The sequence below is a fragment of the Oryza sativa genome, chromosome 4 (assembly GCF_034140825.1).
Source record: "Oryza sativa Japonica Group chromosome 4, ASM3414082v1".
Classification (NCBI taxonomy): Eukaryota; Viridiplantae; Streptophyta; class Magnoliopsida; order Poales; family Poaceae; genus Oryza; species Oryza sativa.
The window spans coordinates 23987053-24125676 of NC_089038.1; the positions used below are offsets into that span (position 1 = coordinate 23987053).

Here is a 138624-nt window from a genome sequence, read left to right on the forward strand (position 1 = left end):
TGAGGAGCAAGACTTGAGAAATGTAAAATAGACTTACTCCGTAAATGGGCGAGACAAGCACTGTGCTGGGCCATTTCCTTGGGTATTTGCTAGTACGTTCCACAAGTGAGAATTCAGCCATAATCGGCCTCTGGTGATGGGTACGGACTACTGAACGAAAGGGTGAGGATTTCGATTTCTTCTCTTGCTAAGGCAGCCCGCCTTAGAAGGAATAAGTTCACTTTGACTCCCTCATCTACATACAGCACCAATCTTATTCGTATTTCTCAACCTCAATTCCCATTATCTTGCCACCTTAAACTATTAAAATTGATGTAGTTTAATTCACTGTACAATACCGATGATATTTTTCGCTGATGTGGCTCGTTGATCCTATCCAACCGACTAAATCAACATGTGTAGCTCGTATGTGCCTTCCACCTTCCTCCCCCTCACGCTTCCAGCACTCGGGAGGGCGGCGGACGGCGGCGAGCCGGAGCCGAGGAGGAAACCGGCACCTCCTCCCACTCTATTGTAGTACATGCTTCTAATCCAGACATCCAGTTCGGCATCTGCGTCCGTGCGTGCGTGGCCGATCTCCCTCGTCTTCGGGCCGCGTCGCGCCGTGCCTGGGTGAGGGTCACGGCCGCTACCGTCGGATCGCGAGAAGAGAAAAAGAAAAAACAGCTCGAGTGCACGATGTAATCCGCACGCGACCGCGACCGTGACCGTGACGACGATAAACACAAACCGCCCCCAAAATTAGCCAAACAAATCGTCCACGTAACCCTCCTCTCCTCTCCTCGCCTCGCCTCCCTCCCGACGAAGGAAATCCCACCCTCTCCCCGCCCCGCGAATCCGCCGCGGTAAACCACCCCCCGCGCCGCCGCCGCCGGTGCGGGCCGAGGCGGCGAAGATGTCGTACGCCTACCTCTTCAAATACATCATCATCGGCGACACAGGTCCGGCCCCCCTCCTCCAACGACGAGAAATCTCGTTTCCCTCTATATGACTGTGTTGTTGTTGTGTCTGATGATCGATGGTGGCGGCGGGGGCGCGCGAGCAGGGGTGGGCAAGTCGTGCCTGCTGCTGCAGTTCACGGACAAGCGGTTCCAGCCCGTCCACGACCTCACCATCGGCGTCGAGTTCGGCGCCCGGATGATCACCGTCGACAGCAGGCCCGTCAAGCTCCAGATTTGGGACACGGTTGGTTATACCCCCCGCCTCGAACTCTCTCTGCTGCTGCTACTCGTGTAGATCGATTGGATGATGTTTCTAGCGTAGCCATCTGTTACCAAGCTGTTCAATTGAGGCGGAGAGTGCTTGGATTGGTTAGGTAAACTTGGATTACTTGTGGCTTTTGGTTTGAGATTGAAAATGCCATTCTAGTTTATGGCTTTATGCGGGCTTCGCCGTTGGTATGTACTACCGATAACCTGAAATTCAGTTTTTAATCACATCACTTTCTGTACAGATTAGCTCTGGATGAGAGAGCCAAAACGTGAGGCTTGAAGTTACATTGTCTATCTGTTATTTTGAGTTTTCCTTGATACCTATAAGATGGCATGTTCAATTGTCAAGTTAAACATTCATCTTATGCTTTTGTGGCTCTGACAACATTTCAGGCAGGCCAGGAGTCATTCAGATCGATAACTAGATCGTACTACAGAGGGGCTGCCGGTGCTCTTTTGGTTTATGACATTACAAGGTTTTTACCCAATCTGTCAAAGTTGCTTGGTTTATTTCTCAAAAAGGAAAAAAAAAGGGGCTTTGGTTTGATTTAAGTGCATGATTTCCCTTTAAACTTTGCTAACCTGAGTGATCACATATGTTTACGTTATACTGACTTCAGGAGGGAGACATTCAATCATCTTGCGAGCTGGCTGGAAGATGCAAGGCAACATGCGAATGCTAACATGACAATAATGCTTGTTGGAAATAAATCTGATCTATCTCATAGGCGTGCTGTGAGCTATGAGGAAGGCGAGCAGTTTGCAAAAGAGCACGGTCTGATATTTATGGAGGCGTCTGCAAAAACCGCGCAGAATGTTGAGGAGGTAAATGATTTTTTCTTATCGGTGCATATGTGCAAGTAAGAGCTTTCTCCAGATGTTTTTCTTATCCCAACTGTTACACAGGCTTTTGTCAAGACTGCTGGAGCAATATACAAGAAAATTCAAGATGGTGTCTTTGATTTATCTAATGAGGTAAAGTTTTTTAGGAATGTATGTAATGTATTGAGGTAAATTTACAAACACAAATCATATTGTTCTTCTGAGCATGTCTGATGTGAACTAGATCATTATTTATACAACATAAGTGTATTCTTAATTAACATATGCCCTGCAAAACTTTCCTGAGAGGAATAACTGAATAAGTAGTAGAAACAGAGTCTGTAATTAACTTATGCACTGCAAAAACTTTAACATGGCCCTAGAAGCACACACAAAAAAAAACTGTGTATACATTTTCAGGTCAATGTTTCCTGTAATTGAATGGAATAACTGAACTTGAAACTGAGTCTGTAATTAAACCGAAAATGATCGAGGGACCAAAAATGGTCATTTTGCCTCTTTTAATGGCAAAAAAGGAGATGTATTACAAAATGCCTATCCTCCCAAAGAAAAAAAAAGAAGAAAAGGAGGTGTTTTAGATTTCTATATTGGTATAGGAATCAAATGAGTGCAAGAGCACTGCTACATTCTTCTCCTCAAGAGAGCACTTGTGATTGCTTTTGGCTACTGTATTGACATATTGACCTGAGCATGAGTTTTGTGTCCTTTTAAAAATTTGCAGGCTAATGGAATCAAACTTGGTTACACGGTCCCGGGCCAATCCGGAGGTGCTGGTTCCTCGTCTTCTCAAGGGGGTGGCTGCTGCAGTAGCTAATGGAACGATATACTCGGGTGTCTATCGTGTGTCACACTGCCACTTACCCTTGGAATCATCTTCTTGATGCTGACTGAAACGTAGTTGCTCCAGTGTTAACATGCCAAAAGACTCGGTTCATTTATGTCTGCTGTGCATAAACAGTAGTCTCTAGATTTTTTTTTACAGCTTCATGCCACTTGGCATCTAGGAATTCTTATTGTCTGCATGTGTAATTACAATAGCAATGCATGGTTTGAATATTTGGTACTTTGATCCTGTTGTTTCAATCATTTGCTTTTGTTTATTATCAGGCCACCGTCTATCATTGAAGTCATTTACGAGCTTATTCGGTTCTAAAAGGCCCGTTTGTATGCTTTATGTGCGAAAGTAGAAGCTTTTGGTTACGGCGGAACTGGAGGGAGTGCAAGTGTAATTGAGTTTATCCAACTACTTTTTTGTGAGGAATATATACATTTTTTTGTTGTTTAATACTCAGGTATGCTGGTGACCCTTCTTTTCATCTCAGTGGACATATATCTTAACCAAGGCATGGAACATGGAGATGCATATATATAATCAAAAAGGTTACTAAATAGTAACCTTGTAGCAGTGTAATATGGGCAAGAGCATCATAATTCTGATCATATCATATCATATCATGCTCAAAATTACTTTAATATTGGTCTGTGAATTTAACTGTTTCTCCTATGAGTACTGACTGAATGATCGACGCAGTACAACCACAACAGAAACAACTGAACAAATGAGGCAGTACAAGTGTACAACACGAGAGAAACAGCAGTTCTATTGCTTTTGGCAAGAATGAAACCAAGGACAAAACCAAACAACAACGACTACCAAGGACAAAACCAAAACAACAACGACTACTACCCCCAAAAAACCACGAATTTATTAATTTAGACGCTACTCCGCACCAGAGCAATAGCTACTTGGAAACCTGAGCAGCTGATCGAGAAAGCGTCAGCCGGTGTTGCAGTCGTAGCAGGTGTGGTTGCGGCCGAGGTCCTTGAAGCGCTCGTAGCCGTGGCGGAAGACGCCGAGGCCGAAGAGGACGCCGATGAGGAGGGCCACCACCAGGATCACCAGCAGGTAGCACCCCACCCTCTCCCTGTTGAACTTGAGCTTGCACATGCCTCTCCACTGCACTGCTGCACCCCTCTCTCGCCGGACAGCCCAAGCTGCACGCCCTTTTTATCGGAGAGAAGCCGCTGCATGCACAAGTGTCGTCCTTGTGCCTCTCCTGGATGGCATGGTATCCGCAGTGTCGCTTCAGGGACAAGCTAGCTACTATAGCGAAGCTTGGTGACTGTTTGTACTCTTTGGAGTGATGGGCCTTTTACTACCTTTTTGCCATGCCCGGAATCTTCGGTTGCAGATAGCCAGACGACTGTATGGACTAATCACGGACACATGGACATGGCTCTGCCCATAAAGACCAGGATGATGGTTATCAAGTAGTAGTATTTGCAGTGCATCGTGGGTGAAAGGAGTTAATTCTGGGAGAGCTACATGTGTCGCCTTGCCATTTCTAAATGGGACGATCAGATCATTAGGACATGATAATGCCGTTTGCCGAGCAGTGAGCACGGGATGAATTGGCTGACCAGGTTGCAGAAGTGAATGCGATCGCGACAGCGTACTTGCTTCGATGGGAAAGCAAAGCAATCGGCCGGCCAATCAGGTAAATCACCAGTGCTCGTTGCAACTGCTGTTGGATAGGCAAAGAAGCACGGCGCCCGCAGAATCAAAGGCACAAAAGGGGGAAAAAAGGAAAGGGATTCGAGGGGGTCCAGAGACTGCGAACCGAGCATGAGTTGAAGAGTACCACCAGCAACTTCAATCTTACGTACTCCCTCCGTTTCACAATGTAAGTCATTCTAGCATTTCTCATATTCATATAAATGTTAATGAATCTAGACATCTATATATATTTAGATTCATTAACACCTATATGAATGTGGGAAATGCTAGAATGACTTACATTGTGAAACGGAGGGAGTATCATTTACACGGTTTTAACTTAGGAATTTAGCTACTGCTGACAGCCCAGCAAATCACATGAACAACCTACCAAATGGGGGAAGAATGATTATGATTTATGAAGAAAACAAACTACTAGTAGTATTCCTTTTGTCTTTTGAGATAAGAAAACAGCACCAAAGGCCAAGGTTGAAAGTTCATACCAGACATGCTTAATAGATCAAGACATTTCAAGCACTTACTCAGTATTAAGGCAGAAGAATTATATTAAAATAACCAAACTAACAACATACCACTTAAAATCTCGAAGGTCTGAGAAAAGGCATCGCCCATGTTCATTATGAATGATGTAACCTGATAGACATGAACATTAGGTCAAATGCCAGGATGATTCCACAGCAAGAACTACTGAGATTGGCATCTCTGTTCTAATAGAATTGAAATACTTTTGCACTGCAAGAGCTTCACAAAACAGGGAATAACAAAGCTCAGCGCCCCCGGCCCCGACCACGGCCACGACCGCGTCCGCGCCCACGCCCCAAAGGTTTCCCTGGTTACAAACGAAGATTGGTAGGTCAATTGATAGTTCTTGTATCGATCAAACTCAAAACTAGATGGGTAGGGGAACTTTTTCATACCTGCAGTTGGCTTCTTAGCCTTGACTCTCGGGGTATCCTCTACTAGTAAAGTTTCCAGATTTAAGCTATCAGGGAGGATGTAATAGCGAATGTTGTTTCCTCTCACACTGAGGTGGTCAAGGGTTACAGGATTTTTCCCTTTCAATGTGAGCTTAACAGTCTTCAAGTGGGTGTTCATGCTTATATCCACACCTGCAAAAGGTTGATGAATCAGAATTGAAACATTCCAGGACATAACAGCCTTGTCCACCTAAAAACACCTCAACCAACATGAAGAAAGCTAGAAACATGAAAAATATCCAAACATCTCTGTTTCCTATTGTCTATAAAATCAATCTTGACACACAGCCACACCACATAGGTAAAGGAGACTTATTATGGGGCCAACAAAAGTTAGGTGAGGCTAGCTTAGAAAAATCGTAATTTTAGAGCCCGGTCCATTAGAACATCCCGTTGCATACTTTCAATTCTCAACACCAACTTATCTATGTGATTACACTTTCAGGCTGTTTTTTTTTAATTGATAGACCTAGGGAGAACTCAAATAATTCCATCCCCAAACTGTGATACTCAGCACTCAGCAATGACCCTCACAAAAAGATAGATTGATGAACGTCCACAAACCCCATGTAATTCGCATTAATCAAACCATCTATGAACCAAAAGAACATTATTTCAGCAATACAATGTAGTATTTATTTAATCCTTCCATCTCATATTGTAAGGTGTTTAGTTTTGTCATAAGTCAAACTTCTCAAACTTTGACCAGGTTTACAGAAAAATGCATCAACATCTACAACATCAAATTAGTTTTGTTAAATCCTCCACAAAATGTCTTGATAATGCATTTATTTGGTATTACGGATGTAAATGTAATTTTATATGAAATCATTCTTGACATACTGCTACACCACACAGGTAAAAATACTCATTATAGGGTCAACATAAGTTAGAAATATCCCAATTTGGCAGCCAAGTCCATTAGAATATCCCATCACATATTATGAATTCTCAACACCAACTTATCCATGCCACCACACTTTCAGGTTGAACATTCCACTATTATTCATATTTATCAAACCATCTATGAAACTGAAGAACATTATTTTAGAAGTATAATGTAGTAATTCCTACTGTTACTGCAAAAGCATCAGAAAACCGTGCCACACAAACAAACAAAATGCAGCACAAACACATCCAACTGTTCTCCCATATGGCCATATGTCGAATCGGAACACATAATAAATCCTAGGAACACAAGCACCAGGGAGAGCCCCTAAATTTTTCAAAAATTCCCTACTTGCGACCTGTGGCCTGTGGGCGAGGTGAAAAGCTTACCGGTGATGGTTCCGTGGACGACGGTGCCGTTCTTGAGCTCGATGGTGACCGTCTCGTTGTTCAGCTTCATCAGAAACCTGCAGCGAAACCCCCCACGCCCCAAATCCGCACCAAAAAAATTCGCGGGGGAAAATTTGCACCATACGGATCAGCAAAGGGAAGACACACAGGGAAACGAAACGGGACAGAACGAAGTGGAGAAGAACCGGAGCCTCACCTGACGAGCTTCATCTTGGCGGCGGGAGGGAGGAGCGGAGGCGGAGGCGGCGACGAGCCACGGGTGGGAATCGGCGGAGCTCGAGCTGCTCGCTTTCTCGGAGCGGGAGGAGCAAAACCCTAATTTGATCTGGCCAAGACGCCAAAGCTGGTCTTGTTGGCTAACTTGGGCCGTTATTGGGCTTCATTTTCTGTGGCTGATAAGAGGCTTAGATTTAACCAAGTATTTCACAAATCCACTACAAAGGCTTCATTTGCTTTCGAAAAGATGAATTTATAACAAGAGTTGCCGACTAGTTAGTATAAAATGTAGCCAAATTTCTATTCAACTCCAAACGTGTTTCCCTCTAACACACGCTAAAAAAGATGGAGACTAGCAATAAATCTCTCGGTCTTACTAATTTTTTATTGAAAATCCACTTACTTGAGTATAATACTCGTGACATTAGGATTTAAATCGTGATGGGTAGAGTCAGAACCCCGATCAGCTAGCTAGAATTTTTAGGCCATTCACAGTGAAAGGTGTTATTTTTTTTGTCCCAAAAGTGTCATAAGCAACAAGACATTTAATTGATGATCAAAATAGCTCGTACAATTGTATGGTTTCATTATTTGTTGTTTCATAGGTAGTACATACAAGAGACAAACTATATTGAAAGATGAAACTCATTTCATCTCTCACTTTATTAATTTCATGCCACATCATAAAATTACTGACATGGCACCCAATTTAATGGGGATGAAACTCCCGTTGGGAGTGGCCTAATACTAACTCCAATGACAAAAGAAACCACTGAGCACGTTAAATAAACACATATCCTTTATTTATGCTCTTGGAGGGAAAAAAAAAGAGCAAAATGTTCAGTAAGGATGGATTGCCATCCTGCAGAATTATTTGTTCAAAAAGCTTCACGCTACAACAACCAAAATCCACAGAGAATGTAAGATTAGGGAATATACAAATGGGATGATAACTCAAAATTCTGTTATACTTGCAGACAAAGCATTAAAAGGCACAAAGGCCAAATCATCCTGTCGCGTTAATCACTAAGAAAATGCCTGGATCCTGCTCTATGATGATGGAGTTGCTGCCATCTTCTTCTTAGGTGGTGGATTTCCTCCGGAGAGCAGCACATAAGCGTAGAAACAAGCCATGGCAGTGCTGCACCATTTTGGAGACAGAGTAGCAATATATCATATCCTCTTCTACCCAAAAAGAAGGGCTTCAGATGAACAATAGAGAGCGCAATACCTCAGAGATGCATAGAAGGCCCAGGGGAGGATTCTATTTGTCTGCACAAACAAAATAAAGATCAGTGCAACTAAGATGTTACGCTACATAAGAACGGGAAGGTAATAACGGTGGTTACCAAGATGTAGGCATGGGAATACTTCCATGCTAGAACAGCAGAAATTGCTGCAAAATCACAAAGAACTGGTCAATTAGTGATGTGTATGAGTGTATGATCATGGTTACATTAATTCAGTACAGATATTAGTAACAGCAGGCTTAGTATAGTGATACTTGACCCAAGGAGGCAAGGACCCACCTGCTTGGCCCAAGATAAATATGAAACTGGATTTTCCACTCCTCCAGAATTTAAGACTGAGGGTACCAAGAAAGAGCGTGGTGAGCCCTGGTGCAACACCTAAAACAAGGCTTATGGTACTTCTTGAAAAAATGTATCCTAGAAGCCCCATACAGAATAGAAGACCACCTGCACTATCATATGAATCATTGTTACTCCCCTCGTAAAAGAATGTGTTTTTGTTATTTGTTATGCAGATACAATCAAGATAACAAAATTGATATTTTCACCATTATATCCACATAATTTACAGGCCAAAAGTTAAAGATGAACCTGCTGAGAAAAAAATAACTGCATGCCTGGAAATACTCAAGGAATAAGGAACATTTAAGTGTGAAAACGAAACAGAGCAGTAATGGCAGTATTATTTCCACTGATTCAAGACTATTTATCTGATGCCTCGTATCAATGTAATAGAAACTTCAAGAGCTTTGCTGCATAATAAAAACTGAGGTGTTTCTGAAACTTGTGGTACCAAACATGTGACAGCATTTCCAGGCAATTATGCAATTAAAAGCTCATCTTTGCTTGCAATTAGTTGTTTGTACACTTCTTTATCAAACAAGGAGGCAAAGAACAACACATCACAATATATGAGTTCTGCTAGTGCAAATCAATGTGGTGACATCAGGGTTCTACAATCATGAAATTCAAACTTACCAAAAGGGATCCCAAGGCAAAAATCATGGATTTTTGCACTCCTCTTCTGGGTAACAGTATCTGCATCTCCTTCTACTAATTCCTCAGTTTGATTTGATCTGAAGTTTAACTCATCAACCTGAGTGGTCCCATTTGTACATTTTATTGAAACTTTAGCACCAACACCAAACGGATTCATACCCATTCCACCGGTGGAGATGGAAAGCTGAAGCAACATAATAGGTAAACAGTTAACTGTTTTGCTTTCAATTGTTTTGATAAAAAAAATAATTCTAGTAGTTATACAATTACACTCCATGCAAAATTTATTAGCAAGGAATGCTCCTACATAGATATACAGGTTAAATCAAAACTTTATCATGTGCATTTTCCAGAAGGGGGGAAATTGGAGTATAGATGCCAAAGTGCATTCCTCGCGATACATGCAACAAAACCCATTTATTTACATAGGTGATCCATGCCAAAGTGCATCCCTCGCAATACATCCAAGAAAATCCATTTATTTACACGGGTAATCCTTGAAATATGGAGTATTCCTCCGATAACAGAACATTCAAAAGAAATTAAAAATAGTTTCTTTCTTTCTTCTTGAGTTCCTTTCAACTAGAACATGGATACATAATGTCACAGATGGAGTACTTGATACCTTAGCATGTTCGGAGGACATCAGAAAATAAGAGCTCAAGAAACAAAACTCCGTACAAGAAAATTTACCCTTCATCAAACAACAGTAGCATGTTTATTTCGTCAAATTTACATCAGCAGCTTAACCAATTGAACATCACCAAAGAACCATTTTGTTCACCTATTCGGGATCTAATGCTTTTCATCCAACAACAGCGAACACGACACCTTGAATGATCGAACATGCAGCGAACGAGAACACCAGATCACTCACTGCACTGACAGATAGGGTTTACCGCTTGGATCGGGGCTTTACCTTCGGGAGAGCGGCGAGAGGAGTCCGCGGCCACCGGCATGACGAAGGAACTCCGTAGAGTGGAAGTCTCCGGTACGCGGCCGCCGCCGCCGATCCGTAGAGCTGCGCCGCCAGCGCCATGGGCACCTCGAAACGGAAACGGGATCCTTGGAAAATTCCCCCAACCAAACGAGCCGCGAGAGAAAGGGTGAAGGGTTGGGAGGGTGTCGAAGAACGGAGGGCGTTGGGTCGACGGTTTGTAGACTGTGGCCGTCGGATTTCTATATTGACGGTCCAGATCAAGGACTAGTGCAAAGGATCTGGCGCTTTGCTAGCAGCGAAGGGGTCTGAACAAAGAATTTTGATCAACGGTCTACAAGCGATCAAAGTTGTCCATTGGTTTCATAACGGGTTTCTTGGTGGCATTGTGCAGGGCCCCGTTTGATTCCATATGCTAATTATTAACCCCCACTTGTTAGCTCTAAATTAGCCTCCAAGATCCAAACAGATGGGCTAATTTGGAACTAAAGTGAATTAGTTTTCATACTTGCCATGTCATATATTTCCTCCGTTTCACAATGTAAGTCATTTTAGAATTTCTCACATTAATATTGATGTTAATGAATCTAGACATATAATTATATATTCAATGGATGTCTTCAAATTAAATTCCCATCTAATCACCTCTCTTCTCTCTCCTTTTATCCACATATCCCCTTAATTTTATTCGTTCTTGTGTAGAAATGGTTTCTTCATCTTTTTACCTCTCTCATCATTAACTCTCTTGCCACATAGGATTTTTGCTTATGTGTCAATGTATTTAATGCTATGGAAACTAGATGACCTAAGGGCATCACCAATGCGGTGCTTCGGCCCGTCCCCCTAGCGTTGTCTGTTAGGCTTTCCGTCCGCGTCGTCCCCTGGGATGGAACGCACGCCCCTGCTAGGGGACGCGTCGCTCAATCGCTTTTTCCAGGGGGACGGGGCGAAGCAACCCATTGCGTACGTAGGTTCTTGAGGCGACGCACCACAGAGCTTCGATTTCCTCTTCCACCCATCTCCTCTCTGTCACCGGCCCACGCGTCAAGGGCAAGGCAGAGGCGCTGCTCGCCGCCGAAGAGAAGAAGGGAGGGCGAGGAGGGAGGCGGCGTCGACGAGCGCTGTGTAGAAGGCGACGGCGCCAACGTCGATGCGGCCACCGCCGGTGTCACCACCGTCTCCTCAATGCGGCCGCTTGCCGTCGGAGAGAAGAAGGGAGGGTGAGGAGGGAGGCAGCGTCGGCGAGCACGGTTAAGAATGACGGCGCCATCGTCGATGTGGCCACCGTCGGCGCCGCCACCGTCTCGATGCGGCGTGGCCGGCGCCGCTCCATCTGCCGGGGAGCCAGATCTGCCGCCTCCGGGGTCGCCGCCACCACCTTCCACGGGAGAGAGAGAGAGGGACGACGACTGCCGCCTCCGCCCCGTGCACCGCTCGCCGTTGGTCGCCTCCGCCCCGGATCTGCCGCTCCGGCCACCAAACGACGACGACTGCCCGCCGCCGCCGCCCCCGGATCTCTCTTCCCTCTCTCTCTTTCTCCCTCCGCACGACCGCATGCGCGTTCCTCTCTCCCTCCGCCCTGTGCGCTCGATTCGGGGGCGGCAGCGGGAGAGAGAGGGAGAGGGAGAGGGAGAGGGAGGCGAGCGGAGGCGGCAAGCGGCGGCGAGAGAGAGGGAAGAAGGCGGCGGCGAGAGAGAGGGAAGAAGACGGCGAGTGGAACGACGGGCGGAGGGAGAGAGGAACGCGCGTGCGGTCGTGCGGAGGGAGAAAGAGAGAGAGGGAAGAGAGGGGTAGAATAGGAAAGAGAGGAAGAGGAGAGAAAGGGGCTTTTTTGGGTTGGGACACTCATTGGGCTACCCAGACGTGGTCTGCATTGTAGAGGTGAGTACCCCTAGAGTACCCTCAGTTAGTGAGGGCACTCTAGGAGTGTCTTACATTGTAGATGCCTTAATGGGGTTAATTTTCCATGGGACCATCAAAAAGCAATTATATCTCCCCCCCTCTCTCTCTCTACTCCCTTTCTACCTTTTAGCTCTGAATTAGCCCATGGATTCAAACATGTCATCATAGGCTAATGTCCTACCAATTCAAGAATAAACATTAGCTCTTAAAATTAGCTATGTGGGCTAATCTTTCAAATAGGACCCAATTCATGCTTAAAATTCTGAATTTTTACATGAAACTATGAAGAAATTTACAGAATTAACTTCTATCGAATTCCCACCTAGTAAATCCTTTCTCGTTTGGAGTCGTGATTATAGTGTTTTTCACGATTTGACAGATGTTGATTTTAAAATTTATAGTTTCTCACTTTTAAAATATTATTTAAATATAAACAATTATATACAAAGGTATAAACTAAAGATAGATTGCTTTATAGATAGTGAAATCTTATTTTCTCGTAATTCCTGATTAGTATATATAGAGCTATATAAATAAAATATAGATAGATAGATTGAAGGGGATCTCATCTATAAAAAATATCACCTTTTCTGTCGTAAATATTTTACACATAGGACAATATTCAATCAAACTTTAATTTTTAAAAAATCGTTTTATTATTAGAAAGTCTATAAAATATGATAAATTTATGATATGATGATTACTTTTTAGGAAAATCTACTTATATCCTTTTTTTAACTAATCATTTGAGAAATTAATGATGGTTGAAATTTCAAATGTTTGATTAAATATTATCCCTATAACATCTTGAAGTCTGTGTTACAGCTGGCTGCGAAACTGTAGTCCACTTCTCTTCTCCACATATGCTTATAACCGACTTATAGTCTGCTATTGTACTCGCTCTTAATGTTCTATATGTATTATTTTAGCGCAATATGTAAAATCAACGGATATGCGGTTGCTTTTTTTTATGTTGGGTTCATTTTAGGAAATAGGAGTAAATGACAGATTCAAACATATAATTGGGTTTTTTTTACACAGAGGGAGTACATATTAGTAGTAATATTAAAATATTAAATATTAAATTTAGCAGGAGTAGGTGATAGTTTCAATATTAAATTTCTGACTTGTACCCAAGTTGCTTGTTACGTTTTCAATTGTGATCGTTGCTTCTACTGCCAATGGTATTTTCTTACTCATATGCAAGTTGCATGCTTTCTTTATATGGAGTCAAGAGTACAAGTAGTTCTTTTTTTTTTTTCTTTTTAAAACACAACAGGCACTTCAAGAGACTAGTATACGAGTATATGAGTAGTTAGACTCTGTTTGGTATATAGGACTAATCTATTAGTCTCTAAAAATTCAAACTGGGGTACTAAGAGCATCATCAACAATCAACCTATTTCATTCCCAAAACTCAGTAATATTAGTGAGAAAATTGGATCCAACAGAACCCCAATAGCGCCTTGCACTAGTTTTAGAGTTCCATCCCCATATATTTCGCTTTGTAGATTTGAGGGTGAGAGAGCGACTCTCAATCTCCTGTTCGCGTGTTTCTCTCTAATTCCCCACGCTTCTCCTCTCCTTCCCACGCGAGCGCTAGTTTAACAGAAGGGTTCACTTTTAAATTTTGGAGATTGAATTTAGGCTATCTCTTGGAGCGAGAAGTTTTTTCATTTTCTATTTTTAGTTTAGGAATCCCAAAAATCAAATTTTGGGAATATATTACTGCTAATATGTTGCTGATGCTCTAAAATAGACTAAAAGTACATATCGAGACTAAAATCCATTAGTCTCTCTTAGAGGTACTTAAGTGACATCCTCTCTCTTCTCTCTCCCTCGATCCACGTGCTTTCAGTCCCTAGATCCAAACAGTAGGGGACTAAGGTGAGGTTTGAATCCATGTTTGCACACTAATTTGAAATATTAAATATAGACTAATAATAAAAACTAATTTTATAAGTGGGAGCTAATTCGAAAGACGAATTTTTTAAGCCTAATTAATCTATAATTAGCCAATGATTACTATAGCATCACATAGGTTAATCGTGGATTAATTAGTCATAATAGATTCATCTCGCGAATTAGTCCAAGGTTATGAAATGAGTTTTGTAATTAGTCTATATTTAATGCTCTAAATTAGCATCTAAACATCCGATGTGACAGGGACTTAAAAATTTTTAGCCCCATCCAAACAACCCCTAAAATTTTTAATCCAGAGACTAATTTCAGTACAGAACTACATGATCCAAACAGACCTTAACATTGTCACAGCAGGCACTTCACTAGTTTTACCATCTCATGCCCATGCCAAATATATGCATGTAGAAATAGCACAAGGCTAAACGAGCGTTGACTAAGTCAGAAAGCCCTAATCTTCTCCCCCACTCCGGCAGTGCCACTCCGCCGGATCGATCTGGTTTAGGAGATCTGTTTGAGTTCTAACCTCTCGTTTTTTTAGATTCGACATCCTGTTCTTGCCACTCCAGTACTATTGCTGAATTGCAGAATGGAATTCGCGATTGACAACATCTTCCGGCCTCTGCGGAACTTGTTCACGCGGACGGTGGGCTACATCCGGGCGCTCGAGTCCGAGGCTAGATGGCTGAAGAGCCAGCGCGACGATGTGATGAAAGAGGTGAGGTTAGCGGAGAGGCAGGGCATGGAAGCGACCAACCAGGTGAGCCACTGGCTCGAAGCCGTTGCCTCGCTCTTGGTTCGTGCCATCGGGATCGTCGCGGAGTTCCCTAGAGGAGGGGCGGCGGCGGGGGGGCTTGGCCTGCGTGCAGCCTACCGGCTGAGCAAGCGCGCCGACGAGGCGCGCGCCGAAGCCGTGTCACTTGTAGAGCAAAGATCCACCTTCCAGAAGGTGGCGGACGCGCCCGTGTTCGCCTGCACGGAGGTGCTCCCGACGGCGGCCCCGTCGATCGGCCTGGACGCGCTCCTGGCGCGGGTCGCGAATGCGTTCCAGGAGGGCGGCACCAGCGTGATCGGCATCTATGGCGCGCCGGGCGTCGGGAAGACCACCCTGTTGCACCACTTCAACAACACCTTCCTCTCGGCGTCCGCGGCGTCCATGGACATACATCTCGTCATCTACGTGGAGGTCACGGAGCGCTACAGCGCGGGCGCCGTCCAGAAGGCCATCGGCGGCCGACTAGGCCTCCGGTGGGAGGACGGGAAGAGCACCAAGGAGAAGGCGCTCGCCCTGTGCACGTATCTCCACCGGTGGAACTTCGTGCTCCTCCTGGACGACGTGTGGGAGCCCCTCAACCTCGCGGAGCTCGGAGTCCCCGTGCCCGGCCGGCACGGCAAGAGCAAGGTGCTGCTGACGACGCGGCTCGAGCACGTGTGCGACCAGATGGACGTGACGAGGAAGATCAAGGTGGAGTGTTTGTCCGCGGCCGATTCGTGGGAGCTGTTCAAGAACAAGGTGGGCAACGCGTTCGTCACCAGCAGGGAGATCCAGCCGCTTGCCCAGGCGATGGCGTCGCGGTGCGGCGGCCTGCCCCTCGGTCTCATCACGGTTGCACGGGCCATGGCTTGCAAAAGGGTAACGCGGGAGTGGGAACATAGCATGGCCGTGCTCAATCTGGCGCCATGGCAGCTCGACGGCGTCGAGGCCAACCTCCTCGTCAGCCTGAAGCGGAGCTATGACAGCTTACGGGACGACAGCCTCAGGATCTGCCTCCTGTATTGCTCTTTGTTCTCGGGAGAGACGTCCAAGGAATTACTTGTCGAGAGCTTCATCGGAGAAGGATTTGTGAGCGATGTGTCTGCTGATGACATGGATGATCTCTACAACAAAGGCCACTACATGCTTGGTATCCTAGTGACCTCCTCTCTGCTGGAAGCAGCCGGTGACTACCATGTCACCATGCATCCCATGGTGCGAGCCATGGCCTTGTGGGTGGTTGCAGATTGCGGCAGGATTGACAACAAGTGGCTAGTCCGAGCAGGTCTTGTGACAAGCGCCGCGCCACGGGCGGATAAATGGACAGGCGCTGAGAGGGTGTCACTGATGCGGACTGGCATCAACGAGCTGAATGATGCACCGACGTGCTCTGTTCTGAAAACGTTGCTGCTCCAGAGCAACCGGCTGCTGGGGAGGATATGCCACGACTTCTTCAGCTTCATGCCTTGTCTCAGGTTGCTGGACCTATCGGACACGCTGATCACCGCATTGCCCTCCGAGATCAACCTCCTTGTCACCCTGCAGTACCTTCGTCTCAACAACACGACTATCCGGTCCTTGCCCGCTGGAATAGGAGCCCTGGTGAACTTGCGATTCTTGTTGCTGTCCAATGTGCCCGTCCAAACCATTGCCGCCGGCGTGCTAAACCCGCTCACGGCGCTGCAGGTCCTGTGCATGGACCACTGCTGGAGCAGTTGGATGGACGTCGGAAGCTGTGAGCCTGAGTCCGGTGACTCAAGAAAACGAAGGCGGCACGACCTCCGGCAACGCGTCAACCTGCGCGAACTCGAGAGCCTGAAAAGCTTGCAGATGCTTGACATATCCGTGCAAACGCTCCACTCTCTGGAGAAGCTCTCGCAGTCTCCTCATCTCGCAGAGCACTTGCGGAATTTGCATGTCCAGGACTGCAGCGACTTGCCGAGCATCCAGTTTTCGCCTTCCAGCCTCTGGAGGCACATGAGCAGATTGAAGGGCATCATCATCAGTGGCTGCTGCAACCTGGAGAATGTCATTATTACCGGAGGTGAATACAAGGGCGAGCAACCATGGTCACTTGATCGGACTGTCAGCATGATGCGTTACAGGGTGCCCGATAAGCCTTTGGACGTTGACAGCGTGTATCGTCCACAGACTAGCCAGTCATTGGACATGGATTGCCGCAAGCTGGTACCCCTGCTGCCTTCTCTCCAAAGTATCATCCTTCGCAAGCTCCCAAAGGCCAAGATTGTTTGGCAGGGTGGCAGCCTGGAGTATTTATCCTCCTTGAGCATTTCATCCTGCAGTGTTCTTGAGCATCTTATATCCTACGACACAGAAGGATTGAGCCATGGATCGCCTGCGGAGACGGTCTTTCCAAGCCTCAAGGAGTTAGAGTTGCACGACTTGCCAAACATGAGAAGCATAGGCCCTGAATCCATAGCAGTGAATTTCCCAAGCTTGGCGAGCCTCAAAGTAGTCAGATGCAGCAGGCTTAAGAAGCTTAATCTTGTGGCAGGATGCCTGAAAGAACTCCAGTGTACACAGACATGGTGGAACAAGCTAGTATGGGAGGATGAGAATCTGAAAACGGTTTTCTTGTCTTCCGTGAAACCATTAGCCTAACCTCCTTGATGACAATCCCTCACTTTAATTTGACGCCGCTTGTATTGGTGTTCCACGGCTACTGATTGGTGGTTCAGTCTGGACTGAACGGAACAGTTTGTTTTCATGCCAATTTATAGGTGGGAAATGTGGCATCATTAATACTGTAATACCAGCTACCGCGAGGTTGATAAGGTAGATGGCATTTATTTTAGCACTGGGAATTGCTAACATGGTAATACTGAGTATTCAGCCTGTTAGATCAAATAGATCCTATATGGACATCAATAGTTGCATTCATGATTTTTATACCACTGCTACTTTTGCTGTATCAAACAACAAATTTCTTTACTGATGCAAACACATAACACCATTTGATGTAACTTCGTGTTCTCGTGGAGTCTTAACTGAGAATATTGATCTACAGTTCTATAATCTATCAAAATGTCAGATCCACAGGTTTTATTTCTGGGTTCTAGCCTTCTTTGGTACAGTTGTGCAACTCATGGTTAAAATTCAGAAATTTCACATGATTTTCTGAAGTTTAGACAGCACACAATCTTTTTGGGTGCAGCGTTGTTATAGATTTTTTTTTCTCTGAATTTTCATGACCATTTATATAACATGCTAGAGTTGCATATTGACGTTTTCCCATCAACCTCATCATCAGACAATATGATCCATGGAAGAAGTAAACAATCTGTCTGAACTGAATTGAATTATCCATTGCTCATGGAGTGCGACTGAAGCAGAGGACTGGAAAAATACCTTGGCCTCCGGCTCAATCACTCAATCAATCAGTGCTTCTCGGTAAAACTATTCACATCTCACTTTTTTTTCTCTTTTCCAAGCAAAAAGAATCCCCATTTTTCTTGCCAGCTACATACTATAGTTTTTCACTTTTTCTGTCACTCTTTCAGCAATATTATTGGTAGCAATTTTTCGCTCTATCCAATTCTCACCACCTGCAACTGCAAGTGATGTGGATCATGGCGTGCTTCGCCGTGCTAAGTTTTCCCGCGTTTTATAGCTTAGCTACACCATGTGATTCGTGAGCTCGTCGGGCAAGTCCCAGAGCACGCAGTCGGAGGCGAACAGGCCCGACATGTCGGAGGCTGCCCCCTTCCCGCTGTCCTTGCCGTCGTCCGCGGCGTCGTCGTCGCCGCCGCTGCTGCCGACGCTGTCGTTGCCCTTCTCCGGCAACTCCCGCCTGGCCTCCTCGGTGCCGGAGCTCCCGCTGTACAGGCTCTGGTGGCTCCACATCGACGTGCCCTGGTCGCCGTCGCCGCCGAGGACGTAGCCCTGCGCCGCGGAGGCCCCGTCGTACCGGAACTCGGCCTGGGCCTGCGCGTGCGCGTGCGCCGCCGGGTTGTACGTGGCGTACATCCCGGCGAGCCCCTCGGACATGTCGCCGGGCGGCCACGGCTTGTCCTCCGCGGGGGCGGAGGGCGCGGCGGCGGCGGCGGCGGCGGAGGCGGTGGAGGGATCGCTCATGATGGCGCGGGACAGGCCGAGCTTGATGCGCTCGATGGTGTCGTCGGCCTGCGGGTGGTGCGGCGGCGCGGCGGGGAAACAGGGCGCGGCGAGCGCGGACGCGCTGGCGCCGGCGCCGGCGCCGTCGTGCACGGCGGGCGAGGGGAAGTCGGAGGGGCGCTTCTTGGTGAGGAGGTGGAGCATCTCGTCCTTGAAGCACCCCAGCGCGGCCTCGGCGAGGTGCGCCACCTGCGGCGGCGCCAGCGTGGTGGCGATCTCGGCCATGAGGTGCGAGAAGGACTTGTGCGTGACGGGGTCGATGCCCATCCCGGACAGCTTCTTCTTCAGCTTCGTGTTCCAGTGGTTCTTCACGTCGTTGTCCGTCCGCCCCGGAAGCTGCGCCGCGATCACCGACCACCTTGCCACACACAGCCCCATCCCGCATTGCTCAATACATTCCTCCAAAAATGACCCAAGATCACAAGACGGTGTAGCGAGACCACTCGTTGATGCCTACCTGTTGCCGACGACGGAGTGGAGCTTGATGATGGTCTGCTCCTCGGCGTCGGTGAACTCGCCGTGCTTGAGGTCGGGCCGGAGGTAGTTGGTCCACCGCAGCCGGCAGCTCTTCCCGCACCGCTGCAACCCTGCCAACGTTCCAGCAACAAACACCCCGGTCAGAGCGCCGCCGCTGCTGCAACCACGCGTTCGCCGGTGGCGGCGCGCGCGCCAACGTACCGGCGTTCTTGGGGATGAGGCGCCAGTTGCGGGTGCCGTACTGGGTGATGTAGGAGAGCAGCTTGTTGTCCTCCTCGGGCGTCCACTGCCCGCGCTTCACGTTGTCCTTCTCGCAGCACGGCACCCGCCCCATGATGTCGCCGCCGTCGAGATTCCGCTGCTGCTGCGTGCGTGCGGCGCTCACACGGCCGCGCCGCGTGTTATAAATAGGCTCGCGGCCTCGCGACCGCCCGCGCGCGCGCGCGCGCGCTGCCGCGCCGGCGAGTGGGCGCGCGCGCGCGCGCACGGGGGGCGAAGGCGGCATGGGCGGCATAAAGAATTCAACGCCCGCGCAACGCGTGAGCCTCCCCCCGGGGGGGCGGGACAGGTTGCCCACCCGCGCAGCGCCGGGTCAACCCCCCTCACGGCCACGGTCCAAGCCCCGCGCGCTCCCGGCGCCGCTCGCGTTCTCGCCTCGCCATCTCGCTCACTGACGCCCTGCACCACTCTGCCACTGCAACTATTCACTAATGCTGCTTGATGAAACACCACTATTCAGTAATATAAAACCTTGTGAACATAGCAGGCTATGAGTAATGATCCTTTGTCCGAACAAATTTACAGCCTTAGGTTCAGGAGGATAGACTCAAAAAGAAAAAAAAAACTGTCAAAGATAAACGATTCATTTCTGCACACAGTTTTATCCTAGTAGGATCTTTACAAGCAAGGGGAATGCATATTTCTATGGGCTGCAGCACTATGATTAGTTGATTACACTCTTGATATGAGGATGCTATTTTATTCCCCTATCCTTATCATCAAGAACACAAAGGCCAGCGGCTGCCAGTTCCAAGAACACCCTGAATCATGTTCTTTTCCCACCATTTCAGTAAAATCAACCACGCAGATACATGGCTTACGCATGCTCAATGCCAACGCGACCTGAAACCAATTAATCGATGCATACCGAGCTCTACGAAGCTGATAGATAAACACAGTACTGAGCAGTCTTTTTTTCTCTCTCTGATTTATACATCATTCAAGAGCAGGTTCCTTTCACCGTTCCAAGTATCATGGCAATAATATGACGACATTCTGTACATATATAGGAGCAGTTTCTCTGCAGCACAGGAGGAAAGGCACTGAAAAACAGAGTGCCACCACCCTCTGACCCCTGCAGACACAATGTACCACCACCACTATGCTATTGTTCATGAGTTCATCGCGCCATTCACCAGGGACAAAGCTCCGCTCCCCAGTTGTTACAAACAACACACGACCACCAAATGCATTCTCATCCCATTACGGTTACACAAAGAAAAAGCAAATCCGAAATTCAGGATGCTAGGCTAAATCTTTAGCCTAGCTTCTGGCTGATGAGGCCCTGGATGGAGCCGACGAGCGCGAAGGCGCTGACGAGGAGGCAGAGGACGCTGAACGACTGCAGCACGACCCACCGGGGCGACCACCGCGGGACATGGCGCTGGATGAAGTACATCTCCACGGGGAAGTAGATGGCGAGCGGCCAGAAGTTGAGGGCGCCGAGCAGCGCGAGCACCTCGTTGAAGTAGGGGAAGGCGAGCGCCACCGCCGTGGTGCTCGCCACGTACACCGTCCGGAAGCACACCCGCAGGAGGTTCACCCGACACGGCGGCAGCAGCGGCAGCTTCACCGTGTGGAAGTCGTTCACGAACCGGCTCGCCGGGTACCTCTCCGCGAAGAACCTGTCCGCGAACTGGTATATCGGCTGGCTGTACACCTGATCAAACCAAGTTTTTTTTCATTCATCATCATCCGGCAATGTCGATCAGTGACTGATTGTGTTTCAGGATTATTTTCAGTTCTATCAGTGCACACTGAAATGGTTTCTTGGTGCTGTGTACCTGGTAGCCGCCGAGCAGGTGGAGGATGATGCAGGCGTTGGCGAAGTCGATGAGCCAGTAGGGCTCGTAGAAGCCGAAGCCGGTGAGGAGGTTGCCAGGGGCGTCGCTCCCGAAGGCGGCGTAGCCGAAGCAGCCGCAGCAGAGGTAGAAGAAGGTGGTGACGACGATCGAGATGATGGACGCCTTCTTCATCGTCTTGTTCTCGGCCGGTGGAGCCTTCAGTGTGTCCTGCACAAACACAGACCGTAACGGAAGAAATTCGTCAGCGACTGTACTGTTGTACTTCAGGCTTCAGACTTTCAGATCGATGAGATGTACTCCTATGTGTGCACCTGAATTTCCAAGAGGATTAATGAGTACGGGTACGCGAATGCGATGTCGCCGATGGCCTGCGAGACGTGCCAGACCTTCTGCACAGGGGTTCTCGTTGGAGCACCTGTTATGCTTCCTTTGATCGTTCCATTAGCTGAAGAACAGCAACAGGTTTGTCAACTTTACATAATCTCAATGTTCACATACTACATGTTTAGTTGCAGTGCGCATCGTTCAGAACCAATTTATCAGACCATCTAGTCTCACAGAACATGTAAATGCACTAGTACTACGACTGAGCAGCTCAAAGCCTCAAAGGATGAACAGATTGGATTCTGAAACCAAAGCAAAGAGTACCAATTGTGTTGGCGAGGCCGAGGCCGAGGCCGATGAACGAGTAGGAGAACGACATGACCGCGGCGAGGACCGACAGCCACGCCATGTCGTGGAAGTCCGGTATGAAGGAGAGGAACAGCTGCGCCGCGCCGAACATGAGCATGTAGTAGCTACCCCCGTATTTGCAGGGCGCGTCGTGGCCGTGCGTGTGGTAGCAGTTGGACCTCAGGATCGCCCTGCAAAAAACACACCAAAACCCGAAGAAAAAAATCAACGGAAGAAACAGAAACAGAAACAGAAACAGAAACACCACGCTGCAAAACTCATAATGCATCATCCATCACGTTTCTCCCTGCACATCGATTCTTGGGCTAGCTGCTACTACCTCATGCTAGTGGCGGTGGTGATGGTATACGCGACGCCGCAGCCGTACAGGCTCGCGTACTGGAGCAAGCCGCAGGCCCAGGTGTGCTTCTTGCCTGAGCACGTTAATTCGCCGCGCCATGTGCACACACAGAGACAGAGTATACAGAATTTAGCCACGAATTCGCTAACGCGAAGTTCGGTTTGGTTTGCGTCGTCGTAAATCGCTAGCTAGCTTTTGATTTTGTGTGTTGTGTGTTGGTTACCGAGGAAGGCGCGGACGGCGTCCATGTAGGATCGGCTCCGGGGGCCCTTGTCGTCGTCGCCGCGGCGGTAGCAGTCGGAGAGCAGCGCGGCGGAGACGTAGGTGACGAGCGCGAAGCAGGCCATGCAGGCCGGTCCCCCCACCCACCCCAGCTTCGCCACGCTCCACGCCAGCGACAGCACCCCGGACCCGATCACCGCCGTGATGATGTGCGCCACGCACGTCCACACCGTCCCTGCACGCACGCCCGCCACACCATTCGCCCCGCGCGCGCATGGATGGATTCAGATCAGCGCGCTGGGTTCAGGGAACAACGACGTACGACGTACAACGAGCGTGTGTGTACCGTACCGGTGCGTGCCGGGTGGCCGTCGTCGTCGTAGCATCGGCCGCCGCCGCCGTCGCCTCCTGCGGCGGCCACCTCGAGGGAGTGGTGCACCGCCATTGCGCCTGGTTCGCCGCGCGACGGGAGAAGAGGCTAGCTAGCTGCAGGATCAGTGGGTGGGGTTGGGGTTGGAGACGGACGGCGAGACGTGGAGGTATAAGGCGATCGATCGAGCGATCCGCTTCTGATGAGACCACCGCGCCGATGGCTACGACTACTACGACTACTTAGCTTTGGATCACTAGGCCGTTGCTGTCACGGCTTTGTCTGATTCTCTTGGACTCGGATCGAATCCGCGACCCCCCTTTTTTCGGGGCGAAAAGCGCGGCTGCCTCGACACCCTACACATATTATTAGTAGTATATCGCTGTTTTACTAAGGTTTGGAATGGATTAATAACCAGGATATCCGGGTTGAGGTACACAGGTCTTCCGGACTTGGCAGATGAATCATGAATGGCATTTGCATGTGGATTATACCAGTATTATGGAGCAAAAGCTTATCCCAGTTCTCGTTTTGGCAGAATTTGATAGTAGCATTTGGATTCGAAGATAAAACGGCTCATAAAGAGTGGAAAGGTAGCCCAAGTTTAAGGAACAGGAAGCTGTAACTGTGTCCCGAGTCGAAAAGGCATATGGGCCGACATGCCGACGGGCCCCCGTCCACGAGTGCACGGAGTGCACGATTCAGCATTCATTTGTCACGAGATTTGCTCTGCCTCCTGCACGAAACTGCATGCGCAAGCCTAATTGCCAATTTGGCACCAATTTGGTGGCTGCCCAACACCAATCATCCTCGTGTCCCCATCGTACGTACCGGCTTTATCATTGCTCAGGACACATATCGTTCTCGAAAAAAAAAGGGACACATATCTATTGTGTTGAAAACCGAGTTCCACCGAAAAGATCTTTAAAAAGGAAAAAAGATTGGTTCGTGGACGTGATTGGATCGGTGGCCGTGATGTGAAGGTAGTCCCACGCTAGGGAATTGTGGCAATAAGCGTGATTACTTGATGTTGGCTCGATGAGGTAACCAGGTACCAGGACACAAAGTCACAGATGATAAGAATTTGAAGGAGGAAACGGTAGAGAAATGAAGGGATTGTCATCTCCAGAGTTGGTAGCATATGACTGATAGTAAGTATGATGTACGAAATTAACCTGTACAGATATGTAACTTTTCAAAAGTATTTTGCGTCCCCGTCCAAGCAACGATGCATATATATCTCCTCTTTTGACATTGTTTGTAGAAAGAATCCTTTATTGACTTTGCATTTTGCAATCGGCATTGTACAGTAGCTGTCATGGTCCTCGACTAGTCGACTCCCCGTGGAGGCTTTTGCCACCCTCTGGGAAAATTTTGGACCGTCCAGGATTCCATTTCTTGTCAAAAAAAAAAAAGCAGCATAGAGCCAATAACCCGTCTTGGTCATTCGGTACTAATTTGATGCTATCCACTCCATTTTGGATGCATTATTAGAACGTGAGTATTAGGGAATGATCTAATATCAAATAAATAAAATGGGTGAGGCTCCGAACTTAGGCCGGTTAGCCCACCACACTGTGGAGCTAACCTAAAAAATCCCTGGGCGTTTCTCTCTTGGATGCATTATTAATGGATTTATCAGCAAAGTTCAGGTTCACACTCGAAATCAGCTCGCCGCCAATTCAACAAGCTTAGGAGCACCACCAGACAGTTTATAGTGGGCGGTGGCGGAGTGGTGTTAGCGGGCTGGAGCTGAAATGAAATAGAGGAGGATGGCATTCGCTTGATCTATTCTGTTTTGGATTTGGGTTTCGACTGATGTAGGTGTCTGATTTTAAAATAAGAAATGGTGCAAAAATGATAAAAAAATGTAGGAATTTTAGGGTTCAATTTTTCTTAGCTGCTGAGCCATGGAAAAGAGAACGAAGCAAAATGCTGGCTATACTTTTATACCTATATTATTTGTAATTTAAAAATAAATGCTAAACAATAAAATACAATAGAAAACCTCAAAACTAAGTATAAATTTTAATTTTTTAGATGTGGTTGATAATTTGCCCATTTGATGTAGAGGGCTCTTTTTTCTCTTTAGTGTTTGACCTTTTTAAAGGAACAAAGAATATGAAGAAACACCTAGGCTGATCAGAAATGCTCGTTGTTACAGCTGCTGCGGCTGCGGCTACGGCCATTTTTAGCTGCTGCCCTCTGCAGCCGTTTTAGGCTGTGGTAGCCCGGCGGCTGCAGCCACAAGCATTGCCGAACACACTATAATCCACTGTGGGATCGAATCACAGTATATGTCTGAGCTTGTGCTGGTACATGTGTGTCTTCCATGTAACCGGGAAGAAAAAACAAGAAAAAAAATTATTTCTTTTTAGCTGTTCCGTTGACTTGGGGTGAGTTTCTGCAAGGCTCGAGAAAACTACCCTGCGGGGCAGATTTCTCCGTGGCATTCTCTGGCTCGCTAGGCATCAAACAGACGATGCCAAAACCGAAGGCAACCGCCGTCGAGTTGGGCTCAGCTTTTCCCTTGAACTTGGCAACGAGACACGGGGGAAAACGACCAGGATCCGGATCTAGGCAGAAAGCTACTACTACTCAACTATTCTGGTTTGGCTTTGGCGGTGGTGAGGTGATCATGTGGTCTTCCCGGGGCCTCGATCGACGATCGGGGCCGTATTGCGGTGAACTCAGGAAGGAACACTAGTCGGGCCTTGTTCCTGTTGGGCCATGCATCCGCAACACTAGTCAGGCCTTGAAGCGTTGGACCGTTGGTGTGCCGATCCATCTAGCCACGGAATAAGTTCACTCTAGGTCCCTCAATTTGTCGCTCAGTCTGATTTTTGTCCCTAGTCCGGAAAACCGGGTACAACACGTCCTCCAACTTTTAAAACCGTGCAATCGAGGTCCCTCGACAGTATTTGACCCCGGTTTTGGCCGATGTGGCGCCTACGTGTATCGTTTGACTAGGTCTTCGTCCGACGTGGCACTTGCGTGGCGCTTACGTGGCAATTTGATCCAAATATAATAATAAACCCCATGGGGCCCACATGTCAGTTTCGCACATAAAATAATAAAAAAGGTGGGCCCATGTGGCCACACATGTCATCTATATCCTCTTCGTTTCTCCCTTCTTCGGCATTGTAGGGCGGGTGGTGGTCAAAGCATGCCGGTGGCAAGAAGGCCCCCTCTCCCTCCTTGCCCGGCGACGACGACTACGAGCACCGTGCGCCGCCGTCCCACCGGGAGATGACGAGTTGGAGATGAGATAGCGGAGAGGGAGGACGCGGGGAGGCCGACGAGGGTGGCGAAGAGGCCTCCTAGCGGAAGTGGATGGCCGGCGAGCGCACGCGAAGAGAGAGAAGAACGGCGACCGGCGGCCGATGGGAACGACGGCCATCGGGGAGAAGGGCGATGACCGGCGGGAAGGAGCTAGGCGGCGACGGTTGTGGATCCGTCCGCCACCCTTCACCCTTCTCCCTCCTGGCATCCTTCCTCCCTCCCCGAGCTCCCTGGCTTGCCGGGAAGCACGCGCGAGAAAGAGAAGAACGGTGGCCCGCGGCCATCAGGGAGAAGGGCGGCGGACGGCGAGCGTGCGCAAGAGAGAGATGGCCGGCGGCCACCAAGTCCACCAAGGCACCCGTCGAGGCTCGCCGCCGCCTCGCCTCCTTCCCTCATCGCTGAAGCGCCCGCCACCATCCCCACCAAGCCGACACCCCCTGTGCCGGCGCCGGCCAAGAAGAAGAAGAAGAACTCCAAGGCTCCTGCCCCTGCCCCCATCGTCGCCGAGTCCCTCATCCCCCCCCATGGCGCATGCCGAGCCGCCGCCATCGGAGCTCGGACAACCTGCCTCGCTCGCCTGCCCTGCCACCCACCCGCCCGTCCACTGCCCGGGAAGAAGAAGAGAGAGAGGGAGAGGGGAGAGGGAAGAAGAGAGGAGTGAAGATGAAGAAGAGAGAGAATGGAAGAGTGAGGCTGACATGTGAGGCCCACGTGGGCCCCACCATTTTAAAATTATATTTTGTGTGGAGCTAACATGTGGGGCCATGATTTTTATTATTTTTCCGAAATATAATTGCCACGTAAGCGCCACGTCAATGCCATGTAGGACAGAGACCTAGTCAAACCAGCCACATAGACGCCACGTCAGTGAAAACCGCCTTCCAAACTGCCAAGGGACCTCGTCTGCACGGTTTTGGTAAGTTGGGGGAAGCATTGTATCCGGTTTTGTGGACTGAGGATGAAAATCAGACTGAGCGACAAATTAAGGGACCTAAAGTGAACTTATTCCTCTAGCCACAGCCCGCGGCGTCAGGGCCCAGGCAACCGAGGCGGAACAGCGGCCCGCATGCGAAAGGGAGACGTGAAACGGGAAGGAAACTGGAATCGGTGGCTCCGCGCCGCGAGCCGATGGAGGCCACCGCGAAAGGGGGACGTGAAATCGTGTGACTAACGGAGTAGTGTGCGCTCGATGCTGCTCGAGGTAATTAAGCGATGAAAATATCAAACATCATCGGCAATTCGGCATACTTGCTTGCTTGCTTCCGCGCACAAAAAGAAGTGGACAATGCGTAGTGCGGCAAATGTAAAGGAGGGGCGCGTAGGTGGGGTGGCGTACCTGCAACTGATGGAGGCGGTGATGGTGTAGGCGATGCCGTAGCCGAACAAGGCCGTTTGCTGCAGCAACAAGCAGACCCACGCGCTCGAGCTACCTGTTGAAAACCATTCCGTGTTGCACTGTGATCGTCAGTCATGGGCGACGGAGCGAAAACCAACGTACCAAATTTTCTAAACAATTTTTTTAACGACCTACACAAGATAGTGCAGATGTTCATGTTGATAGGGATTTGTCCTACCAATATGCCATCCCAAACATGATATATCTTTATGCCCCCATAAGAACATCATCAATAGATACCAATTATGGGTTCCAATCTTAGAATTTTAGGCTTAACTTCAACAGTTCTCCTAATTAGCTTCCTAGAATTCCCTTTCCCATCCTTTTCACTCTCCACTGGAGAGGGAGCGTGCAGGCGCCCGGCCTTGAGGTGGGGGTTGAGCTGTACCACCGTATTGGGCCCTCGAAGTCAAGGGGCCCAACCCTACATATATGTATGTTATGAATATAGGAGCCCATAGGCCATAGGAACTTATATTTAGTAAGCACAGAAGAGGAAGATATACAACTTATTTGATAAGAATGTTTTTTTATGCATTACATTTGTTAAAAACATCATTATATTATCAGAGTTGTATTAAAGGACCCATCGTTCTAGCTTCGCTCCGGGCCACTAAATTGACAAGACCGGGCTTGGGAGCTTGCCAGCTCCCAATGCACATGCGCGAAAGGACGAGAGAACGACTCGCCCAAACCATTTCTTAGAGCACGTACAAAGGCATTAACTAGCCGGATCTCTTCAGTGGCACATAGGCAAATCAAATGACGTGGAAGAGAGAGGATAGCTAAGAGAGAAACAACAATGCTATCTATGACATTGCTGAAGCATTGGCTCCTCTCGTGCAAAAAACAAGCAGACTCGAGGAGAGGCCCCCATTGTAGAATTGGTTTTCAGCAGAGCTAGGCCTCCAGATCCCATGTAAAAATTGCACGCGGAAGAAATTTGGCAGATACAATGTAGTAGTTGTTGTATAGAGAAGAGATACAAATATATGTGAGGCTGAAATTATCATTTGATTATAGGCAATGAATTTATTAGCCATTTTATTACCCTGTATTAATGGAGAGTCAGCTAAAGAGAGTCGTTTGTAGGTAGGAGTTTCTTCGCTGATGTGTAGTACGAAGAGAATCCATACCGAGCTCTAGCTTTGAACATACCCTTATTGTTTAGAGTTTGTTTTCCAATAGCTCTTGTAAAGGGGAAGCTGTTCAGAACTTAAAATCTGATTAGGTATGAAAACAGAATTTTGGTATCTATTGGTTGCTTTAACAATGACAACCGAAACACTTACAATTTTGGTATATTTGCAACACAATAACATCATTCTTAAATAAGATTTTCTTTGTAGACTGGTTCAACTTAAGAAAAGAGAATGTGCCTACGTATCATAGTTAAAGTCGGTATAAACATTTTTAAACAAAACTTTTAAAAAAGATAAATATGCTACCTCCCCTATGGCGTGGCATGAGACCTCTGCCAGCATGGCAATAAAACATTGGCATGTAAAGCTCACCCCTTTTTTCCCCTTCCATGCGCGAGCATCGCGTGAACAAGTTGTTTATTCTGAACAATCATTGGATGATTCATTCTTATCTTAAAAAAAATTGTCATATCGACCCCACTAACAGCAGGCCGAATCGCCGGACACCGGTACCGAATCAGCAGCGATCACGTATTCACCTGTCCTCTTCAGTACGCCGCCTTCCAATGTGTTACACGCGCTACCTTCTCCCACGCGGCCGTTCCAGCCCAAACCCAAACACCAACTCCCCCACGAACTCGGTGAGGCGTTCGACTCGCGAACTCGCATGCCGCCCCGCGCGCGCGCGAGCGACGGGGGAGCGTCGCTACGTCCCCCCCGAGAGGCGCGTGCGTGCCGTGAGGCCGGCGTGAGCTGCGCGCAGCGGACGGACGGCGACCCTGGGCGTGCGGGCCGCGGATTTCACGAGCCTTCTCCTATCCTCGAGTGGTGCCCGTGACCGTGGCCGTGTGCGCGCGCCTCACTTTTTTCTTTCTTCTTTTTTTATGTTACGCTTTACCCCCACGATTCACCAATCTTGCTTGACAGGGACATTTACGTGGTAGGACAGCGCTAATCAGCACATAGTCTCGTTGCGCCTCGCAGGTTAATTAATAGAGGAAAGGATGATATCTCAACTATATCATCCCGTTCGAATGGCATTTTCATAATTAATAACCCCGTGTGTGTGTGGTGACCAGTTAAGCGAGAAAGACTTTCTCAAGAACAGATGAAATAACGTAACGAGAGAAGAAATTGGCAAGAAACTATTTCTTTTTTTCCCCAAGTCAAATGCTAATGTCTCAATCCACCAATCAAACGGATACCGTGCGATGCTTGTGAATGTAGGAGAGAAAGAGAGAGAGAGAGGGAGATGAAATCACGAGTGGGGGCGTACCTAGGTTGCGCTCGACGGCGTTGGCGTAGGTGCGGTTGCGGTGCGGGCCGACCTCCGGGTCCGGCGAGCGGTAGCAGTCGGCGAACAGCGCCGACTGCAGCGCCGTCACGGCCGCGAACACGAGCATCATCCCCGGCCCCGCCAGCCACCCCAGCTGCGCCACGCTCCACGCCAGCGACAGCACCCCGGACCCGATCACCGCCGTGATCACGTGCGCCGCCGCCGTCCACTCCGTCCCTGCTCGAACATTCAGACACATCGACCAAGATTCCAGGAAGAATAAGAAGAAGAGGGGATTCAAGAAAAGAATCGGAACAGAACGAATTGAGGGAGCTCGTGCACGCTCACCGCTTCTGACGATGGCGGCATGCTTGGGGCGATCCGAGATGAGAGGAACGGCGGCGGCGGCCGCGCCGTCGTCCCCGTCGCCGAGCGCCATCGCCGCCGGGCCCCGTGCTCTGTCCTGGCAACCAGAGGACGAGGAACACGCGGCGCGTGGAGGGGACTAATTTTATTTTTTTTAAGAGACAGGCTCGCTGTCGCTCAACTGCCTCTACTGGAGGCGATCGATTTATGATGTTGGTTCCCCCCCTTCTCTCTGAAAGGGACGCTTGAAACCATGTCGTGATTGGCTCCTTCGCCAATTGCCATGTGTGTGTGTGACAATGGAGGCATGTGCGAATTGGCGAGCTTGGCTAAAGACATGGCGCCACCTGATTGAACCGTGGCCAATTCGTCCCCGAGGTAGAACACTATAATTTCAGCGAACATTTGCCATGCAAATTTGCCACTACAAAGCAGTGTGGCTGTGTGGGTGGCCGAACATCCTGGATCTCTCCCGAGGAGCGCGGAGACCGGGCATTTACAGGAGAGGGAAGAAGGTGAAAACGGATGGTTTTGATGTGGTTCGTTCTCCTCTTTTCGTGGAGAATTCTCTCTGGACAGGGGCCTATTTCAGTGTCTCCTCATTATTAGTCGCCTTGGATTGATGGTGTCTTCTGTCTTTGCCTAGGCTTGTCCAGGTCCATCTAGACTGCACCCTGTACGGTGCCACTCTTATCTGAACAGGACAAAAATAGTAGCAGTAGTACGGAGTACTAGAGATGCCACTGTGCCAGTGGCCAACTACGAGTAACTTGGCAAACCCAGATTTTGTAAAGAATAAGTTTATTTTGCATCCCTCACCTTTACGCCGAGTTTAATCGTATCCTAAACAGCAATACCGAAAATCTTAACCTCAAAATTTACTAAACCGGGTTAAATCAGGTCCCACGACAATATGGGTGACCGGCTTCACTGACGTGGCATACTAGTTAAAAATAAATAAAACTTATAGGATACATATGTAAATAGTTACCTCACCTTCTTCCTTCTTCCTGTGCTTCCCCTCCTGTCCTCCATGCCAGGGAGCTTCTCCTGCCTGTGGTGAGCTCCTTGCCTCCAGTGACATGCACTACCAGTAATTGGCAAACCCAGTGTTTGTAAAAGACCACACTAGCCCAAGAGGCCCACATCTCCAGGTCCAAATCAGTTTATCCAACGTTGTTTTGAATAGTCCTTTCTCCCTTTTTTTTCCGCATGCACACATACATAACACGTCTTGTGCTATCAAGCCAGAGAAAGAGTTTTAAGATTTTAAGGACACATGCCTTTGTTATAAATTATGAAAACAAAAATAGCGAACATATAGATTATGCCACGTATCTACCAACAAACATGTAAGGTAAAGAATATTAGAAGAGGAGACTGTCTTGAACAGCCAAATAAAAATGACGGATGAGTTAGGGTTTGGGCGGCGTCCCGGCGACGGGGCAGCCGCTCCTACATCTCTACCTCAGAGATGGCTGGGGATGGAGTTCTACTCCGATCCGATCTGGAAGTCTGCAGGGGTCTCGCCTGCTAAGTGGAGTCTGGATGAAGGAGGTGTTCTGATCATCTCCGCACAGTTTGGCCCAGTTTGGATGAGTTACGATTTTGGAGGGGAGACTTTACACGGGATTGATTTAGGTAATTCCTTGTTGTTCGTCCGTAAGGGGATTGGTGATCGATGGTTAGTTAGGATATGGCAGGGAAGATCTGCCCCTGGCATTTCCATCTGTTGTTTGTTCGTGTGGGATCCGGATTGGGAGGTGCGCAGGTATATATTGGACGCCTGGTCGATCAATTGGAGATACGACGGGAACACACCTTTTGTCCTCTGGCTCTTAGGTTTCTGCTTTCAAGTTTCCAAGGATCAACTCATGGCGGCCATGGGAGGTGGGAGTGAAAAAGGGATCGTCAGTGGGACGATTACCCACCCGAAGCCTCCTGGGGACGTTGGCGTTGTTTCTTCGGCAGCAATCCTTAGGAAGTCAAATGCGTTGGTGGTCTCAGAAAAGGTGGCAGAGGGGTCGACGAAGCATGATTTTCTTCAGGAGATGATGAACTCGCAAGCGGCGACGGGTTTTAATACAGACATGGCTGGTACTAAATCCCAGGGTCCGGCTGTGTTCACAAAGGACGTTGAAGGCGATAAGGAGGAGGAGGCGATAGAGGTTAACCTGGAGGAGGATGAGGTGGAAAAGGCTGGACAATGGACTATCCTGTCATGTTTCTATTCGCTTAGAATTCCAAACGCAACAGCTTTATTTGAGGACATGAGTAGGGCTTGGAGGTTGAGAGCTGACATGAACTACAAGGCGTTGAGAGATAATATGTTCATAATCACCTTTGGTTCTGAGGGAGATTACAATTTTGTTCTTCAGGGAGGTCCATGGCTGCGTCCCAACACACGGCTTGTCGGGGCAATCCCACTCAAACCACAGCCATTGGAGTCGCAACGCTCTAACAAACTTGTCAAGGTCTAAAATATCGAGGCCTCCCAGATTGATTGGGGAACATACCCTCTTCCAATTTACTTTGCATTTCCCATCGCTCATCTCTTGGTCACCATCCCAAAGAAACTTCCTTATAATCTTATTCATTTCTGTTAAGAATTGCTTTGGTGGCTTCAAGGCAGTGAGGGAGTAGATTGGTATGGAACTTAGCACATATGAGACTAGTGTCTTTCGCCGTGCTTACTGGATTAGTTTCCCTTTCCATTCCGCAAGCCTTGATTGCAACTTGTCCATGACTAGTTGCAGGTGAATTCTCTTAATGTGGCTTGTGGTGAGCGGCAACCCTAAGTATGTTATGGGGAAGCTGTCTCTTTTCCCATTGAAGTTCTCCGGTATTTCATCCCTCTTAGTAAAGTACTTACTCCGTCCCACAATACTTGTCTTTCTAGATTGTTTAGCACAAATTAAGATTTGAGAAGTAAAGACTATATTGCCCCTTATTTGAATGGAAGTAAGAGAATGGTGAGGGTAGAATGGGTATAAATTTGAATTGGAGGTGACTGATATGGCAAGTAGTACTCTCAAGTTACAAGTATTGTGGGACAAAACTTGAACTCCAAAAAGATAACTATTTCGGGACCGAGGAAGTAGTAGGATGCTGAACACATCCAATTAGCATGTACTGAAATTAATTGGCCATCACAGAGTAATGGGTGCATGCTCATCCAGATATGCACATCTCACATGTGTAGCAGCGAGGCGCCTGTAGTGACTTCGTCAATCTCAAGAATTTGCCGGCCCAGTTTTCGTAGATGCTCATAGGGGTAGGGTTTACGTGCGTGCGTTCATAGGGGTGAGTGCGCGTGCGTTGTGAGTGTCTGCATTGTACTGTGTAATTTTTTTTTTAAAAAAAACTAGCGTGCAAAGAGTCACTAGTGGTGTACTCCTTAGCAACTGCTACTTGGGGGCCAGGGCGTATATATGTGTGTACTACTAAAAAGCAACACTACTTTTTTCCTTTCAGAACTAACACTACCTCAATTAATGTGTACACAGAAACAACTTGCTAAGTAGAAGAAACATATTTGGAAGCATTTACATACGACGTTAATCTTGTAGCTGGTGATGACATATTATGGTCCTAGAGCAAGTGTAATAGGATAGTCAACTACTAGTTCCAAATCATTTATAGTAATTTTAATAGCTAATTCATATAATAATTACCCATCAATATATAGTACACTATTAATATCTGGTCCTACCTGTCATACACATATTGTGCCTTGGAGCTCATGTTGCAGCTGGCTACAAATTAATTTGTAGCATGCTACTCATCTCTCTCTTCTTTCATCTTCTTGATATGTGTTAATAGCCAGCTTATATATAGTCTGCTATTGTACATGCTCTTATGCATCGAACACCGTATAAAAAACTAACACACCATCTTACATTTTTTTCCAAGGAAGTGAATAATTAATCGTAGCACAGGAGTGAATTGTTACAGATAGGGATAAAACTACCGAAATGTGTGAGAGAGAGAGAATGGGTAACAAATTAAATCCTCTTAACCTGAGATCGCTAATCCTCAACAAACAAGCAAACAAAAGGGAGAAGACTAGAGATCGGACGTCTGATCCTAGTCAAAACTCCGGACGGTGTTTCACTATGTATAAAACAATGTTTCATACCTTACTTAAAAAATGTTTCAACAAAAAATGTTTTAGATGTTTCATTACTTGGTAAAAATGTTTCTTCGCTTGGTGAAAAATGTTTCAATTAGATGCAAATAGATCGAGACATCAAGATACTACTACGTGCAACATCAAAGAAACATGGTGTGTCATGTGCAACATTCGAAAATAAGAGAATGAAACATTCGAATACAATAAAATACAACAAAGATACAACATCAAAGAAATATGGTGTGCATCATGTGCAACATTCGAACACAAGAGAATGAAACACTAGAATACAATAAAATGCAACAAAGATACAAAATAGACTGCAACAAACCTGTAGCCTGGATCCATTTGCCTTGCCGTCACTGACGATGGCTACGCCACCTCTTCTCGCCGCCGCCACCATGGCTGCTAGTGGCCAGGTCCAGTGCCTCCTTCCTCTCCGCGTCGCCTTGTCACCGCCGCTGCCGCCGTGGCCGCCGGCGACGATGGTTATGCCACCTCTTCTCGCCGCCGCCGCCGCCATGGCTGCTAGTGGCCAGGTCCGGCGCCTCCTTTCTCTCCGTGCCGCCTTGCCGTCACCATGGCCGCTGGCGACGATGGCTCCTTCCTCTTCTCGCCACCGCCACCATGGCTGCCGGTGCCCAGGTCCGACGCCTCCTTCCTTTCCACGTCGCCCTGGTGCCGTTGTGCTGTGGTCGCCGGCGACGACGCCATCTATTCTCGTCGCCGCTGCTACCAGCGTTTACCGTGAGAAGATAAATGAGAGGATAAGAATTAGGAAGAGACGTGGGTTGAAAAAAATTGACAGTGGGTCCCACCATGAGCGCTGTCCGACGTTTCGTCTCCTGTCGAACGCCCGGTTACAAGCATTTTCCAAACAAAAGAGGCTACTAGTACTAACGGATTGCTCCTCTCATCTACCCCCAACGCAAGCAGCAATTTTTTTTAACGATAGCCAAAGCTTGCCTACTCATTAAATATAATGGGTAAATTTACAAGTAAGGAAAAAAATAATATTACAGCACAACGGTCTGGATCTACGGTAACATCTTTGCCAGGCGTTTGGCTCCCGCCATAATCCAAAATTCGCCCTCTTCCTTTATCTTCGCGATTAGGGCTAACGTGGGTTAGCTCCTTGTTTTGGAAGACTCGCTGGTTTCGCTCCTTCCAAGCTTCTCAAAGAGATTAGAAAGATTAGGGATCGACTCCTGTGCTTGGGTGCATCTTGCTGTCTTGACATGTTGCAAGCGATTCCCACCAGTGGTGGACTATGGTCGCTCGCGCGTCCAGTTTGTCGGTCCTATGGGTTCATAAGCTAATACTCAGGTAGCAATGGTATCCCAGATTTTCCTTGTATATCTGAAATCCACTTCTGATCTGTGCAGCAGTTGAGGGAGAGGGAGAGCACGCGCGAGCGTAGTCCGGAGTTTGCACGGCGGCCCATCCGCGAATATCTCAGTACCGACCTGTACTACCTGTACTCACCCGGTCACCCCCCCCCCCCCCCCCACTCCCACGGCGTGGTGGCAGCGTACACCCCCTCTTCCTCTCCCCTTCACTACAAGTAGTCCCCACTGAGATCGAGAGCGTAGGTAGCCTCGCCTTCTCTCTCTCTCTCTCTCTCTCTCTCCGGGTTTCTTTTTCCTTTCTTGTCGCTGCTGATATCTTTGAGGCGGTTACACCTCCGAGCTGGACACCCACCCCCCAGCTCTGCTCAGCCGCCCGCGCGCCTCCCCGACGACGACCGGCCGCCGTGTGTGGCTCCTCGTCCTGTGAGGTAGGTGAGATTGGTACGCGCGTGTCGTCTCCCCTCCCCTCCACCTCCGCTAGCTTCTTCTTCGTCTCTCTCCCGGCCGTCCGGCATGTGGTTGATCTATCTCTGCTCGTGCGTGCTCGCGTGGGGTTCTTGGTATCTCTCCGGTAGGGTTTATGGGGGGAGGTGGGTTGGTGCGGTTTCGGAGCTGGGAAATCCGCTGCGTGCTGCTCCTGCTTGCTTGCTTGCAACCGCGGGGTTTGGGGAGGGATTGGAGAGGGAGAGCTCGATCGTGCGGCGCCGTGTTGGATAGATCGTCTCTTCTTTTCAGCTTCCTGTAGTGTAGGTCCTGTATATGTTCTTGCTGTGATATTCTGCTTGACCACCCGCTGTTTCTTTCTGGTTCTTCTTGGGTTTCTTGCTGCAGAGAGTTAGTTAGTATACGCTCGATCTCGTTGATATCGATCTGAGCTGCATTTCTTTTTCCTTCTTCTCCCTGTTGATTCTGCTGCTGCTGGAGCTGGGTCTTTCTTGGGATCTGTGGGAGCGGATTGGATTGGTTCCTCTCCCTGGGCTGGTCTTACTTTTATCGTTTCCGATCTTGCCGGCCGTTTCTCCTGCAGGCACACCGACGTGACGTGATGAATCCTCCTCTTCTCCTCTCCTCTCCACCGTCCGGGTTTGAGTGCAAGATTTAATTCAGTGCCTTTTCCTTGGTCAGCTTTTCTTGATCTTGAATCTCTCTCTCTCTCCTGTTTAATGTGGTTGCAGTTGTTCACTTCTTGCCGTTTTATTCTTGCCACTGCTTCAGTGTGGATCGGTTCTTCTGGGGTGGGGGGTGTTGCTGGATTTTTCGTTATTTGATTCCCTTCTTAACCTGAGGTGGATTTGCAGCTGGTTACCTTTGGGTTACCATCTAATACTGCCAGTTTCCATTTATTCCTTTCCACTAGAGGTCCATGCAAAGAAATCGATACAGGTCCAGGCCTTTCCATCCTCTTTTGCCAAAAACAATCCCGATCTAGTTTTAATTAGTGTATACATTCCATTTAATTCGCCTGGTCGATCAGTGGTCACTAGGGGGGGGGGGGGGGTGTCATGCACGCCTTGGCTCAGCTCCTGTAGCTTAGCTAAGCTAGAAATCGTTAGCTTTTCATTCAGTGTGCTTGACTGCTACTACTAGTAGTAGTGCACTTCTCAGGTTGGTACTGATCTCTAGGCTTCCAGTACGCTTTTGTCAGAGAAAAGGCTGCAGGAGATCACCTGTCACTTGGGTACATGCAGCATGGAGTGAGAGCTTTCACTCTCATCCTACTTGTGTGCTCTCTCTCCATGCATGTTCTCGTTACTTTACTGGAAGTAGATGATTTTTTTCGCATTCAGCAGCTTTGCTGCTTTTTACTACTACTGGAATATACATATGTGTGACTTATTACATTACACCCTGAGAATGTATTAAAAACATCCATGGTTCACTTCAGCTGGTTCAGCTACTCAGTTTGAGATGTAATTGGATCTCTTTTGTGGTGTGCTTTTATTTGCTGATGAAGTTGCCATTATTTCATGCTTTTTGAAGTTTTTCCTCTTTGTCTATAAATTGGTGCTTCTATCTAAGAATATCTTGATAGTTACTAAATAATGTTCATATCTGATTGGTCACCTTCCTTGTTTTTTTTTGCAGGATAATAACAATAAAAAGAAGAAAGGGGATTTGTCCAAGTGAGGCTTTTAAGATTCTCTCTGGTGTCTCGTGTTCGTTTCAGTTTCTTGGCTGTGTGGCATAATTAAAGGAGCATATTGAGGTTTAACTCGCTTGGCTAAGCTGCCCGGAAACGGATACAACCACCATCAGAGAAGCATACACACCACCATTAACCACCTCTCTGATCAATTCAGTAACCTCGATCTCAGCTCATCACCTCTTCTCATGGACTCTCGAGGTCAAGCCTACTACCACAGGGCGGCGGCAGCGGCGGCGGCGGTGGCCGCCGGTGATGCTACTGACGGTGAGGAGCCAGCTGCTGCTGAGCTCGCTCCGAAGGCTGTGAGATCGAAGAAGAAGCTGGCGGTGGAGGCGCAAGGCGGCGCCGCCGTGCGCGATGATCTGACGTGCCCAGAGTGTGGCAAGGTGTTCATGTCGGACAAGGCGATGTACGGACACCTGCGATCTCACCCACTGAGGAAGCACAAGGGGGCGGCGCGCCTGGCGGCGGTGGCGGCGGCGGCGGCCGACGATGCTTCCGTGGCCGCTGGGGTCAAGCCGAGGCCGTGGAAGGTGCCACGGACGAAGGAGGAGGCTGAGCTCGGCGACGACCGCCACCCGGGGAGGTCGCCGGTGACGGGGAAGCGCGGGCGGCCGGCGTCCTCGGCCAGTAGCAGTGGCAGCGCGCCCGCGCCCGCGCCGCCCGCGTCGTCCAGGCTGCAGCTGGTGATCACGGAGGAGGAGGAGGCGGCCATGACTCTCCTGGACATTGCCTCGGGGTGCTCGCTTGATCACCAGCCTACGCAACCGGCGCATGTCGCCGACGCCGCCCTCCTGGCGCCGGCTTCGGACCAGATGCCAAGCGTCGACGTCGAGCAAGGCGTCCTCGCCGTCGCGGAGCACAGGACGTGGGAAGCTGAGAAGCCTGCGCTGGTCGAACATGTCTTTGGGATCGTCAAGGAGCATGTCGCCGCGGTCGCCGCCGACGCCGAGCCGCAGTCGCCGGAGGCGAAGACGCCAGTGAAGCTGGGGCCTGTGACCGATCAGGCTGTCCCTGTTCTCGGCGACAAGAACGACGACGGCCACGCCGACATGCCCGTGTCCCCCGGAGGCGGCACCACCAAGAAGCCTTTGAAGCGAAGACTCCAGGACGTCGAGACGAAGCATCCCACAGCACCGCCACCGCCGCCGGTGAAGCGCATCCCGTCGCCGGCGTCGAAAAGGAAGTACGAGTGTTCGGAGTGCCACAAGACGTTCTCCACTCACCAAGCCCTAGGCGGTCACGTAGCGGCCCACAAGAGGCAGAAGAAGAGCTGCGCCGAGCAGCAGCAAGAGGCGGTGGCGGCGGCGGCGCAAGTCGCGCGGCACAACTTCCTGGCTCACCAGCGCCCGGCCGGCGTCGTCGTCGCCGTCGACGCCACCGTCGTCGCTGCTGCCGGCGGCGGTATCGCCATCGGGCCTCTCGGCGAGGAGGGCTTGGTCGGCCCACCGCCGCCGCCGCCGCCGCCACCGCCGCCGCCCGCACCCGCGCCTGCGCTCGCGCCCGCGCCGCAGCAACACCAGTGCTTACGGTGCCCCATGGTCTTCCCCACCGGGCAGGCTCTCGGCGGCCACATGCGGAAGCATTTTCTCGAGGCCAAGGAGCAGGAGCAGCTGCTCGCCATCGACATCGCCAACGCCAACGCCAACGCCAACGCCAACGCCGCGCCGGGGCCGCCGCCGATGATGGCCAACGCCGCGCCAGTGCCGCCGCCGTCGATGGCCAACGGCGCCGGGCCCGTGCCGCCGCCGATCGCCGTCGCCCCTCCTCCCGCGCCGCCGATCGCCGGAGCCGCTCCTCCTCCGCCCATGGCCAACGGCGCCGCGGCGGCTGCGCCACCGGGGGGCAACCCGGCGCCACCTGCTGGGCCGCAGCCGGGCGTGAACATGTTTGACCTCAACGAGTTGCCCAACGAGGATGCAGGGGAGAACCAGCAACCCTAGATAGCTTAGCCTTGGAACGTTGGTCTGCGTCGAGGTTCGTGCTACTACAGGAAAGCATCCTATCATTGCATTATTATTCTACTAGTCGTCCTAGCTTAGTGACTTTGTGTGAAATATCAATTCTTTTTTAGGGGGTTTACGATGTTTGATTAATTTGTCAGTGCCTTCGAATATACACAAAGCTCCAAGTCCTGTCTGAATTCTTATGTGGCAGCTCAGTGCGAATGTAAAATCTGCAGGTTAATTTTGTTTTGGATAATTTGGGGTATCAACTTGGCTACTTGATATGGTGTTGACAATAATGCTCAGATCAGGATAACTGATCTTGCATACTGTTTTCGTTGTGGTTGCTTCGGAAAAAAAAGTTTTGATTTTTTTCTTTCAGAGATTTCATATAGCTGCGGCTGTCTGTTCATATGGCTTTCCTTGAGTTTACTAACGGTAACAGTTTTGACTATTACCAAATCAGGGCTATTTCTCATAACAAATGGTCCATTCCAATCAAATACCCCCACAATCCAAAGATAGCAACCGATCAAAACAAAAATCTATTCTTTAAGCAGTTCAACTCCTGTGAAAAAAAATGTTTTGTTACTTTTTTTTAAACGAATCGACGAGCCGCCAATTTCATAAAAAAAATATTTTCTTCTTTTCGATCATCCGAGAAGAATAGCATCACCTTAATTATCGTGGTGCTTTTTCAGAGTTTGTACCTGCCACTGTTATTACTGTCTAAGTGTTCCATTGCGCCTGCCTACGCAGCAGTGCACAGCCAAAAAATCAGAAGTTGGACTCTCTCTAAACATCAGTCAGCCAAACACAGAACCTGTGCTATGAGACTATCTAAGGCCTTGTTCGGTTACATCTAGATTCAATCCGGACCGGAAATGAGAAGTATAGTAACAAATTTATGATAGATGTAATAAGAGACCAGTATTTATTCCGGACCGGTAACCAATTTAGGCCTCGTTTGGCTGCCCGTGTATATTATACATGTGTGAATAGTTCCACCCGTGTATTGAGTGAATCCACACCACCCACCCAATACACAACATGATTCAATATAAAAGGGGGGGGGGGGCTGGTGGTTCGACCGGTGATGCCTAGGTTTGACTCCACAGCAAGTACGTAGTGCTAGCTAAACTAGTGGTATGCATGAAGAGTTGGGCAGAGGTAGGTTTATCTTTTAGGTCTCGTTTGTTAAGTAAAAAATTAATATAAAAAATACAGAAAAACCTAAGAAATAAAATACCAGAATAGAAAATCCAACATGTATATCCATCTGTAATTCTAAAAATCCTGCTTTAAATTTTTTTTAAAAAAACACAAGAGTAGAATTTCGCATAGAAAATAGAGAAATTAACATGCATGCACATGGATGAACATGTTACTGATCCATGAAATATTTATAGGTGAACTAGAATAATTGATTCAACACAAATCTTCCAGGTAGAAACAGCACACACCAGACATACACATCCAAGCATATATGACAGTAATAAATAACTTTGATAGCTAAGTCTACCACAGAGATTTAATTTGAAGTCTACTAGGTGTTCCATCTACGAATAATTTCTTTGACATGAAACATCCAAGCAAAAGATAGACAACTCCAACAGCAGCATATCTCCCTACTTTCCATTGCATCTTTTTTCCATGCATCACCTGAAACAAAGTACAAGGAAAAAGATTAATGAGTAAATTTCACAAAACTACAAGTATTTTAACCAAATTATCACAAAACTACAGATTTAAGGAGTTGTATCACAAAACTACATATTTAGCACAAAATTTATCACAAAACTACATATTTTAGATTAAGTATCATAAAAATGCATATTCAATATTGAACTTATCACAAAACTACAACTTTAGAGTTTAAATCCCTAGCACCATTGTTATAGTGGAGCTATAAACATCATTACTTTGTGATTAAATTGATTCTAAACCTGTAGTTTTGTGATAATTTAGTTACTAAATATGTAGTTTTGTGACACTTTATCTTAAATGTGTAGTTTTGTGATAAATTTGGTGTTAAATGTGTAGTTTTGTGATACATCGAGTTAAATCTGTAGTTTTGTGATAATTTAGTCATAGTATATGTAGTTTTGTGGAATTTACTCAAGATTAATTGGCTCCATATCTGCCGTGGCAAACTGACTGCTAGCAACAGAGGGAAACTAGAGAAAAGAGCTAATAAGGAAGCTTGCAAATAAGGAAGCTTGCAAATTCCTAGGACAAGAGCACTAAGGGTGTGTTTGAGGAGAAGGAGATTGGGAAGATATGTAAAACGAGGTGAGCCATTAGCGCATGATTAATTGAGTATTAACTATTTTAAATTTCAAAAATGAATTAATATGACTTTTTAAAGCAACTTTCCTATATAATTTTTTTTTTGCAAAAAACACACTGTTTAGTAGTTTGGGAAGCGTGCGCACGGAAAACGAGGTGCTTTCTCACCCTATATCACACAAACGAACGGAGCCTAAGGGACTAAGAAAAGTTGGAGCAAGATGAAATTAATTGTGCATTTTACAAGCTATATCTTGATAAATAAGTACAAATGCTTATATTTTGGAACGGATGTAGTACATTTAAACAAATTCACTCTGTGCATCTTCAAATTTGAATAGATAAACTCACTCCAAGTATCAGCGTTATCATTCATTCAGCAAATTCAAATCATGCTTTCAGAGCCCAGTACTGCTCACCCGGAGAGAGCAACAATAATATATTAGAATATATGTATATAAAAGTATACACTCCCCAAAAAACAAAAGAGCATGAATAATATGTAAGGCATAATGAGCATCATTTTTAGCATAAATAATACACCTGCATCTCAGGTGATGCTGCAATGTGAAAATTACAAATGTATCATCTGCCAATCTGCTCAACATTTACCCCCAAAAAATAGTTTTGCTGAGCATCACTGAATTGAAGTTTTAGGTGATACAACAAACAAAATCAAACTGTTTAATATGACTAAAGTGTAGTACTAATTAATATATTCATCAGTTTCATAGAGGCAATAACAAGACGGAAGGAGCAGTACCAGATTTACGCAGTTGTAATCTTCCTCCTTAACCACTTGAGTCGTGTAGAGTCTTTTGCAGTCATGAAAATGGCCCTGTTTTGTGGATCTTTGAAGACATCATAAGCAAGGACCTTCTCATCATCCGACATATCTTCCATGCTGTCCACAACAGCAATGCATACTGGGATCGGGAACTCATCCTCATGCACATTACTTCTTGCCCTTTCCTGCTGCATAATTTCAGTCTCGGCTTGCTTCTCTTTAAACTCCAGAAATTTTCCCATCATCTCAACAACTTTCCCATCCTGGCGACGCCTTTGTGTTGCCTTTTCTGTTTTGTCACTTGTACCAGCATGCTTGTTTGTTGCACTTGCAACTCTTTTTCCCATTCTTGACCTTGTAGTGGCATCACTTGCAATTGGCTGTTCCACTATTCTCAGGTCATCATCACTTTCAGCATTGTGTACATGAGAGTCAAAAGGGAAATTCTCATCTTCTCCCATAAAATGTTGTGTGACAGTAGCTTGAGAAGTTTGAGAAGGCTGTGTGAGAGGAATATGAGAAGGTTGTGTGACAGTAACTTGAAAAGGCTTTGTGATAGGAACTTGGGAAGGGGCAATGGAGGTGAAGTTCATGGTTCCCTCGGCAGTATGTCCTACAACAGAAAGTGAAGTCAAGTAATGTTTAGGAGAACTGAATAGAACATGCTTGGCTGGTAGGAAAATAAAGATTCAACAATGGTGACATACCATCATATAGCTCTCCTAAAGCCTCAAACAATGGGAAAGATTTATTCCGAAATTTTTTGGCCTTAGGATGAGACTGTTTATTGAATACCAGAAAGAAAAGTAATTAGCAAATGAAATTAAAGCAAGAACTATATTTAAGAATTTAACAAGAATTAACAGCAATGAGAGACAAGAAATCTCACAATAATGATGTTATTCCAAACAGCTTCATCTCCTTCAATCCTGCACAGCTTATCATCCCAGGACACACCACTTTGTTTTCTCGCTTCTTTTAGAACTCTATATTCCCTCTTCAACTCTCTCTCTCTTTGTCTTGAATTTGAACCTTTGTAAAATTGACATAGGGGAACTTCTCATGGAAGGATTTGACTATTCGGTTCCATGCTTCTGTGGACCACCCATTCTGACTCCTATAGCAGTCGTTGTTGTGATCATGTAGTAGGTCAACCAAAGCTTTTTCAAGTCCTGCATTCCAACTAGCTCTTGAACGATCAAGTACAGCTGGAATAGAGAACCACACATAAGCTACAGATAATTACATGTTTTTAATCTATCAACCTACTGAACTTGAGAAGCCCATATGTGCATTTAACATGACAAGAAAAAGCCCATACCTTTTGGCGATGCCTTTTTCTTTTGATGTCTTGAAATCTTTGGAGATGGCTTTCTTTGGACAGCTGCAGCTTGGATTAAATTGAACTTTGGGGACCCTCTTCCAAATATTGTTGCTGCGAATACAAAAAAAAACCGTTATCAAATTTAAGTATGCAAAAACATCATGATGCAAATACAAAAGTAAAATATTTCATGAGACCAGTTAAGACTCACATTTATTAAGACGAGTTATGACAGTAGTCATTCCACATATTTAGGGCTATCATATCTCTAACCGCGTTTCCATCATCTACTTGACTGTTAAGGGACATCACATCATTACTATATTCGTCGTCACCTTCAGGGACATCAATAAACTTTTCTGGAGATATGTTGCTTCCTTGGTGATTCAACCAACCCTCATCCCCATTAAGCATCCGTATAAGATTGTGGAACACCACTGTGGCAACTGGAATCTTCACTTGGTTTTCAATAGAATGATGCGTTCCAACTTTTAAAATAGGGAACCGTTTCTTAAGAACACCAATTGCTCTCTCTATGTGATTCCGCAATATGGCATGCCTATGATTGAACAACTCCTTACAATTTCTTGGTCGTTGCTGTCCACGCCCAAATTCTTTCAGATGGTATCGAACACCACGGTACGGTGCAAGGAAGGATGGCGTGTTAGCATATCCACCATCAACGAGATAATATTTGCCTTGAGGCACATTGAATCCTTTAAGCATGGCTGACCTAAGAACCCTAGCATCAGTTGCAGAACCCTCCCATCCAGATGATATAAACGAAAAATTTAGATCAAAATCACAAACCAACATCACATTTTGACTTAGGGTACCCTTTCTATTCCTATATGGGGCCTGAAGGTCTTAAGAAATGGTGATAGGAACATGTGTTCCGTCGATAGCCCCCAAGCAATTTTGGAAGTAAGGAAAGAACTGTTGATCTATGCTAATCTTCCAGTGAGTTTCAACTCCAGTAGGTTGCTTGATAAATCTATAGGTCAAAGTGGGATTACATTGAAAACCGCCATAATATGTCGGTGAATCGTTTCTCCACTATGATGGAATTCATATTGTAGATCTTCATAGCTCGCATTGTGAGATATCATGTAAAGAAAATCCAAGTTTCTCCTCTACCGTAATACCTCTCGTGTCACGTAGGAGATGTTCTGTTCGAAGATATGTCGCTATTGCTCTAGATATGTTAGGCTCCATGCGGAATGCAACAAGGCAATTCTTTTCATGTCCCTCTAAAATATTTCTGAGTTGTTCTTCACCGTACTGACTTGAAGTATGCCTTACTCTTTTCTCTATCCCTCCATTACTAGTTAAAAGATATAGGGCAGGCAACCAGAACATAATAATCTCCTCATCCTCCTCATCTCTTCTCTTCCTAATTAGCGAATTCATACCTTCTAACTAGAAGGAATACTGAATATTTAAGATGACCGCAGTTAGCAAAAGAAAAAAAAAGTTTCAGCACTCTAGTTTTTAGTTTCAACACTATATATGTTCATAAATAATTAAAGATAATTATGCATGTGTATGAACTGAACACTCACTTTGTTTAATAGAAGTGCTATACTACTATGCTAGTATGCTCTTTTGTGCATTCAATGGTGTTAGTGTAAAATACTGTAATGTGTGCTGCTTGCTATACATTTGTATATCATGCAGTGGTGGTGGTACAGTCTCAGCAATGTGTAGAGGAGAACTACTAGTTGTAGTTTATTTCTACTCAAAATCTCTTTGCACTAACACAAGATCGAAGCTAGTTTGTCACGCCCAGAAATTCCCGAATAGAATTCCAAGCAGAATGTGCATTAAAATCCCCGTCCAGGACCGGCCGGGGTACACAAACGACAATGTTGACATTCAGATCCACGTCTTACAAACATCATAAAAGTCTTACATAAATGCAGCGGAAAAACGAAAGACAACAAGAGCTAAGCCTTGACTAGAACTGCAGCGGGAACACCACTCCACAGACATCCTCGACGGCACGGACGAAGCCTACTCCTCGGAGAAACCTCCATCTGACACACACTCGTACTCTGGGGTTGGGAAAAATAGAGCAAGACTGAGTACTACCCACTGTACTCAGCAAGTCATACCGGAATAGGGGTATGATGCAGGGAATTATCAAAGGAGAGCTAGAGTGGTTCATTTGCATAAAGCGAGCATTTATAAACAGAAGCTCAAAGAAGAAAACAGTCGTAATAATTAATCAATATTAATCATCCACTGTCCAACGCTATACCACGTTGCGACAGGCCCAACCATCCACCTATACTATCCAATTTCACTAGACTAAACTAGGGTGAGACTAATCACGGTGAATCTGGTTGACCGCCATAACCGCGGGCACGGCTATTCGAATAGTTTTACTCTGATCAGAGGTGTACAACTGTACCCACAAGACACAGCCCCACGACACGTTTCCGTGCGCCGACATGCCACCACGACATACCGGAAAGAGGCCGTGACAGGACCCTTCGCATAACCCCCTCTAACCAAGCACACCACACCTCAGGTTTCACCCCCACTCCTCGCAAGGCAGCGGGCAGTCCCCTCTCGTGCCTAGGTGAATCCGGAAGCGACAGAGGCCGTCGCAGGGCCCGCCCCGCTCCATCACGCCCACCCTTGCCTGGATGCGTCAGCTAGAGGAAAGCTACACTACAAGCCCAGCCGTTGCCCACGCTGGCTTGTGGTAAGTACGATAAGTTCTTTCAGGGCATCCCGCGAACCGGTCCTTAACTGCCATGGGTGCGACCAGCAAAACCATGCACCCACAGCCCACCATGTGATTTATTTTAATTAACCAACACCAAAGCGGTGGCACTAATCCAACAATACCATTAGAACCAACAGTCTAAACATTAACAGGATTTTCCCCATTGTGTACTAGTTGAACTAAGCATGGCTAAGCAACTCCTAGTCCAACGTCTATTCATGTTATAACCCAAGCTAACAAAGGAGCAAGGTACCAAAATAGCATGGCTGTAACAATAGGTAAACATCCCATAATAACATTATAAAACGATGCAGTATTTGAAGAAAAACAATAGAGCATTTGCAATATAGGATCAACATATTCAAGTGACAAGCATGACTTGCCTTGCTCTGCTGCTGGAGGAACCTCGGCGACTATTTCGAAGTACACCGGAGCGTCGGAAGAACCGGAATCTAAGCGACATACAAAGCAAACAATGCAAACAGGCTATAAGACTACTGAAACAGAGAACAAAACCATTTTTAATGGATTCTACACATTTTTCTTGATTTACTGAGACTTGAATGGGCTTAAACGGAGCTCGGATGAATTAGTTATGAATTTTAGAAGATTCACTGTGTTTATTACTATAACAAAAAAAATCCTTAAATAATTTATTGCGCAATAATTCCCAGGGCTAACGTCATCAGGGGGGTGGCGCCGACGGGCGGGGCCCACTGGTCAGCGGCTCAAAGGGGGGAGAGGGGCGCCGGCAAGTGGGGCCCCCGGGTCAGCGGCCCAAGGCTGCCGGTCCACCATGGACCGGGACCACGCGGGTGATCCACCGCCGGTCCACGGGACCGACGGCCCAGATCGGCCCCGAGCAGATCGGGCGGTGGCGATAGAGGTGGCCGGCGGGCTCGGCTCGGCATCAAAGCCGGCCGGCCGGCCAGGGCTAGCGGCGACGACACGCGGTCGACGGCGACGGCGACCGGCGGCACGGGAGGCGGCGGCGGCGGCCGAAGGCGACGGCGCATGACTTGAAGCGGCGGCGCGGCACTAGAAGGGAGAGGGAGCGGAGTAAAGGGGAGAGGACGCCTCACCAAGGGTGGCCGACGCGGAGGAAGACGACGGCGAACGGCGACGGCGAGCCACGGGAGGACGACGGCAACCGGCGGACGGGCTTCGGGGTGCCCTAAGGAAGGAGGAGGGAGAGATTAGAGAGAGGGAGATGAACCACGGCGGCTGGCATCCATGGCCGAAGGCGGCGGTAGAGGTAGAACTCACTGGAGCGCGAGGGGATGCGAATTCCGGCGACGAATCCTGACGGGGAAGGGGCGGACGAGGTGGAGTTTGGCCTCGCGAACCCGACGGCGGTGACGGCGCGGTGCGGCGGCGACCCTAGCGGTGGCTAGTGGCGACCGGAGTAACGGAAGCGGCGGCGGTGGGTGGTTGCACGGCGCGGGAGCGATGGGGAGCACGAGGGAGTTCGGCGAAATGGGGAAAAAGAGAGAGGGGGTGACGGCGGAGCTTAAATAGGGAAGGGGAATCCCGGACGTGGCCGGTAGGGGCGGGATTCCGCCGGCCAACGCGGGGAGTGGGGGAGGAGAGAGAGGTGGGATTCGAAAATCGAATCCCGGCCATCTCGGGTGCGGGCGCGGGCGGGAGAGAGAGGGGAGTGGGCGCGGGAGGTGCGGCGCATGCGCGGGCGTGGCCGACATGGCCCGGAGGAGGCGGAGGCATGGGCGCGGCGGCGGTTGCGGGCGCGGCGCGAGGTGGGAGACGGGTCCGACAGGTGGGCCCCACCTGTCGGCGACCCGGGTGAGAGGAGGCGGGCGGCCGGCCCGCGCGGCCTAGCTGGGCCTTGGCCTTCGGCCGGCCTAGCGGGAGGAGGGGGAGAAAAAGGAGGAATGGGCCGGCGGCCCATTCAAAGGAAAAAGAGAAAAGAAAAGAAAGAAAAAGGAAAAAGAAGGAAAAAGGATTTTTCCTGGGATTAAAATTGCAAGTGCTCAATTTTAATTGGTTAAAATTATTTCGAGAGCTCTGAAAATTCCACTAAAAATCTTGTTAGCGTATTTCAACATGTAGAACTCAAGAAAAATTCCACATGCCAATTCCGATTATTATTTGCATTAATTTATTAAGGTTTTCTCTTGATTTGCACCGGCATTTTCTTAGGGTGATTTATAAATTCAATTTTAGGCTTAGAAGGAGAACTTCAGGGTGTGACATAGTTTCCCTACTGTGTTTTGTTCCCTTCAGGATGGCTGTACTTTGCATATCTCCAAGCATTGACATACCTCGTCTCCAATATTTCTCTTGCAGATCGTCAAACCCTAGCAGGATGGCTGTACTTTCCGGATCTTGAAGGTCCTAGCAGCAAAACAAGTGGATGAAAGAAGATGGGCAAAGAAAATGAGATGAGATGAAGGAGGAGAAGGAGGAGAGGACTTTGAACCTTGATCAAGCGAGTAGGCTGCCGGGGCGACGCCGGCGATGAGGCGACAGACGACGGTGGCCGACGAGGAGGCGGTGGACGGCTCGGAGAAGGCAGCAGCGCCGGCGGCATAAGAGGATGGCAAGGACGTGGTGGACAGTTCGGAGAAGGCGGCGGCGGCGCAGCAGGACGGCGAGGAGGCGGTGGACGGCTTGGAGAAAGCGGCGGCGGTGCAGGAGGAGTCGCGAGCTACGGCATGCACGCGAGAGAGTTCCAGGCCTCGGGTGAGGATTATTCTCTCACCCGTGGGTCGTCATGGATCGAGCCTCAATACACAGCAATACACGAACAGCCAAATGCACATTTGGGCCGGATGTGGGAATTGATCCAGGCGTGGGTTGCATTCCACGGAAGGGCGGGTTTGGGGCCTGTTCCACATCGAAACACAAACAGCCAAACGAGGCCTTACTCATGATAGGGACAACAAAACATCCGGATTAGTTCCACACCTCTTGACTAGTGGATTGATTCCTAGTCTCTTATTGTCCATATCATGAGTAAATTAGTTTCTTGTCTGGAATAAATCCCAATCTCTCATTGTATCTATATAACTTTCTTACCATACTTGTCATTCCCGGTCCGGATTAAATCCGGGCGTAACCGAAATAGGCCTAAATGAAATGTAAACCTCTCTGAACCTGGGCCGTGGCAAATGGAAGACCTGGGAGGCTGGGATCCATCGGCCCCGGTAGCCTGGCAACCAGCACGCGCCAGCTGTCAAGTACCGAGCTGAGTAGCGCCGCGGCCCTCGGCCCGTGGAAAGGCTGCCTTCAAATGGACCGTGAAACGGCCCAAGCATGAAAAGGGGTTGCGGTGTACTCTTCCAATAAGTTCACTTTAAGTCCCTCGTTGTCACTTGAGTCTGAAATTCGTCCCGGAACAGCGAAAACCAGATACAAAGCATCCCCAACTTACAAAACCTGTGCAAACGAGGTCTCTCAGCGGTATTGTCTCCAGTTTTGGCTGATGTTGCACCTACATGGCTTCTTTGACTAGGTCTTCGCCCCACGTGATATTGACGTGGCGGTTACGTGGCATTTTGATCTAGGATAAAGTAGTTGGTTCCATGTGGGGCCCAAAAAATAATATGAAAATAGTGGGACCCATGTGGAGCCCACTTGTCAATGAGATAAAAAAAATAAAAGGAATGGGAAAACAAAATGGGCCCACTTGTCATCCCCTATCCATTTCTCTCTATCCCCTTCCCTATCTCCGACGGTGGTGGCGGGCGGTGAGCTTGCCAGCTCGTCCACAGGGAGGCAGTGGTTGGCGAGGAGGGGGTAGCAATGGTAGAGGTGGCCGAAGGAGGAGCTTGAGCGGCCCACATGGAGTCATCCGTAGTTCACGACAGCAGCTGTGGTGGGTGCGACAGCGGTTGACGACCATGAGGTCATCCGCCACCTCTTCTCCTCCAACCCCCTCTCCACTTTCCCTACCACCTATGGCTCTTTGCCTAGTCGAGCTGCTACTGTTGGTTGCGCCCCCTCCTCCTTCCCTCCTCTGTGCTCAACCTCTGTTCCGGAGCCCCCCCCCCCCCCCCAAGCGCCCTCTTCGACTCCAACAACGACTCCTTCGTTTCTGCAAGAGTAATACTGTTTTAGCGGATTTGCTATAAAATTTGTGGCATTTTTTTCCTTAGCTTTTGAATTTTCAGTCATCTGATACTACATCAAGTTTCATGCTACACTAGTTACATTGTAGTTACACTCTAACTACATTATAACATCTATATAATTTAGGTATAAAAAGTTGTATCTATTTTTTAATGCTTATATCAAAGTTATATTGTAGTTAGATAGTATAGTTATGGTAAAATTATATTATAACTATACTACAATTACATTTGAGAAAGTTTTCACTTAAAAAATTTGCAGTATTTTTTTGATAGTCCTTTTTACAAACAGTACAGAATTCGTGTTGTCTATAATTTCTTTCGGTGTAATACTGCAACCACCACTAAAATAATTAAACTGGTAAATATAATTTATTTCCGACCGACCAAGAGTCATTTTTCGAATAGACATGCTACAGTTTCGACCGTTTTCATCGTCAGCCAAGGAAATTTTTTACTGCTGTTCTCGTGCTCGGCCTATAATGGACAGGACTGATGGCTAGTTTATGCACAAACTGACATTTTTTTTACATGAGTTTTCGTAATTCAGCTGTACATCACAACCTGCAATCAGCTAGTCAACCGTATCGAAATTAGACCTAACAAACACACATAATTAGTGACCATATTTACAAGCTAGGAGAACACAATCATCAGGCCTTTGAAATACCAAATCGATCACGTCGGCACAACGTCATCGAAGGGGTCGGAGACCTGGGCGAAGAACGCCTTGAGGGAGAGGAAGAGCAGGACGAGCTGGAGGAGGCCGAAGAGGCATATCTTGAGCGTCCGGCTCTGCATCCTCAGCACCTGCGTCGTCCCGAACAGCTCCCTCTCGTGGACCTCCAGCTTCTCCACCTGCTCCTTCAGCTTGACGATCTTGCTCTCCGTCTCCCGCAGCTTCACCATCATCATCATCCTCGCGTTGTCGCTGTCGCAATCGCCATCGCCATTGTCGCCACCGGAGGAGGACAGCTTGTGCTCCTTGAGGGCGAGCTGGTCCTCGGTCCGGACCTGCCAGCTCTGCCTCGCTTTCAGCATGACGAGGGATTGGATCTCGGCTTCGATCTTCTCCTGGAGCTGGCGGTCGAGGTCCGTCTCCAGCTGATCGATGTCGAAGGCCCTCTCCGCCGGTGTTGCTATGTGCATGCCGTCGATGAGTTCTTGAAGTTGTGATAATACCGAGTTCTTCTCTCTGATAGTGTTTGACGCCTCTTCCAGTTTCTGTTCTAGATGGCTCATCTTTTGATTCGTTTCAAGAACATCGTCCTCATCAGGCGAAACGAATGCGTTGTTTGCTCTGTTATCACTGCTGAAGTTGTCAGCCCCTAACTCCTTGCTAAGATCTGACAGTTTTTGCATCTCTGAAAAAGAACAGAAGCAGAGCATAGCCCTTAAAACAGATAGTTTAACACAAGCATAAACAGCAGCAAGCTGAAAAGGTAGTACAATGTACAAAGGTAGGAACAGGGACAAGACAACATTGCAGGGCCACTCAAGTAAATTCATAAAAAGCTTTTTCAAATAACACGAGAAAAGTAAGCCATTAACTTTTGTGTTTTTATTCAAGCAACAACAACAACAACAAAAAGGAGTGTTGCCATAAATGCAGTACTCCAAACGACACACATATTATAAGCATGGGGGCTGTAACTATCACCAAATATACCTAAACAAAACTACTTATCATCCTTAAATTAGCAGGACCTGTGCAAATAGTCAGTAGTCACCTGCTCAGTAAAAATTATACAACTTTTTAATAGAATCCTTGATATAGTGAAGTGATGTTATCTGAGGTCAATTAGCGGTTTTCAGTGAAGCACCCCAACACAAACTAAAGCTTTTAAGAACTGAATAAAGCATTAAGTCGACAAGCTAGCACAGTTAGCCTCATAAGGTTCAGAAGCACAAAGGGAAAAGGCTATCTACCGATTTCTACAAAACTACATGAAAAACTGAGTGCATATGAAATGCCCGTGAAAACAAGAATTTACCATTCTCAAGAGCTTCTTGTGTCGTCTGAAGCGAAGACATTGATTCAGCTAGAGGATCACCATCTTGAGGAATCCAACTCCACTCATTTTCTTCATTTTGCTCTTCAGACCTATCCAAATTAAAATACCCCCTTAACACACCCCCACCGTGACTTTTATATGCTGATTGAACCTCTTCGCTTTGCCGGTCCTCGCTTTGATCCCCGTCATAGCTCATCGACATTATTTGATGCCTGTTGTTGCTAACAGCACCACCTGCACCAGATGTTACAAAGTAAGACTCAAAAATGCAAGCCTCCTCCTTGTCCCTCAGACCCCTCGGGTGCGATTTGCGCGCGATTCGCCCCACACCCCCGAAATCCTTCATCCTAATCCTTTTCCTATTTATACAAACTCCAGATATCCCCGATCCTATCCCTAGCGAGTATCCCGTGGCTAGCACCAGAAAATTGACATCCAAATCCAATGGGTTGTCTCTTAGATCCCTCCTCACCCTTCTCCACCTCCTCAGCCTACACCCTTTTCTTGGTGATGTATGCAAAACATACTTTTCTTGCATTGCTACACATGGTAGAGATAACTTGCGTACAGCAGGCTCCTCATCGAAGGGTAACTTCGGAAGGTACCCAATTAGATTCTCCTTCTCAGAAGCACAACTATCCAAGCTCGAAATTTTAATCTCCCTCAATTGCAGTTTGGAACAATTCTCCCCTCTAGCCACGCCATCAAACCGAGCTGCTTCACCACAATTCGCCTCAGCGGGAGAAGAAGAGTGCAGCAGCAACCTTGCAGGCGACGGGGCGGAATCCCTAGGCCTAGCTGCTTAATCCAACAGAGCCATCCTAACAACCCGAATCCACAACACAGAAAGAACTTAATTTCAGCCTCAGGGAATCAGGTATTCAGGTCCAGGGCTTGGCTACTGCTATCGCCTACCGATAAACACGCCCAAATTTATAAACCTGACGAACAATCACAAATCCACGACCAATTGACTGCACGCCGCCACGAACATTTCCAAGCAGGCCATCAAAACAAAAAAATTCCAAGAAACTACCCTAGAAGCCGCCATCATCGTCGAGAAACCCGCACTTTCTTGGCTCGAACGGGGGCGGAATTTCGTCGGAAATCGGAGGCGAGGGGGAGGAGAAATTACGCACCCGGGAGCAGCGAAGGTTCGTCGGGATTCGGGGGCAACCGGTTGGCGGATGAGTGGGAGCAGCGACGACTCGCGCCGCGGGCGCGGCCCCCGTATAAATATTTTCGCGGGGAATTTTCCGTGAAGTGGCGGGCAGAAAGGAACCGAAGCGAAGGGGTGGGGAGGGGAGGGGAAAGCACGAAACCAACAGGCAAAATCGAGAGAGAATTTGGCTGCGAATTTTGCAGGGAGGTACCTTGATAATCGCGAATATTCGGTTCAGCTGTTTATCACCTAGGGAAAGATGTTATTGGGCCATGGTCCTTTTAGGACTTTTTAGGGAGAAGTCCATTTTGCCTCAACCAACCGTGAACCGAGTCTGATTCGCATTTCTCGACCATAAAACCGGATATATAACATTCCTCGAGTACTAAAACCGGATCAAATTGCCTCCTTTGACGACTTATAACCCCGTTTATCCTACGTGGTATATTAACCGGTTAGATTTGTTAACGTGGCATCCACGTAAAATGCCAACATGGACATAATTAAATGAAGAAAATCAATAGGCTCACAGGTCATACTCTTTCACCACATCCTCTCTCCCTACTTCCATCTCCCCCTCCCCTAGTGGCGGATCCAGAAAATTGGTTCGTTAGTGTCATAATGTATCTATCGGTGTCATAGTATGCTAACTATACTTAGATCGTGATGCTATAATATATGGATGAGCAGTTTTGCTGTAGGTTTTGCTGAAAGTCGTCGGTGTCGCCTGACACCGATGCTTATACTGTAGCTCCGCCCCTGCCCTCTCCTCTCCGGTATCCACCAATAGCTGCCTTAATGCTCTACCACGAATCAGCAGCACTAACGGCCGCCTTAGCATCGGTGAAGGAATTGAAGTCCTCGCTCTAGGCACTTACTCCCTCGTGTGTTCATCAACATGACAACAAGTGCGAACTCAAGTATTCCACCACTCAACCATCTTCACCGAAATCGACCCCGTCCATATCTATATCGCTTCCCAGGCCTCCACGTGGCTACTTTTCGCTAGTCGAGCCATTGCCGCCTCCGCCTCCTCTTCCACTGGGCGGGGCCTCTGGTCTCTTCGGTCGCCGCCCTTGGAGACCACTGGGAAAGAGAGGGGAGAGGTCGAGAGCGATGAGGGAGATATGCGAGAATAGAAGAAAGAGGAAGAATAAGTGGTTACTGGCATGTGGGTCTTACAATACTTTTTTAGTTATTTGTTGATTGTAATACTAGATCGGGTCAATGTGCTGCGTAGGATAAAACATCTTCTAAGGTGTGGAATAAATCCTCTCCAATCCCTCCCTCATATGAATTAACCGAACAAGGCCTAAACGGGGAGCTAAACTGAACTGGTTTGGATAAATAAGGGTGTCAATATATCCGGTTTTAAGGGTTCGGGAGTCCAATCAGACTCAGCCAGCTGAGGGAGCCAAAATGGACTTCCTTGGTTATATTAGTTTCCAGTTTTCCACCGTGGTCTTTTTAGGGCTTTGTTTGGTCACGTTACTTGCCTTGGTGGATTTGTTGGGCCACATCTTTATGCAAAGTCATATTATAATCCGTTCACTGTGTTCATAGCATCACTTTTAGTAATTTGCTAAAGTATCTTCAGAATTTTTTAAAAGAAGTAATTTAAAATATTACCTGAAAGAAAAAGGATAATCGTGTAACACACTTCATCTCTTATACTCTGCAAGTGGACAAGATAACAAGATCAATTACAACACAACCATATTACTCCATCTAAGCCGTGTACTCTTTTTCTTCGCTGCAAAGGTCACCGCATGACAACCCCACAGACAGAAGCCTTCCTCAAATTTTATGAAATTCCGTGTAATTTTTTTTATCAAGCCTTTGGTGTCCCTAATTTCCAGCAAATTTTGCATCCATTCACAAGAAAGGTTCCAGCTACAGGGGATGGCTTGAATGTTTGTGTGCAGTAGCGTGCCATTCGAGTTAAGGTCTTTTTCCAGGACATTGTGTGCCACCATCAAGATACTTGCCACACCTTTAGGACGCAAAGCACGTCAATGCTTTTTATACAAACGGCAGAGTTTGCTAGTACTAGTCTCCGTAAACACGATCGAGAAGCACGTGTATATATATATATATATATATATATATATATATATATATATATATATATATATATATATATATATATATATATATATATATATATATATATATATATATATATATATATATATATATATATATATATATATATATATATATATATATATATATATATATATATATATATATATATATATATATATATATATATATATATACGCTTGTGTACGGGCGCCAAACAGGTCTCTGAATTACTCTAGGTGGGACACTATGATGCTTTAACTGTATCTCAAAATGATGATGATGATGCTTTAGCTGATCGTTTTCAGTTGTATAAGAACAGTAATGTTTTTTGTTTGTTACAACCTTCTCATGGTCCTTCTGAAGCCAATCTCTTGTGACAGAAAAATCGGGACAAATGATCATTTCCATATTGGTAGTACAGAGCCGTTTTGGATTAAAATCAAAACTTGCCTCACCAAAGTATAGCATTTTGAAAGGTATTTTATCCTATTGTAGGGAAGGAGAGTTAACCGTGCTTATCGTCATGGTACGATAAGTTGGTAATGGTAGGACTGCATAAACCAACCAAATATATATATATATATATATATATATATATATATATATATATATATATATATATATATATATATATATATATATATATATATATATATATATATATATATATATATATATATATATATATATATATATATATATATATATATATATATATATATATATATATATGTATGTATGTATGTATGGGGTATTGTTTCCCAAATTTAAATGATAAATTTTGTATTGTTTCTCAATGTTTCCCACAGTTACCGCAGGGGGAACCTACGGAAGACGTGCATGCTCATCACGCACACATAACACACATAAACCAACCAAATAAATAAATAAATAAATATATATATATATATATATATATATATATATATATATATATATATATATATATATATATATATATATATGTATGTATGTATGTATGTATGTATGTATGTATGTATGTATGTATGTATGTATGTATGTATGTATGTATGTATGTATGTATGTATGTATGTATGTATGTATGGGGTATTGTTTCCCAAATTTAAATGATAAATTTTGTATTGTTTCTCAATGTTTCCCACAGTTACCGCAGGGGAAACCTACGGAAGACGTGCATGCTCATCACGCACACATAACACACTTAACCCACGAGTACGGAATGCCTCTTAACCCATGCTCAAACAGATAAAGACCAACAGTATACCCCCCAATTCCTAATAAATTATTATTGGGTCGGCGCCTATGGTTTTTTTCCCGTAAGGATTTTCCACATAAAATTCGTATCTCCGTTGTGCATCTATTTTTCATAATAATTTTAAATAGTATTCTGGCACTGTTTGGTTTGCTACTAAACCCTGCCAACAACACATACATTGCTAAAATGTTATCAATGTCAAATACTGATAGCAAACCAAACTAAGAGTATCTTCAACATAATAGCTATCCCACTCTCCAAGCTAAAATTTAGCAACTATGGACCAAAAACAAGCTCCAACAACCTTGCCAATTGAATGGCTTGGCCATCTCGATGACCAAACTGGCTACCTCAATGACCGAACTTGGCCAGTCAAAATTGCCTCGCCAACCATAGGCCCTACGCGGGATGCTCTCTCCCTCCTCTCTTCTTCTCACTATTCGCTTCGGGCACCGCCGCCATCGGCTTTGGGTACCGCCACCGACGTTGGTGTGCCACCGCGACGACTCGCTCCGACCACCGCCGCCACCTACTCCGAGTGCCCCCATCCGCAAAACCTCAAGCGATGACGACGACAAGGTCAAGCCGGTAGCGCCATCCCTCGTCAAGGCCGATGTCTAGGCCGCCATCCGCTGCAGTTGCTGCCATCGTTGTCTGGCGCTAGCCTTCACCTGTTGTTGGAGCCAAGCTGACGTCGTCGTGGATTTGTCCCACGAAACTGCACCGCCGTTGGCGGCTTCCCATCCACTTGCCCCCTCACCTCGAGCAACAACCACTGCCTCCTCTACCCTACCGGATTCGGTTGACGTGGCGTGGATTCGGGGAAGGGGGGCGGGGGTGACTTCCGTCCCCACGCGGATTCGGCCGGTGTCTAGTCAAGGTCGTCGTCGCCAGCCGCCCCTGCCATCATCTGCACTGTCGCCAGCTACCGCCACCGTCGTCTACACCACCGTCGTTGAAGGGTCAGGAGAAGAGGAAGAGAGGGGGGGAAAGAGTAGGAAGAAGAAGAGGGAAGTAGAGGACTAGAGGATGACATATGAGTCCTAATGTCATAGGCTTAGAATGAAGAGTACACATGGAGAGACCGTTGGAGTAAACAATAAGTTTGGTTTACCAAATCAATTGGATAGCAGGTTATAGTTTAATTTAGATAGTTCGTTTGAGCGACTGAGATTCTCTACCATCACTGCACCGTGCTTTTATCACTGACATGTGGACCCGATTATCAGTGGCAAAGACGCGGTCCAATCAACTGCAGAGGATCATGATCTTGTTGAAGATGCTCTAACCCATAGCACTGATCTCTACCTCAATGAAATAATTTTGATCTAGGAGGCTACTCCCTCTCCCTCCCTCCCTCTAAATCCCCATCCGGCACAGGCCACTGACAGAGATCCATCTAGAGTGCAAAACCATTCATTATTCATCCATTCATCGGAGCCACCAAAAAAACAAAAACCAAAAAAGAGAGAGACACAAAACCGTACGGCGCAACAGCAACGGCGCCATGTGAGGACGGGTGGTGGTGGTGGCCAGTGGACACGCCCCCGAACGAATCATTGCGCCGTTGTTATCTTACGGGCCTCGCTCGCCGCTGTTTACGTGCACGGCACCGTTCGTCTCCGCCGTCGCGTTCGGCGTTCGCGTTCGCGTCGCCGAGGGAGAGGAGACGAGAGGAGATGCTACCACACGATCGACCAGCATCTCTCCCTGTCTGGGATCCTGTTTTCTCGGCGAGGTGGTGGTGGTGGTGGTGGTGGCCGTTGCTGTCCGGGACCAGAGCCCCTGACAGTGAACGGATAGGGGGGGACGCTATAATCAGATTCAGCGGCAGTGTGAGACGGGGTCTAATGGAGTAGTAGTACTCACTATTTATTGGGCACGAAATTGTAGTTAGAGACGTGGTTAATGGGGGTTGCCCACTTTGGTTTTCGTCTTACGGAGTATGGATTATTAGAGCAAATTTAATAGTATATCTCACTATTAGCTCTAATTTATCTATAACCAATTCATACAATAGTTGCTTACTATATTATTAATATATAGTTATACATATCATATACACACTGCGTCTCGAAGTCCGTGTTGCAGCTGGCTACAGAACTGTAGCCCGTTGCTCTTCTCTCTCATATTTTATCTCATTAAAATATGTTTATAGCTGGCTAATAGTCTATTATTGTACCTGCTCTTACGGGCACGATTCAATCATGGATTTACCGTGAACACGTTTTTTAAACTGTTGAACGGTTTGATTTATCCGAAATGTTTTTAACTTTATGGTATTCGATTCATGCTCTCGTATAATTGTTATAAACTCGGTTTCTTCCATCGGATTTTAGGGGATTTTTTTTCTTCTTTTTTCCAGAATTATTATACTGTTTCCACACCCAAAATTCGGCAAACAAAACTGGTTTTAGCCGGGATCATGGCCGTGTCCTGTGTGAAATAAAGGTGGAGAGGACTAAAACAGCGTGATTGTGTTATGTGTGAAATAAAAAAGGTGGAGAGGATTAAAACAGTGTGATTCTGATGGTGCCATTGATTGGTGTTAGTTGAGCTACTGTGAGGCAAGGCAAGGGTGTTGCTGTGCAGGGGCGAAAGCTGCAAGGTGAGCAGGGGCAGTGGCAGTGCCTTTCCTTTGCCCTTTTCTGGTGGCGACCACACACTGAAAAAAAAAACTCTGTTATCTTTACCACCAGCTACTCCAGCTTACTGTAGTCTATTACTACTGTTTCACTTGGAGATCCAGAAATTATGACACCTGTGGAGCTCCAAGTTTTGATCGGATTTCAAACAAACGAGAGAGAGAAACTGGAAGATGATTTTTTCAGTTTTGGAGATTCTGAAGAAACAGAATAAAAGTGTCCAGACAGAGCCTCTGGAATTCCGTCAGTTCTGAGACCGAACTAGAGGCCACACCCTAACAAGGTTTAGTTTGCCTAATCTTGTAATGAATTCCTCAGAATATTAACCCCCCTGAAATGACGCGACGGAAACCTGGAATTTCAAACGAGATTGTTTGTCCGTGCAGGTTTCTAAGATCAGATAATACTCCTGCGAGCAAATATCGTTCCATTCCTATGCACAAAGGAGCCAAGACACGCAGAGGTTTATTTGCAGAAGCGAAAAAAGTGACAAGATGACTCAGAATAATCACAGAAAAAAGAAGCTCTAGGTTTGTTTGCAGTAGTGCTAATATGTCATCAAGCACTGTCCTAAATTACCATGCAAACAATAAGGAATAGAGAAAAATCACCGGCAATAAGATTGGCCTTTCATTTTGGTAATGCAAAACACTAGGGATACATCACTCAATTTCAATTTACCACAGTAAATGAAGTAGATATCTATTCAAGGACTTATATGACATCAATACAAGACACATAAACTTTATTTATTTATTTTGCAAAGTATTAGTAATTTTGAGAACCATATGTTGCACAGAAATCTAAGCCGGCCGTTTCGTGGGGGGTACTTTATCTACTTAATTTGAGGAAATGTTGTTAGTATCACATGTGATTACTTGTTCTTCATGTGACCTAAACCAACTGTTACAAGTGCTAAAATTCTATTGGGAATTCCAGCATATGCAGCCAACTGATATTGATAAAGCAAGATTAACCTGAACTTTCTTTCACAACTCTAAAATACAAACTAAACAAATCAAAAGATCATCCATATGTGCCCTTTTAGTCAAATATTGAAAGCTTGAACACAGGTCTACCAAATATTGTTCTGAAACCCAAAAATCTCAAGGCTATTACCATACCATTTTTTTTTCTTTTCCTATTTGATTTCCCCCACAGTTTGACATCCAGAAACTAGCTACTTAATTTGGTTCGTCAGCCAAGCAACAGTACACATGTCAGTTCATCTGCGACTATGCAAATCACAGTGCGATGCATTGCATATGCAAAGTTCACTACTTTATATCTTGGCAACATCTTTACTGCTGTTGCATCAACTATCACAAACTGACGAGAAACAATCCAAAGAGCAGAGGGGGAAACAGTAGGGAAAAGGAAAAACTTTTGCTGCAATGTAAGCTATTAGTTTCTTCGATAAATAGTGAGGTATATCCTTGAGCACTATTGGACAATGCCATACTATAACTTACTGGAACTTTGCAGGATGTAATTGAAGTACTTTGAAGGCAAACAAGTTTACCTGAAACGAAAAACTAAAGAGGCAACCTATGTGAAAAAACCTCATGAAAAAGTCAGGCATCTTATGAAGGTTCACTACTCTCAGAATTTTAGACTCATCACAAAGCTCTCATTATTCCCACGTTGGCATTGATGACCAATTGCAGTTCTCTTCTTCATTTGAGTTACTGAGGAATCATCACCGTAAATTCTGCGAATAGTAGACCGATGGGTTTATGTAACCAGCCGGAGATTGCACATAGAATGGATTTGACATGTAAGGATGTGCTACTTCTGCGTTGTTTCCTTGACTTGATGAGCTAACACCAACAATTGGGTTAATGTTTGTGAATACAGGCAGGGGTCCAACAGCACTCTCCCTTGGTAAAAGCTGGTTTTGGGATGGAAGGCAGTAAAATGGCCTTGATGCCACAGTGTTCGGGACCGAGATTGTAGCTGGAGAAGGTGCAGAAGGAAGAAGCATACTGATTTGTGGATCGCTTCTGTGCTCAGGAGAGTCATCAATCATGATTACTTCTTTCATCATGTAGGATGGATGATGCATGACTGGAAGGAGGTTCCTGTATGGCTTTTGTGGAGAATGATAATCAGATTGCACCATGGAACCATTATGCAACGTAGGAGCAGAAAAGTTGCCAGCTTGTACACTTGACAGAGGAATTTGATGATTGGCTGTTGACGGTGTTGTGTTCATAAATGCAGGATCACCAATATGTTGGTAGTTTTGAGGCATAAAACAACCAGGTGCCATGTAATTTCCTCTCATGATGTAATCTGAACTGGGTGCCTGAGGATGTCCACTCTCCTCACTGTTCATCACCATCAAGTTCTTGCCCATCAATCTCAAAATAGGATTTGATGGTGAAGGAAGCTGAGTTTGTATTGATGGGCTCATACAATCTGTCGTATAAGATGGGTGGGTCATGGTAGGCTCAGCTGAAACCTTACCAGCTAATGTCTGATCATGTGAATCTAAGCAAGGATTTGCCTTTGTGCTGGTTCTTTGATATGTGCTGAACGATGAAGACGCACGCAAACCTATGTTCAACTGTGGAACCGGCCTTCCAGTAAAAGCTGGCACTGGTCTAGCCATCGCACTTTGATCGTGCACCTGAGAATCCCTGGAAATGCTCTCCCGACAATTGCAACAACAGGACTTTTCAGGCAACTGTTCACCTTCTCTGGCAAGAGGTGTCGACTTGGTTTCTTGATTCGAGCTCCCAGAAACCCGTTCCTCAACAGTTGGAAGACTAACAGTGGATGGACCTGGCTCAGACCTGTTAGTCCTAGAGTCCCTCAAAGAAGTTGAAGGAGACAGTGTGGAGGCAGTTGAAACAGGAGAGCCGGATGAGCCACGATCAAAAACCAAACCGTGATCAAGGTTAGAATCTTCTCTGTTTGATGTAATCGATGAGTTATCCTGAGGAGCTCCAAGACCCATGTCCCTATTATTGGTCAAGCAGGCACTAGATTCCTTAGTTGAAGACGGATCAATTTGCCATTCTTCCACCTCATTATTGGCAACGTCGTTGGGTATATGAGCATGATATGCAGATTTCTCATTAGAGCATGGATCCACAATTGCTACACTATAGCCTTCCACCAAAACATCATCTGCCGTCTCATTATTTTCCGGACTCAAAGAATCGCTGCTCATATCATTGCTGCAGTCTACAGGATCACTTCTGGAGGGTGATGCACATTGCATTTCAGTTTCAGGCTCTTCACCTTCATAATACATCTGTGAAATTCCTGCTTGTTGAGCCGCATCGTATTGATCATCCCCTTGTCCTAATGCTGGTACATCACTTTCATAAGAGAAGTCATTATCTGCAGTATCTTCTTGAGTGTGCTTAAGCTTCTTGGAGGTTTCCTTGTTACTAACCCTGAACCTCTTGTTTGTATGATTGGGATTAGATCCATGGTCTTGACCAAAACCATGAACTAGCCCACTGTTAGAAGGTGAGAATTCACGCCTACCAGTCCTCAACAGAGATCGGTTCTTCCGGAACTTCTTGGTAGATGCAACCCTATTTGAGCCATCACTCAGCCCAGCAACAGAGGAGGAAGGACCCCGACGTACAGAGTTTCTGATCGAGGTGGAATTCCTCACTGTATCATAGTTATCAGACCTATAGGACTCTCTCCTTCCGATCTCCTTTATTTTCCTTTTGGCTAGAGCAGCAGCAGACCTAGGTACTTTTGGTATGACATTGCTGGATGGAGTAGTTTTTAAAGACCATCTAGGAATCGATCTGAGCAATCTCGAAGTACCATTCCTCTCGTCATCATCATTAGCTTCTGAAGTGATCGTCATCTCTTCCGGCGGTTGCGAAGAAAATGCCTCAGGAGGACTATCTGATATTTGAGAATCATCAAAACCACGAATGCTGCTCCTAGCCAACTTCTTGGTTCCAGGCGTTATACTCTTGGATGCTTTATCAGTAACCTCTCGGGCACAATTCTTAGAGAGACCTGAGCGTTTGGAGCCCACCCATTGCCTTATAGTTTCGGAGCCACCATAACTTGTGCTTTCAGTAGGTTTCTGCACATGCATAGTGGACTCCTCTTCGTCCTCAGAGGTGTGCTCATGCATATCTCCATCTGTATGTGTTCGAACCTGTATGTATAAAATCACATGCAAGAATAAAAACCATTAGCACAACATAAATTTGCAATTATATGAAAATGGTTGGATAACAAACTATTATCATATGCAATAGACGAACAAAATGGACCTTAAAATTCAGTAACATTTTAACATCTACCAAATAACATGCCATATTGAAAATTGTCATTAAGCATAATAATGTAATATTAACTTGAGGACAGATTCATATGACTCAGATTCTAACATGTATTGAATCTTCATATAGCATTGCCTTGAGGACCTAGATGAGTACCACAAGCAGCTGTTACTGCAATCAAGCTTTTCTATCAACAATTTGAATACACTGTATTCTTGTATGCAGCAAGTAAACATCATGGTCTACAATTAAGCCAGCCAGTAGCATAACCTCACACCCACATTTGTGACCAAACAGCATCACATTAAGATAAACCTTTGTCTTAATATGTTTCTTATACATATTTTACAATAACGTGGGGACTTTTAAAATGTGACAGAGAAGTAGAAAGCTCAGTTAAAACAACAGCCACATCAACCCATGGAATAATGCTCAGTGGACCAGGCCATGTCAGGCAATAAACAGAGTGCTAAAGTTTCAGTGAACAACCAGTAAAAATAAGCTTAACGACACTGCATACCTGGGTATTCAATCGGTTAGTTTTGCTGTGCTTCTTCCCTGGAAACTTGAGCCTCTTATTCTTGCATATTTTGGATTTCAAGCACGTCTTGCTCATCAACATACTTTTTCCAGTCTCGTTCTTGGCAACTTTCCTTGAATTATGTTCATCCCTCAACACCAAAGACGCATCACTAGACTTGGACAAAATCCGAATTTTTATCCCATTAGAATCAACATAGACATCGCCTTCTCTTTCGTCGTCTCTTGGGTCAAACGGCACCACTTCTGGGCTACGGTTCTCAGTGCAAACCTCCTTGTTCGTGGTGGGTGTAGCCAATTCGATAGCCCAGTTAGTGCCATTCCTCTGATCAAGATCCTCAAGAGTGAACAGACGGGCAGTCTTGTAAATGTCCACCATCAGTCGCTTCTTCCTTGGCTTAACTTTCGGTTTCAAGATAACTTTTTCCACTGGCTCAGTATTAGATTCAACAGAAAGGCACTGGTCCATATGGGCATTCAAGGTTGTGTTTGAAGTAGAAGCAAACACTTTGCAAACAGGACAGGTTTTTGAGGCCATCGGGTCTGAAACCGTGCTAGAATTAGATGCCACCTCTTCTGTCCGCGTCAAGGATCCTACTTTGACTACCAATTTACACTTCTTTTCTGATGGCTCTCGTGATGAGTCAAGATTTTTCGATCGCCAAGAGGGTACAGCAACCTCAGTTTGCCGAATTGCTTTGGTGCAACTATTGACTTGCAGATCTACTGGCATAACCTCATCAGTATGGTCCAATCCATTTGTATTCTCCCCTTGGTCAACAGCAGATTTCCCATCCTCTGGTGAGGTGTACTGTGAAGGACCAAGTGACTCAGCTACTGGTTGGCATGACTGGAAGTTGATATTGCTTGCATTCACAATAGACGAACCATCATCTCTAGTCTTCACCAGACCAACCGGAGCATTGGCTTCTGAACTTGCAGCAGATTGCTCAACGTTTATGGTAGTACTCAAAGACCGGGATCGAATCAAATCAGGTGGTTCAAATGGAGGTAGCAGATCCTTCACACCACGCTTCAGGCAAAGCTGCAGCGACCGTGGATGGAAAGGCCAGCTTCTCTTGATGCCTTTGCTCCTTGAAGCAAAAACATAATCTCTGGAGAAAAGACATGGATCTCCATTAGCACATGCTCATAGATATGTAGTAGATAGCTGAAGAAAACCATTAATTTGCATAGTACGCAAGACTGTATTAAACTGAGAACCCCTCCATAATGTTGTTGAAAAGAAAATAGATAAAAACATCTTCATGGACCTACTGAAGATGCTGTCATATCAAAACTGAAAACCTCTAAACCGTCTGTTAATTACAGAAGACCACTAAGTATGGAAATAAGAAAACCATTAACACACAGTGGACAAAGATTCATCAGACGAAGGCACGAGAGACACCCTTTTATTTTCAGATTCTTGGGGTGAAAAGGGACACCTTTTCATTAATCAACAAAAAAAAACTAAACTAATTAATCTCCCCCAAAATAACACGGATTAACCTCTGAAAGCAACAAGTCACACACACACCCAATCCGATCCCTCAAAGCCGCATCCAATAATTAATCCACAATCAAGAACTTAAGCACCCGAGGCTAATCCTTATCCCCCAAGCGACTAAATCATATCAATCAAATTAAGGTTCCTCTTTCTCACCTTATAGAGAATTTGGCGCACGGTTGCACCAGATCTGTGGGATCCTGGCTCGCCGGCGACTCGCCGGGGGACGTCGCCGGAACAGCGCTCACACCCTGGATAGAAGAGCAAGAGGGGCCTGAAGGCTCCTCACTGGATAACATCTGATGAACGCCTTCGCTGACCCCTCCAGATCTACTGCTTCTGCTGCTGCTACAGTCCGCACCAAGAACCCAAGAGCTCTGAAGCAATTGGGCCTGCTCTTATCCTTGCCCTCCAGCATAACAAGATGGTTGAGTACGCCTCGTGAAAGCAAGAAAGCTTTTGCTTCCTAGCTCAGCAGCTCATCCACCACCTGCAGACACAAACCAAGACCCATATTATTTCATGTCACGGCCACGAACCCCATCGGGCGAGCTCCCCCCGAGAGGATCACGTGGTGTCATTTCATGTAGAACAGAAGCTGCGCAAGAGAGATTGGAAGGAAGAGGAAGAGGGATAGGAGGAGCAAGAGCTAGCGGTTGCTGTCAGGTTAGTCCAAAGCACATGAAATATCATGACCACGACAGGCAAAGGCGACGAGGGACCGAATCGAGAGGAGGATTATTAGTGGGAGCTTATGCAGATCACGCGGCTATGGCGACGATTTGCGCAAAAAAAAAGAAAAAAAAAGAAACAGCAAGCAAGAAAGAACTAGGCAGGCATGAACAGTTGCTAAGCACCTAGTAGCTTGTATGGTAGTGCTTTCTTGATGGGGAAATAAATAGCAAAAGAAGGAAGAACGTAAAGACGGGGGGCTTAATCACCCAGAAACACGATGGGGAAACCAAGAAAAGAGATGATTTTTTTTCTCCTGCTTAATCTGGTCTAATGGAGGGGGATTTCTTTGGCCCTGGACCTGGAAGAAGCAGCAGCAGCAGCAGCCATGGGTGAGGCACCCAAGAGTGGATGACAGGGCAGCATAACCTGCACCAAATCTGAACAAAAGCATATGGCACGAAATCAAAGCCTCTTTTTTTTTGTGCATGTAGCCAAGGCCAACATACCCCCCTCTACTCATCAAGAGGAAGAAGAAGAAGAAAAAAAAACAGCCAAGATCCATCCATCCAGCACAACCAGCACGAGAAGATCTACGCCATGGCCGTTCTCCCCACAAGAAATCCCCCACCCCGAAGCAGAGAGAAGGAGAATCCCAGCAAGAACCACCAAGAAATCACAGCAAGAAAGAAACGCACCAAGAACACCAGAAAAAGGAAAAAAAAAAAGAAGTCCTCACCTTTCGATCCCCGACCCGCGCCGCCGCGGCGCAAGAGCCCCCATCTCCCTCCCCGCCGGCAGATCCACGCGGTGAGAGGGCCCGGAATCCGACGACCTCCGCGGCGAAGAGCAGCTTGATTTGGTGGGGAGGAGAGGACTGAGGAGAGCGGTTGCTGGAGAGGAGAAAGAAGAAGAATAGAGAGAGAGGGGAGAAAAAAAATGGGGGAGAGGCTACTGCCGATTTTGTTGGCTTCCCTCTCTTCCTCTCTATCTATCCATCCCAGCTTTCTCTCTCCTACTCCCACACAGCCATAAGAGAGATAGGAGCAAAGGAAAAAAATTAGCAAGAAATTAGTTGATTATATAAAAAAAAGAGAGAAGAGAGAGAGGGGGGGGGAAGAGGAGAAGGGGAGAGAAGGAAACACCAACCACTCACACATCAAAGGCATCTGGTTCTCCACCAAGGCAAAGGCAAGGAGGCCCTGTACCATTTAACAGCAACTCAAGAGAGAGAGACCTGGGAGAGAGAGTGAGCAGTGTGTTTTGCTTTTAGAGAGAGAGGGGATAGGAGAGGAAGGGTAGAAATAAAAGAGAAAATGAGGGGGTTTTTTTTTCTTTCTGGGACCTGTCGTATCCCACACCAACTCTGTTTCTTTTTCTCTGATCTCTCTCTTGCATCTTTCTTTGTTGTCTTGTTGAAGGGAGAGAGAGATATATTTATAGAGCTTTGCCCCTGTTGGTACGGGTATATTTCAGAAATGCCACTACAGTTTATTGCCTGTAGACCTCTCGGGGTTTTTTTTTTCCTTTCTTTACCGACGTACACAAAAACAAAACAAGGCTGTAGGTTCCACGCCCCTTGCAAGGATTGCAGTTATACCCTTGCTAGGTCACAAATTGCTTCTAGGTCCTATTTACTTTCAGTCAAGTCTTTTTTTTTCTATGAGCACGGTTGTTTTGGAATTGATTTGTATCCTTGTTGAATGTATATCCTGGTAGTCACTCATCAATTTATATCTATTTTATTTTTATTCGCGTTAAATGTGTATCCTAGTGTGTCACTTAATAGCTGGCATCCCTATATGTATCCTCGTTGAATGTGTATCCTATTGTGTCACTCAATAGCTGGCGTGCCTTCCATCTGTATCCTCCTTGAATGTGTATCTTAATGCGTCACTCCATAGCTGGAGTCCATTCCATCTGTATCTCCAGCCAAATACATATCCTAATGCGACACTCAATGGACGGCATCCCTTCCATCTGTATCTTCAGCCGAATTCATATCCTAATGCGTCACTCAATGGATGGCGTCCCTTCCATCTGTATCTCACGCCGAACGTGTTGTCCTAGCGCGTCACTTAGTAGTTGGTGTGCTTTCTATTTGTATCCTCGTCAAATGTGTATCTTAGTACGTCACTCAAAAGTTAATGTCCCTTCCATCTGTTTCTCCCGTTGAATGTGTATTCTAGTGCGTTACTCAATAGCTAGCATCCTTACTTGTATCCTCGTTGAATGTGCATCCTAATATGGCAATCAATAGCTGGCATCTCTTCCATCTGTAACCTCGTTGAATGTGTATCCTAATACGTCACTTAATAGTTGGTATCTCTTCCATCTGTATCCTCATTGAATGTGTATCCTAATACACCACTCAATAGTTGGCGTCCCTTCCATCTATATCTCCCGCCGAACACGTATCCTAATGCATCACTCAATAGCTGGCATCCATTCCATCTATATCCCCCGCGGAGTGTGTATCCTAGTTCATCACTCGATAGCTGGTGTACCTTCCATCTGTATCCTCGTAGAATGTGTATCCTAGTGCGTCACTCAATAGCTACCGTTCCTTCCATCGGTATCTCCCGTTAAATGTATCCTAGTGCATCATTCGATAGCTAGCGTCCTAGCTTCCATATGTATCCTTGTTGAATGTGTATCCTAGTGCATCATTCAATAACTAGTGTCCCTTCCGTCTCTATCCTCGTTGAATGTGTATCATAGTGCGTCACTTAATAGCTAGCATCCCTACCAACTGCATAGCCGTCAGATGTGTATCCTAGTGTGTTACTCAATAGTTGGTGTTCCTTCCATCTGTATCTCCCGTTGAATTTGTATGACAGTGCTTCACTCAATAGCTGGCGCGTCTTCCACCTGTATTCTCATCAATTATATACCCTAGTGTATCACTCAGTTAATTTTCATCTATATCTTTGTCGAATGTGTATCCCAGTATGCAACTCAACAGTTGGCATCCTTTCTATCTGTATCCTTGTCCGATGTGCATCCTTGTCCGTCACTCAATGACCAACATCATTTCTATCTATGTCTTCATTCAATGTGTATCCTAGTGCATCACTTAGTTGTTAATTGTTTCCATATGTTTTTGTGTCAAATGTATATCTTACTCGATGACTTGCATCACTTATGTTTGCATCCTCGCTAACCGTGTAACATTACAGTGTTACTCAACTATTTGTATGAAGTCATGTAATGTTGTTTGCGTGCTTACACGGTTACATATATTAGTTTTCATATCAACCATGTCTTCCACTTCAACAATGCGTCACTCAACAACTAGAACCATTGTAACACCCCCTAACACCCATGGTTAGATTTTTTTTTCCAAAAGAAAGCTATCCTCTATTACAAACCTTTTGAGTCATCATTTCCATATGTATCCTTGTCTGATGTGCATCTTTGTGCGTCACTCAACTACCAACATCCTTCCCATCTATATCTCATTGAATGTTTATCATATTGCGTCACTCGATGGTTGGCGTCATCTCCATATGCATCCTCGTCAAATGTATATCTTAGTGCATGACTCGATGACTTGCATCACTTCTATCTACATCATTGCAGACCGTGCAACATATCACACTACTCAACTATTGTCATGAAGACGTGCAATGTTGGTCTCCTGCTTCCATATATCAGTTTCTTTATCAACCATGTCTTCTAGTGTAACAACAAATCAAGTTATCGTCTGTTGCAGTTTGCAAACCTTATAGATCATTTGACATGTGCTATCATACAACATTTCCTTATGGGTCATTTGGCATGTCCTATCATACAACATTTAGGCACAAAAGCTATGCATATAGGCTCTTGTGATGTTAAGGACCATTTTATTTTTCTCCTAAAGGACCAAATGCTTGTATATGTCATACATGATTTCACCCTACGTGATAACCTTCTCGGTTTTGAGAATCCCTTAGTTTTGTTGATATCCACTTGGTTTTTTGCAGTAATAACATGGTTACTATGGTAATTGCATAGGTAACCCCTCCCTTAAATGGCAAGGGAAAACCTGATCTCATGGTCGTGACCATGCTTTGATTTCCTCTAACCCAAGGACTCATTAGAACCCTAATGCGATAGGTGAACTTAAGTCCTAACTGTATAGGTTGAAGAAAACAAGGAAACATAAGAAACGAAGGACAATCTTACCAGAGCATGAACAACGAGTTGAGTGTAAGGTAGAAATCTGACCGACTTAAAGCTAATAATGTAAAGTAAATCCTATTTGAATCATTTCAACATCCATTGATTTTGATTGCGAGGTAATTATATAATTGATGAAGAATTTGTTTTAGGCAAATTCTCCATGCATGTTGAGGACATTGATGACACATTCATTTTCATTTTAGAAGAGCATATATATTTTACTCTATATTTTTTACTGTTAATGTCTTTAATCATTGATTAGACCACATTCAAATTAAATATATCAATTGATATATGTACTTCCCCAACAATCATTGTACGTGCACATAAGAGGAACTACTAATGTTGTCAAGTCGACAAGTACTATATACAATCGTTAACTAAGAATCGATGCGTTTGATAAAAGAATTTGTACCTTCTTCGTTCCGAACAATCTATAAATTGAACATGAAACTACACCACATAGGCTCCATTCGTTTCCACTTAAAAAAGTGGATTAAGTTTTGGATATTCGTGGCATGTTTTTCAAATTGCTAAACGGTGTGTTTCATGCGAAAACTTTCTATATGAAAGTTGTTCTAAAATATCAGATTAATCCATTTTTCAAGTTTGCAATAATTAAAACTCAATTAATCACACATTATTACCACATCGTTTTGCGTGAAACACTTAATCTTTATCTTCATCTTCAGAAGATTCAAACACCACCATACTTTGTCCAAATCCACACTAAGGTTTATATGGATTGAGACTTATGTTGTGTTTTATACTACTATAATAAAACTGTAATAACCTATTTAGGCAAGGGCTTCTTTGCAAAAACTACACAAAAGCACAAGAGACAGTACATGCATGAATCTCAGGCCCAAAACACTTGCAGTATGTTTAATCTTAAACCTGTTGAATTAAGCTGTCCCAAACTCCCAATGGCTGGCCCCCCTTGCTTGGAAAATCGTAGCATCGAGAATGGCTGAGGACAAACACCCAGGTACCCGTAGCACTAGCACCCTCTTCCTCACACACACCAATGGCCTATCTCGAATTAAGAAAAGCTGCTACACAGTCCCCACAGGGATTACTACTCGGTAAACACACAAGATTTCCCCCAAGAATAAAACCGAGTTCTTTTGGGATGGGAGGATCTGCTTGTTTTTATCCCTTTGATTATTATAGGGCCCTAATTTTTCAAATTAATGCCGAATAATACTCCTATTTTCAAGATGTTTTTATATATATTGTACTGGAGTCATGGACACCTCCTAAATAATTCATACAGTGGGGAATAGAGGGGGTGGGGTCCCCTACCCTGAGCAGCACTGGCGAGAAGATGATGGGGAATCAACCTCTCCGTGGTCCCCTTGAATGTTACCAAAGCCTTTTTTTTTTCCTTTTTCTCTCTTTTTTTTCTCGTTTGTGGTGGTTAATCAATTCCAGTTTGACAAACCTCATTGGAATAGTGTATTAGTTCTGTTTTGTCCCCCAACATTATTTGATGAACAAAATACTAGCAGTACTGTACTTTTGGGTGTATGTATATCATATATGTATTACACGGTTTGTTTGGGTAGAAATTAATTATAGTCATAGGTGGGCACCATAATTAAATTATGATGATCCTTGTAGTCGTGTTAGCTGGTCAAAGTATGAGATTAACAACGAAGAAACTTGCATGCAGAGCGTACTTTTTTTAAGTAGCTAATTATAAGTTTCACATTTTGAAAATTGAATTCCCTGAAATAAGCATACTACGTACTACTATATAGCTAGATCACTAGCTTATCACTATGACAAAAAAAAGCACTTTTTTGAGGACTTTGTTCAAACATTCCCAGCAATTCTAAGAGAAAACAAAAAAAATGTATCACAAATTACAAATATAGTACTAAATTTATCGTTAAACTATAGATTTAGATTTAATATATTGTATTACAAAACTACAGATTTAGTAATAAAATTACATATTTTAGAATTAATATCCATAGCACTACTCTTTTCTTTAAAGTTAAAAGACTTCGTGAAATGTTGAATAAGTGGCGATATATGTGTAGTTTTGTGATAGACGTCGTTAAATCTATAGTTTTGATAGATTAATTAATCAAAATATCCTTAGTTTTATACTTCCTCCGTTTCACAATGTAAGTCATTCTAGTATTTTCCACATTCATATTGATGTTAATGAATCTAGACATATATATCTATCTAGATTCATTAACATCAATATGAATGCGGGAAATGCTAGAATGACTTACATTATGAAACGGAGGGAGTAAAATTTACTCATAAAATTATGTTGAGACATGACTACATGAATCAGCTTTGACAGACCGATCCGAACCCGGCCTATTTTTTTCCCCAATGAGCTTGAAGTTAAAAAAAATGCCAAGTAATAATCAAGTGTACCAAAGTATGGCTAAAATATCTTTTTTTAGAATAATAATAATGTTTTTGTTAAAAACAAGCTTAGACGCAAAATGTGACATCCTGACCCAATTAGAATGTAGCATGCGTGGTACATGACTACCGTGTTAGTACCGATTATTAGTTAAGCAAAGCAAAACTAACTTATGAAACATTATCCCTCCAACTATACCACTTTCGGGTTAATCCTTATACCGAGAATACAATTGTAAGTGAGATGTCACGTGGACCTACCCATTGGATGGTTGGGTTAATTATGCGGTTATAGAGAACAGGCTGCTAAAAAGAAGAGAGTTCTTTTCAAACCCTGGGCCGAGCCAGGGTAGGGCTTGACCAAGGACAGTCTTTTCTAGCCCGGCCCAGCCTGACCCGGCCTCTGAACATAGTCACTCGATCAACTCATCCTCAGCTTCCATCCGGTTCACCTCGCCCGCCGATTGGCCGGAGTCGCCGGCATACACATGTGGCAGGCATATGCAGCGCTGGAAAACGATCGATCACGACCGAATCGCTCCATAATTTCACCGACGACGACGACGACGACCGACTCCGGGCTCACGTCGGCGCAGGCCGACGGCGGCCGGCCGGCGACTCTCGGGTGAGCGAGAAACGCGTCGATCTCACGTTTGTTTCTTCCGTTCTTGGCACTACATGGAACTGGAGAAATTAATCAGAGATTCAGAGATCGATCGATGATATGACCACCACACCGTACGTTTGCTGCATGCATTCATGCCTGCCTGCCCCCTCGAGCATGCAATCAAATTACGCCAGTTATAAATTAGGGTGTGTTTAGTTCACACCAAAATTAAAAGTTTAGTTGAAATTGAAACGATGTGATGGAAAAGTTTGAAAGTTTATGTGCGTAGAAAAGTTTTGATGTGATAAAAAAGTTAAAAGTTTGAAGAAAAAATTTAGAACTAAACAAGACCTTATAATAACACGCTGTATATATATACTCCTATATCGCAGTGTCCTGCATTCAATTTAATTCCTACCTCTACTCCACTTCTGTACACTACTAGTCCTCTCCTTTTCGATCATTTCATGCGACATGCTGCCTCCCTCTCCTAATATAAGAGATTTTGATATTTTACTTGTACTGTTTGATCATTCGTCTTATTTAAAAAATTAAAATTATTGCTTTTTTACTTACTTCATTATTCAAAGTATTTTAAGCACAACTTTTCGTTTTTTATATTTGCACAAATTTTTTAAATAAGATGAGTGGTTAAACCGTACAAATAAAATATCAAAATCTCTTATATTATTATGAGATGGAGGGAGTATCTCTCTGAGAAAACTTGGCCGCTTGTGCAGGGTCGGAGGGGCCCAAATCCTGTGTACGAGATGACCACTGAGGCACCCAGTACTGAGTGTCACACTGTCACTACGGTTGTTCGTTCATCCCAGACATGAAACGGGAGAAGAATTGAAGAAAAGAGAACCACGCACACCATTCGCCCGACCGGGCTGGGCTCCTCACAAGTCACAATTCACAACACTCACAATATATATGGCCAACTCATTTCCTAGCTGTGATGATGCGAATTCAGAAATCAGAAGTTTTTATTGGCCGGGTAATTAAACAATAATGAAATTAATTAAGGGCGCACTTGCAGGTGTGTGAGCGTAGTGTGCGTGTACCGTAGCGCGTGCGCGCGTCTTCCGTGTGATGAAAAAAAAACTAAAAGTTAAAAGAAGAAAAATGACTATTTCGATTGACCATATTTGAGCTTGCACATGTACCTGTGTTTACGTCCGGCCGGTACGCGTTTGCATCGACGTGACTTTGTTGGCACGTACCCTCCGTCTCAAAATATAACAAATTTTTAATCTTTAATATTTGTCCTAAAATATAACAACTTCTCCACCAACATTCTCTTTTCAGCCAATCACAATCATCCACCATTCGTTTTTTCCACCTAACTTCACTACTCATCCAATTACAACACTCCACCACTCACTTCTATCTATTTTTTTAATAACCGTGTTTAACATTAAAACTATTTATATTCTAGGACGGAAGGAGTATGTAAGTATATATGGAGGTACGTGTACGTACGTATACGTGCACACGTGTAGTAGTGTGTGCGACTTTCTTGCTGATGAGAAGAGATATATATTGTCTAGATGCAGAAGCGAGACTCCACATGCATGTATTTGATTGGATCGGAAGGAGAATATATAGTGGGCATACGTACGATCAAGATCCCTGACGTACGTCACATTGATTTGTTAGTCGGAACTAATTATAACCTATATCGATTTTAAGTTGCAGTTTATATATATACTCCCTGATCTGTTCCGCTTTACTTAATCGTGTTAACCAGTTTAATTATATATTAGTTCTCAAAAAAATTAATTTTATATTTGACTAGTAAAAGCTTTTAAATTGCAATGTTATATATAAGTGTAGTTTTAGTAATTCACTTGATCTTTTTATACTATTTTGTTTTTCTTCTCGTTTTAGCCATTGAATGAATAACATTTTCTCCTTGTTTCTCTCCGTATTATTGAAGGGTATAGTACATAGTGTTTTTTAAGTAAATTTTATAAAACTTACACAAAGCTGCACAAAACCACATGTATGGATTTTGGCATGTGGCACATAGCCCTAGGAATAATTATGGTTCTGAATTTTTTTAAAAAAGCCACACTATTAATTATTTTAACTTCGATCTATCACACTTTTGAGTTTTACAATCGCATCTTAAATTTACGATAATTTTATCTATCATATAAATGTTACATCCGTTTTTCCAAATTTTGAAATAGAAGCATGTCAAAATAGTTAACATTGTGGTTTTGTGAAACTTTAGGACCATATAATACTTAGATTATGTGTCACGTGCCAAAATTCCTGTGATTTTGTGTAACTTGTATCATAACAAGCGAGCTTGTATATATTTACTTGTTTTAAGATAATGGATTAAATAACCCATTCTCTACATTTAAGAGCACCCGCAATGGTAATGTAAGATGATCTCTATAAAACATGTACATCTCAGCAATAGACTAGATTAATAGTAAACCACCTCAATAGTATGTCTATATGGGTATCTATAGCTCTCTCATCCATTGCCTCGTTTTTCTCTATAGACTATCTCCAGGTTAGTAGATAGCTTTACTCTCTCTCTTCATTTAATCTCTTCCAAGTAGGAAAATATGCTGACATAGATCTCTTATAGAGAGCCTATAGATAATCATTGCGGGTGCCTAAAAGGATGTACCCAGTCATAGTACATGGTCTTTTAACCTCTTGCTTAATACTCCTATGTCAGTATGCCTTCAAACTAGTTAAGATTGTACTCTTTCAGTGATGGAGGGAGAGTAGGTTTTGCGACTGATTTAAAACTTTTAAACTTAGTTTAAAAACTAATTTAGGAATTTTCCATTCATCGTGTAATCTTAACCCTTTAGGTATAGCTACAAATATAATTATGAAAGTTTCATTTTAAGTTATTATTCTTTAATTCATTTACGTGCTTTTGGGATTATAAAGAGCAGCAGTAAAAGTGCCTTCTTTGAACATTCATAATTCATATTTACATCGATCTGAGTCGAAGAATTCTTGTTTCTCTTTGTTTTTACTTTTCTCTATGGGCCGATGGGACAAATTAATTAGTTACTAGTACCTCCTTTTGTTAATGAATAACACCGTTAATTTTTGACATGTCGATTGATCATTGTTTTATAGAAAAGTTATGTAAAAATATAAATCATGCTTAAAACTCGTTCCTTCAAAGATAAAATTAATCAAAGCAAAATAAATAATATTTGAATAAGATTGATATTTAAATATCATGTTAAAAGTTAACGGTGTTACGTCAGATTACATAATTTTATTGGACGGGTGAGAGAGCGCATAGAAGTAATGCACACCAGAAATGATCAAGGCGAAGTAAAGTAGGATCGTACAATATCGCGATATTAGATTAGATTAATTAGAGTATGACTCGAGACTTGCATCGTCGACTAATTAACTTATCTTTTTTTTTCTCTCTCTTCGATTCTGCCTAGCTAGCGATGCTGGATGCATCCCCCACACGGCCGGTCTGCATATCATAATGCAGGAGTAATACATTTAGTCATGTCATGGTGTAGGGTCATAGATAAAATGGATGTATTATAGTTTAATCACGCAGAAGCATCACGCCAACCCACTAACTCCGATTGTTTAATTAAATCCTGGCTTAGCTAGGGAGCTCGGCGAAAGCGAAAGATGGATCGGGCACGATTAAAAACTTGATGGATCGTGCACCTTCCGTAGAGAAACTAGCTTGACAGGGTACAGCCCTAATTAATACTCCCTCCATTCCAAATTAATCTACATATTTAATAGGTACATCAAAACTAAGAAAAACTAATAACTATCTTATACTATATTTACTCTAGCTAGAGGCGGATCCAGGAACAAAAATTTGGAGGGGCTCAATTACACAGTTTCTTCTACATCCAGCCATCTAGGGACATTTAGTTTATCATTCATGGTGAAAAAATTGAAGGGGGTGCTTCGGGGGTATCCATGGGTCTTGTGGGTGTAGGGGGGACTCAAGTCCCCCCTGCACACACGTTGGATCCGCCCCTGACTCTAGCAACAAACTCGATGCATGCACCATCCCCACTATTTCCTAGCCAATAGCAAATCAAGATATTGCATGTGGGTTATAAATACTTGTGTGCATAGATGCATGCATCAATGTCCATTTACTCCAATGTACAAATAACGAATAGACTTAATGAATAAACATAAATATGTAGATCATTTAGGAATAACCTAACAAAAACTATATGGGATTAATTTGGAATGGAGGGAGTACTACTAGCAATTACTCCTAATTGCTTGATGTGTGTATAGGGTAGACGGGTTAATTTGTTAGTTTAACTACTATAATTAAATTATATTATTCTTTCAATAAAAACTACGCTAATATATATCCTTTTCTCTCAAAATACAGTACAAATACAAACACTCGTGTATATACACACACGTACACTCACCCACCCTGTAAACACGCACACACATACACTCTACCGCGCGCGCTCGCATTAAATCGTTATAAATCTAAGCACCCGTGCTCTACCCTTATAAGCACATACGAAGTCATCAGTCAGTCATAAATATAAGTTGAGACATGAACTTGGATGGGCCATAAATGCAAACACAAATATTAAATGGTATGAGACTTGAACTCAAATCAACAAGTCCATCACAGGAGACCTTATCAGCTGAGTTAATCCCAGTTCGCAATTAACCATATATTTTTTAAGACTGTTCTTTAGCTGCACTCGATAACTGCAACAAAGAACTTCACAAGCTAGAGCTGGAGGTGGTTTGCTTGCAGATTTATGCCATATATGACGCTGTTACTTGATGACTACTCGTTTTATTAAAAAAAGTTAAGTAAATATCATTTCTTTTGTTGTGGTTTGATTTATCACTAAATAAAATTTAAGCATTACTTATATTTTTAAGATTTACATAAAATTTTTGAATAAAACGAATAGTCAAAGGTTCTAACAAAAGTCAATGATATCATATACTCCCTCCATACTCGTAAAGTAAGTCGTTTAGGACAATGTTTAAGTCAAACCTTGGGAATATAAATCATGAATAACTCTCAAGTTGTTGAGTTTGAAAATATAAAAATTATATGAATAGATTTGTCTTGAAAAATACTTTCATAAAAATATACATATATCACTTTTCAATAAATATTTTTATAGAAATAAGAAGTTAAAGTTGTGTTTTGAAGACCGTGTCGCTGTCTTAAATGACTTTCTTTACGAGTACGCAGGGAGTATTAAAAACAGAAGTAGTATATATATCAGTGGGTTATAGTCCATATCTTTCAAGGAAGAAAAAAAGAATTCCTCTGGTGAAGTATTTTTGTATTTCAACCCATGGAGTGCAATGGATTAATTGTCGTCGATTTCAACCCTGCATCAAATGATATATGTGGACACAAGTGCGCGCTAGCCGATTATATTATTTTACAATAACGCTAATCATCAACTCGGTCCTCACTGCACGAGATAATATTGTTATTGATAGTATAAATTTTAATTTAATGATATTAAATACATCGTTCTAAGTTTATATAACAGATTATATTAAATGTAGAGTCCATATCAATACAAATCCCAAAATATTAATTGTTATTTTCACAATTAAATTAATTCAATATAGCTACTTATAGCGTTTAAATTTTGTCTTGAAATATATAAAATCCTTTACCTACATTTTTTATCTTTGATAAAAAAACAATCATTTTTTATTTAATTTCTTCTCACCCGCTTTCATCTCAATCAGTCATAATCATCCATCATTTAATTTTGTTTCTCTTCTTAATTAAAAAAGAAACTTTATGAGTGCTTATATTTTTTAACTGGGAGTACATTAATAGACTGTTTGCTTGGAAGGCATCTTGTGCCACATCGTCCATCGTACGAGTTGAGTAAATGTTACTACGGAGCGTAGTACTGGCTAATATCGCATTCTATATTAGGTAGCTACATTTTAGAACGGAAAAAGTAGTAGATTGTAATCTCCACAGATAAATACTAGCACGGTACATTTTCTAGGGAGAAGAAAAAAGAATCTCATAACATTTGTAGCAAGATCTAGTCAAAAAAAAAACATTTGTAGCAAGAGGAATAATGCATTACACAAGCATAATAGTAGCATTTGTACTAAACGGACCATTGCGTTTGTACTGAAATTATTGATCTGTGGAATTAACTACTCGACTGTTCGATCGTTGTCATATCCCTGAACACATCACATGTCTTTCCATATGCTGAAAAAAATATCATGTCCTTGCTTACTGTACAAATAGGCCTGACAAAGTTGCTCTGAAGAAACGCACGGCAAATCATATATCTCATGGATTGTCTCAAGCTCTGCTGCTGTGCTACCAAACCAATACACTTCACAAGTACTCCTTCCGTTCTATAAAAAAATTAACATATTCTTGTATAATAAATTTAGATATATATCTATCCAGATTCGTTGTACTATAATACATCACATCCAGTCTTAGATTTTTTTTTTTACAGATGGAGTACGGATGTATGGACAATACAGCAGCGCCAGTGCAGGCTACTGCTCCCCTCGTTGAAAAATGCAATAGATTGTTGACAAATACACTCCCATAAGATGTGCATATAGAATAATTAGTAAGTATTTTTCCGTACTATGTCCCTATTTGTTTTGTCTCTCTTGTACAATGCATTTGCTTGTTAATAAACACCGCACAATAAATTCCCTCATTCAAATTCAACTGAACTATTCTAGTAGAACACTTAAAGAATAGAACTACTCCATTCATTCAATAATATAAGAGATTATTGAGGTATATGACACGTTCTAAAACTATGAATCTGGATAGACTCCCTGACCAGATTCGTAGTACTAGAATGTATCACATCCCTCCAAAATCTTTTATATTATAGGACGGAAGGGAGTACTAGCTATCTCTCTCTCAAAATCAAAAGCAGTTGATTTATAGCATAATTTATATATATATAACTGTTGTTTTTTTTATACTCTTACCTGTCTTTGGCACATAAATCAAAGAAGTATTGAATGAGTTTTATCTCTTTAAGATGTACCCTTACCTACTCGGACATGGATCCTCTGCAGTACTGCACCTGTCAGCGGCTGCTACTCCAGCTGCAGTACTGCAGACAATCCACAATGTACCTATCCACTGGACGATAACCCCTCCATTTCAATCTACTTATGAGTACCCCTCTGTCCCCAAAAAGTTCAATTCGTAGCTAGAGTTTGTCTTTTTTTTAAGACCTAGTGGTATTGTTTTAGCAAGTCTCTCACTAAATTAGAACGTGTAACAAATTATATCACTACTTTCATTGATTACATCATAATCGTTTTTTTTTTCAAAGCATGTATTAAAATTACTTGCAAGGAGTGCATTGATAAAAGGTATAAACGGAAAATATCTATAAAAATGCTTTGGAATGTTAGAATGAGAAGTATTTTAATAAATAAATACTTCCATTCCATTTTAAAATATAAGGAATTTTGCTCATATGGATGGCAAATAAATTGAAATGGAGGGAGTACTAATTCTCCCCCCCCCCCCCCCCTCACTATTTCTCAAAGATTTAAATTCACTAGGCTAATGCGGCCAAAACATTTCCACATGTTAGGATTTTTTTTTAAAGAAAAAAGCTGGCACTAGAAAATAGGCCGTGGGGTATTGGGGTGTACACAGAAAAAAAATAAAAGACTTCTAAATGTGAGGGAATGGTCCAGCTGCAATGAATTGCAACTCTGAAAGGTCGTCCTCGCCCAACCCAAATCTTGCCTCCTCTTTCATGGCTTGCATAGCAATAGAGGAGGGCCACCTTTTCTTCTCTTTCTTTCCTTGATTTTCGTCCCAAAAATCCATTGCTTCTTCTTCTTCTTTGGTGCCCATTCATGGCGATTCTGGCCTAGGAATAAATCCCCAATCCGGGTATTAAGTCCAAATCCCATTGCGGCCATGGATGTGGATGTGTAACCACATCCACCACCCCGGCCTCTCCTCCCATATTTTTCTTCTACTACTACTATAGGAAGCATGGGCTCAAACATCGTCTCCCTCCCCCTACTGCTACCCAAGCTAATCAAATGGCTCCAAAGCTTGTGCCTTGTCTCATCAACTGTACACTGCTAGCTGGTCCATGGCCAAGGCCAACTCGAGATGATATGCTTGTAGCAATGCCTTATTATTATTTTTTTAATAATGAATGACTAATTAGTTTTTCTATATAATGAATGCATGATTAATTAAGATGTACCACTCCATCCACAAATATAACTTGTCCATGTTTTATAACCAAAATTGTTGTTTTACTGATATATCTAATGGTATAAGCAAAATTCTATTTTATAATTTAATGGTTTGTATCTTTTATACTACCACTTCGATCAACTAGTATCAAAATAGTTTTTTTTTTCACCGATAGTACAACCCAAAATCAATGGTTGAGATTTCACACTTTTACCGGTGATAATACAAGCAATACTTAGTAGAGATCACTGTAAATGTATTCGAGTCAAAAGGTCCAGATTCATAATAAAGAAAATCTTTATATTTATAGATGGAGGTAGTATATAAGTAAAGTTTAACCTTTGAAATTGTTGCTGAATTGTTATCGCCATTCCAAAATGGTCATGTATCATATTCGTGTTACATCTCGCTGTTGATACTTGATCTTTTTTTGTTGTTGAGAGCAATTATCTAAGCCACTTCGATCCTCAGATTCTGAATTGAACTGCCACTTCGACACTCTTTGAGGATTAATTCTGGATGCATATGGTAAGCTAGCTCCATTGGTGACATCCACTAGGGGTTTGGGGATCTTTTATCTGCCGCAGCTTCTCTCAGAATTAGAAGCTTCCCCAAACAGTACAACTTTTGATCTAGATTCTAAAAAGTTATAGCTATAGAATCTAGAAAATGAAGAAGTCAAAAGCTGAAAAATCCAGCTTTTCCAGATTCTTAGAAACTAGCTACCAACTCACAGCTTTTCGGAATCTTAAGCTCTCCAAAACAGGCCTTAGGACGTACTGAAAAGACTGCCTTAAGTGTTCACAAACAAAGGGTGTGTTTAGTTCACGCCAAAATTGTAAGTTTGGTTGAAATTAGAATAATGTGACGGAAAAATTAGAAGTTTGTGTGTGTAGGAAAGTTTTGATGTGATGAAAAAGTTGAAAGTTTGAAGAAAAAATTTGTAACTAAACTCGGCCAAAGTGTTTTTTTTTTCTCAATAGGAAGCCCGGTCTGGTCCTCTACAGTGAGCCCGGCAGGTTCTGAGAATTCAGACTTCAGGGATGCATGGAGAGGCATGGAGCTGTTCACAGTACATGCACCGATGGCCGATCTCAGAGTATCAATCAGACCATGCACGCATCAACGCTGCAAAAGTGTAGTAGCGCCGACTAATTAATCGTACAGAAACCCTACGGAAATGTCACGAGAAGGTCGCTGATCAAAGTGCACAAATAATTCATTCTTTTCTGAATTTCCTGCTGGTCTTATTGGGGAAAATTTTTGGATTTAATTATCACATCGGATATACGGATACATATTTAAAGTATTAAACATAGTGTAATAACAAAACAAATTACAGATTCAACCAGAAAACCGCGAGACAAATTTATTAAGCCTAATTAATATATCATTAGCAAATGTTTACTGTAGCATCACATTTATCAAATCATGATGCAATTAGGTTTAAAAGATTCATCTCATAATTTACACGTAGATTTTGTAATTGGTTTTTTTTTATATTTAATACTTTATGTATGTATGCAAGCATTCGATATGATGGGTAAAAAGTTTTTTAAAAAAACTAAACAAGGCCTTAAGTGCTTTGACGAAACCTACTTGTTTAGGTTTAAGTGGCAAACATAATAGTCGCCATCCCTACGTCATAGGGGTTTGAAAAGAGAGACTCTCCGCTCGACAAAAGCCACGTATAAGTCATAAAGCTTATTAGTGATAAACATATTTTATGAATAAAAAAATCATATACGTGTTTTTAAATGACTAGAAACTAATTTAAAAAAGAAACCACGATAAAAAAAATTGAAATCGATATCAAAATTAAGTTTTAAATCGATATCAAAACCTCGTCTTTTCGCTTATGCTTATCAGCCAAAATTTAAAATTTCAACATTAAATTTAGAGCTGATTCTGAGATTTTTTTTCATCAAAGTTAATTTTTCAGCCTTTGCTTTTGGATTGCTAAAAACACGTACATAAATGTTTTATTCACAAATTACTTTTTATTTATAAATATGCCGTTTGGCTCATTCCACGCCGTGAATAGCGAACGGATCCACCTTTCTCTGCTGCGAGCAATGTATATGCGTGTGTATCCAAATAGCTTTTTTTTTGTTGCCTCCTTTTCTGAAAGGCGAAGGGAACGAAACGGACACGCGAGGACAGGGACGCACGGACAGACACACCCGGGCCGGCCAGGCCGAGGCGAGGCGCCCCACAGCTTCGGCTAGCACACAGCACTTGTGGCGCTTGACAACACACGGCCCACACCCCCCACCTCCTCGACTGTTTCTGCTTCTGTTTACTCCGACGAATCGCAACATCGATCTCGTCTCGCGTAGCGTCAGCTGAGCTGCTCGTGTAGTAATTTCGAGTCGGATCCGTGGAAACGAATGATGAATTTTTTTTTTCGTGGTACGATATGCGATGCGACCAGATCGGTCCACTGCTGTCGCTTCCTCCCTGTTCCTACGCACCGGAGGAGCGAGACCCCGCATCACCCGTCTGTTTACTGGTGTGTAAGATGTAAGAGCCCCATCGGTTGGCCTAATAAATCAAAGAAAAAAACCTAAAGTTTAAATTTTCAAATTTGATTTTAAGATATATTTAATGTAAATTTTTTAGCGTTGGCTTTTAAGTGGCTACAAATAAATATGTAAAAGTTCTAAGTATAAACTAATTTTAATTCGTTAATAAGCCGTTTTGATTTATTAGGAAATATGAACAACCGATGAGACTTTAAGTTGTAATTTAAATTTTAATTCCATAGTTAGTTTTGTTTTCCTCGTACTCCCTCCATCCCATAATATAAGACGTGCACAAATTTCAAGATTCAACATTTAAAACATTTGACTAACACTTAGTATAATATAAAATAAATTTTATTTGTTAAAAATTATATCATTAGATTGATATTTAAATTTACTTTCATATGGTTATAATTTTGTTGCTGCAAATCTTATAGGATATGAGAAATTATAAGTAAAAGATTATTCTTAGAAACCGTAACAATTTTGACCGTGCTTTATATTATAGGATAGAGGGAGTAGTATATTATTTTTTTTATTACCTTTCGAGACACTGATAACACAACTATTAAAGTTTACTCCACCTGTCCTAAAAACACTCAACCGAAGTGGATGTGACTTCTTCTGTAACAATGAATCTGGACTAACCTTTGTAGGTTGAGTTTATTTTTTCAGAGGGAGTAGGTTATAAATTATATTTTCTTAGGTTTTTTTACTGTTTATCTGTTGAGAGCTTAACATAATTTATATGTAAAACTTTGTTTTTAGCGTTTAAAAGGGCTAAAACCAAGAATACACTGGGGAAGCAACTCTAAAATTAATTAAAATTAAGTTTTAAAATTAAAATTTAAGTTATGACCGGTAAGCCATCAAATAGACGGCGAGAAGCACAGTATTCTGGCGCGCGCGTGCCCGTGTGTCACGGTATTACTAGTGAGAAACGCTGAATGTTTTTCTTCTTTTTTCAGCGGGTGAAATTATTCAAACATCGTGAAAAAATCTGAACGCTTTTCAGGGTGACCTACTAGTTAGAAATCAGGTGACGTTGGTAAAAGAATTCTGAACTTTAACCCGAGTTTCAAGGTCGTCCGTTCGCGCAAGAATTTTTCTTCTTTTCTTCTTTTTTTTTTTTTTTGCCGACTTGTGCGGCCGCGAGACATTGCCGGACGACGAGGCAGCCGGTGGTGGCCGTCCACAGTCGCCGCCCGCGCGACGTGTGGCATGTACTCGCCACGACGAGACGAGCGGCAGGGGCGCACGAGATTTGGCCGTGCGTTGCTCTGCTTTGTTTGACTGTTCCGATGTCGGAGCCGATGAGATATTTTTCTTCCCAGTACGGCTATACGAACGATTTAGGTGGCGTTTGCAAGATGAGGATAAGGATAAATATTAAGTTTTACGTAAAATGGGGTGGTAATAACGTGTGATTAATTGAGTTTTAATTATTATAAATTTGAAAAATCGATTAATCTGATATTTTAGAACAACTTTCATATAGAAAGTTTCCGCACGAAACACACCGTTTAGCAGCTTGAAAAGTGTGCCATGAGTATCTAAAATTTTATCTAATTTTTGTTGGAGAAAAGAACATGGGCCTTAATTGTATAATTCATACCATCGTTGATCAGATTCAGTTGTAAGTGAGTTCGGATAATTGGGATGTATTGTATAATTTTTTTTCTTTTTTTTCCCTCTCCCTATTCGTTGTGACATGTGAGGTGAGGTGAATGGAATTGCTGGGCGTGCAGTTCGGATGGCTGTTCAACGGTCCAGCCCAAATGTGACAGCGGGCGTTGGCCCAAGGTTAGGAAGCCCAATAGGAGAGAGAGAGAGTTTGGTGAACTAACTGGGCTGGGATCTCGTTTTGCCTATGCCGGCCCGGGGTACTCTAGATTGCAGATGAACATTTGAGTTTTTCTTTTTTTTCCAATTACAAGAAAACACACGCACACCACGGGTACGCAAAGGTAAAAAGATCTGTTTGGGTAGTTTAATTGGGTCTGTTCCACAGGCTGGCTGCGGCTGTGTGTGGCACTGTTGGTGCCGGCTGTGCCGCAGATCAGGCAGCCCAACACGCGCATTGCAGGTTGCAACGGTAGCTGCGCTGCGGCAACAAAACCAGAACGAATTGTGCCGTGTGCTCGCTGAAGTGCAGCCACAACGCTGCTGCAGCCCGGTTTATTTGTTCTTTTCTATCACATAGTTTGTATAATCATATCACCTAACTTTAATAGTGTAGATTGCTAATTTATCATATTATTATGGCTTTACCAAATTTTAGTAGGGAGAAAAACAAACCAAAAAGGAGTGGCGTCAATGGGCACGAAAAAAAATATCACAGTCTAACCAAAGCTAGCTGACTAGTAGTATTGCATAAACTCAAGTGCTCATCTGAAAAGCACCAGGCGATCAGATGCAGTTGTTGAAGAAAGAAAGTAAAAAAAGAAAAAAAAAAGAGAAAAGGCTGAAGCTAATTTAAGCATAGTCTAAGAGCAGCACTAATTGCAAAAATCAAACACTAAGAACAAGAACTGATCGTTATACTTATCATGGTAACATTAATTAATTAATTAATTAACCTAAGCATATGAATATAAAAGCTCCTAAAACTGCTCTTCTTTTTTTATTATTTATCTACAGTTGATTCCCCAGCGACACCCTGCTCATCGCCTGCTGATACACCGCCGCGCCGCGCCCCGCGCCGGCGACGGCGGCGGCGGGCCGCATCGCCTCCTGCTTCACCTCCGCCTTGGGGACCACCACCGCCTCCATGCCGCCGCCCTGGCGGTGCCTCAGCAGCGAGTGCACCGACGGCGGCGCCAGCATCGGGTACTTGAGCCCCTCCACCACGCCGCCGAGCCCCGCCACCGCCAGCGCCGACGCCGACGGCGGCGGGGGCGGGGGCGGCGGCAGGCCCCGCAGCGCCGGCGACGGCGCGTGGCCGAGCGAGTAGGGGAAGTTGCTCATCGGCGCGAGCGGGTCCCTCGGCGGCGGCGGCGGCAGGTGCAGGCCGAAGTGGGGCGGGAACGGCGCCGCGCCGCAGCCGCCGCCGAGCCTCATCAGGCTCTCCTGCACCGACGGCACCTCCGGCCTGCGCCCGCCGACGCCGACGCCGTGGGGCTGCGACGACGACCCCGCGCCGCCGCCGGGCGAAGCCGAGCCCGCCGGGTGGCCGCTGTTCCTCGCCGCGGGGACCTCGTGGTTGTGCTTCCCCTCGTACGTGGTGATCACCGACTTGAGGTCGTGCGACGCGCGCTCCACGTGCTTCCGCACCAGGCACCCCGGGTGCGTGCACTTGTAGTAGCTCCTGATCACGACGACGACGACGAGAGATCGATCAGCATCCATGGAGGAGGAGGAGCTCTGAGAAAATGGAGGAGAGGCTCGAGACGAACCTTGGGTTGGGGTTCCCCTTGACGACCTTCTGCCCGTACTTGCGCCAGCGGTAGCCGTCGTCGAGGATGTCCACCTCGCTCGTCGTCTGGATCACCACCCGCGGCTCGCGCACCGCCCTCGACGCCGTGCTCATGTCCATGGTGGCGCAGGAGTCCAGCTTCCTGAAGCATTCATTCATTTCACACGATTCAGACGATTTCGCGTGCAATGCCATGGAAGGAACAGAGAGGACAGTGATACTGATGGGTGTGCGACCTTCTCTTTCGCTCCAGCTCGTCGCTCTCGCCGTCGGCGGCGGCGGCGGCCAGGGGCAACACGTGCGTCGCCTTGTCATCCCTGTCCACCTCGTCGGACACCGCAGACGTGACGTCGACGCCCTCGGGGGATTCCCCCAGCTGCGCCGCCGCCGCGCCTTCATGGACCTGCATCGACGCCGTCGACTCGCAGAGCTCGCCGGGGACGGAGGGAGACGACGTCGCGTCCACCAGCCCCTCGCCGCCAACCACGCCGCCGTTGTGCCACTCCGCGCCCGCCTGTCCGGCGCCAACTGGGGTACTGCCGCCGCCGCCGTCGGGCGCGTGGTCGGCCTGCGCGTCGCCTGGCGGCAGCGGCGTCGTCGTCGTCGTCGCCGGCGACGGCGGCGGAGGATGGACGGGGGGGCGGCGGCTCGCCGCCGGCTTGGGGTGGTTGTGGGTGCCCTTGTAGATGATCTCCGTGACGTGGCCCTCGTGCGAGCGCTCCACCTTCTTCTTCACCGCGCAGCTGGCGTGCGTGCACTTGTAGTAGCTCCTCGGGTACTCGCTGTGCTTCACCTGCTTCTGCCCGTACTTCCTCCAGCTGTACCCGTCCTCCGCCACCGCCGCCGCGGCGGCGGCGACGACGGCGACCGCGGCCGCGCCGGAGGAGGAGTCAGCCTTCGCGTCGCCCTCCGCCGGCTGGCCCTCGCCGTCGCCGCCGTTGTCAGGTGCAGCGCGGCTCCGCTTGCCGCCGTTGAACTGCGGCTGCATCAGTTGGTTGGCTGCTGCTTCATCTTGTGCGGTTTGAATGCTAGTAGCTTCAGTCTTGACAGAAATCGGTAGCGACTGATGCTGGTTGTTGGGTAGAGATTTCTGCAGCCAAAACCAAAAAAAAATGGCATTATATGCTCACAAAATCTCTTCAGATACTACTACGTTAAGAACAAAAAATTTCAGGAAAGAAATTGCTGGTTCAGTCAGAATTCAGAAGTAACTTGGCCAATCAAGTCATTTTGAAACCTGAAAAACAGTTCAGTGACTAGGAGCTACCAGAATCAGTAGTAACAGGAAGAACAGGTACGAAGAGTATGAATAATTTTTCAGTTAACTCTGCTCACCGTCTTTTCTTCAGCTGCGTAGTGTGAGGATGCGAGATTCAGAGGCTTGAAAGAAAATGCACCAGATCCTTCTTCGATCCGAGGGGATTCAAATCTGATTGGATTGCTGTCGTTGGCACCACCAAGCATGTGCAGCTTCCCAGTGGTCGGCGAGGCCTGGCCCTGCAAAATCCCATACACAGAAAGCATTTTGTCCGGTCAGGTTAGTCCAAAGCTTCAGGGTTTGCATACTTTTGTGAACTTAATTTTAAAAGTATCACCAACGCATAACGTTGGGAAATGAGTTCAGTTGACCACCCTAAGACACTGCATTCTTAGAGTTCATTGATATATATGAATAAGAACACGATTAACGCCTAATTTTAATTTAGGCTTAGGTACATATACATTGGGACAGTGTTTAGCGCATAATGCTGGATTATTATGCATATGCATAATGCATCCACAGTGCAACTGTAGCGGTTCATTTGTCTGAAAGAAAAAAAATAAGTATCTTTAAAAACAAAGCAGCAAGTATGATGGAGGAAGTCTGAGCAGCAAGTACGAACTCCCGGAGAAGTCAAAAGTTCAGTAGAGTAAAGCAAACATTCTTGCCTGCCAGCTTAACATTACATGGACACAAAAAGCAATCGAATCTAACACTAAAACTTACTAACATTATATGCACACACAAACACAAGGTTCGGTGTGCTTATCAAGCTAGAAATCGTAACCACAGACCAAGTGATGAATTGATGATGGATACCATGGCATTGGAGAAGACCGGCGATTCCAGCAGAGTCGTCGGGCTCAGGCCGGGCGGGATCGTCACGTACGGCGACGGCGCCCCCGCCGACGACACGTCCGCCGCCGGCTGGTTGTACGGCACGCTGATCCTGGCGACGTTGCTGAACCCGCCTCTCGCCCTCCTGTCGGCGAGGCTGCCGCCGCCGCCGCCGCCGGAGCCGAACTTCTGGCCGAACTGCGGCGTCAGTGGCAGCGGCGAGCACCCGTCCTCCGGAGGCGGCGGCGTCGGCGGCGGCGAGCCAACGGCCACCGACAGGCCGTGCTTCTCGAACCCGCCTTCTCCCTCCAAGAGCTCCGGTGGCGGGAACGCGTCGGCGAGGAAGTTCTGCATCGGCATCGTCATCAGGTAATCCGCGCCTCGATGGTTGGAATCCTTCCACTCCTCCATCGCTATGTCTCCCTCCATCTCACCCTGTAAATAAATTAGTAGAAGTACAATGCAGGCTAAACAACACTGAGAAAATGACAATAAAAAAACAGAGAAGAAATTAATAGTGCTCCAATGCAGGCTTAACAACACTGAGAAAATGACAGTAAAAAAGAAGAATTCAGTTTCAGAGCTGATCCTTGTTCTTCACGAGGATTTCACAACAAAAGTGTTGTTTTTAAAAAAAATAAAACAGAGCCACCTTTTTTCGAAACAGAAGAAGGCCACAGGTTCCAGCAAAAAAAAAGAACTCCAAATTTCAATTTTGTTCGCCTCTGAACTCGATTCCAAAAACCTGAAACCGTGTCCACGAAGGTAAACGACAACACGCCAACATTCGAAAGGTTTAAGCCGGCACAGCCCTCCACAAAAGGGACACAGAAAACCGAAAGAGAGCCAAAGAAAAAAACAAAAAACAAAAGTTGTACTCCACTCCGTTCGTTCGATCCTACAACTACTCGTTCGCTGCCTCCAAGAATAGGAAAAGAGAAGGTTGGCCAATGGATGGACCCCTACAGGCTCGGAGCTCAAGGCTCGCAAGAACAACAAGAGACAACAACTTTCGTCAGAAACATTGTGATTTCGCGTCCGGGATTAAGGGGGGTGGTGGAAGAGCCCCTCACACGGAGAAGCAACATTACGAATTTACGATTTGGAAATTTCAATTTCAATCCGTTTCTTTTTGAGGTGGAAGCGATACGTGAACAGAAAATCCGAAAGGCGAAGATATCGAATCGGCGACGAGGAAGGGAAATGCTGGCACCTGAGAGGCATTCTGATTCGTTTTGACATGACGATCAGAGCAAAATTTCCTTCCTTTCTTGACGAAGAATTGTTTTCTTTTTCCTTTTGAGGAATCTCTGAACAAATAGAATGACGGGGACGAGAAGGCGGTCTTGGTTCAGAGGCAATGCATGCCACTGCCTGGATCAAAGAGATTCAAGAACAACCGCACATCGCAGAAATGAAAACAAAAAAAAAAATCCAACGACGCCACATTCTGAAACAGGGATGGGAGAGACCAATCCCCATAGCCCAAGAAATCCAGATCAAGAATAACCCACCAGATGGCAAACGGAACATAAACGATCAAGAACGCCATAGACCAACATGGGGGAGAAAGCCTGCATGTCCATGGAAATGGCAGTTGCATATGCAGAAACATTGGACAGAAATGCAGCACTGACCTCTCAAGAAACGGCAGTGGCGGCGACGAATCAAGATCGTCAGGCCAATGGCGACGGAATGAGATTCGCAAGGAGCCCAACAATGGCGGCGAGTCTCTCTCTCTCTCCCGATGGCTCTCAGTCCAACCCACCAAATGGGCAATGGCCAAAGAGACCAAAGCCGCAGCCGGAACAGAGCACAAGGATTCTTCAGAGACAAATGATGAGCTGCAGCCGCAGGGAGTCAGGAAAAGAAGGTTCCCCCTGCCATTATTACTCCTCTCTCTCCCTCTCCTCCCATTCTCTCTCCTCCCTTGGGTGCAATTCTTTTATGCTAGAGAGAGAAGATGATGGAGAAGAAACAGAAAGAGAGGAGAGAGAGAGAGGAAGGGGGGCGGTTTGACCGATATGGATGGGGGAATGTGCTGCAGGATTCGTTGGAGCTCTTGTGGTTTACGAGAGGAAGATGGCATGTTGTGCTGCCTGCGCGTTCCATCTGCATGGCCTTGCTTTTGCCTTGCCTTGCCTCTCTCGTTTAATTTTCTTTTGTCTTTGTTTTTGTTTGTTTTTGGTTTTGGGGGTGGGGGGGGGGGGTTTGGTTTCTTGAGTTTTGGTTTTGCTTGGTTGTCATGGAGCGGTTGGTGTTTTTCGAAATTAGGGGTTTTAATTGAGGTACGGGCTGTACTCTCAATCTTACGATGGAGGACGTGGGGGGAAAAGGTTTTCTATGCCGGTTTTAATGACTGAATTCTCCTGTGAATGTGGTCTGTTTGTTTGTCGCGGTATATACATGGACTGTGGAGTGTATATACTACTCCCTCCATCCCAAAATATTTGACGCCGTTGACCTTTTTAAACTTGTTTGACCGCTCGTTTTATTTAAAAACTTAAGTAGCAGTAGTATATTTAACAATGAATCAAATGATATGAAAAGATTTAATAATTACTTAAATTTTTTGAATAAGATGAACGGTCAAACATGTTTAAAAAAGTCAACAGCATCAAATATTTAGGGACGGAGGGAGTATATTTTTACTACTAATGACATATGGCTCTGCTTTGCAACGTGTTATGCTCGTATAACTAAGGGTTGGTTAAGTAGATGGGATCTACGGTGGTTACACTCACGAAAGGAGCGGATGGCCTTCTGCATATGGTGGGAAGGGGATGCGAGGAGAATAGTTGTGCTTCTAAAAGAGAATTAAATCCTGCACATGAATTTGAACAAACACATGTTTAGATTTATAGTTACAAAAAATTTTCTGTTACAGGGGAAATACAATTTTACATGGAGAGCCGATCGATGATGTTCTGTGAAAAAAAAGATATACATGAAACGCGGTAACGGTATTGTGCTGTGCCGGACGTTCTGTAAAATTTCTGCATGAAACGGTATTGGGTGAGAGACTTCGTTCTGTAGCTACTACGCATTCGTAGAAGTTGCTAGATAGCAGGAAAAGTAACGAACTCAAATTCGGTTAGGTTACAAAACAGAATAGTGGGTAACTAACTTTCAGTTTCTTTTGTATAATTAGAGCAAGTGTTTCCGCTTTCCCTAAAAACACGTTTTTACTCATAGTTTTGTTTTTTTTTTTACCAAAACTCAAGTTTTATTTTTGAAAATCGCAATATTTCAGGTGATTGACCTTCAGCCTTGAGTAGGAGATGCAACGAGAGATCGAAGAAAGAGGGTTGAGGTGAGAGCTGGGGCTTACCGTCTAGCAGCGATGACCGCAAGCTTCTCGATGATCCATTCATCTTCCCTATAACAGCGACACCCAAACTCCGACAGAGAATAAGAGGTTAGGTTTTCGGGGTTGTGACGTGGTAAAGAGGTGGGGGTGGGGGGGGAGGATGTGAGGGCGGGTTTAGTGTGACGGCCGAGGATACGGAAGTTCAGCACTGGACTGGGTTGGCAACGGGGGCAACATCAATGAAAGTAGTTAGGAGGCAGCAGCGGATACCACCAAATACGAGGAAGGAACGGTAGGGGGGGAGGGCTTTATGCCACATAAGTTGAAGGAGATGTGCTGAAATGAGGGAGGAAGTAGCACTACTAGAAAAAAGGTATTTGCTGACGGGCCAAATCCATCTTTCTAGGCGGATAGGCGTTCCACCTGCAAGCAAGGGCCTGCGAAAATAGATGATTTTCGTAGGCGGACAATATCTTCGTAGGCAGTAGATTCACCCGCCTGCAAAAAATATTTCAGCAAATAAAAAAAAGATGCAACGCCACCGCTGGCCACCCTCTCCGGCCGATGACAGCTCTCCTCCTCCGTCCACCGCTGCCTCGACAGGCATCGGCGCCATCGTCGTGGCAGTCATCATCGCCATCGGGAGAAGAGCCGCCGCGTCTCCTCCTCCATCCGTCGTCGCCCCCACATCATCGTCGCGGTAGTCGTCGTCGTTGCGGCAGTCGTCCTCGTCGTTGCGGCAGTCATCGTCGTCGTCAGGACAGGAGCTGTTGCCTTTCCTCCTCGTCGCCGCCTCCCCTCCCCTCTCCTCCCCTCCCCGGCGAGGAGGGGAGCCGACGGTGGATCCGCGCGCCCGGGGGAGCCAGCGAGGAGAGGAGGAGGCGGCAGATCCAGCGTCGCGATCGTCGTCGAGGAGGGAGCCGGCGATGAGGAGGGGAGGCGGCGGCGGATCCAGCGTCGCGGTCGTCATCGTCATCGAGGAGGGAGCCAGCAGAGTATTTCTACTGGAGAGAGACAGAGAGAGGAGGGGGAGGGAAATAAGTGGTGGAGGAGATGCTAAGATGAAACTTAGATATTTTTTGGTGGTATGATTTTTGCTAGCGAACCACATAAGGTTTTGTCTACAAAAATCACATTTTTTTCAGGCGGACCATTTAAGAGGTCCACCTGTGAAAATAAAAGGTATTTTTTTAAATGAACCTCTTAACTGGTCCGCCAGGAAAAATTGATTATCGCAGGCGGACAACGAGATTCACCCCAGTTTATATTTTTGTAGGCGTCTATTTGGCTCCGAGAGTCATATCCGCCTATGGCCGCCTAGGAAAACAAAAACCCCACGTCTGCAAAAATGCTTTTTCTAGTAGTGGAATCACATTCCTACAAAAAAGTTGCAGAATTTGTAATTTGTGGGTACCACTTTTTTTTTCAAAGTACTCACTCTGTTCATAATTAATCATCATACTAGATGGTAGGGATGAAAACGGAGCGGATAGTTTCCATCCGCTCCGGACAAAAATGGATACGAATACCATTCGGATCGGATAATTCTCAGATAGTTCGGATACGGATACGGTATTAAGGTTTCCGTCGGATACGGATAATAATTCGGATATCCGGTGAACAATGCTATTCGGATATCCGCAGAAGCCATGAGACATACCCCATTTCTTTCTAACTCTATAACCTTTAATATACCTTTATAAATTTTAATAGTAGTTTATCTCTTAACACTAGTCCATACTATTGTCGACGTTTGATGTCGCGATTCCGGTATTTGCATAGTATGGAGATCGTTGGTATTAGGATATACGCGAGACTGAGGTAAAAGAGACGGGGACGGGGATTTTTATACAGGTTCGGGCCCCTGAATTGTCAGGTAATAACCCTACATCCTGTTAGCCGAAGCCGGTATTACTCTTATTCACCATAATCACACCAGTATAATATTTGGGGTAGCCTATCTAACTGTTGTCGACATGGCGGTCTGAAGGTCTGACTCGTGTCGACAACAGGGTAGTCTTCCTCCTCGAATCTGTGCCCGGCAAGATCAGAGATAGTGCTTTCGTCTGTCCTAATAGTATTCGGAGACACTGTAGGGGACTAGCCGTGCTTATCCCTGAAGTCGATATCCGGCGTCTTGTCTTGGCGTATGTTGGCTTGTATGTTGATCTTGTGTATTGATCTATTGCTCCGTGTATGTTGATTATGGTGGTTGTTGATCGCGTGTCTCTTCCATGGTGGGTGTGTTGATTGTCCCCTCTCCTCCTAGGAGGTCTTGTATTTATACCCATAGGTGTCCCATTATCCAAGTAGAACTAGAGAAACCAATATGGATACAATCCGAGTAGTCCTTGTCGTTTCCATGTAGAACTCTGGTTGTCTTTCCTTATTCGGAACTCCTCCTATATCCGCAGGTTGTTTCCGTATAGGACATGGTATATGGTGGGTCCTGCCGAGATGTAGTCGACTACTATTAGGTATGTGGTATCCATAACCCTGACAACTATTAATATTATTTAATTTTTTTAAAAAATATAAATTATACTTCATTTTATATAAAATGAGCTAATTATATATGTTGATATTTGTTTCTATTAGAAGTTGAGCTAATTATATATGTTGATATTTGTTTCTATTAGAAGTTGAGTTGGTTTTCATGTTCCGGGAAAATTTTGTTTCCGTATTCGTGTCCAATCATATTTGATTCTTATTCATATTCGAGATAATCCGTATTTGTTTCCGTATTCGAGCTATCTGTATTCGTTTTCGTATCCGGTAAAAAATATGAAAACGAATATCGTATGAGCATTATCCATCCGTATCCGCTCCGTTTTCATCTCTACTAGATGGGTACCCCACGTGTTGCTGCGGGAGAATTATATGTATGGATATATCCACCAATTTCCATTTACTTTTATACCCAGATAACGAATAAACTTAAAGAATAAATATTAATATGATTATCATTTAAGAAAACCTTCAAAAAGTTATATGGCGATCAAAATTTGAATTGATGGAGTAATTATGTAAGCCCAAAAACTACTAAAATAGAAACCCTTCTTTCAAAATCCTCTAAAAGCAGTTTTTATAAGCCTTGGCGTCGTGCAATATGTTACTACCTCGGTTGATTTTTGTGTGCCGTAATTTTAAATATCCTAAAAAGTTCAAATCGACCAAGACCAATTTTTTTATCGCAAAATGCATTCATAATAGCTAAAAGATCAACAAAATGTGAAAATAACTATTAAAAAAGATATTAACTTTGTTTGTTATTTGTTTTATACAATATAAATAAATGCATTTTTACGAAGTTCCCTTAAAACAACTGACGAACGAGAACGATCGATGTGCCCGGACGGCTCTTGGCTCGTTGAGACTTGACTACTAGCCGTTTTTCTGGACTCATAAATTCTGGTTGATTTTCTGAAGGATGTACTACCTTCATCATAAAATAAGTGTAGTTTTATACTATTCATCTCCAACATTTGACCGTTCATCTTATTTAAAATTTTTTATGATTACTATTTTTTTATTGTTATTAGATGATAAAATATAGATAGTACTTTATGTGTTATTAATTTTTTTAAAAAAATTTATAAATATTTTAAATAAGACGAATGGTCAAACGTTGGACACATTTATTTTGAAACGGAGGTAGTACCGCATATGTTCAGAGAGACACGTACGACTAGTTGCAGACTGCAAAACCTGGCACATTCTGACTCTAGCAGCGCAGCAGCATCGCAAGATTTGGAATCAACGGTTCAGAGCAGCCGTACGTCGTACTCCATTCCTCACCGAGCTCACAAAAAACGGGAGACGGCCGTGTCGGGCGGGCTAGTGGCTAACCGATTTGGGTGTCGGTCGCTGCAGTAAAAATCACATTCATTTGGCGTATAAATTCACGGACTCCGTAGTCCCGTACACGTATACTCCGAGTCCTAGAGTCCCAGAGTATATCTTTAGTTACATGCATGGTAAACGACGGGAGAGAGGGTAAAAGATGCTGAAGTTTTTGACGATCGATTTGACCCAGGGACATGAATTGATATAATTGTCGCCGATGAGTAATTAAAAGCGATATTACAATCCAATGCATTGCGCTCAACAACGTGGCTATCACGAACATCTCACAAATCCAAGCCTCACGTACGTGTTGCTTCCATTTATGTGCAACGTGCAGTCATCATCACCAAAGGGTTGAGGTCCTTGGCTTAAATTTGCGTGCACTGTCTTAAGAAACATATATCTATCTATTATATTATTATATTATTAACACAGCTCGAAAAGAAGTCACTACGTTTGCTGTGGAGGCTAAAAATTTCCACATTGATCGGAGAAAAAGAAAAAAAAGGAAAGAAAAGTCCAAGTAGGAATACAATCTAAAAATAGCTTACATTTGGAATTAAAAATAAGCAATATTGAAAGAAGTTTTCATATAAGAAACCAATACGAGATTAATCCAAATTCGAAATAAAAATAAAATAAAATACAAAATTAGAAAAGGAAAGGAAAGTCCAAGTAGAAATACAATCTAAAAATAGCTGAAATTCGGAATTAAAAATAAGCAATATTGAAATAAGTTTCCATATAAGAACCCAATACGAGATTAATTAAAATTCGAAATAAAAATAAAATAAAATACAAAATTAGAAAAGGAAAGGAGAGTTCAAGTAGAAATACAATTTTGAAACAACTGAAATTGAAAATAAAATATAAAAACATTAAAAGAACATAATATGGCATTAACTAAATTTTTTTAAAAAATAAATTCTGAAACTAGAAAAAGAAAAATAAGATTTCAATTAGGAACACAATTTATAAATAACTAAAATTTGTGATAAAAATAAAGACTATTGAAAGAAAAAACCATCTAAAACACATGACGAGAAAAATTAAGTAACAGGCCTATAAAGGAGTAGAGTGGTGGCGGTTGATACGACATATAAAAATTGTTAATAAAACACTAAATAGAATCCTAATGACGATTAAAAGGAGGGACATGAGGTAGGCCGTGAAGCAAACAGGTAAGGCAGTTGCTGGGACTTCTAGAAAGTAAAAAAAAAAACCATTGATAATCATATTCAATTTTTAAAATCTCAATGACAATAAAAAGGAGAAGCAGCGGGCGGGGTGTATAAGAGTATAGTTGCAGAGCCGCCGACGGTTGACGGGACTTCTAGAAAATTAAAAATGAATTAAAAATAAAGAGTAGGCGACCGACGGGTTGTAGAGGGGCATAGTGGCATCGTTTGATGGGACTTCTAAAAATTATAAAAAATGAAACTACAAGTCCAATTTTTAAAGGTTCGTAACTTCCAAAAAGTAAAAAAAGACCCAATGATAATCATGTTCGATTTTAAAATCTCAATAACAATAAAGAAGGGAGGCAGCGGGCGAGACGTAGAGAATTACAATGGCAAAGCCGCTGATGGTTTGGCGGGATTTCTAGAAAGTAAAAATGAACCCAAACGATAATTATGTTCGATTTTTAAAATCTCAATAACGGGCCATAGAGGAGTATAATGGCAACGTTTGACGGGACATCTAGAAATTATAAAAACAAAACCCAACGTGACAATAAACTCTAAAAACTATGAAATCCAATTTTAAAGGTTCCAAGAAGAATGAATAGAAATAGTGGTAGATCGAGCAAGCAAATAAAGAAGGAGTTGACATAAGGGGTAGCAACTGGTGTGATTTAAAAACTATATAATTAGAAACACGAGGATGATAAGGTTTGGTCTTTTCAAGTCTTATAAGAAAATGAGATAGCTATTTAATAAATTTTAAGTAAAATCATATAAAAAAATATATGATTTTGTTTGGATGCTAGCCGCGCAATTGCGCGGGCTAACCAGCTAGTTTGATATCATCATCTTCTTAAGAAATATAATATATACATATACTCTCTCCGTTCAAAAAAATAAATAAATCTAATACTGTATATGACATATTCATATTAGGCAAAATTTGCTACAGAACACTGAAAGATTATGGTCTTTGCTGTGAGGCACTTGAAGATCGCGTATCTTCTCGTGGACACCGTAAAAAAGTAGTAATTAGCTGCTAGACACTCCTCCCATTATTTTATTATTTTCGGCCCAAACGGAGAGAGAAACTTTCATAAAAGACAAGTTTGCCCACGGGTCCACTCGTCAGTCTCCTCTCTTTCTCTATTCTCTTCTTCCTCAGCAGCGAGTGATGGCAGAGGTGCCGAGCAGCCACGGCGAGGCCACCCGTCGGACAGCGTTCGGGAGAAGGTGCCGGCGGCGGAGAGGAGTGGTGTGTCTGTGGCACACGCTGGCGGAGGAGGTGGAGACGAGTCCGTCCACAACGGCATAGAGATTGGCCGCCGGGAGTGAGGCCCTGCACTCCAGACAATCCCCGGGAATGCCGGTGGTAGAGGAGGTCGATAGATGTTGTGTGGATGTGGAGGATGGCGCGGCGGTGGAGGGGGTGGCGTGGCAGACGTGCTCCAAGGGTCCAAGTGGAGTCCTTCAGATCGGCGCAGGCGAGGCAGGGGCTGGCCGACACAACAAAGGGGAAGGACGACGACGAGGTCGACCATGGCGAAGACGGGCACCCCAGTCTCCAGGGCCGCGACTAAAGTAGGTGGGCGGAGGCGGTGGGGGCAGTCAGCGGCCTCCATCTGGGAGAAGAAGACGGCGACCGGCTCGTGACGCAGTGTGGAGGACGAAGTCGACGATGAGAGCTTGGACAAAGCCGTTTTCATCGCCGCCGGCCGATCTCCTCCTCCATTGCTCCCCTTCCTATTCCCTTTCACCACAGGCTTTGCCTCACCGAGGAGAGACCCTTTTTCCCCTTTCCCCTCTCCCTCCACCTCTGAGTCAGGCCACCACCGCCACCACCATAGCCGGCCAGAACTAAGCTCTTTGTGTTGCCGTTCCGGCCATCTCCTTTTTCCTCTTTGCTTGACACCACCCTCCCCGGATGCGCATCGCCCGGGAACATCATCCGTCACCAACGTCGTCGATCCCCGGCCACTGGAGCACCGACGCCCTTCTCTCTCCCTCTCCTCTGTTACTCGGCTGGAAGGAGGAAGAAGAACATTGTCAGGGGCATTTTGGTACTTACACCACTCTTTCTCTCTCCGTTTGGGCCGAAAATAGTAAAATAATGAGAGAAGTGTCTAGCAGCTAATTACCACTTTTTTACAGTGTCCACGAGAAGATGCGCGATCTTCGGGTGTCTCACAGCAAAGACCACAATCTTTCATTGTCCTGTAGCAAATTTTGCCTTCATATTATAGTACAATGAATTTGAAAAGAGATATGTCCACATCCAGTACTAGATTGTTTTTTTATGGGACGAATGGAGTATATAATACTATGAATCTGAATATATGCATAGTTATTCGTGATGCAAAGAAGAGGGAAATAGTTCTATCCCGTCCTATACGGCTACATCGTATATAATGACATATTGGGATGCACTTGACCACATATTTATTCTTCGGCCTTATTATATTTAAGTTTTCAAGTGGAAATATGTATATTTACAATATATATGTCTGTGTAGTGGCTAGTGCTCTTGTATATACATATTCCGTATACTAATTGAGAAATGAATTTACAGAATATAATATTTACCTTAAAAAAGGATACTACTACAGTAGCTCTCTTATCCATGAAAGAATCGTTGCGTACTTTGCTGCACTTCTGCAGCGCTAGCTAGCTGCTAAAACAGATACTAGTACTATCACACACACGTTCGTGGGAAGCAATAACGGCTGCAATTCAATGGCGCCATTGGATTCGAGATCCCCACACACGCTCCCGAAGCGAGAGTACGCGATCGGTATTAAAACCGCGCCCCAAGTACACCGGCAATCACTCTTCCCAGCTACTCTACTCGTACGTACTCTACTCTGTCCGTATACATTGCGCCACATCATATCATCACTAGTTTTTCTTCTCTCTCAAAAAAGAAGAAAAAAATATATCGCCCCTTCATTCAAAAGATCAATCCATAGGTAGGAGTATATACTGATCATCGTGCAAGTTTGCAACAAGCCCATCAAGCATGAGCAGTAAATTCAGTACAAGTTCAAGTAAATAATGCACAGTGATATACTCCATTCGAGAAGCAAAGCAATGTACCTCTCCAGTACCTGCCGCGTGGTAGCAGTACCATACTACACGGTACACGGCCTGTCAGGTTGTCACAGTATACAGCAATGGAACCACGCAGCAAAACTCTGCCACGAACAGTTACTGCCGGTAAAAAGGAAAGGAAAACTTGCCGGCTTGCTGCTTGCTTGCCATGCACCTCCTGTGTTCTCGCAGTTGGACTGAGGGCGTGTTTAGTTCACGTTAAAATTAAAAGTTTGGTTGAAATTGAAACGATGTGATGAAAAATAAAAATTTGTGTATGTAGAAAAGTTTTGATGTGATGAAAAAGTTGAAAGTTTGAAGAAAAAGTTTGGAACTAAAGTTGACCATGGATGAAGTGAATAATGCGTGTGGTGATAGATTCAGGGCTTGCTGTACGCCTGTACAGTCTACTACTACAAATCTATAGTATATACGTGTACGGATGTACCCCAATGTCTACGCCGATCTCTCTGAAACTGTACGTAGAGCAGCAGATGCCCTGTTTGCTGCAGGCGACTACGGTATCGGTCGTCTCAGAATCTCACGTGCCGATGCGAGGAGGAACCAAAAAAACAAACCATTCGATCTGCTACTGCTGCTGCTACTGCTGCAGCTGCTGCCGCCCCTCTGAATTGAACGTGCCTGGACTGGACCATCGCCGTCGCTCCTGTCGGATGGCCGGTTAATTTCATGGTGATCAGTAGCCAGCCTCTCTGCACGCGATCTTTGCTGGTCCCAGAGGCGAATCGCGCTGCACCAGCGGCCGTAGCAAAACGGCCGGTCTCAGGATGCTCTCGTTGTACTCCTCCTTTGTTCACGCATGCCACGCTCTGGCGTTTTGGTATCCATCCTTCCTGGAGCCAAATCGACCGAACAGTACTCTGAAATCTGGCTACAGTAGCAGTACTCCCTCCGTCCACTAATATAAGAAATTTTGACATTTTACTTGTGTTATTTGACCATTCATCTTATTAACAAAAATTGGAACTATTATTTATTTTTTTATTTACTTTATTATACAAAGTACTTTAAGCATGATTTTTCGTTTATTGTATTTGTATAATTTTTTTAATAAAATAAATAATCAAACAGTGTAAATAAAAGTTAAAATCTCTTATATTTGTATTATGGAACAAAGGGAGTACAAGATTCCTCTCATCAAGGAAAGGGTTTTGAGATGAGGCGAGGACAGATGGTTTTATTATTAGCAGTGAAAATTCTGGAACTGCTGGCTGGTTTTATTTTATCCGTGTGAACTCCGGCTCCGGCTTTGCTTCCGGGGTCCAAGGACTTGGGATTAAACAATGACGCAGTGTCGGGTAAAGGCAAACCAGGTTTTGCTTTGTGAATCGGGAAAGACAGCATTTGGACATCTTTTTTTTTTCTTGCCTTCTTTGGTTGTTTGGAAGATTTAGCAAATTCTTGCGTTGCAATGATTAAAGTACCTGCTTCGAAACGTGGTTAGTTCGGTCATTTGGCCAGACGATGATTCACTGCCATTGGATTAGTCCATTGTAGTAGAAGCAAATCACTTGTGTTACCGACTATTCCTCCCCACATATCCCGATCGATGATGGTATGCATTGCGACTTGTACGAAGACCATGATTAGATGCTCACCTAATTAAAAACTACTCAAGCAGTCTTATCAAATTATCGGCGAGCTGGTTTTGCGGAAACCCATCACAACAAGATGCCGGCTACGTGCTCACAGTCGTTCTTGCGAATTTTTTCTCTTGTTATTACATCGATGTCTTCGTACGCCCGTGAAGACAAACGGATTAATATACGTCTCAAAAACTACGAAGAAGAGTACTGCCTTCTTTTTAAATTAGTGGTCGCTTTGATTTTCTCTTACAAACGTTTTAACATTTATCTTATTTAAAAAATTAGTGTAAATATAAAAATTAATAAGTTATAGTTCAAGTACTTTTGATAATAAACCAAGTCACAAACAAAATAAATAATAATTCTATCATTTTTTGAATAAGACAAATGATAAAAATTTAAAAAAAACTCAAAGCGACAAGTATTTGAGACAGATGTACTAATAAGGTAAAAAAGCCACGGGTTTGCATAATTGCATTCCACGCGTCCTCGCTATCTCCTCTCGTCAACTGCGCGCCCGAAACGTGATGACCCGCGGCTTGACGATGGCCTCTGCTCTGCTCTGCGTGTGCGCGAAGCCGCCAACTGCGAAGCGGCGGCAGGGTTACCGGTTGCGCGGTGAGCGTACTACGGCCCGCCGCGACGAGGAGCAGACGAGCGCCGAGCGCGCGCGCGCGAGACACGGAGACCGACGTGCACGTAGAGCGATGGGCCTCGGCCGGACCCCCGCGATTCATCAAGCCCGATGCTGGGGGTCTCTGGGCGACGCGGGACAGGCCCGCCCGGTACGGCCTATGCCACGGAAGAGGCCTGTGCCGTATAGGTGCCAGCGCAATGGGGCCGTCTGCTGCGTCTTGGGCAGCGAAAGAGGCCCGTGCCATGATGCCATCAGGGATTCAGGTGCTCTAGGAAAAAGTCTAACTTAACCCCCTTAAAATATAGGTCTAATCTGATTTATATCCCTCGACTGCAATATTAAATATCTTAACCCTTTCAGTTAAAAATATACTTACATTGTGAAACGGAGGAAATACATGGTTTTTGCTCCATCAACTCCCTCAACTATTGTGAGGATGGTTTTCGCTGATATGGCGTGTACGTGGCATTACAATTAGCGAAAAAATAATAAAATATATATACATGGGATCCACATACGTACCACTTCTTTTCCTCTATCCTCCAATTTCTCTTCTCTCTTCCTCATCTATCTTAATCTCTCTCTTCTTTCATGGTTCTCTCTCACGGTGCTTTGCGACGGTGTGGCAACCGGCGGCGGCACCCGTCCGGCGGAAGAGGAGCTGGAGGCAACAATGAGGTTCGGAGGTTCGAGGAGCTAGCCCGAAAAGATGGTGAAAGAGTTGTTGAGCATAGTGCGGAGGACGGCCAATCGGCGGCTGCGGCAGCAAGGAGACGAGTCACCATAGCACCAAGGAGCTAGTGGAGTGGGCTGCACATCTAAGGGAGATGCTCAAGCTGGCATATAAGCCACCGATAGCTCCTTGAGGCCGATAGCCATGGATGTTCCGCAACGGCTGCTCTCCTCGATGCCGACTGCCAGGTTCGCTTGTTTTCTCCCCCGTTGCATGCCATGACAGCCATGCCGCCGTCTCCCTCCCCTCCATGCCGTAGTGGCCGCTCTTCTAGCTGCACGGCACGCTCATCTAGCTCGGCGACATGCCACGCCACCTTGGAGGAGAGGTGACGCGGCCCTCGAGCTCCTTCGCCACCGCCGCTAACCTTCTGCTGCCCCGTCATCATTGTGCAAGGGGAGGGGTTGCTGACATGTAAACCCTCGTATTGACTCAACCGGTTGGATTTGGTCAACGATCCACATTAATGAAACATCACCTTCAATGTTACTAAGGGACTTAAATTGCACTAATTTTAATAGTTAAAGGTTCAAGATACCTGCTACTATGATCGAGGGATACAAATCATATTAGCCTATATTTGAAGGGACTGAAGGTGGACTTATTCCTACGAGAGTACTATCACACACACACCCCGTACGCTACTACGCTTCCACGCTGATCTCGTGAACTTTGACACGTAGAAACATCACACATACAAATAATATATATACTCCTTACTAAGGTAACAATATATTATATACTCCGATCACTAACAAGTATTGACGTCTGGTTGGTTGCCCCGTACGCGCAGCCAAGCCACAGCCTCACAAACACGACACCAGCAAGGTCATCGCGGCAGCGGCTCCGTAGCTCGCGGCCTTGTGAGCCACCACCGCCGGTCCGGACGCCGACCTCTTGGCGCCGCCCTTCCCCGCCGCCGGGTCCGGCGGCGGCGCCGGGACGTAGTCGTCGATGTCGCCGTCGTCGTCGTCGGGCGGCGGGTGATCGGCGTGGGGCGGCGGCGACGGCAGCGCCGGCACGGGCGGGGTGGCCGCGACGGGCGGGTGGGCGTGGAACAGCGCGTCCGGGAGCAGCACCGTGTCCAGCTCGTACACCGCCATGGCCGCCGACTCGTACACGCTCCCGACCACCCTGGCGCTGGACCACCTCGACATCACGTGGACCACGCCGCCGTCGTACGTCACGTTCACCGCGTACCTCCCGCCGGCGAGCGTCTTCACCGGGTTGCTCTGGCTCAGCCCGTCGAACTCCGCCAGCGTGTAGTGCTTCGCCAGCGAGTGGTACATCAGCAGGTGCTTCAGCTGGTTCCTCGATAGCCCCGCCAACACCTGCCAATTATTCATCACCACAATGTCAACATTACCAATCAAATCCCAGTAAGTGATCGTGTTCTCGGTGTTATACTTCTTCCGTTTTAGATTACAAGTCGTTTTGATTTTGGTCAAAATCAAACTGCTTTAAATTTGACTGTTTGTAGAAAAAATTAATAATATTTTCAACTCAAGATACATTTATTATGAAAATATAATCAATTGTTGATTTGATGAAACTAATTTAGTATTATAAATGTTATTATATTTGTCTATAAATTTAATTAAATTTAAAACAGCTTGACTTTGATAAAATCAAAACATCTTGTAACCTAAAACGGAGGGAGTATTACCGATGGCTCGATGGCGGCGAAGGCCATGTCGACGGGGACGAAGATGGTGATGCCCTGGTGGGTCCGGTAGGCCTGGTGCTCGAACACCGCCACGAGGTTGGTCTGCCGGAGGTACATGAGGAAGGTGCTGAAGGGGCCGGCGACGTTGAGCACGTCGGTGAGGTTGCCGCCCTTGTCCTGCGGAGCCGGCGCCGCGCCGCCGCCGGCATCCGTCCTCACCGGCGCCGGGGGCGGCCGGGCAAGCGCGCCGGCGAGCAGGAGGGAGAGGGACAATGCGATGGCGAGGAACGTCGCGACGGCGAGCCTCATTGTGACAGATCGACTGATAGTGCAGCTGCCGCGCTATCAGCTGTGAACTTGGCTTCAAGTTCAACAGCGTGTGTGCTATTTTTAACCCCGCTGGAGAAATAAATGGACGACTTTGCGCGCCGTTTTTTCTGCAAAGTGCAGCCAGATCTTTGGCTGCCTATTTTTTCAGTGGTTCAGAGGATTTAGGACGGTGTCAAACGACGATCATTTGAGCCGTGACATTAAACTCTCTGTTCCATATTGAAAGAGGAAAAAACAAATAGAAACCAACTCATTTTGTAGAATCTTATTTCGTTTAAACTGCCAGAAAATGTTATTTGCAGATATGTTCATGCAAAATGAATGTTTACATACAGAGATGCGACAAACGAATTGACAAAAAACATAAACATTACTCCCTCCGTTTCACAATGTAAGACTTTTTACCATTGCCCACATACATATAAATGTTAATGAATCTAAATACATGCATATGTCTAGATTCATTAACATCTAAATGAATGTGGTTAATGGTAGAAAGTATTACATTATGAAACGAGGGAAGTACTGTATATATGTACCCACGCCAAAAAAAAAAAAATCACACCACTATATCATCAGAAAAACTGGATACCATTACAGCCAAGATGGCGAGAAGGCGCCCGGCGCCAACCCGGCACGACGAACTCTTGACGTCCGAGGCGCCAAGCTCGCCTGCGCCCGGTGCGCCGTCGTTCGCCTTGTCCCCGTGCACCGGCGCCGGGGCCGGGGCCGGCACGGGTGCGACCTTAGGGGCGGTCGGGAAGATCTGCTCCGGCAGCAGCACCCTGTTCAGCGCGTACACCGCCACGGGCGACGTCGAGTACACGCTGCTGACGAGCTTCGCGGTGGCCCAGCCGGACTGGATGCGGACCGTCCCGGCGGCGTCAGTGACGTTCACGGCGTACTGCTGCCCGCCGGCGAACGTGGGCGCCGGGCCCGACGCGGCCAGCGCCGAGAACGACGAGAGCGGGTGGTACCGGGGCACCCCGTGGCACAGCATGAGCGTGCGGAGCTGGTCGGCGGTGAGGTTGGACAGCGCGGCGCCGCCGCCGACGGCCGCGAACGCCGAGTCCTCGGGGGCGAACACGGTGACGCCGGGGGCGCCGGCGGCGGTGTCGTTGGCCTGGCTCTGGAACGTCGTGATCACGCCCGTCTTGGTGAGGTAGCCCAGGAACGTGCCGTACGGCCCGGCGAGGGAGAGCAGCTCGGCGAGGTCGACGTGGCGCGGCGCCGGCGCCGGCGCGGGGGCGTCCGCTGTAGCTAGCCTCTGTGACAGCGCGACGCGCGGGAGCAGGAGCGCGAGCGCGAGGCACAGCGCCGCGACGGCGAGCACGGCGGATTTCAGCTCCATCGTCGCTGCAGAAATCTCGCCTACGTATTACGTAGTCGTGTGCAACGCCAGCAACTGCACCACCTGAGTGAGGCCGCGACGAAGCCATGTGCCGCAGAAGAATTTATAGTGGATGAGTAGCTGATCGATCGAGTAAAAAAATGGTGAAAGTATAACCCAGCTTCGGGTAGGTTGTCGCTGTCGAGTGGTCAACCTTCAGACCCCGAACAGGATAGTACAATTCGGGAATGTTTTACTAGTAGCTCCGACAGTTTGAGATTTGTTTATAGTACTGTAGTAGAGAAGATGGAGAAGAATGTCCTGAAACTAATTGGCACCGACGGTCAGCACGGAACAGACGTGGGAGCTGACACTAATTAAACAGATGGCAAGTCGATCCGCGATCCAATTATGTATCCGACTCCACTCTGATTGTCAACTTGTTTAAGTACCACATCCACACGTGGGTGACGGGGGCATCGTGCAACCGACGATACTCGTTTCTAATGCTCTGACGCTGATACATTCGCCGGAGCAAGCAGCTCCAGGTAGGATCACACCACCATTTTGGCCGTTCGTCCATACGTCCACAAAAAGCTTCACATGCCCGATCTTTCGACGGATAGATGGCGACGTGCGTGCCCGCAAGCGTTTCGCGGTTGTTCTGGGCGTATATACGTTACTGGTCCGCCACTTTTCCGTGTCTCGCCGACGTACAGACAGTGGATGACTAGAACGATCTTTGTTTAGCGAATGACTCGAATGATTGGAAATAATTTGCAGGTGTCGGCACATGAGTTTCCCTTTTTTTTAATTGAGTAGCGTTGTCAGTCAACATGAACTACTCTCCTACTAGTAGGCCCTAGCTTTTGCATCCCTGTAGCCAGAGCAAACTGGGCCGGTTTGCAGACCGGCCCATAGCCCGGCCACATTATCAGACGGCCCAGCCGCGAAAAACGAGGTCCCAATTCCCAGAGAGCGAACAGAAGGATCTGTACAACACAAAGGGCCTGTTCACTTGATGCCATTTTCAACCTTACCAAATTTTAGTAAAATTGCCAAAAAAATAGCTATATTTAGTTTGCTGTCAAAATTTAATAACTATATAAGAAATCATGCCAAAAATTTGACAAGTTATCAAAATTTTAGCAACTATACTAAAATTTTGACATGAAAGTGAGCATGTCCAAAAAGGCGGAGCCGCGTCCACTCGGCCATGAATTCCTGCATGCCCGGCGTGGGCGCCATGTGACGTGTGAGGATCGGAACATCTCCTGCATCGCCGAGCTGCCACACAACCAAGTGCCAAATATGCCACGATGAGCTGCCAATATGACATGATGAGCATTGAGCTGACACAACTTCTTCCACGAGTACTTGTACACACCCCATTCCATCCCCTCCCACTGTCAAATTTATCTAAGATTTTCTTACCGAAAGTTTCTCTCTCTGCCACAAAATGGGGCAGAAAATGAGACGATTCAGTGCCTCCATTTCGTTTTTCTGCACTAGTGTCCATGCAACGTGTGAAGGGCATCAACACTTGACACACATCAGAGTATGCATCGGAAAGGAGGAACCGCATGATGGCGAGACCGCAAAAAAGAGAGGAGCCGGAAAAGGGGACGATATCACAAGAAACATCGACGGCGAAAAAGGCATCTCGATCGAGTTGTCTACCCATCCATCTCCATGATCAATTTGGTCCTGAGATCCATGTGCTTGGGATTTCTGTAGCTTGGGTTTGGGGGGGTGGCAAATGTCTGAAACCTCGATCAACCTGTCGATCTCCTCCTTTTGCCGATGAGAAGATTCCAAGATTATAAAATGGCCGAGCTTTTCTGGCACCAAGATCTTCGAGGGGCGAACTGGGCGGCTGCGGTCCACATCCACACAGCTAGCTGCACATGCCGCCGAATCTTTCTTCTCCCCAGCAAAGCTGGATAATGTTAGGTTCAGGTTACTTTCTTCTCCTCGACATTGCATCGGCCAGTTTTGGGATCATAGTAGTGCAGAAAATATCGGTGCTCCTTGTACGTATTCTCTTGAACGCTAGAAATGACGGCTTTTTTTTAGGATGGACGGGTACTTCTATCATTCTAATCCATGCGAAGTCCGTTTATTAATTCGTGGCCAGTTATTACAACTTGGGTTTGCTCCTGGGATCTGTAGAGATTGCTCGAGAAATAGTATCAGGGAGGGAGACAGCTCCCAACATGTCATGTGGCATCCACTTGAATGGAAAAGGACGCCGTTCCTTTGATCATCAAAACAAATCAAGCCCCGCTAATCTCCCGCCATCCTCGCTCGCGAGACACCGCAAACCCAATGATTTCGTTTCGTTAGCGCGTTCGTTCTTTTTTTTTTTTCTGTATCATGCAAGTCGATGCACAAAAACAGCTGTCTCTTCTGCAGCCTGTTCGATGATTGGACAATGGACACTGCGTACGTGTCGGTACAATCTCAAATAAAGTCTGAACTCGCATCACACATCTGTAGTACAAATTCATCCGTAGAGAGCTTCATGTAAAAAAACCGTGTGGGGTTACTGAACAAAATGGGGGTGATAATTCGCCGTAATGATCTTAACGCGAGCGCCATCACCGACTGCCATTGAAGAAGAAAACGCTTTGGCAAAGCTGGCTTCATGAGCTGTGCGTCCTTACGGCGAGGATTATTGATGAGTGGTAATTGTTTGCCGGTACAGGCAGCCCACTTATTCTCGCCGCGCGTGTAGCTTTTTGCCCATGGAGGGCTCGGTTTATAAAAGTTGCTAGGATGTAAGAAAACATAATACTCGTGCAGCGTACTGTGTGGTCATCGCTTTATCGCCCACTGGCTGGTTGGTATTAACTGGTGCAATTAACGCGGTAGTTAAGTCAAACGATGCGCGGCCGCTGATCGGCCGGTTTTCGTTTTTACTGTGCCAGATTCTACCGCTAAGAGCAAGGCTAATAATATAACTAATCTGTTGGCTATAAGGGCAAATATTATGGGCATCCAAGCACAATCTCCTAGATGCCACATAAGCTAAAATAGTGAGGTAGAGGATAGAAGAGATGAGAGAGATAAGCAGCCACCTCTCATGCAAGAGGCAACCACTACACAAAATTCAAGACAAAAGGAGGGAGGGGAAGAGTAGATTGGGCAAACAAACATTGGGGCTAGTGTATTAGAATTAGTATAGATGTGATATATTGTACATGTTACCTCTATATTTATTAGTTGATGATATGGTCAAGATTAGATGCAACATCCACCTCTTTTATAAAACTTGCCCTAAGGTTATTTATAGTTTTCTCTCAGCCCACTTATATAATAGTTAGCTCTTTAAAATTAATATAGGGCCCACTTGTCTCTCTCACAGAGTTTTTTTGGTTCTTGTGTCCAAGTCGGCTATAAGTTTACAGTCCGCTTCTCCTCTCTCTTCTCTTCTCTCATCCACCTCAGCATTTAGCCGGCTTATAGCCTACTATTATACTTGCTCTAAGAGTAGGTAATAATAGCAGACTATAAGCAGGCTATAAACACATATTAAAGAGATAAATGAGGAGAGATAAGAGAAACGGGCTATAAATTTGTAGCCAGCTACAACACAAACTACAAGACGCAATGTGTGTATGACAGGTGGGACCAGATATTACCAGTGTAATATATGTTTATAGGTACTCCCTCCGTACTTGTAAAGAAAGTCGTTTTGGACAGCGACACGGTCTTCAAAATACAACTTTGACATATTATTTCTATAGAAATATTTATTGAAAATTGATTAATGTATACTTTTATGAAATTATTTTTCAAGACAAATCTATTCATATAATTTTTACATTTTCAAACTCAACAACTTGAGAGCTATTCATGATTTATATTCCCAATGTTTGATTTAAACATTGTCCTAAACGATTTTCTTTACGAGTACAGAGGGAGTAACTATTAAATGAATTATCTATTTAATTGACTATAAATGATTTAAAGATGGTACTAGATGGCTATTCTATTAAACTTGCTCTAATCGGCCTGTCAAAGGCGATAGTGAAGATAGTAAAAGAAAAGAAACGAAGGCACAAACACAAACCCAAAGGCTGTGTTTAGTTCAGCGCAAAGTTTAGATTTTGGTTGAAATTGAAAATGATGTGACTGAAAAGTTGTATGTGTATAACAGGTTAATATGATGGAAAAAGACTGAAGTTTATATCCAAACTTTGTATCTAATCACAGCCAGAGGCTGAATCCAATGCGCGGCTCCTGAATATTGACATGCCTGGGACTCCGTGCTGCCTGCTTACATCATGGCCACCTGCGTCGGACGCACTGGTTTGCCCAAAATTATTGTCGTCCCGTCGTCCGAGTCGTGTGCCTCGTAGTAAACGTTAACGTGGCGGCGACGAATCCCGCGACGGATCCCGTCGTCCTCCACGCCACGCGCGAGGAGAGGCTATCCCCGGCTCTCCGCTCCACGCCTCTCTACCTACCCATCTCGCGCGCGGGGACAGGCGATTTTACGGCGGAAAACGCCGTGGAGACCGACAGCCGCACGCACGCACGCACGCCCGCACGCCGGGATCCGAGGATCCGAGGACGTGCGCGCCAGTCCGCCAGCCAGCCAAGCCACAGCCCCCTCGAACGCCCGATGACCCACCCCCACCGGGTGATCGTGATCGACCCGGTGCGTCGGCGTGCCAGTGGTGACTACCCGCGCATCCGGATCGTGGCGCACCGCGCGTCGCCATTATTATTCCGCCGGGACCCCGTCCGTCAGGGGTTGTCAGCGGCGCGCAGGCCCTGGCGCTGGCGCTGGCGCCCCGCTCCCCTTCACTCCGGGACGCCACGCGACATCTCACTTCCAGTTCCAGATCGCCTCGTCGGCATGACGTTATCCGTCCCGAAATAATCTAATATCGATGAGATGTGATATTTATCTACTTTAGTAGTATACTTCCTCTGTCCCAAAATATAAGTATTTTTAGACCCTGATTTGGTTTTTGAGATGCTATTTTAACCAACAATATCTATAAAAGTAATATGTTTTAAACAAAAAGAGTTGTATATTATGATAGTTTGTTTAATAATAAATACAGTAACATCAATATTACATGATTGATCTTTTTTTTATTAATGGTTAAAGTTAAAAAAATGTTGATTTGTCACTATGCTAAAAATACTTATATTTTGGAACTGAGGGAGTAATAAATATAAACAAATGATTATCAGGTTTATTGTATTAGAAAATATCACATCATATCCTAAGTTGGTTTATTTTGCGACGAAGGGAATAGTAGAGTGTTTTTTTCATCTTAAAATATAAAACAATGAAACATACTACTCCGTCCCAAAAGAATCCAATCTTAGCAACGAATCTGAAGAGTAGAAAAAAAATCCCATTTGATATTAGATTTTTATGTTTTGGGACATAAATATTAGTATAGTACCCCTCCTTCCCAAAATATAAGCATTTTTAGCATAGTGTGAAGACAAGCATTTTTAACTTTAACTATTGATAGAAAAATTAAAAAATATTAATCATGTTAAATTGATGTTATTAGATTTATCATTAAACAATTTATAATAATATACACATCATTTTCCTTTAAAATATTTTGCTTTTATAGATGTTGTTGATCAACGCAGTATATCGAATACCATGTCAAAGTGAGACACTATTTCTCTTTTCAGTCTGGGGGTTTAAACTATTTGTCACTTTTAGATTTGGTAAATAACTATTTGCCACCTCTATCTCCACATGTGTCTATGACATGTGAGTCCAGTGGTAAAAAGTTAATTGCCACATCTAAATGTGGCAAATGGTTAAATATCTCTTTCAGTCTCACAGTGAAAATTGTCGCAATTACCGGGCCTCGTAGGACCTTACTTGGCGCCAATAAATGACAAGGAAAAGAGATTAAAGAACAAACAGTCCTGGGAAGCATCAATGGGGGCTGGACTCCGGTGTCCTGAGGCAGATACATCTCATTATTTGACCACCACCACCACCACTACTACTGCCAACGCCCACCACCTTCCCCCTCCTGCTCGCCTGTGTCTCCTCCTCCCATCTCCCCTCACAGCTCAGTGCCACCCCGGCAAAAGTCTCTCCATCTTGTCATCGTCTTCTCCAGCTCTCGATCGAGCTCTCGACCGAGGCAATACAAAATCCAGGACAGGCCATTGCGCCGGCCTGCTGCTCCCCGAGGATTTTTGTTTGATTATTTGCTGCCTCCAGTGGGTTGGGTGTTCTTGGGGGGCTCTGTTTCCCGGGGTGGTGCTTGTTGGTGAGCGTGGTGTTCTCCGGCGGCAATGAGGGGCAGCCATGTCTGCTCCCTGGTTTCCTCCCTCGTTTTCCTGTGGCTGGGGGTTGCTGCTGCGCAGAAGGCCTCTTCTTGGAAGACGCTGAGCGGTACTACATTCCTTCGGGTTCTGGTTTACTTTCTTTCTGGTTCATTTCTGTGGTGTGCCGCGATGTGAATGAGCCGAACTGTAGCACTTCCGTTGGTCGATAGAGCAACATTTTCCTTGCATTTTTGGGCATCAAGTTTGGGGATGATCTGTAGGACGTGTTCTATGTTCTGCTTAAAATTTTCTTCTTCTTCTTCTTTTTCATCATTGGCACCACATTGATTTCGTTCTTGCACGGTAACATAGTTCATTTCACCCCCGTTTAGCATTGTTCCAACAGCTTATTTAGCTAAGTACATTGTTTTCTTAGATGTTGGGTTGAAAAGATTGGGACCAAACGACCAAAAACTGGCCCTTTAATTATTTCTTCTCCTGGGTAGCATAGGCTTTCTTTACCTTATCAGGGTAGTTTTGTGGAGATTAATCATAGTACATGCAATTTCTGTGAAAAAGCCTCTTTTTTTTTATTTTGGGAAGGATAAAAAAATGGCACCGCAGCATTCAGAAGTTAGGACCTAACCATTGCAGTTAGGAGTTATGCTATGCACGTCTACAAGGCTAACGGTCAGCTCACCATTTCAGGCAATGCTCCGGCAATCATAGCCAAGGGAGGATTTTCAGGCATATTCCCCGATTCAAGCGAATTTGCGTACCAGTTTGCGCTCATTGCTAGTTCGCCAGATACAATCCTATACTGTGATGTTCGGTTGACCAAGGATGGTCTTGGTATCTGCCTGCCGGACATAAAGATGGACAACTGTACCAATATTCCAGATTTCTATCAACAGGGTAGGAAGAGCTACCTTGTCAATGGCGTGTCGACGGCGGGATGGTTCTCCGTTGATTACAATGGCACCGAGCTTGGCCAAGTGTCTTGTAAGTGCTATCATACCGATCTAAGCTCCCAGATATTGGAGCTTTGGTGCATTTACTAATGCCAATATTGGATTAGGAAAGCGGAATACCTATTGTATTAGTTTACATGTCTAACTCATCGTTGTTGTATGTATTTTGTGCAGTGAAGCAATCAATCTTTTCTCGCTCGCCGAGGTTTGATCCAAGCTTCTTTCCAATTCTTGCTGTCGAAGACATAGCATCCAAATTTAAGCCTCCTGGAATGTGGCTCAATGTCCAGGTACTGTTACAAATCTTGACGTGGCACAGTAGGTTATGTTGCATGTATTTCTGTTGTCACTTGTCACTAAAAGCAATTTTTGCCATTTGCAGCATGACAGTTTCTACAGTCAGTTCAATCTAAGCATGTCAAACTACATATTTTCTGTGTCAAAACGTGTTATTGTTGACTATATCTCATCACCTGAAGTGAGCTTCCTTACTAAAGTATCTGGAAAGCTTAGCAACAACACGAGGCTTGTGTTCCGTTTTCTCGATGAGAGCACAATCGAACCATCTACCAAACAGACATATGGATCCATGTTGAAAAATCTTACATTTGTCAAGACATTCGCATCTGGTATAATTGTCCCAAAAAAATATATCTGGCCTGTTTCACCAGATAATTATCTGGAACCACACACTTCAGTCGTCGATGATGCTCATAAAGCAGGGTTGGAAATTTATGCTGCCGACTTTGCCAATGACTTTATGTTCAGTTACAACCATAGCTATGATCCATTAGCAGAATATCTCTCATTCATTGACAATGGTGCTTTCTCTGTTGATGGAGTATTGACTGATTTTCCTGTTACACCTTCAGAAGCCATAGGCAAGTCCTTTTTGTCTATATCATTGCGGAAAGGCATTTTTGTTCTTAAAATTTTGAAACACTCCTGATGATGTTGTTTCGTCCTTTATTTTGCTGTGCAGGCTGCTTTACTAATCTGAAGAAAAGCAAAACAGATCATGGTATGTTCAATTTCACTCTCTTGTCTATGTTCCACGTTTTTTTTGTTACTGACCACCATTTTCACATCTGGTTTGCAGGAAAGCCTCTAATTATTTCCCACAATGGTGCTAGTGGGGATTACCCAGCCTGCACTGATCTAGCTTATCAAAAAGCAGTTGATGATGGTGCCGATGTCATTGATTGCCCTGTCCAATTGACCAAAGATGGCATACCAATATGCATGAGTTCCATTAACTTGATGGATGATACTACAGTTGCAAAATCACAGTTCGCCTCTCAGACAGCAGTAATCAAAGATATTGAGAGTGTGCTAGGAGTCTTTACCTTCAACCTTACTTGGGATGACATCGTAAAGAATCTGAGACGTAAGTTAAATTGAAACATTTCTACCTATTTATGTGTTATGAATAAAATGGATGTGTTATCCTAGGGAAATAAGACTATTCATTTTCATTCTTGCAGCCAAAATCTCTACCCCGTTTAGCTCCTTCAAACTGGACAGAAATCCAAGATATAGGAATGCGGGGAATTTCATGAGATTATCAGACTTTCTGGACTTCACAAAGGATAAGGATTTATCAGGAATTATGATCAGCGTGGAGGTGAAAATTTTAATGCTTGTTTCAGTTTATGAACATACCTACATTTATTTGTTTATTTCATTACTTTATCGCAATGTTATTGCTGTCCTTTTACTTCTGTTGAATCACTAGTCTGTTCTGTCAATCATTGTTTTCCCCCCTTCACATTTCAGTGTTTAAGCCTACCAACAAAAACCCGTGAACCACCATCTGAAAATGTGTTTTTTTATTTTTTTTGCTGAATTTCAGAAATAGCTACTACTCTCAATTAACTACCTACCCATATGTTTGCAGCATGCTGCTTTTGTGGCGGAGGAACTTGGGTTTGACATGGTAGACTCAGTTATCAAGACCCTCGATGCTGCTGGTTACAGCAACCAAACTGCCCAGAAAGTTATGATTCAGTCAAGCAACAGCTCGGTTTTGGTGAAGTTCAAGCAGCAAACGAAGTACGACCTTGTGTACATGATCAACGAGGAGGTCAAGGACGCCGCGCCTTCTTCCCTCGCTGCCATCAAGAAGTTTGCCGATGCCGTTTCCGTCGAAGGCAACTCTATATTCCCCGAGAACCGCCATTTCACTACCTACCAGACCAACCTCGTCGAGTCCCTGCAGAATGCCGGTCTCCCGGTCTATGTTTACACTCTCATGAACGAGTTCGCTTCTCAGCCATACGACTTCTTCTCGGACGCGACCGCGCAGATCAATGCGTATGTTCAGGGTGCTGGAGTGAATGGCGTGATCACAGATTTCCCGGCAACAGCACGGAGATACAAATGTATGTCTGGTTAACTAAGCTTGTCTGCATCCTAGATACTACCTCCGTTTCAGGTTATAAGACTTTCTAGCATTGCCTATATTCATATAGATGTTAATGAATCTAGGCACACATATATGTTTAAATTCATTAACATATATATGAATGTGGGCAATGCTAGAAAGTTTTATAATATGAAACGGAGGAAGTAGCTCCCAATATCCCTGCACTTCTAAAATTTCTGTTCTTCTGAGTGCTGACACCATCCGTTCCGTGTTTTTGCAGTGAACACCTGTATGCACATGGGGAACAACACGCCGAGCTTCATGGCCCCGGCTCGCCCGGGTGACCTGCTGCAGATCATCAGTAAGCCGGCGCAGCCGCCGGCGATGTCGCCGATGCCCCTCCTGACGGGCTCGGACGTGGCGGAGCCGCCGCTGCCGCCTGCAAGAACAGCTCAGGCGCCGTCGCTCGCGAGCAGGATGCAGGCTCATGCCGCGATCGTCGTCACATTGGCGATGCTTCTCGCTTGCCATCCCCTGGTATGACCGGACAACGCAGCAGGTTCACAAGCCAAAATACTAATCCAGTCTGTTTGTTCTGTTCTTTCTTTTTTTTTTCTTTTTTTTTCTCATGTAGCGATTCGTTTCATCCTCATGTATTTTTTTTTGCATTGATGATCGTCCCCGATTTGCCTATTACTGTCCTCAGTGGTCTCAGTATATATGTGTGGTATGAATCTAAATACATACATATGTCTAGATTCATTAATATCTAAATGAATGTGGGCAATGCTAGAAAGTCTTATATTGTAAAACGGAGGAAGTAGTAAGTAGTATCTGAAATTCGGATGCTGTATTTCTCTCTCACGATCTAATGCCTCGTTGTCAATTTTGTCACTTTGGTCAGAAGTATGAACTGACCGTTCATGGAGAAGAGTGTAAAGTGTAAATAGCTCGCTCTGTGCTGCTGTGCTGTGCATAATTGATCTGGTTCGTGAATGGCCAAAAATGGTACTACTACAGGAATATAGTAGTAGTACTACCTAAGCTACTTACCAGTATGAACTGCAGAAGACAGCAAGCAAGACACTATCACAAGTGCTCCATTAACGGTCACTCCGATCAGAGCCTAGCAGCAAAGAAGACCTGACTCATCATGCATTGCCTCAACAGCTACCTAAATCGATCGAGATCGAATCCACCACGCGGATCATATTTCGTTCCCTTTCCTCAACGATCCTGAATGCTCTGAACCTGGTCAGTCAGTCCGAATGTTTCTCAGATTACCAACCTCTGCTCTGCTCCCTCCACCCATCAAACCCCCTTTTGTCCACCGTAAAGCCGAGCCACTTGGCCACTCCCGCCACTGGCCCACTGTGCATGGCTTATCTTATCCTGCCTTACCCGGCCTTCTGCTGCTACTGCTGGATCCCCTCCTAACCATACGGTTATTATGAGATATACCATGATTTTAAAAACTGAAAATGTTACCGCACGTGATAACTATAGAAACCGTGTCGTTTTGTAAACCCTGCTCGAGGCACATACGCACCGCGCAACACCAGCGTCTCCTCATCGGTCAAGATCCGTAGGCTGAACCCACACTATGCACTATACACGATGCTCGCCAAGGATCATCGCAGCCATAAAAGTAATTTGTGCTTTGTCACGGTCGCACGGGAGAGTGGCGCTTTTTTTCTGGTAAAACCTAGGAAGGGATCCACCGTTCCAACATGCGTTACATGGCTACATCTGGTGAGTCACATATCGTGGCATCCGAAGAGAATCGAAGCACGTCGAGTGGCTGCGCTTTGTTTCTACTTTTGCATAGGATCCTGAGTGTAACACGCGAGTCTTTGCGTGAAGAGATCAGGGTGTGATATACGGTTAATATGCATATCTTTTTCGGTTTTGCTCTTTCACTTGCGACGGATTTTTGTGTTTCTATCTTTTGAATTTTCATCCATATGATTTTGCACCAAGATTCGTATTCGTATCAATCTAGCTTACAGTTACACTCGATTACATAGCAATTACACTCATTCACGTGCATTAGAATTATATTTCTATAACTGTGTTTGCCTCCAAATTTACCATTTTTGGCATGTTTATCCTTTTTTTCGTTATTTCATGCAGAACATGTTGTAACATTCGGTCGGAAATTCTGCAAGATTTAAAACTCCAATCCATCAAAAGATCAACAGATAGTCTCTATATTTTTCCCCCCTTTGAAACGGATGGCAAGGAGAAGTTTGTGAGGAAGTACCAATCAGGATTCAGAAGAGTAGCAACAACATCCTAGGCATGTACAGATTACTACCCCACTCTATACACTTCAGCAACTCTCTCTCCATAGTATACATGGTAGGTAAGTACCAACACCAACCATGTCGAATTGTCGATCAAACCACACATCACAAGTTCACAAAAACCGTAAACAATGGGTAACACCGCACACCCACCATGGCCTGTATTTGCACGTACCACGCGAATCGTTGCACGCGCGTACGCGGCGTACGTGCGTACGTACGCACGCAGCGCCTACCCGTAGATGGCGTAGCGCATGCTCTCTCGCACCACGAGGTGGCGCCCGGCCTCGTCGGCGCGCGGCGGCCGCCACCCGCTCGTCGCCCACGCCTCCTCCACACCTCCTCCTCCTCCCACGTCCTCGCCGTCGAGGCGCCGCACCACGCACGACATGGCGAGCAGCGCCCTCGCCATCAGAGCGCCTGCCCCGCCCGCCGCCGCCACGCCGCGCCCGCGCGCGTCGTCGTCGTCGCCCGCGCCGGCGTGCCCCCCGACTAGCGCGCTCTCGTCCACCACCCGCGCCGTCCGCCTTCGCCGCCGGAACAGAGACAGCACGCCCCACATACCTTAGCTACCTTCTCACTCGCTCTCTCTTTGCCTCGAATAGCTAAGCTTTGGCTTCTTGCCGAGCTCGAGATACATCGATCGCAAGCTTGGTGGTTTATATACACGCACGCGCGCGCGCACGGGCGGACGGAGAGACAGAAGAGAGCAGAACACGATTGATTGATCGATCTTTACTTGCAAGCTGCAACACAGAGCGCACGCTAAGGAACACAGGGAAACCGGACGGGGTCACTCATGGAAAGGCGAAACCGCGAAAGGCTTAGATGGATGAGTGGTGGTGGGGGAGAGAGAGGAGCACTCGCGCAAAGCTAGCTGAAAAGGGGTATCCATCCATCGATCGATGGACGAACGATGGCTACACCCTACACGAGCCGAAAACAGCAGCAGCCTAAGCTAGTTAATTAAGCTCGACATTCCCAATACTCCAAGCTGATGATCTCCATCTCCCTAGTACGCTTGCACGCATCTCGTCTCCAATCTTCCAGCCATGATCCGGGGTTTGTACTTGCATCATATCATAAAAAGAAAATAATCCCGGTGTTCTTTAAACACGGTCGTTTTTGCCGTGCCGTGGATAAAAAAAGGCCATGATTTGAGATGGGCGGATGGGCGCTTATCACTTTTGCAAAGCTACTACCCTTGCCCGGAGTGCTTATCGGCATATTATGCTACAGTGTGCTCACAGTTCAGAGATAGATGCAGTACGTACTGATCGATCGATCGATCCATCCATCGCAAGTTGCGTGCGTATCCAGAAAGGTTGCAAATTGCAAAGGTGAGGAGGCCTTTTTTTGGGGCGTACGAGCCGTGAAGACGGCGCACCAAACCCAGCCGCTGCTGACTGCTTAGAAAGTATAGATGCCGGGTGATCTGGACGTTCGCTGCACAGGCTGATAATTAAGCAGCATGTACTCTACTCCTACTGCGTAAATACTGTCACGTTGGATTGTTCCATGACCATGATGAGTGAGACGATGAGCGTGGACGTGTATGGTGTGTGGTCGTGTCACGGTGCGTGACTCTCCTCCAGTTTTGTGTTGGGCCAAACGGGAATCGTGGGCTAAAATCTAGGACGGGTCAAGCCCGAATCCGTGCCTGTCACGTCTGCTGCACCAGTGCATGTGTCGTCGTCGTCATCAAGGACGGAAACTCAAATAAGGCCGAGCTTGTCTCCCGACACGAAAAATCAAGCCAAAGATTAATGTATAATTAAGAGAGAATCTATTTTATGCCATTTAGTTTATCACCGTTCGACAATTTGCCACTAATATTATCTTTCTATAATATACTGACGACTTTATCAATTGTTCTACATTATACCATTAGGATGAACATCTTTCTAAAAATACCCAAAATACCCCCAGAGACATACATGGTTATCAAATAATTTATCTCACTAGAAAGTTTTAAAAAATATGAATTTTTTATATGGCCTCCTTACACAACTGAGAAGTATGTACATAAGTTTCAATTTGTTTTTGGTATTTTTTTAGAAATTTTTTTTGTGTGATATATCATAGATAAATAGCTTACACAGAAGATAATAGCAAAAAAAAAAATCTTATGTTGCATATGAAAGATAATTTACATTAAAAATAACAACACAAAAAATATTTTATATAGCATATAACAAATAAGTTTTTTTAAAAATATAAATGAAAAAAGTTGAAACTTATATACAAACTTTTATACTGTGTAAGGAGGCCTCATAAAAGTTTTCATTTTTTTTTGAAATTTCTAACTATATAAATCAACTGTTAACCTTATATGTCCATAAGAATATTTTAGGTATAATTGAAAAATAAGCCCAACTCAATGGCGTATTGTAGAACAATTGATAAAGTCGCCAGTATATTGTAGAAAGAGACAAAGTTAGGGGTAAATTGTTGAACTATGACAAACTCAATGGTATAGAATAGATTTTCTCTATAACTAATTATTAGCTAAAAACTTTAGAAATAAATTGAAATATTTTTTATAGATTTTTTTAAATGTATATTTTATGGGATCACCTATACATTTGTCGATAACTTTTCTCCTATAAATTTAACAGATGTAATTATACTACAATTATGATGTAATTATATTGTAACTTACATGTAAATTGTATATAACTTTCAAAAATCTCTCTGTAACATGCTATTACGGTGAAACGAAGGTCGTGGGAACAAATACTCTCGCATATGTGCGCTTAGTGACTTTTTTCCGTCTTCACTTGCACAAATCTGAATATAATTTAATGGTTTAAAATTATGTGGAAGTTACATGCAAGTTATATTGCAGATACATGTAAGTTATAGTGTAACTACATGCAAGCGAGTTACAGTATGACTACATGCAAGTTACCGTGTAATTACACTTATCACATCTGTTAATTTTTTAGAAGAAAATTTATCAATAAATATATATCAAAATTGATATTTTATTATTGGAGTTAGTTTAGAAGGTGTGTGTGTGGAAAAGGATTGAAGTCGGGAAAGTTGAGAGCCTAACCCGAGCACGAAACGTAACGGATTTGCTAAATTTCTGGCACCATAAAATTTCATTGATTGCAGTCGGTTTGCATGCCTATGCACTATGCCACACAACCTCACAGGCCTGAGGCCTCCCAACTGTGCTTCCGTGTGGTTGAAGATTATTTCCACACATAAATCATAATGAGTGATGATTATATATTAATTACATATATGCAATTTCGAGACTTACATGTAATTTTGAGACTTACATTATAAATACACTAAAATTATATATGTAATTTATAAACTTATGATGTAAATATACACCGACTATTTTTTATTAAAAAATATGGCGCAATAAATATAGATACTCCCAAACATAATACGCGCCGGTTCCAACTGACCCCGTCACATCGCGCGCACCGCACCGGTCGCGCACGTACGCGACGCGACGCGAGCCGCCGTTTGCCGCAGCAGCGCAAGAGAAAAGAAAACCCCGTATAAAAATAAAGAGAGAAAAAAAAACCCAGCAGAAAACACCGCCTCTCTCTCGCTCTCTCTCTCTCTCTCTGCCTCCCTCCTCCCCCTCGGCCCGGCGCCGCGCCGCTCGGCCGCGACGAACCCTCGCCTCCCCTCCTCCACCCCGCCGCCCGCCGCGGCGGCGCTCGCGGTACGCGGGATTGGGAGGCTGCGGCGGCGGACACGGCGGCTGGAGTGAGTGGTGGAGCGGGCGGCGGCGGCTGGGAGAGGGGCGCGGGTGGGGAGAGGGGCGGGGGCGGCGGAATCTAGGGTTGAAGGGGACGGGAGGGTTGGGTGCCGCGGCGGGGGCGCCATCATCCATCGGTATGGACGATGATGGCGGGGAGAGGACGTTCAAGGCGAACTTCACCGGGGAAGGGGTGAGGCTGCTGCGGGCGCGCGTCAAGGAGAAGCTCAGGGAGCTCATGGGCGACTACTCCGACGACACCCTCGCGGTGAGCACCCCTCCACAAACCCTACCCCACCCACTCGATCGTCTCGTCTGCAGCGCGATCTACGATCCGTTTGCTAAAACCCTGGCTGGCGGTGGCGTGTGTGGGATTAGATTCCCGTCGTGGCTGGCTGGGGGCACACGCCGTGTCGGTGTATGTGGATTTCTGGGGCTCGCGTGAGATTTTGGAATTGGTTTCGTTTTAGATTCGTTTGCGCCGCCGTCCTACCTGCATTTGTCTTTATTTTGGTTCCTCTGCTTTAAGGATTGAAGTTTTTTTAGATAATGGATTAAACTGGCCTCTACACCCAAAGGATGTACACAGCCTAGCTTTAAGGATTGGAGTAAGAAGCTTTCTTTTTTACCCATGTATGGACACTAGAGTGGATACTAAATAACTGGCGCTCAGCACCTGAGCAGCACATGGGATCGTGTTATGCATTTTTAATGAAGCATGGAACATTAGTTTAGCCAAAAATTATTGCCCGTTACGGCAGTTTCTTGTTAAATCAGTATTGCCTTGGTGAAATATCAGTCAGTTTGATGCTTTTATCGCTTAACTGGACTAGCAATTCTGTGTGCTCCCATTGTCAGAATATCTGCTTTGATGCCTAATGTATTTTCAATTTTGGGATGTTTTTCATGAGGTCTATGGAGGTTACATGGTCAGCAGATGTCGTGAAACTTTGTTGCTACACTATGAACAATCCACAGGAGTTTGTGTTTCCTTTTTGCAGTGTAGAAACCTATGATCCATCAATATTGATGATCTAACGATTTCATTTTGTTGATCAGGAGTATGTTGTGGTATTGCTCAGAAATGGAAGACGGAAGGATGAGGCTGCAAAAGAGCTGGAGGTTTTTTTGAGTGACAACAACGAAGCATTTGTATCCTGGTTATTTTCTTGCCATCCAAATTTTTCTAAACTTTTTTTAACCATGCGTATTTTGTTCTAAGAGCTCTGAGAAACTATGGCCACGCAGGTTATGGGACCACCTCTCCTCAAATTTGCACCTTTATGTGCAACCCAAAGCTATCTCTTCAAATAATGAAGTTAATAGTACTCGGAGTAATGCTAGAGGAATGCCTGCACAAAATATGACTAGCAGCACACAAGCTATTCGTGAACCTGTAGCTGGCACTCAGAAGACAACGGGAATTCATCAGAGAAGGGAGTGGGGAGGAATTGTTCGAGACCAATCAGAAACAGTTCCCCTTCGAAGTGTTGTAACTACTGTTTTGCATGCAGAGGAAAAGGATGTTAATAAATCACATGCCAGAAGACGAACCCACTCACCTGACATGCATCACCAAAGAAAGAGAAGCAGAGAAGATGATGAACGGCAAATCAAGGTCTCTAAGCTCCTCTCAGTCTGAATTTATCTTACAAACATGTCCAGTAGTGCATATATGAATTATTAAGTTGTGTCATGAAACACATAATTTCCTATTGATAACTTAATGTTTTGAACGTACACTTTTCTCTAGCCTTGGTATTAAGCCCACTGAACCAACCTACCCATAACTTTTATTTGTGTAATATTAATGCTCAGATGATTAAATTGTGCACTTCTCAAGTTAACACACCTATATTATGACAAGTTCTTTTTATTTTGGAATACTGTTGTTGTTGTTGTTGTTTTGTCTCTGGGGGAAAAAATAGAGTAATGGTGCAAACCTAACAGAGTAACAGCTATAGAATTTACGTCCCATTTATTTTGGTTACTGATATACATGTCCTGTTTTCTCCTTGCCATCACTGGTTAATTTATGTTAACTTATTTGAAGTTTAAACATCCTTGTTTTCGAAATGGATTGTGATTTGGAAAACCTGCTTGTGTTGGTCTGCACTGCTACTTGTAATTAATCATCATTATGCGTTTCACCGTTTCTTTCCTTTTCCTCTTTTTCTAACTTGTAAACCCAGTTCTGTTTATCAAACCCCATTATAGGATTTGTAGGAGTATTAATCTTCTACTTTTTTTTTGTTGCTTAGTGGAATAGCCCTCTTATATACAATCTCTAATTCCATTTTATTATGCTTATTTTGGATCCCCTTTCACGTATAATTTTGGCCTCAACTTGAAACCTGATATTCAAAGCCCTGAACTTCCACAGTTGGATCAACTTCAACCATGACAGTAGGATCTGCTGTGCCCTTTTCACATAACCTGGTTTGTGCTATTGTGGCACTATAGTCAGCAGCACATGTGTGGGCTTAGCCAATAAACAAAATAACATTTGACTGCCTCATACATATCAAGAGGCAAAAAACCATGAATAACTATGGCGGTATGGTATACACTCAGGGTGTTGTTTGCACCAGATCTTGAAGTTTGGGGGTTCTTGATTCTTAGATGAAATCCTTATTCATAGTTGTGGGTGAAAAATGGACTCTCTGATAGTTAGGGGTGAATTTCCCATCCTTGTCAGTCTCAATGACTAATAAAAATATAAGTTTGAGATATCCGTTGAAGAGAAAACCTATAATGCCCAATTAGGGGTGGGCGTGCTTCGGGCCAACCTACTGGCCTCGTTGGCCCGTCCCACAAATCTGGCTTTAATGGGTAGGTGCACTGGCTCTAGACTTAAAAGGCCGGCTCCGATGGGTGGGTGGATCGGCTTCACGAGGTACCACGTCATACTCCATCCAAGGCATCGATCCCCAATTCTCCATCGTGCTCGCACCATCACACATGGTGGCAGCGCCCTCCTCCCTTCCTAGCATCCACTCACCACCACACCGGTGCCACGCCGGCGCCCTCTCCCTTCTCCTGACCTCTACATCAGTGAGCCGGCGATGCTTCCTCCCTCCCTCCTCCCGCCCACGCTAGTAGCGCTGCCTGCATCTTCCTCTACCTAATGCCGGCTTCTGCCACGTTGGTTGCGCACTCGCGCTACCCCTTGCACCAGCGCTGCCGGCGGCGGCGACTTGGCTATCATCCCACACAGCCTGCTGTGCACCCTGCTTCCCGACGTGGCCACACCGTCGGCCGTCCCTGACCTTGCTGGCATGAGCCAAGCTGCTGTATCTCTTGTTTGCCTGTGATATCAAAGCTGATGAGCTGATCTCTTGTTTGCCGTCAAAACTTGCTTGTTCATTGATTCGTTTTTGTGAATTTTGAAGCTTTTGTCATGTACTAGCACTGATGTATCGGGTAGCAAAAAAAAAGAGAGTTTCAATGTGTTTCTATTAAAGCCAGTAATAATTAATTAAGCATCTCCAATAGAAAAATCAACAGATTATATTCTACTACATTCTTTCACTTGATTTGGCATGTTTAGTGTCTTCTAGCAAGAATCTGATTTTTTTTGCATGGGTCGACTCATGGTACCCAGTGGATCCCAGTGGGTCAACCCATTGGCATTGTTGCATCCTAGGTGAGTTTCATGGGGCGAGTCTGATCAGACCGCCCCGGACCATGCCCAATCATGTAAGTTCTTTGGAGCATCCTAGATACAAAATTAGTGAATTGAGCTATCGTGTTTTTATTTGTGTTGCCACTGTTTATTTATATCATATCATTACCATATATGATCTGTGACTACTGATATCATTCAATGCATAGGAGATTCTGTATTCCTCATCCTCGTTCTTATTGGTATCTCATATTTTTATATCTTTTCAGAGAACATCACACCAAGATATTGATGCACCACGCCGGCTTCTTCAGTTTGCTGTTCGGGATGCTGTTAGACCTGTACAGCCCATAACCCCTAGGTCAGAATCAGCATCCAAACGACTTCGTTCTGTGGTGTCTACCATGCCATCGGATTCACCACTTGATGTCAGACTGCAGAGAACAAATTCAGATGTAAGAGTACCTGGTGTCACCGCAGCAGCATTAAGAGCTGCAGCTGAGGCTGCTGAAGATGTTCTGAAGGAGAAATACTCTGGAAGTGTGTTTAGGAGATTGGGTAGAAAGGGCATGGTGAATGCTGCTGAGGAATCCTTTGGTTTCAGTGAACAAGGTCGAGAAAGAGAATATGGTGATATAGATAATGTCCAAGCAGAAAATCAACTAGATGTTCATGGAAGAAATCATTATGCAGGTGATGCTTATATGTATGACCGGGAGGCAGCCAAAGGCACTGATTCTGCATCAGATATCGATCGGCATGATGATACTGGTGCAGCTAGGTATAATGATTTGGTATCTTGCCGAAGTACATTGCCTTCTAGTATAGGCAAAGAATCAGTAGTAGCGGGGTTCAATACTGTTGAAGGAACTACAACCATTAGAAGCAGAAGGTCTATAATGCAGGACCCACATGCTAGTTCAGGGCGAGGACCATCTGAAAGGATTAACATGGTTAACAATATTACACAAAAGCCTGCCAACCAGGCAACAAGAAGGAATGCTGTGAAGATAGAGCCTCAAGTGCCCACAGAGATGAAACATACTGACTCAAGAAAGTCAACTGCGACACTTGCACATGTTAACAATACTCCAATGACTGACAAGTCCAAAGTAAGTTTCTGTACTTTCCAAGGGATAGCCGTTTCACGCATTTTGAAACTTTAAACTGGCTTGGCTCATGAACATCTACAGCATATGACAAATCTTTTCACATAGAATAAGCTTGATTTGTTGCACCAAATGTTTTAGTTCAGTCCTCACGTGCTCAGTATACTTGGAATTGTAATCTTAAGTTAAGGCATCCAGGCTTTAGCTTGGTTGGTATATCCTTCAACAAACTTTGACTTGCTAATTGATTTTAAAAAAATAACACTGTAGAGGGAGGACTGGAACTCCAAATTCATATTGTTAACCTGAGATTATTTTCTCTAAAACATGTGTTGGAAAACACGTCCCATGGGTTCGTAAGAACATACAGCACACACCATTTTTTATTCTTCTATCTATCTATACTACGCCACAAGCTTGACATCTGGGGCCATGAGGTCCCCACGCGTCAATGCTTTTGCTTTGATATGTCATCAACTAACTATGCTATAAACTTGCAATATTTTGCTTTTGCCTTTATCTCTTATAATATTCGTTGCAACGAACGGGCCTTTAGCTAGTGCGCAAATAATAAAGCGTGTCTGGGTTGTTGGCGTCTCCATTTGCATCTCTATTTAAGTACTCTTTATCTGTGTCTTCTGTCTAATCCTCTTACTTGAGTTTCTTCTGTGCTGTGACTTGTATGACGAATTTGTAATTAATTTTTTTCTTAAATTTTACAGGATTCAATGTGTTCAAGCTCTATGGTGGAGGAACAGAAGCTTCCATCACTTGGTATGTAGCACTTGAGTGTTGATTATCACAGCTACACGATGCATTGAGCTTTTATATCAGCACGCAACACCATGTTTGATTATGAGACACCTTTATTTAATTGAAAGTCATCATCTAAAACATCTCTACTGTGTAGACTTTTTAAACCCCTAACCTTACTTATTTTACATGTTGATTCTGTGGCTTTTTTTCAACACCCTCAATGACTCAGAAATTTTCCTCCTCTTGCCCCCTTCCAGCTGTTGGATCATGCAGTACAGGTCAGCCAGAAGGTGGCACTGATTCTAGAACAGTTTTTCTTTCCAATGTAAGTGTCTCGTACTACCATTTCATTTGTGAAGCTGAGAAGCTGCCTTTATTACTATTTACTAACGATTGTTCTCGTGTTTATAGGTACATTTTGCTGCTACAAAAGATGCTCTTTCCCGTCATTTCAATAAGTTTGGAGCTGTGCTTAAAACTCTTATTGTGACTGATATTGCTGGTCAGCCAACAGGGTATGAATTCCAAGTCTTCTCTTCATTCTGAAGCCTGAACAGCAGAGTTATTTTAGACATTATCCTCATTTTTTTTCTTTGTGTTGTCCATTCAGCTCAGCGTACATTGAATTCTTGCACAAAGAGTCAGCAGAACAAGCCCTAACTCTTGACAACACATCTTTTATGTCGCGCATGCTCAAGGTAAAACCCCATGTTGACCTTTCTATTGTGCACTAAAACTCTACAACTCTATTAAATATTGTGGATCGCTATGCAAGATCCAGCTGCTCTAGTAAGCTCGCTATAGTTTTATTTGTATGGGAGAATATATTAGTTGAGCTGCTTCACTGCACACAAATTGCCAGCTGAATTGTGTATTTATCGTTAGATCACTAGCTAAATACCCGCGCTTCGCTACGGATACAAATGAATTATGCATGTGCTAACATATTTTGGAACAAGTTTGTAAGGTTTTTGGAACAATATCATCCCTGATTCCCTGTGGATGTCTTTGCATGGTAAACTTAAATTCTAGAGATGAAATAAGATATTAACAATATGTAGAAGTACTGTTTTATAAAATTAAAGTACATAAAAGCATAGGTGGTAAAAAATACAACAGAGTTGGTGGGTGGCAGATTCACTGCCACCACCATTTTCTTCTTTTATAGATACCTGTTGGTAAACTGTAAAATAAAAAAAAATCATTGCCATTGCAGTCAAAACCTTTTCAGTGTTGTAATTCCTGGCAGAAAGATCCTTTTCAGTAGTTCCTCTTCATGGCTTGCCAAGTTGCCATGCATTCATGATCTCAGCAATTAATTGTGTATACTGCAGGTTGTTAGAAAGAACTCTCTCGAAGTGTCTCAACAGTCTGGCTGGCCCCGTGGTTCTCGGGGATCAACATTCCCTTCAAGACTCACTAGAACTGCATACCCAAGGCCAGCATTTCCTGGTGCTATGCGTGGGCGTCTACCACTCAGAGGTGGTGCTCGGAGCTTACAATGGAAGCGTGATAATGCTGATACTGTCGATGCGGCAAAACCTGGTCACAGCACACCTATACCTACCGGTAATCAGTTGATAAGCCCAGTTGTGCGGAGCTTCACCTACACACGTGCTGAGCAAAAACAGGACGTTGGTGCGACCATTTGACTGCTCCTGATGAAACTCGCAGAAAGACCTCAGAATTAGTGTTATCTCATAGTTCCTCCTCCTCTCGTAAATACTATTTATTTAGTTGCAGAGCTTAGTAACAGGCTGGTTTTTGGAACTGAATTTGAGCCATGTTCTGTGACCAGTTTTGTGTGCTTTTTTCCGGCCATCGCTCATGCTGTGCTGGCTACGCGAAGTTTGTGGATTGAAAAATCAGGGAAAAAAGAAAGGAAAGTAAAGGTTGTAGAATATGATGGGAACACCGCAACATTTAATATTATCGGTAGGTTATTCACCCGGCGCATTTTATTTATTGATTGATGTGATCATCTGAAAAAATTGTAGTACTAGTAATGCTATCCTGCTGCATCTTTTGGCTCCATGATTGCCTTCAAATCAGGCAATTTTGTACTGTACAGGCTACAAATTCTGGCTATTTCACCTGTGCTATTATGAATTGTAAACAGTACTAGTAGTACTCTGAAAGAATAGCCCAATTTTTGCTTGGAATCAACGAAAACTCACGGGTAGCTCAAATCTAAAAGGATTTTTCACGTTGACTCAACTCATGGAAGGCAGATGATTTGAGGACAAAGGACAAGAATCTGTGTCTTAGCCCTCGTCTCATTGTCCCCCTCCTGCTGTTATCTGCCAATCTCATAATTTATTATACGGAGTACTCGTACTTCTTTTGTTTGGACTTGTTGCTGGAACAATTTTAGTGTTGTTAACCATTAAGGTTTCAAATATCAGTGTAGTATTCTCTCCGTTCTAAAATTTACCATTTTGTCTCAAAATAAGTTAATCTAATACGAGATATGATATATTCAAGTACTAGATTCATAATACTAAAATATATCATATCATGTACTAGGTTAACTTATTTTGAGACAGAGAAAGCAAGTACTTTGGAGTTTTTTTATGATAATTAAAAAGTGAAACCGAATGAGTAATGAGTGTGATTGGTTGAAATGAGGGAGTTGGTGAAAAAGTTAAAGAACTGCTTTGGAACACATTAATGCAAAACACACGGAAACAGAAGAACTCGGGAATAGAATGTTGTGTTTATTGAAAATCCTATAGGAATTAAAAACACATGAAAGTTTTAAAACTATTGTTTGGATGACACTCACCTAAATCATAGGAACTTGTCATTGGAAGTGAAAAACATGAGGTATTCAAAAGATGCGCAAATCTTTCGCGTATTCTTGAAAAAAAATATATGAGGTAGAACCGTAGAGCCTCCCACTAAAATTCGTATGAAACAACTCATTCCCTAGGAATTTCAAAGAAATTTAGGAGAGCTATTCCTTTGTTCCGAGCAATCACATACTCCCTCCGTCCCATAATATAAAAACCTAGGACCGGATGAGACACTTTATGGTACAACGAATTTAGATAGGAAACATGTCCAGATTCATTGTACTATGAAGTGTCATATTCGGTACTAGATTGTTATATTATGGGACGGACGGAGTAGGAAATTAGGAATCAAATCCTTCAAAATTTCTGTTTACCTTTGTTCTAAAGGAGTTAAGGAGTCCATATTGTAAAACTAATTTCAAACACTAAAAATCTATATATTTGAAGACGGATGGAGCATTGTTTTACTAATTTCAATAAATCCTGTCAGGTTTGCCCAATGATTGAAGGTAACTTTTTCCCACAGGCACTGATTGCAGCTCATATGATTTGTTTGACAATGCATTGGAGCAAACTAAACCAATGATTGAAGGGGAGTACATGATTTTCATAAGGGTTGGTTCATTTCCTTTAATAAATTCCCCGTAAAATTCATATATTTGCATTGCGGATAAAATAACTGGGCGCCTGGGCGTACATGGTACAGCACAATCAAGTGCCTAGTACTGTAGTACAAAACTACAAACCATCCAAGGAAGTGACGCCATCACGTCTTTTGCGCGAACGAACGATCTCTCCCTCCCTCCCTCCCTGGTGGTGAACTGCACTGCACTGCACATCGTGTCGTCGTCCCCCGATGCGCAGGACAAGGGCGCCACTCCAACCTCCAAAAGCGCCTCCTGCTCCACCCCAAAAGTCCAAGCGGAGCACAGTGCAAAATGTCAGTGCATCCGACACCACAGCAGCCTGCCACATTGTACAACCCCCTGCACACGCCGCAGCTGACAATTCAATATTTTTAGGCTTTGTTTATCTGAAAGGTTGGATACCTTCCTCTGTAGTAAAACGTACGGTATGATTAATTAAGTACAGTAAAGGCTATGAAAACTAAAATATAAATTAATATGATTTTTAAAACAATTATATATATATATTAAAAATATTGTTTAATAGTTTAGAAAATATGATTGTGAAAAACAGGAAAGTAGAAGTTGGAAAAGAAAAAAAATAACACACACCCTTAGGCCATTCGATTTTATTTTGTGGTTTTCAAAAGTGCCACGTAATCTAAAGACGTTTGGATTGATGAATGAAACAAATGTCTCCAATGCACAATTTTATTTCTTGGTTTCATAGCACTCAATTATTGAATAGTTTTATGAAACTATTTGGTCACAGTGGGGTTTCATTTTCGTTTCCAAGGTAGAGGATGAAATGTTCAGTCACAGTGGGGTTTCATCCTGTTTCCAAGGCATAGGTAAACCATGTTTCATCTAGATGAAACTTATTCCTTCTTGAATTTCATGATATATCATCAATTTGGCTTACTTGGCATCTTATTTAATGAGATTAAAACTCTTTATGAAACATGCACTGGGAATAGCATTAGAGCAAGTTCCCTTTATAGTATAGCCAACTGTTATAGCTCTAAAAAATCTACAACTAATCTAATAACCTATTCATACGATAGTTTAATATAAATATATACTACACCATTAATACTTAGCTCATATCTCGTACGTACATAAAATCAAATCTTGGACCCCTCCTCTGAATAGGTATGTCCACATTTGTTAGAGAGGTCAATTCCCTTCTTTTTTTTTTTTTTTTGAAGCGGAGAGAGTAGGGCACAGTTGGCTAGGAATTCGTATCCCATTTTCTCTCCTCTCTTCTCTCATGTTCATGAATAATGCTTACTAGCATGATAGTACTACATTGGAGTACTTGCTCTTTTATTTTTCTCCATTGTCAGCATGGTCGGTCTACTCATCCGGACGCCCCGGAGAGTCGACAACCGTTGATCTGTCCATCGACGGCGCGGGATCCGCGCCCCGGACAGTGGTCAAGCCCTGCAGCGACTTGTCATTCATTGCGCTTCGGAGTCAACACTCTCAGCAGCAGCAGCAGCAGCAGCAGCCGCAGCACGGGCTAGGCTACGACACTCCTGACGCCTTCTTGCCTTGCACTTCCGCTCCGTCCATGGCGACCACCGCCGCCGCCGCCAACCTCCTCCTCTTCTCAGCCGTGTTGCTCCTCGCCACGCCGTCGAACGCCGCCTCGGCGGCAGCGCCGGCGGTGGCGGCGATGCCGGTGCAGCCGCAGGAGCTGCTGCTCAGCTTCAGGTCCTCCCTGAACGACCCGTCCGGTGCCCTGTCGACGTGGTCGCGCTCCACGCCGTACTGCAACTGGTCGCACGTCACCTGCACCGCCGGCGGCGGCGGCGGCGGCGTCGCGGTCGGCCTGTCGCTGCAGGGCCTCGGACTCTCCGGGGACATCGCCGCCGAGCCGCTGTGCCGGGTGCCGGGGCTGGCGGCGCTCAGCCTCGCGTCGAACACCTTCAACCAGACCGTCCCGCTGCAGCTGTCGCGGTGCGCGTTGCTCGTGTCGCTCAACCTCAGCTCCGCGGGGCTCTGGGGTCCGCTCCCCGACCAGCTCGCCATGCTCGCCTCCCTCGCGTCGCTCGACCTCAGCGGCAACGACATCGAGGGTCAGGTGCCGCCCGGCCTCGCCGCGCTGCGGGGGCTCCAGGTGCTCGACCTCGGCGGCAACCGCCTCTCCGGCGTGCTCCACCCGGCGCTGTTCCGCAACCTCACGAAGCTGCACTTCCTCGACCTGTCCAAGAACCAGTTCCTGGAGTCCGAGCTGCCGCCGGAGCTCGGCGAGATGGCCGGACTCAGGTGGCTCTTCTTGCAGGGGTCAGGGTTCGGCGGCGCGATCCCCGAGACACTTCTCCAGCTGGAGCAGCTTGAGGTTCTTGACCTCTCCATGAACAGCCTCACCGGAGCTCTGCCACCGGCGTTCGGCCACAACTTCCGGAAGCTGCTGTCCCTCGACCTCTCGCAGAATGGCTTCTCCGGGCCGTTCCCCAAGGAGATCGGCAAGTGCGTGATGCTGCAGAGGTTCCAGGTGCAGGGCAACGGGTTCACCGGCGAGCTCCCCGCCGGCCTCTGGTCGCTGCCGGACTTGCGGGTGGTCCGCGCCGAGAGCAACCGCTTCTCCGGCCGGCTCCCCGAGCTGTCCGCGGCGGCGTCCCGGCTCGAGCAGGTGCAGGTCGACAACAACAGCATCTCCGGCGAGATACCCCGGAGCATCGGCATGGTCCGCACCATGTACCGGTTCACCGCCTCCGCGAACCGGCTCGCCGGCGGCCTGCCGGACACCCTCTGCGACTCCCCGGCGATGAGCATCATCAACGTCTCCGGCAACGCGCTCTCCGGCGCGATCCCGGAGCTCACGAGGTGCAGGAGGCTGGTGTCGCTGTCGCTGTCGGGCAACGCGCTCACCGGCCCGATACCGGCGTCCCTCGGCGGCCTGCCGGTGCTGACGTACATTGACGTGTCCAGCAACGGCCTCACCGGCGCCATCCCGGCCGAGCTCCAGGGCCTCAAGCTCGCGCTGCTCAACGTCTCCTACAACCACCTCACCGGCCGCGTCCCGCCGTCGCTGGTCTCCGGCGCCCTCCCCGCCGTGTTCCTCCAGGGCAACCCCGGCCTGTGCGGCCTGCCGGCGGACGGCGGCTGCGACGCGCCGGCCGCGCCGCCGTCGAGAAACCGCCTCGCGCTGGCCGCAACCGTGGCGTCCTTCGTCACCGGCGTGCTGCTGCTGCTGGCTCTCGGAGCGTTCGCCGTCTGCAGGAGGCTGCACGCCGCCGCCAAGCTGGTGCTCTTCTACCCGATCAAGATCACCGCCGACGAGCTGCTCGCCGCACTCCGCGACAAGAACGCCATTGGCAGGGGAGCATTCGGCAAGGTCTACCTGATCGAGCTGCAAGACGGGCAAAACATCGCGGTCAAGAAATTCATATGCTCAAGCAACCAAACATTCGGAGCAGTGAAGAATCACATGAAAACTTTCGCAAAAATCCGGCACAAGAACATTGCCAGATTGCTGGGCTTCTGCTACGACTCCCATGGCGGCGGCGGCGAGGTGAGCGTCATCTACGAGCACCTGAGGATGGGGAGCTTGCAGGATCTGATACGCGCGCCGAAGTTCGCGGTGGGGTGGAACGACAGGTTGAGGATCGCGATCGGAGTAGCAGAAGGGTTGGTGTACCTTCACCGTGATTACACTCCTCGCTTTCTGCATCGCGATCTCAAGTCGAGCAATGTGTTGCTGGGTGATGATTTTGAGCCCAGAGTTACCGGATTTGGGATCGATCGTGTCGTTGGCGAGAAGGCGTATCGATCTTCGTTGGCTTCTGATCTGAATTACAGCTGCTACATCGCTCCAGGTAAGCGTATCATTCATACAGTTCAGTCCATGCAACCAGTTCAGGACAGTGTGGATATAATGCAGTTATGATCTTCAGAAGTACGCCATCCGTTTCAGATTATAAGTCAAAGTCAAACTCTTCAAATTTAATCTAAGTTTTATATAAAAAATAGTAACAAACTTCAAACAGTTTGATTTTGGCCAAAGTTGAAACGACGACTTATAATCTTAAATAGAGGGAGTGTATTTTTTTGAACGAATTCTTCAGAAGTATTTTTGGTACTTAGGCATCATCAGCTCGTTTGTGTTTTCAGTTATACATTTCACCCAGAAGCAGAATTTCATTAGGATAGCTATTTCCACAGCAGAATTGCACTCAAGATTTCATAAAACTCTGGCTCTCTGCGCACTTATCCCACTGAAGTTGTTTGCTCTTTTGCTGAAACCAGAGGTAAACTGCACCAAGAAACCAACGCACCTCATGGACGTGTACAGCTTCGGCGTCATCCTCCTGGAGCTGATCACCGGGAAGCCGGCGGGGCAGCCGGCGTCGGACGACTCGGTGGACATCGTCCGGTGGGTGCGGCGGCGGGTCAACGTGGCCGGCGGCGCGGCGCAGATACTCGACCCCGCCGCCGCCGTCTCCCACGCGGCGCAGCAGGGGATGCAGGCGGCGCTGGAGCTCGCCCTGCTCTGCACCTCGGTGATGCCTGACCAGAGACCGGCCATGGATGAGGTCGTCCGGTCGCTGCAGCTGCTGCATTCGCCGCAGACTCTGCCGCCACCGCCGCCGTTCACCGGAGTTGCTGTGGAACCTTGAGTGGAACAGCTCGTCGAGCCAGGTTGCAGATTACTTCTGCCTCAGGACTTCAGGTTGTGCTTGAGCAGAAACTAGGATGGGAATTGAGATGTTCAGAGTTTCAGACTTGCATTGTTGTACATAGTTTGGGATTCTGATTGACATTGGAGAAGGAATCCACTTAGTATAATAATGAGAAATAAATGTGGGTTTATTCTGCAACCGGAGCTTGGAGTACAGAAGGAACCTCAGAGAAACTAATGGTGCTACAATTCAGAACGTCTACAGCAACAATATATTTCAGAATCCATTTTCTTATTCCATCATAATATGATGAATACAAGCTCAACAAGATGACAGCGATTGTTTCATTACACAAATATATAAGGATGATACGAGTTACATAAGCACAACTAGACAGAGAAAATTGATTTGGAAAACAAACAAATCGCAATAAACTATCGGCTACACGGGCAGTTTTGAAACACCAGCTCTGCCACAACTTATGCACGTTCAGATCACACTTTTGCTATGGTACATAAGCTCAAACTTCTATCATCGTGATCGGTGAAACCCACTATGTCACCAAGCAATCTGGCGACGCATTACTCTTCCATATCCTGTGCACGTTCCGCACGGGACCTTGATCGTGTCTGATAAACTCTCCTTCCTCCACTATTGTTGCTGGCGTTCACTATATCACTCAAGAAGAACCAGCAGATCGTGCTTTGCAAAGGCCCTGGCATGCCACCAACCAAAGGATAGCAAGGCGTAGA

At 45.2% G+C, this 138624-nt stretch overlaps 16 protein-coding genes, 1 long non-coding RNA gene and 1 pseudogene across 24 annotated transcripts in view; 6 read left to right on the forward strand and 12 right to left on the reverse strand.

The window, feature by feature from the left end:
• The first annotated feature begins 747 nt into the window (after positions 1-747).
• On the forward strand, positions 748-3117 carry LOC4336117 (ras-related protein Rab-2-B). Its single transcript, XM_015779936.3, has 6 exons — positions 748-941; positions 1046-1185; positions 1605-1687; positions 1832-2036; positions 2118-2186; positions 2776-3117. The coding sequence occupies exons 1-6, from the start codon at positions 896-898 to the stop codon at positions 2866-2868; spliced, it is 636 nt and encodes a 211-aa protein (XP_015635422.1). The 5' UTR covers positions 748-895; the 3' UTR covers positions 2869-3117.
• A 1982-nt stretch (positions 3118-5099) lies between these two features.
• On the reverse strand, positions 5100-7170 carry LOC4336118 (small nuclear ribonucleoprotein SmD1a). Of its 2 annotated transcripts, XM_015779938.3 has the most exons (5): positions 7045-7170; positions 6828-6904; positions 5490-5681; positions 5298-5401; positions 5100-5205 (listed from the first exon to the last, which is right to left on the reverse strand). In XM_015779938.3, exons 1-4 carry the CDS (start codon positions 7056-7058, stop codon positions 5340-5342), a joined length of 345 nt encoding a protein of 114 aa, XP_015635424.1. In that variant the 5' UTR covers positions 7059-7170; the 3' UTR covers positions 5100-5205; positions 5298-5339. The 2 variants fall into 2 exon arrangements, with proteins under 2 accessions (XP_015635424.1, XP_015635423.1); XM_015779937.3 differs by having other exon boundaries at positions 5100-5401.
• Positions 7171-7845: 675 nt separating this feature from the next.
• On the reverse strand, positions 7846-10409 carry LOC4336119 (protein FATTY ACID EXPORT 5). Its single transcript, XM_015779935.3, has 6 exons — positions 10233-10409; positions 9293-9497; positions 8594-8761; positions 8414-8460; positions 8296-8336; positions 7846-8205 (listed from the first exon to the last, which is right to left on the reverse strand). The coding sequence occupies exons 1-6, from the start codon at positions 10350-10352 to the stop codon at positions 8115-8117; spliced, it is 672 nt and encodes a 223-aa protein (XP_015635421.1). The 5' UTR covers positions 10353-10409; the 3' UTR covers positions 7846-8114.
• Positions 10410-13407: 2998 nt separating this feature from the next.
• LOC4336120 (disease resistance protein RPS2) lies at positions 13408-17853 on the forward strand. The gene has a single exon (XM_015779931.3). It carries the CDS (start codon positions 14662-14664, stop codon positions 17446-17448), a length of 2787 nt encoding a protein of 928 aa, XP_015635417.1. The 5' UTR covers positions 13408-14661; the 3' UTR covers positions 17449-17853.
• Positions 17854-18128: 275 nt separating this feature from the next.
• LOC9272494 (transcription factor MYB80-like) lies at positions 18129-20075 on the reverse strand. The gene is made up of 3 exons (XM_015779934.3): positions 19639-20075; positions 19418-19547; positions 18129-19318 (listed from the first exon to the last, which is right to left on the reverse strand). The coding sequence occupies exons 1-3, from the start codon at positions 19949-19951 to the stop codon at positions 18463-18465; spliced, it is 1299 nt and encodes a 432-aa protein (XP_015635420.2). The 5' UTR covers positions 19952-20075; the 3' UTR covers positions 18129-18462.
• Positions 20076-20671: 596 nt separating this feature from the next.
• Positions 20672-30788, reverse strand: LOC4336122 (probable amino acid permease 7). 3 transcript variants are annotated; one of them, XM_015778002.3, is made up of 7 exons: positions 23128-23999; positions 22778-23011; positions 22534-22627; positions 22170-22384; positions 21833-21966; positions 21501-21728; positions 20672-21376 (listed from the first exon to the last, which is right to left on the reverse strand). In XM_015778002.3, the coding sequence occupies exons 1-7, from the start codon at positions 23219-23221 to the stop codon at positions 20975-20977; spliced, it is 1401 nt and encodes a 466-aa protein (XP_015633488.1). In that variant the 5' UTR covers positions 23222-23999; the 3' UTR covers positions 20672-20974. The 3 variants fall into 3 exon arrangements, with proteins under 3 accessions (XP_015633488.1, XP_015633489.1, NP_001411526.1); NM_001424597.1 differs by lacking the exons at positions 22534-22627; positions 22778-23011; positions 23128-23999 and adding exons at positions 27765-27858; positions 30243-30479; positions 30591-30788 and having other exon boundaries at positions 20675-21376; XM_015778003.3 differs by lacking the exon at positions 22534-22627 and having other exon boundaries at positions 23128-23367.
• A 12450-nt stretch (positions 30789-43238) lies between these two features.
• Positions 43239-45991, reverse strand: LOC4336123 (uncharacterized; annotated as a pseudogene).
• Positions 45992-51808: 5817 nt separating this feature from the next.
• LOC4336124 (WPP domain-interacting protein 2) lies at positions 51809-54701 on the reverse strand. Its single transcript, XM_015778139.3, has 3 exons — positions 54558-54701; positions 53398-53652; positions 51809-52767 (listed from the first exon to the last, which is right to left on the reverse strand). Exons 2-3 carry the CDS (start codon positions 53618-53620, stop codon positions 52082-52084), a joined length of 909 nt encoding a protein of 302 aa, XP_015633625.1. The 5' UTR covers positions 53621-53652; positions 54558-54701; the 3' UTR covers positions 51809-52081.
• Positions 54702-61814: 7113 nt separating this feature from the next.
• Positions 61815-68722, reverse strand: LOC4336125 (uncharacterized). Of its 4 annotated transcripts, XM_015780462.3 has the most exons (5): positions 68690-68722; positions 68280-68555; positions 67025-67358; positions 65339-66473; positions 61815-64691 (listed from the first exon to the last, which is right to left on the reverse strand). In XM_015780462.3, the coding sequence occupies exons 3-5, from the start codon at positions 67165-67167 to the stop codon at positions 62250-62252; spliced, it is 3720 nt and encodes a 1239-aa protein (XP_015635948.1). In that variant the 5' UTR covers positions 67168-67358; positions 68280-68555; positions 68690-68722; the 3' UTR covers positions 61815-62249. The 4 variants fall into 4 exon arrangements, with proteins under 4 accessions (XP_015635948.1, XP_015635953.1, XP_015635949.1 ...); XM_015780467.3 differs by lacking the exon at positions 68280-68555; XM_015780463.3 differs by having other exon boundaries at positions 68280-68722.
• Positions 68723-87789: 19067 nt separating this feature from the next.
• Positions 87790-95267, reverse strand: LOC4336126 (probable WRKY transcription factor 2). Of its 2 annotated transcripts, XM_015779011.3 has the most exons (10): positions 94820-95267; positions 94701-94775; positions 94299-94346; positions 92736-92811; positions 92482-92541; positions 90950-91402; positions 90205-90366; positions 89106-89959; positions 88850-89011; positions 87790-88761 (listed from the first exon to the last, which is right to left on the reverse strand). In XM_015779011.3, the coding sequence occupies exons 1-10, from the start codon at positions 95251-95253 to the stop codon at positions 88089-88091; spliced, it is 2997 nt and encodes a 998-aa protein (XP_015634497.1). In that variant the 5' UTR covers positions 95254-95267; the 3' UTR covers positions 87790-88088. The 2 variants fall into 2 exon arrangements, with proteins under 2 accessions (XP_015634497.1, XP_015634498.1); XM_015779012.3 differs by lacking the exons at positions 92482-92541; positions 94299-94346; positions 94701-94775; positions 94820-95267 and having other exon boundaries at positions 92605-92829.
• A 5167-nt stretch (positions 95268-100434) lies between these two features.
• On the forward strand, positions 100435-101741 carry LOC112938640 (uncharacterized). Its single transcript, XR_003241814.2, has 2 exons — positions 100435-101367; positions 101459-101741. It is a non-coding gene; the product is annotated as an uncharacterized lncRNA (long non-coding RNA).
• A 4325-nt stretch (positions 101742-106066) lies between these two features.
• On the reverse strand, positions 106067-107479 carry LOC4336127 (fasciclin-like arabinogalactan protein 7). The gene is made up of 2 exons (XM_015779371.3): positions 107038-107479; positions 106067-106702 (listed from the first exon to the last, which is right to left on the reverse strand). The coding sequence occupies exons 1-2, from the start codon at positions 107344-107346 to the stop codon at positions 106178-106180; spliced, it is 834 nt and encodes a 277-aa protein (XP_015634857.1). The 5' UTR covers positions 107347-107479; the 3' UTR covers positions 106067-106177.
• A 138-nt stretch (positions 107480-107617) lies between these two features.
• LOC4336128 (fasciclin-like arabinogalactan protein 7) lies at positions 107618-108789 on the reverse strand. The gene has a single exon (XM_015779139.3). It carries the CDS (start codon positions 108716-108718, stop codon positions 107927-107929), a length of 792 nt encoding a protein of 263 aa, XP_015634625.1. The 5' UTR covers positions 108719-108789; the 3' UTR covers positions 107618-107926.
• A 5909-nt stretch (positions 108790-114698) lies between these two features.
• Positions 114699-119096, forward strand: LOC4336129 (glycerophosphodiester phosphodiesterase GDPDL3). The gene is made up of 9 exons (XM_015778632.3): positions 114699-115091; positions 115673-115966; positions 116110-116225; positions 116318-116816; positions 116918-116956; positions 117035-117322; positions 117420-117559; positions 117833-118316; positions 118581-119096. Exons 1-9 carry the CDS (start codon positions 114992-114994, stop codon positions 118841-118843), a joined length of 2223 nt encoding a protein of 740 aa, XP_015634118.1. The 5' UTR covers positions 114699-114991; the 3' UTR covers positions 118844-119096.
• Positions 119097-120488: 1392 nt separating this feature from the next.
• Positions 120489-121308, reverse strand: LOC107278567 (uncharacterized). Its single transcript, XM_015779039.3, has one exon. The coding sequence runs from the start codon at positions 121166-121168 to the stop codon at positions 120839-120841; it is 330 nt and encodes a 109-aa protein (XP_015634525.1). The 5' UTR covers positions 121169-121308; the 3' UTR covers positions 120489-120838.
• A 3126-nt stretch (positions 121309-124434) lies between these two features.
• On the forward strand, positions 124435-131770 carry LOC9266635 (uncharacterized). The gene is made up of 9 exons (XM_015781402.3): positions 124435-124601; positions 125393-125493; positions 125582-125951; positions 128228-129070; positions 129790-129841; positions 130081-130148; positions 130235-130338; positions 130434-130521; positions 131158-131770. Exons 1-9 carry the CDS (start codon positions 124473-124475, stop codon positions 131473-131475), a joined length of 2073 nt encoding a protein of 690 aa, XP_015636888.1. The 5' UTR covers positions 124435-124472; the 3' UTR covers positions 131476-131770.
• A 2694-nt stretch (positions 131771-134464) lies between these two features.
• LOC4336131 (probably inactive leucine-rich repeat receptor-like protein kinase At5g06940) lies at positions 134465-138070 on the forward strand. Its single transcript, XM_015781059.3, has 2 exons — positions 134465-137068; positions 137499-138070. The coding sequence occupies exons 1-2, from the start codon at positions 134818-134820 to the stop codon at positions 137867-137869; spliced, it is 2622 nt and encodes an 873-aa protein (XP_015636545.1). The 5' UTR covers positions 134465-134817; the 3' UTR covers positions 137870-138070.
• Positions 138071-138144: 74 nt separating this feature from the next.
• LOC107280795 (uncharacterized) overlaps positions 138145-138624 on the reverse strand; it is a 1918-nt gene continuing 1438 nt past the window's right edge. Inside the window, exon 1 of the mRNA XM_015781060.2 lies at positions 138145-138624. This exon is cut by the window's right edge and continues 1438 nt beyond it. Within this exon, the coding sequence (XP_015636546.1) occupies positions 138454-138624 (171 nt within the window). The 3' untranslated portion in view covers positions 138145-138453.

Coding starts and splice junctions, on each gene's coding strand:
- LOC4336128 (XM_015779139.3), bottom strand. CDS start 108,718: ATGGAGCTGAAATCCGCCGTGCTCGCCGTCGCGGCGCTGTGCCTCGCG.
- LOC107278567 (XM_015779039.3), bottom strand. CDS start 121,168: ATGTGGGGCGTGCTGTCTCTGTTCCGGCGGCGAAGGCGGACGGCGCGG.
- LOC4336126 (XM_015779011.3), bottom strand. CDS start 95,253: ATGACGATGACGACCGCGACGCTGGATCCGCCGCCGCCTCCCCTCCTC. Junction 94,776..94,819: donor GCCGGAGAGGGTGGCCAGCG/GTGGCGTTGCAT, acceptor TATTTTTTGCAG/GCGGGTGAATCTACTGCCTA. Junction 89,960..90,204: donor ACGCAGCTGAAGAAAAGACG/GTGAGCAGAGTT, acceptor TTTTGGCTGCAG/AAATCTCTACCCAACAACCA.
- LOC4336122 (XM_015778002.3), bottom strand. CDS start 23,221: ATGGCGGTGCACCACTCCCTCGAGGTGGCCGCCGCAGGAGGCGACGGC. Junction 23,012..23,127: donor CGGCCACCCGGCACGCACCG/GTACGGTACACA, acceptor GCGTGCGTGCAG/GGACGGTGTGGACGTGCGTG. Junction 21,377..21,500: donor ACCTGCTCGGCGGCTACCAG/GTACACAGCACC, acceptor TGGTTTGATCAG/GTGTACAGCCAGCCGATATA.
- LOC4336119 (XM_015779935.3), bottom strand. CDS start 10,352: ATGGCGCTGGCGGCGCAGCTCTACGGATCGGCGGCGGCGGCCGCGTAC. Junction 9,498..10,232: donor CTCTCGCCGCTCTCCCGAAG/GTAAAGCCCCGA, acceptor ATGTTGCTTCAG/CTTTCCATCTCCACCGGTGG. Junction 8,762..9,292: donor TTGCCTTGGGATCCCTTTTG/GTAAGTTTGAAT, acceptor ATGATAGTGCAG/GTGGTCTTCTATTCTGTATG.
- LOC4336118 (XM_015779938.3), bottom strand. Junction 5,682..6,827: donor CGTCCACGGAACCATCACCG/GTAAGCTTTTCA, acceptor AACCTTTTGCAG/GTGTGGATATAAGCATGAAC. Junction 5,402..5,489: donor GGCTAAGAAGCCAACTGCAG/GTATGAAAAAGT, acceptor GTTTGTAACCAG/GGAAACCTTTGGGGCGTGGG.
- LOC4336129 (XM_015778632.3), top strand. CDS start 114,992: ATGAGGGGCAGCCATGTCTGCTCCCTGGTTTCCTCCCTCGTTTTCCTG. Junction 116,817..116,917: donor TACACCTTCAGAAGCCATAG/GCAAGTCCTTTT, acceptor TTTGCTGTGCAG/GCTGCTTTACTAATCTGAAG. Junction 117,560..117,832: donor GAATTATGATCAGCGTGGAG/GTGAAAATTTTA, acceptor ATATGTTTGCAG/CATGCTGCTTTTGTGGCGGA.
- LOC9272494 (XM_015779934.3), bottom strand. CDS start 19,951: ATGCCGCCCATGCCGCCTTCGCCCCCCGTGCGCGCGCGCGCGCGCCCA. Junction 19,548..19,638: donor CCTCATCCCCAAGAACGCCG/GTACGTTGGCGC, acceptor GAACGTTGGCAG/GGTTGCAGCGGTGCGGGAAG. Junction 19,319..19,417: donor CACTCCGTCGTCGGCAACAG/GTAGGCATCAAC, acceptor GTGTGTGGCAAG/GTGGTCGGTGATCGCGGCGC.
- LOC4336117 (XM_015779936.3), top strand. CDS start 896: ATGTCGTACGCCTACCTCTTCAAATACATCATCATCGGCGACACAG. Junction 942..1,045: donor CATCATCATCGGCGACACAG/GTCCGGCCCCCC, acceptor GCGCGCGAGCAG/GGGTGGGCAAGTCGTGCCTG. Junction 1,186..1,604: donor AGCTCCAGATTTGGGACACG/GTTGGTTATACC, acceptor ACAACATTTCAG/GCAGGCCAGGAGTCATTCAG.
- LOC4336127 (XM_015779371.3), bottom strand. CDS start 107,346: ATGAGGCTCGCCGTCGCGACGTTCCTCGCCATCGCATTGTCCCTCTCC. Junction 106,703..107,037: donor TCGCCGCCATCGAGCCATCG/GTAATACTCCCT, acceptor AATAATTGGCAG/GTGTTGGCGGGGCTATCGAG.
- LOC9266635 (XM_015781402.3), top strand. CDS start 124,473: ATGGACGATGATGGCGGGGAGAGGACGTTCAAGGCGAACTTCACCGGG. Junction 130,339..130,433: donor ATTGCTGGTCAGCCAACAGG/GTATGAATTCCA, acceptor TTGTCCATTCAG/CTCAGCGTACATTGAATTCT. Junction 130,522..131,157: donor TTATGTCGCGCATGCTCAAG/GTAAAACCCCAT, acceptor TGTATACTGCAG/GTTGTTAGAAAGAACTCTCT.
- LOC4336124 (XM_015778139.3), bottom strand. CDS start 53,620: ATGTCGATGAGCTATGACGGGGATCAAAGCGAGGACCGGCAAAGCGAA. Junction 52,768..53,397: donor ACAAGAAGCTCTTGAGAATG/GTAAATTCTTGT, acceptor GTTCTTTTTCAG/AGATGCAAAAACTGTCAGAT.
- LOC4336120 (XM_015779931.3), top strand. CDS start 14,662: ATGGAATTCGCGATTGACAACATCTTCCGGCCTCTGCGGAACTTGTTC.
- LOC4336125 (XM_015780467.3), bottom strand. CDS start 67,167: ATGTTATCCAGTGAGGAGCCTTCAGGCCCCTCTTGCTCTTCTATCCAG. Junction 66,474..67,024: donor TGCGCCAAATTCTCTATAAG/GTGAGAAAGAGG, acceptor TCTTTTCTCCAG/AGATTATGTTTTTGCTTCAA. Junction 64,692..65,338: donor CTAACCGATTGAATACCCAG/GTATGCAGTGTC, acceptor TTATACATACAG/GTTCGAACACATACAGATGG.
- LOC4336131 (XM_015781059.3), top strand. CDS start 134,818: ATGGCGACCACCGCCGCCGCCGCCAACCTCCTCCTCTTCTCAGCCGTG. Junction 137,069..137,498: donor CAGCTGCTACATCGCTCCAG/GTAAGCGTATCA, acceptor TGCTGAAACCAG/AGGTAAACTGCACCAAGAAA.